The sequence below is a fragment of the Tenrec ecaudatus genome, chromosome 10 (assembly GCF_050624435.1).
Source record: "Tenrec ecaudatus isolate mTenEca1 chromosome 10, mTenEca1.hap1, whole genome shotgun sequence".
Classification (NCBI taxonomy): Eukaryota; Metazoa; Chordata; class Mammalia; order Afrosoricida; family Tenrecidae; genus Tenrec; species Tenrec ecaudatus.
This window is the reverse complement of record NC_134539.1, coordinates 104,889,768-105,030,102: the sequence shown is the minus strand read 5'-3', so window position 1 is coordinate 105,030,102 and position 140,335 is coordinate 104,889,768. Positions and strand designations below refer to the sequence as shown.

The 140,335-nt window shown below is 48.8% G+C and overlaps 6 protein-coding genes and 1 long non-coding RNA gene across 10 annotated transcripts; 3 read left to right on the top strand and 4 right to left on the bottom strand.

The window, feature by feature from the left end:
• Positions 1–22,784: 22,784 nt before the first annotated feature.
• LOC142458138 (small EDRK-rich factor 2) lies at positions 22,785–23,304 on the bottom strand. Its single transcript, XM_075559182.1, has one exon. It carries the CDS (start codon positions 23,262–23,264, stop codon positions 23,085–23,087), a length of 180 nt encoding a protein of 59 aa, XP_075415297.1. The 5' UTR covers positions 23,265–23,304; the 3' UTR covers positions 22,785–23,084.
• Positions 23,305–28,602: 5,298 nt separating this feature from the next.
• Positions 28,603–34,114, bottom strand: ZMYND15 (zinc finger MYND-type containing 15). The gene is made up of 13 exons (XM_075559180.1): positions 33,513–34,114; positions 32,463–32,697; positions 32,223–32,378; positions 31,690–31,850; positions 31,035–31,187; positions 30,641–30,721; positions 30,389–30,505; positions 30,202–30,290; positions 30,013–30,111; positions 29,735–29,888; positions 29,578–29,636; positions 29,135–29,295; positions 28,603–28,886 (listed from the first exon to the last, which is right to left on the bottom strand). The coding sequence occupies exons 1-13, from the start codon at positions 34,096–34,098 to the stop codon at positions 28,715–28,717; spliced, it is 2,223 nt and encodes a 740-aa protein (XP_075415295.1). The 5' UTR covers positions 34,099–34,114; the 3' UTR covers positions 28,603–28,714.
• A 589-nt stretch (positions 34,115–34,703) lies between these two features.
• On the top strand, positions 34,704–41,544 carry CXCL16 (C-X-C motif chemokine ligand 16). 2 transcript variants are annotated; one of them, XM_075561095.1, is made up of 6 exons: positions 34,704–34,937; positions 35,224–35,497; positions 35,786–35,915; positions 36,166–36,248; positions 40,260–40,667; positions 41,442–41,544. In XM_075561095.1, the coding sequence occupies exons 2-6, from the start codon at positions 35,431–35,433 to the stop codon at positions 41,486–41,488; spliced, it is 735 nt and encodes a 244-aa protein (XP_075417210.1). In that variant the 5' UTR covers positions 34,704–34,937; positions 35,224–35,430; the 3' UTR covers positions 41,489–41,544. The 2 variants fall into 2 exon arrangements, with proteins under 2 accessions (XP_075417210.1, XP_075417211.1); XM_075561096.1 differs by lacking the exon at positions 34,704–34,937 and having other exon boundaries at positions 35,051–35,497.
• MED11 (mediator complex subunit 11) lies at positions 38,204–43,878 on the bottom strand. 2 transcript variants are annotated; one of them, XM_075561098.1, is made up of 4 exons: positions 43,704–43,878; positions 43,365–43,495; positions 42,239–42,385; positions 38,204–38,368 (listed from the first exon to the last, which is right to left on the bottom strand). In XM_075561098.1, exons 1-3 carry the CDS (start codon positions 43,786–43,788, stop codon positions 42,248–42,250), a joined length of 354 nt encoding a protein of 117 aa, XP_075417213.1. In that variant the 5' UTR covers positions 43,789–43,878; the 3' UTR covers positions 38,204–38,368; positions 42,239–42,247. The 2 variants fall into 2 exon arrangements, with proteins under 2 accessions (XP_075417213.1, XP_075417212.1); XM_075561097.1 differs by lacking the exon at positions 38,204–38,368 and having other exon boundaries at positions 40,247–42,385; positions 43,704–43,876.
• An 11,814-nt stretch (positions 43,879–55,692) lies between these two features.
• On the bottom strand, positions 55,693–63,861 carry ARRB2 (arrestin beta 2). The gene is made up of 15 exons (XM_075561094.1): positions 63,764–63,861; positions 60,800–60,830; positions 60,188–60,248; positions 60,051–60,095; positions 59,645–59,841; positions 59,361–59,420; positions 58,963–59,030; positions 58,734–58,869; positions 58,395–58,479; positions 58,116–58,188; positions 57,693–57,830; positions 56,897–56,980; positions 56,724–56,806; positions 56,559–56,613; positions 55,693–56,271 (listed from the first exon to the last, which is right to left on the bottom strand). The coding sequence occupies exons 1-15, from the start codon at positions 63,784–63,786 to the stop codon at positions 56,178–56,180; spliced, it is 1,233 nt and encodes a 410-aa protein (XP_075417209.1). The 5' UTR covers positions 63,787–63,861; the 3' UTR covers positions 55,693–56,177.
• Positions 63,862–64,542: 681 nt separating this feature from the next.
• On the top strand, positions 64,543–73,152 carry LOC142459487 (uncharacterized). 2 transcript variants are annotated; one of them, XR_012786469.1, is made up of 5 exons: positions 64,543–64,810; positions 67,280–67,416; positions 68,164–68,691; positions 69,683–69,905; positions 72,564–73,152. It is a non-coding gene; the product is annotated as an uncharacterized LOC142459487 (long non-coding RNA). The 2 variants fall into 2 exon arrangements; XR_012786468.1 differs by having other exon boundaries at positions 64,543–64,680; positions 72,564–73,151.
• A 9,354-nt stretch (positions 73,153–82,506) lies between these two features.
• On the top strand, positions 82,507–110,360 carry PELP1 (proline, glutamate and leucine rich protein 1). The gene is made up of 17 exons (XM_075561093.1): positions 82,507–82,776; positions 93,991–94,055; positions 94,405–94,510; positions 99,283–99,432; positions 99,645–99,716; positions 104,857–104,916; positions 105,211–105,361; positions 105,537–105,666; positions 106,019–106,106; positions 106,636–106,724; positions 106,806–106,922; positions 107,053–107,200; positions 107,318–107,477; positions 108,133–108,188; positions 108,316–108,522; positions 108,640–110,073; positions 110,218–110,360. The coding sequence occupies exons 1-17, from the start codon at positions 82,528–82,530 to the stop codon at positions 110,308–110,310; spliced, it is 3,375 nt and encodes a 1,124-aa protein (XP_075417208.1). The 5' UTR covers positions 82,507–82,527; the 3' UTR covers positions 110,311–110,360.
• Positions 110,361–140,335: the final 29,975 nt, after the last annotated feature.

The window sequence follows — 140,335 nt, the reverse complement described above, 5'->3', positions numbered from 1 at the left end:
TATCCTTTGGAGCTTGTTGAAGACGTCCCGGTGACACGGCGGCCAAGCCAAAGGTTGGTGGCTTAAACCACCAGCTACTCTGAGGAAGAATGAAGCGATAGCTGGCTTCTGAAAAGATGACCACCTTGGAAAACCTATGGGGTAGTTCCTCTCTATCCTACAGGATCACTCTACAGAGCAAGGGCCACATCTGACCTCCTGTGAGCTCACACAAGGGAAGGAGACTCAAGCTCAGCATCAGCCCAAGGCCAATTCCAATGCGTGGATAGTCAGACATGCCTTCACTCATCAACCTTCTCTGCCAATCCTGAGATCCACCGTCCCTCCCAAGGTACTTACTTCTCTGGGATTCGGTAACTCACAGACAGCAGCCATGATTATGGGCTTGATTAGGGAAGTGAAGAGATTACAAGTCTGGATCAGAAATACTCAGGCAAGCGCTCAGTCATGACAGTCTCTTCTTATCCACATGGCCATAAGCACACGTATCTCTGATCCGTGGCTTCGCAGCTATGAAACCCACTGGCTTCGGCTCTGCTTGGGCAGTGTTACCAAGCTCTTTTAGTGTTGCTAATAAATGACCAAAAGGCACTTCATTCTGCCTTCAGTAAGCCTCAGTCCACAGGCACTCAACTCTAGCTGGGTGGGCAAACCTAGCTCCTGCCACTACCACTCCACCCACCCCACCCCACTGCCGATTATGTGCCTAGAGGTAACCCACTCCACAAACAAGCCTCCTGCTCAAAGTCACTCAACTTCCTTGATCTATGGGCCCAGGAAACCACCCACTGCTCTGTCCTGTGCTCTTGATTTTTTCGCTGACTTTATTTGCCACCCCTCTGCTGTTGCTCTTGAATTCTCCTGGGAATAGGAACGGTGCACTTTAAGAAAGTAAAGGCCGATAAAAAGGCGCTAGTATGTATTTGGGGGAGAACAGAAAGAATTTCAAGGACACTCAGAATACGCTTTAAGAAAAGTTAAAGCTCATTGATTATGGATCCAAGTAAAATAAAATCCTTGGCAAAAAAGAAAAGTCAAAGGTCTACATGAGAAGCACTGAGGACCCTCACTGAAACCGGGGAAACGTGAGTAAGTACAGAGAACAAACTTGAGGACGTCTCCAACCAACAGACTAGAAAAAAAGGACCAGAGATGCAAACAAAGGAAGGGACGGTGACAGATGTGGGGAGAGAAAAGAAATCTGTCAGCATCACGATTTAACGCCGGGAAACTGTTGACTCCCAGGAGCAAGAATGGAGCTACTGGAGGCAATCTTTAAAAAACAAATAAATAAATTACTGCTATTGAACAGACTCCCACTCAGAGTGACCCGATAGGACAGAAAAATGCCCTGGTGGATTTCTGAGACTGTAAATCTTTATAGGAGTATAAAGCCTCTTCTTTCTCCCATAGGACAGCCGGTGAGTTCAAACCACTAACCTTGAGGTTAGCAGCCCAACATGTAACCACTGTAGCACCAGGGCTCTTTGGTGCTGGAGCGGATACCACAGTTTCTCTATGCTAGAAAATGTCACTTAACTTGAATCAACTTGGATTGACAGGTTAAAAGGCAGCTGTATCCAGGTCAGATAGTCAAAGGGAACTGAACTTAAACGCCTCAATTAAAGAATAAGTCTAGGCAGAATGAGAGTTGGTCTGGCCCAGTCCCCGTGGTGCACGTGCCAAAAGCAGTGTTGATAGTTATGAGAAGATAGAAGTGATGACTCAATTATTAAATATATATCCACAATGTTGTTTGTATGTGAAGGGCAGCAGAGTTATATTTCTGCATATGATGAGATTCAGAAATGCCACCATCTGCTTTTACTATTGCGACTTCTTTTATTGCTCTGCCTCCTTTTCCTCTTTTAAATAACCCACCAAGACATAAAGTAAAAGTTTTAAAATCCCAAACGGGGAAATCTTGTTTTAAGTCAAAAAGATTTTTGTTTGTTTTAGAGATCTGGGTATGAAATTGAATGGAAGTTAAAAAAAGTAAAGAAAAACCATCTAATGTAAATTTTAAAAATTATAGTGGCAGTATGAATATGTCAAACGTCTACTGCCTAGTCATGCCCACAGGCCCTTTTAGGAAACATGCCAGGTAACAGGAAATCGAACTCAGTTGAAATCATTCATTAATTTATTAATGCAGGTAATCACCTGCAAAGTTCAAAGGTAGGACTAGCTTCAAGTAGGGTTTGATAAAAAGTTCAGGATGTGATCGGAGTTCCTGTTTCGTTTCCTTGGGATTTATTTTGGCTCTGCCTTTTTTAATATCGGTTTCCCCCTCAAAACAGTTGGACCCTCCTCCCACAGCCAGTCTTAGCAGAAGCAGAAGTCTTGTACAGGAAGAGAATCTCATCTTTGAGCTTTCCCCTGAGAAGAGAGGAAGCTTCCTTCTCAGGTACCCCAGAGAAGCCCTCCTTGGCTGGGAATGTATTGTCCCTGCCCCAGATCACGGTGACCAGGTGATACATGCTAATTGGTTTAAGTCAGTTAGGGACCACCTGAGAACAGGAGTTGTTAATCCACCTGAAGCACAACACTGGGCAATCAAGGGGACTATCAGGGATGAACTCATGAGTTGGAATCAGTTCACGGAGTGTGAGTTATTAGTATCCGAGGAGCCCTGGCGACACAGAGGTTAAAGCGCTCAGCGGCAGCTCGCTTGCTCGGCAGTTCCCACCCACTAGCCATGTTGAGGAAGAAAGATGTAACAGTCTGCCTCTGTAAAGATGACCGCTGTCTTGGGAACCCTGCGTGTCAGTTCTACTCTGTCCTGTGGAGTTGCTGTGAGTCAGAACCGACCTGAGGGAGGCGGGGGGAAGTTGGGGTGGGGTAATAGAGAGCGGGTGTCCAGGCAGGAAAAGAATGTTTGGAAACGGATTGTGGTCGCGATTGTACAATCCTGCTGGACGTGCTTGAATCATGGGAACAAAATGAAAACCATCCTTTCTGACTTAACATATAAAGAACTGATGTGCTAACAATCTGCTGTCTTGATCCTTGGGTGGTGCAAACAGTTAAGGCCCTTGGCTGCTAGCTGGAGGGTCGGCGGCTCGTGTCCACATGTCTGAAAGCCAGGATGGTTCTGAGTCTGAATGGACTGGATGACGGCAGTTCCAAGGAAGAGGCAGAGGGGAGGGGAGGAGGAGTGTTGGGGAGGTATCCCACCAGGATCCTCTCCAGAGACTCCATCCAAACTACGCAGCCATGTAAATGAGACGACTCTGGCCATCTCCCTGGCCAGAGCTGAGTGGACCGGCGCGCTACTCATGCCTGACCCAGCATAGGGCAGTGCTAGTGACTTGCCCCGTTCTGCTCTGTCTAGATAGTAACAGGCTTTGTAGCGGGACATAGGGGTGCTCAACAAAAGTCCATGTTTCCCCGAGTCTCTTCAACTAACTGTGCCCACGTGACCTGTGAGAAGAAGGCAGAAATGTTTATGGTCAGCTTCAAAGGCGGCCTTTCAGGAAGCAGCGGGCTCTCCCCTTCCCCTTTTTGCAAGCTAGAAAGTAGACCTTCTGCATTCTGTGCATGTGACAACCCCTAGAGCTGGGGGAACAGCCATCTCAAAGGAGCCTGGACTTTCAGACGACCTGGAGGAGCAGAAGCCCTGTCCCAACCCCGGGCTGCCTGCCTCTGTGCTGTTTTAGGAGAAAACACAGAAACTTCACTCCTCATGTCAGTCTCTGTTGTAAGCGGAGGCGTATGTCTGAGTGATACTCAAAGACCTGCAGTTCACTTGGGATAGAAAAGGGGAAGAAGGAGTAACTTGCTAGTTGTCTTGGGACCTGAAGTTGTTGGTAATAAAGATGCCATGAGATTGGGTCTGTGCCCAAAAGAAATATTAAATATTCCTTAAATATTTACCATGTTTCATTAGTTTAAGTCATGTCTTTTTGTACATTTTGATGCCTCTGAAATTAGGATACTTCTTACAATAAACGGTGTCTTGCCAGTGCTGTAACCTTTGCCTGAACTTTTTATTAAAAATCATTTTATTGGGGGCTTGTTTAAGTCTTTTTTTAATCGTTTTATTAGGGGCTCATACAACTGTTATCACAATCCATACATCCATCAATTGTGTCAAGCACATTTGTACATTCATTGCCCTCATCATTCTCAAAACATTTGCTTTCCACTTAAGCCCTTGGTATCAGGTCCTCATTTTTCCCCTCCCTACCCGTTCCTCCTCCCTCGTCAACTCTTGATAATTTATCAATTATTATTATTTTGTTATGTTGCCTGAACTTTGAAACGCAAGGATAATTGCTCAGATTGTTGTCACTCTGAGTTATATATGACACCCGTTGGTTAAATTGCTTTTACACACACACATGCATATATATAAAACATATATAAATAAAATTAATCGCACTAAAGTATACAGATAAACACAGGCATATATGTAATTTACTTTATTTTCCAAATTGACTTTAGAAACATCTTCAAATGTCTGCCAAAGGGCCTCTCCTGGGGCTCTGAGCCTTAACTACAGTGCTTCTCAGACACTAACTAATGTACCGATCTCCCAGGGATCTCGTTAAAATGCTCATTTTGATTTAGTGGGTCTGGAAAGAGCTGTTTGGTATTTGTGACGGGCTCCAGGTATTTCGGCTGCTCTTTGTGGTGCCGTGCCTATTCAGTTCAGGGGAGACCAGCGAGCGAGCCAGCCAGGCAGCGTCTGAAAACAATAGGATCGTACTCTACTGGTGGTCACCTGACAGACACCGCCACACCCTCACTGGGGATCTCAGAGTGTCGAGAAGGGCGGCCAGCAGATGGCAGCCCAGCTGGGAAAACATGACCTTCTATCCCTCTCCACTCAGTCACGGTGACAGGGTCAATGCTGACACATAGCAGCACAGAACTGCCCACCAGGGCAGCGAGGCCCTTTCAAAGCTGTCATCAATACAGGAACAGGCTGCCTCAACTGCCTCCCACAGACCACCAATCTTTCTGCTAGTATCCATGCCTGTGACCACGAGCCAAGCAGTTCATGTAAGTCGTTTAGCCACCTCTATGAACTTCTTTCAAACGGGGCCAATCAGCAAAACGCTCTTAACATTGGTGATGGAGACGAGGGGGGAAGGGAAATGCTTCTCATTTTCTGAAAGGGTATTTTTGTACCTTTTGAACTTTATTCTTATAGATTATTTATTCTAAATAATAAATGAAGGCTTCGGGCCTAGGGGCCATCCTCCCCAGAGACAACCAAATCAATTGGCATGACAAAGTCCACAAAAGCAATGTTTTGTATACTGCTTTGGTAAGGAGAGACTGGGGGCTTAAAAGTCCCTCAGTAGCCATCTAAGGCGCAAGTATGGGTCTCTTCTTGACAGAGCAAACAAGAAAATGAAGAAAATCAAAGATACATGGAGACAATTAGTCCAGTGGGCTAATAGACCTTGTGAATCTCACCCTCGATGACTCTGAGCCCAGAGGAACCAGATGGTGACCCGCCATCACTACCAACTATTCTGTCAGGGATCATATCAGAAGGTCCTGGGTAGAGTGGGAGAAAAATGTGGGAAAACCCCCAAATCATAAAGATTAGCAGGCGAACCAGTCAGATGGAGACAAGGGGAACCCTTGAAATTCAGGCCCTTAGACACCCATCCGGCTGGGAATTGAACTCAATTTTCTGTCAACCGGTAGATCTATAGGGTAAACAATAACATTCAGGAGTATGTACTCCTCCGAATAATCGCCCAATTGAAATTAAAAGTGCAGCCTTTGTCCAAGGGCAACGTTCAGAGGGGTTGGGGAAGGAAGAGGTATGGAAGCAAGAAACACACAAACAGGAAATGGGATACGTGATGTTATCTTGCAGGGATCAAAATCCATGACATGAAACAAATGAGTATGAATTGCTGAATGGAAAACGGATTTGCTCTGTAAGCCTTCACCCATAAAAAAGTTAAAAATGAGGGGGGAAAGGGGAGGGAGGGGAAAAAAAAAAGGACCTGATGCAAGGGGCTTAAGTGGAGAGCAAATGCTTTGAGAATGATTGGGGCAGGGAATGTATGGATGTGCTTTATACAATTGATGTATGTATATGTATGGATTGTGGTAAGAGTTGTTTGAGTCCCTAATAAAATGTAAAAGAAGAAAAGAGAAAAAAATGATTAGGGCAAAAACTGTACAGATGTGCTTTATACAATTGATGTATGTATATGTATGAACTGTGATAAGAATTGTATGAGCCCCAATAAATTGTTTAAAAAAAAGTTTCATTGGTAAAAGTTGTGTGATCAATATTTGTTTATAACAAAATTAATAAAGGAGGATTTTGTTTCCTTGGTTTGGAAGAAAAAAAAAAGTTAAAAATAAGTAAACTTCCAAAAGCGAATGAACTTATGCACGAAAACAAGTTGTAAAATAAAACCATCTCTTATAAATGGTGCTTTGTAAAAGAATGAAAAAAAACCCCAATCATTTTATAGTGAGATGGTTTACATTTATAACGATTATATATATAGTAGTCACAAACTTCCAGGTACGACATTATGTGCATGTTTCATATCTATTTTTCAATGTATGATAGTAAAACACACAAGAAAAAGTAGTTAGAAACATGCTGAGAAACTATCAGAAATATAATAGTAGCGGGAAACTAGCACAACTCATCAGTCTTTGGCCAAGGAGGGAAGAAAAAATTGTACCCATGTGTGTTGTTGTTGTTAGTTCAAAGCCACGGGGACTGTGTGTGTCACAGTGAAACCCTGCTCGGTTCTGCACCTTCCTCACGTTCGTTGTTGTTGTTGCCACTTAATTAATCAGGCGAAGAAGGAATGGAGTAGCTAAGTGATCATATTAAAGTGGTTAAATCATTAGTCACTCGCTCAAAACATACTTAGTGTATGTATGATGGGCGGCCCTGTGCCAAGTATTAGGAGTTCAACTGGGAACATAAACTTTCCGTCCTCTCGGGATTTGCATTCGAATGACAGTGGTTGGACTTTGAACTTATCAGTGGAGGACATGCCCAGTTCTACGCCAGTAAAACATTCATAAGCGCTCGTCAACGATGAGGTTCTGAAGCCGGTGCAAATTCCATTCCTGAAAGGCTACTGGCCATATTCTCTAACCGCCATGAAACAAGCTAGAAACTAAAGGTTTCAGAAATGCAACCGTTCTCTTAAAAACTCCAAAGTGATCTGAAGGGATTCTCTGATCACAGACAAAATTAAAATTGTACACACGTGCATGAGTAGAAACCGACACTGAGAATGCACTGTGACAGAAGTTGAAGAGCAAGCGTAAATATTTGGTAATGGACGCTTGAGACCATAGGATGAACCAGGCTTGGTGCTAGGACTTTATCAGACGTTAGCTATCCAAAAGTAAGCACTTGGGAAATATTTGTTAAATGAGTGTATGTGGTGCAGCGAGATTAAGTTACTTACCGAAAATTACCCAGCTAAAGGAGTCAACCTGGGATTTGAACTCAGGCCTGTCAGCCTCCTGCTACTGTGTTTGTCATCGTTGGCCATTGTGATTGGTGAGACATTCAGAGGGAAGAACTGATGATTTCACTTGGATTTAACCAAACCAGTTTTCCAGAGCTTTCGTTTATACGCTTGTTCTTTCTCTCTTCCCTTTCTCTCTCACTTTCCTTTCACACAATAAACATTTATGCCAGACATCGTTCGTCACTCTGGGGATTCATTGGGCGAGGCAGACCATGAACACGTAAACCAGTAAATATTCCACCTCAGGCAGCGATGAGTGTCGTGGAAGGAGTCTCTGGATGGTGCAAGTGGTAAGGGTTCTACTACTAGATCAGAGGTTGGGCGTTCAAGAAGCACCTCAGAAGGCAGGCCTGGTGACCTGTTTCTGAAAGGCCAGTGTTGAACCCCTGCGGAGCACAGTTCTTGGCACACGTGGGTCTCCCTGAGCCAGAATGGACTTGACAGCTGATGGAAAGTATCATGGCCTGACAAAAGGATAAGCCAATTCGTCTTGGAAAAAGGTACAGCTCAAATGCTTCTTAGAGGCAAGGACGATGAGATGTCCTTTGGACATGTTGTCAGGAGAGACCAGTCCCTGAAGGAGGACACCGTGCTGGACAAAGGAGCAGGCAGTGAAAAAGAAAGCCTTCACCAGCTGGACTGACACAGCGACTGCACTGATGGGTCCAGACGGAGGAACGCTGTGAGGGTGGCATGGGGCCAGGCAGTGTTTCGCTCTGGTGTGCACAAGGTGCTATGAGTCGGAAACGACTGGATGGCGTCTGACCACCACCACACACACCACACACACACCACCACCACACCACACACACATACACCAGCACCCCTACCACCACACACACACCACCACATACACCACCACCACACACACACCACCACCACCACACACACACACCACCACACACACCACCACCATACACACCACACACACACACACCACCACACACACCACCACACACACACCACCACACACACCACCATACACACCACACACACACATACACACACCACACAACACCACCACCATACACACCACACACACCACCACCACAACGCACACACAAACACCAGCACCCCTACCACCACACACACACCACCACATACACCACCACACACACACACACCACCACACACACCATCATCACCACCACACACCACCACACACACCACCACACACACACACCAACACATACACACCACCACACACACCATCATCACCACCACACACACCACCACACACACACATCACAACACACACACACCATCACACACACACCATCACATACACCACCATCACCACATACACCACCACACACACCACCATCCCCCCCCACACACACCACCACACACACATACACACCAGCATCCCTACCACCACACACACACACCACCACCACCACCACCATACACACCACCACACACACACCACCGCACACATACCACTACCACCATACATCCCACAATCACACACACCCCACCACCACCACACACACCACCACCACCACCACCACCACACCATCACACACACCACAACACACACACACCACCACCATATACCCCACAACCACACACCCACCACCACCATCACCACATCCACCACCACCACACACACCACCATCACCACACACATATCACCACCACACACACATATCACCACCACCATACACATACCACCACATATACACACCCCCACCACCACCATACACACCACCACACACACACCACCACCACCATACACCCCACAACCACCATACATCCCACAACCACACACCTACCACCACCACACACACCACCACACACACCACCACACACACCACTACCACACACACACCTCCACCACACACACTACAACACACACCACCACCACACACACACCACCACCACACACATCACCACCACACACACACCACCACCACACACACCACCACCACACACACACCTCCACCACGCACATCACCACCACACACACACTACCACACACACCAGCACCAGCACCGGCAGCCCCAGCACCAGCAGTGTTATGAAACTAAGGAGGTAGAGTGACAGGTCTTGAGGGCTATTTGAGTTAGGGCATAAGGGAAAGGCTTTCAGAAGTGAGATTTGGGGGAAAGTGTTCCAGCAAAGGAAACTCTCTGGGCAAAACATGTGAGAAAATAAGCTGGTGTGTTCTGGAAGCACTAAGGAGTATCTGAGTGGAGATAGGTCACCAGGCCGAAACATGTTGGGTCATGCTGATCAAGATAAGGGCTTGAATGTTGTCCCTGGTATCATGGGGAGGTCGCTGGAAAGTTTGGAGCAGGGACTGGCATGACCTGATCTAGGTTTATGGTTCTCCTTTGTTATAAGAAGAATGTACTGTAAAAGGACAAGACTGGAAGCCAGGAGACGGGTGAGGAGGTAAGGTAATAGTTCTCTGCGCCCCTTGCCCCCCAAAAAGGAAAGAGAAACAACAACAACCAAGAAAAATAAAGACAAACTGCCCCCGTTGAGTTTCTGAGATGGTAACTCTTTACTGGAGTAGCAAGTCCCGCCTTGTCTCTCAAGGAGCAGCTGGTGGTTTTGAACTGCTGACCCTGAAGTTAGTAGCCCAACACGCAGCTTCTCCGTCACCAGGGCTCCCCTGGTTCAGGAGAGGGATGACGGTGGTTGGGACCAGTGTGGTACAAGTAGTGATGGTGGCGAGTAATCAGATGTGGACTAGAGTTGAAGTGAGAGCCACGCAGCCCGGGGATGGGCGGTATGTGTGGCTTGGGGGAAAGAGAAGACTGTGAAAGAATATGGAGAATTGAACAAGCAACAGGCTGAGAAGCACCATTTACCAACGTGAGGAAGCATGGGAGGAGGGGTCTGTAGGGCGGGGTTGAGAGTGGATGTGGCGATTGGAATCAAGTTCGGGGGAAGGTGAGAGGAGAACTGTTAGATTTCTCTCTCGTGGGAGAGAGATACCCGGGTCCTTGGCTTTGCACGAGAAAGAATTCACACCGAAGTCTGGTTTGTGATCCAGGTGAGTTTTAGAGAGAAGCTGCCCAAGTGCCTGGGACAGCGGCTCAGCCTCTCGGCCTGCAGCCGTCCACCAGGACCACAGCCCAGCTGTGCTGCATTGTGTGTGGGAGCCTCTGGGAGAGACCACCAGAGCAAAACCTCTTGTCTTTTCAGCCCTGCCTCACCCATCGGGAGGCGTGGTCCACAATACTAGTCTACCCCATTGGCTGAATCAAATTCACCTGGCCTAGATGGGCCAATCCAGGTGTACCGCCCACCTAGGTATGCCACGCCTTCCTGGCTGGGAGCTGGAACCTAACATTTCCCTCCTGAAGAGGTATGGACCCAAATCTGTGGGGTACTGGGCGACCACATCTCTAGCTGCTTCCTGCTGGTGATAGTGGTGTGGAGTGGGGCTCTGGGTCCACACCCTTCCTACTCTGTGGAAGGGGTTGTCCACTCAGGACCCTCGATGGATGGAGGTGGGGTGGTGGAGGTGGAGGTCCTGAAGCTGGCTTCAGAGGCATTGGTACCCTGAGGGCTTCTGGGAGAAGCAAACAGGTGGGCGGTTTAGGTGAGGCAGGGGTGAGGCTGTGAGATAGCAGTGCCCGTTGAGGTGGGTTAGTGTCACGGGAAGTTTAGAAAGAGGGAATCTTAGGACTGACAGGCATGGGTGTTTGTTCACTGTAAACACAGGAACGGGGTAAAAGCACTCACTGGCTTAAAGACTGTGACGGACCTGAGGTAGGGCTTTCTGTGGAACACTTCTCTGTCCTGGGGTGGCAGTGAAACACCCCCAACAGATCTCTGGGGTGCTGGTCTGTGTGCTCCACTTCTGAGGGGTGTGGGTGCAACAGGTCCCACGGTTCCACCTGTGGATGATGCCCAGAGTCAGGGAAGAAGGTGAGGACAGGATAGGTGGCCCAGTACGTAGGAGGACATCCACTGACCTGGCTGCCGCATTGATTGCTCACCCGAGGTTCCCGACCCACTACAGCTCTCCTGCTGCTTCGCTGGCCGGGCCGGGCCAATGTTCAACGAGCAGCTGCTCACTGGCCTGCAGACGCCCTACTTCTTGGCTATCTGCCATAGGACAAGGGATACCCTGGTGGCCAGCTTGCTTGCCTGGGTGACATGGCCTCGGGCGAGCCTATTCTGGCTCGGCAGTTCCATGCCCAGTGGCCCGGTTCCCAACACTTAGCACTTGGCACTTTGTTCACGGGTCTGGGAAACCTGGGAGGTTAGCAAGTGCGGCCAGCACTTGGGCATGCCTGATGTCCTTCCTTCTCCCCTCCTGAACCTGCACCTCCTGTTCCCTATTGTCCCTGTGTCTCTGAACTGCTGACCCCCATCTAGAAAACACAACCAAAAATTACAGGAAGCTCGATGTCTCAAGGTCAGTAATGCAGTTTCAGCGCACACCTCTAGGGTGCCGTAAAACTGGGGCCTCGAGCACGTTCGAGGGCAAGGTTGGGGATCCCAGTCTTTGCCGGCAAACTGGACCCCACTGTTTTCTAAGCAGCAAGCCTTGGCCACCGGCTTGAGTGACCGTACAGGGCCTACAGAGGGATTTACTGGCACGAGTAATTCACCAACCTCCAAAGGCGAGACCACTGCTTGGAGTGTCCTCCCAGCAGCCTTCAAAGGCGCCCGCTGGCAGGAGTGGACTCTCCAACCTATGAAGGGTAGGAACGACAGGTCAGTAGTTCAGGGAACCTGTTAGGGAAATTGGAATCTTAGCTGGACCCAAAATGTGCTGAAAGCGGTATTGCTGAAAGGTGAACGTTAACAGTCCCTCGGGCTAGGCTTCCAAATGCCTTTGACCTAGGCTTTGGCAACGGAAAACCAGCCGGTAGGAAAAGAACAAACCCACGCTGCCAGAACACTAAAGCAGCTGGTTTGTAAAATCAGGAGAAAGCTAAAGAGAATGGAGGGGGGAAAGGGAAGTGGTTGGCTCCTAGGACTAGGTGGGGCTAACTCCTGGGGCCCAAACAACCTGCCACCTAGGCACTGCTCGCCTCCAGGTGTTTGGAACGGTGGGTGGCATCTTGGCCAGGGTCACGTGCTCAGTTCTCCCACAACAAAAATGGCCAAGTCCATTGGCAGCGCCATCTTGCTGGGGAGCATAGAATCACATGGCTGGGAAAACGGCGGCCTCCATAGTCCTGAATCCAGAATCCTGCAGAAGCCAACAGGGTTTACACGTGCATGCAGCTATCTAGCTGGCTGGGACACAAAGCAGACTACTGAAGATCAAAAAGGTGCAGAGTTCCCATCCCAGGAATCTAGGCTGGGGAGTGCATGAAAGCCCGTGGAAACACAGAAAGGCAGACCTGCTTCTCCTAAAAATAGGGAGCAGAGACAGAAATACAGACATGAAGGGATGGGGCTTCTGTAATACATTACCAGCAGGTCGCAGCAACTTCTGCAGCAGGATAAATCAAGGATGGAATCCTTTCCAAATTGTGCGCAGTGCAGTTTTAAAGTCCAGCCAAGCCTCAGCATTGTATATCCGAGTCACGGAACCATATGTTAGAGCTCTCTCTCTCTCTCTCTTTCATTGGTGATACATACGTTGGTCCTTGGCTTCATGCAAGAAAGAATTCGTGCTGAAGCCTGGTTTGTGTTCAAGTGAGTTTTAGAGAGAATAGAAGTGGCACAAGTGTCTGGGGCAGTGGCTCAGCCACTCGGGCTGCAGCCCATCTGCTCCAGGACCACAGCCCTGCCGTGCTGCATTGTGTTGGAAATGCTGGGAGAGAGTGCCAGAGCCAAACCTCTGGCCTTTTCAGAACCGCCCCCCTCTTGGGAGGCATGGTCGACAATACTGGTCAACCCCATTGGCTGAATCAAATTCACCTGGCCTGGATGGACCAATCCAGGTGTATCGCCCACCTAGTTGTAACACCCCTTCCTGGCCGGGAGCTTGAACCTAACAGAATGTGCTGTCTTGTCCAGTGAGACAGAGTCTCAAGCAGAGTGACAACTCTCCAAGAGTGTGACTGTGAGTACTAACCCGAGAGGGTGCATACTGACCAGTGCACTGGGCGAGGTTACTTCAACACGGCGTTTTCACCAGAGTGACAGGGATGGGGATGGAGAAGCAAGGAGGACCATACAGTCAAGGAAAGCACTCTGTGTGATGGACTAAAGTGAAGCAAACAGAAAAAGGGAATTCACAGGGAACAGGGCATCATAAGACGCCCAGCTGGGAACATGAGGAAGTTTTCTTCTGGTAACTTCTCTTTTCTCTGTCAAATAAGAATCAAGATCACTAGCCGAAGATGGAGTGTGCGTGGCCATTTGATGGGAGAAGAGGGTGTGCAGTCATCGTTTCAGAGAACAGAAGAGAGAACTGAGTTTTGTGGGATACAGAAAGGGTTTCCCCCAGCTTGTCTGCTGCTTGCTAGCACAAGGTGGGCAGTTGCTGCTTAGAAGTTCTCTCCCCAGAGCATCAGCCATCCAGAGCAATCAGAAACTATTGCCTGTCTCACACCCTGCTGATAAGGACAGTGATGGCTCACTCTAGGAAGACCGAGGTTAGGCTGCCATCTTGAATCTAGGGGCTGCCTATCTTGTCACTTGTGTACCCCTAGGTGTTCCCCTTCCTATTAATTGCACACCCCTAGCTCATACCCTTCCTGTAACGTGTAAGCTTATTGTACAGCCCCTTCTTGTGACATATGTGGTTACCTGTAATCAGGGGAGCTTGCACGCTCCTGAGTGTCTATATAAGCCTTGATTAAAAATATATTTTCTGTTCCTGAACGCTTCCTCCTCTCCCAATTATCATGACTCCAATTCTACCTTGCGGACCTGGTTATATCAGAGGATGTACAGCGGTGCAGTAGGGATCTGGAAACACAGGGAATCTAGGACAGACGAACCCCTCAACACCCACGGTAGGAGTGGCGACACCAGGAGGGAAGGGGGTGTAGAAAGGGAGAACCGATCTCGGAGATCTATGTGTGACCTCCTCTCTGGGAGATGGGAAATGGGGAGGTGGGTGAGGGGAGACACTGGGGAGTGTAAGATAAGATATAATAATTATTTATAAACTATCAAGGGACCAGGGGTGGGATTGGGGAGGGAGAGGGAGGGGAAAAAAAAGGGAAACCGAGCTGATTCCAGGAACCCAAGTGGAAAGTGAATTATGAGAATGACGAGTGCAACGAATGTATAAGGGTGCTTTGTTCAATTGATGTATGTACAGATTGTGATAAGAGCTTTATGAGCCCCAATAAAAAGATTAAAAAAAAAGAAATATATTTTCTGATAGAGAGGTCTGAAGGCCAAGCCCCAATCCCAACTACGTGGACAGCCGCCCCTCCCCCCAGAAGAATTTACTTCAGAGGACAGCACTGAAGCTCCAGCTGAGGGAGAAGGACATGTCTGATCAGAGCACACAGGAGCAAATGAAGGGGGAGGAAGAGAGAGTAGAGCACATCCTGTCTTGAGAACAATATCCCTGCTCAGAGCAGCCAATGCACAGAGAGGACCATATGGCCGGCCCCACTATGAGACACGACATCCCTTCCTGACCCATAGCCCTACAAGGGACAATACTGGAGACACAGTGTGGGAATTGTGCCCAATCTGACCCCACCACACTAGGGAAAAACACCAAGGGAGTGCAACAGAACAGCAAGGGGAGCAGAGCTAAGAAGTCCCAAGGGAGTATCAAAAATAGACTTGGGGGCCAGGGCGTGGCACCCCATCAGACTTGACCAGAAAACACTCCTAAAGGTCAACAAACAGACCTTGAATTGTTTACCGGCTTTTCTCTCTTTTTTTTTTTTTGTCATTGGTTTTGTTGGTGTTGTTGTTTTGTTTTCTTTTGCTGCTGTGTTTTGCTCTGTCCTGTTTTTGTGCATATTATTATCTCTGCAGGTCTAGATAGGTAAGATAGACTGGATAAGCAACCTGGAGGAGAAAACATCGGGACTGAGGTTCAGGATGGGGGGGACATGGGGGAAGGGAAGGTGGAGGAAAGGAAGTGGTGTTAACAAATCCAGGGTCAAGGAAACAACAGGTGATCCAAACTCAGTGGTGAGGAGGGTGTAGGAAGCCTGGTAGGGCTTGATCAAGGGCAATGTAACTAAGAGGAATTACTGAAACCCAAATGAAGGTTGAGTATGATAGTGGGACAGGAGGAAGGTGAACAGAAATAGAGGAAATAACTAGGAGGCAAAGGGCATTTATAGAGGTCTAAATACAGTCCAGACATATGTAAATATATTTAATATATGATGATGGGGAAATAGATCTATATGCATATATTTATAGGTTTAGTATAAAGGTAGCAGATGGACATTGGGCCTCCACTCAAGCACTCCCTCAATGCAAGAACACTTTGTTCTCATAACCTATTCTGTGATGCATACCTTCCTGGCACAAGTCTCCAGTAAGGTTGGTAGCTATGGGAAGACGATTGCAACAGGAGGGGTAATGAGTGATTTTGTCTACTACCTGGTGCTCTGGACAGGCTGAAGGGAGGAGGAATTTGTGGGAAGCAGGAACAAAGATGAAGAAAGACACGGACCCCATTTCCAGGCTCTGTGGTTTGTGGAATGTGGAAGACAAAGGAAGCAACTACCTGCTTGGAGAGCTGAAAGAGAGCCACGTTTCTGTTGGAGCAAGAAAGCGGCGGGAAACTTAGAGAAGAGGCTGGTGGCTTGGGGGACTTTTGGTGATGACAAGCCTTACGTTCCAGGATATCTAGTGAACAGATTTGAGGGAGACTGGGGAGGAGGCAGAAGACTGGACTCCAGAAGGGGTGCACAAGAATCCTTCAGGGATAAGTCAAGGTGACAATGGCTGTCCTAGTAAGGGTGGCCTTCTGGGAGCTCACAAGGACCAGGGGTGTAAGGTCTGATTTTTTTTTTAAGATGGGAAATTAATTTTACAGTTTTATCTGAGGACTAGTGTAGATAGTTGGAAATAATCATAATAGCAATGACATTAACACTGATGGAAGACTTTTTGTGCTAGTCTGGGTGGACTAGAGAAACAAATCCATAGACACTGAAATGTGTATAAAGAGCTTTATATTAAGAGTAATTGTATATTGAGAAAACATTCCAGCCCAGTCCAGATCAAGTTCACAAGCCTGATATTAGCCCATATGTTCGATAGCAGTCTGTAAATTCCTCTTCAGACTCACGTAACACATGTAATGACGCCAATTGCAGGAAAATCACAGGCCAGTGGGTGGAAAGTCTTGTGGATCCAGTGGCAGTGGAAACATCTCAGCACTGGCAGGGCTCACCATGTGGCTCCTTCAGCTCCAGGGCTCTGGCTCCATCAGCATAGCTCCCTGTGGCTTGTCAACAGGAATGTGTCACAGGGAGAGAGTGTGCTTGGGCTGTTTATCTCGTGGTGCCTTCAAATGAGGTCATCAAGCTGCGACCCGATTGATAGGCTGGACTGCACCCCTTCGCAAGTTGACAGATTATGTAACTGCCACACTTTTCTAGGCATTTCTATTTGTTAATTTCCTGAATCCTCATGGTAATTATGGAACCCTAAAAAGAAACCCTCAAAACCCACTGTTAGAGTCAATCCCAACTCAGAGCGCCCAAAGCACAGAGTAGTACTGCTCCCTCAGCTTTTCAAGGCTGTCTTTAAAAAAAGCTCCCAAACAGGTTTATTGGTATTCCATTTGTGTATCATACAATTCAATAGTTCAACCCATATCAAGAAGAGTTGTACCATCTTTACCACGGTCCATTTTAGAACATTTTCTTTTTCCCATACACATTGTTACTCATGTAATTCCCCCCCACCCCAACTTCGGCAAAAATATATACAGCAAAACCTTCACCAATTCATCAACTTCTACTTGGATAATTCCGTGCCATTGATGATTCTCTTTGTGTTGTACAGCCTATTGCTACCCCTCTCCAAATTGTTCTGCCACCATTAAAATGAACTCAATGCCCTCTAAGGACTGCCAGTCTTTATGGGAATGGACAGTCTTGTTTTGTGCCCCTTGGAGCGGATGGTGGCTTTGCACAATTCCCTTGTGGTTAACAGCCCAATAAATAATCCACCATGCTACCTGGTAGGTCCTTGTTTCACAGGTGAGAATATCAAAACAGAGAGGCTGTTACCCAACATGCCCAAGGACATCCTGCCTATAAGTGGGGAAGTCTGGATCCAAACTCACTCAGTCTGATCCCTAAGTCTGGTCTTTTGTTATACCATAGTCCACTCCACTTCCCATTGATGTGGCGGGGTAGGCATGTCCAGATGCAGGAATTGGTGATCTTACAAGAGCTTGTGGAAGTCTCCCTTAAGTTCCTCCATTTATTCCAAAGAAAAAGTTTGCCAGAAGTTTTTCTAATTCTTGGTATGACTAGTCATCCAAGACGGTCAATGAGAGAGGGTGGCTTCTGGGAAGGATGGACGTCCACTGTACGCATTTCCTAGTTGTCCTGAGAAAATGAATCATTTCCTCCAAAGCTGTATGGTGTAGAGCAGTGGTTCTCAACTTTCCTCATGCCTCGACCCTTTAATACAGCTCCTCATGCTGTGCTGACCCCCAACCATAACATTATTGTCATTGCGACTTCATCACTGTCATTTTGCTACTGTTATGAATGGGGCGACACCTGCAAAAGGGTCATTTGACTCCCCAAGGGGTCACGTCTCACAGGTTGAGAACTGTTGGTGTAGAGGCTAAAAGAACCTATTCTGGAGCCAGGTTACTTGGTTTGTGTCCAGCCTATCCTTACAGAAGTCTTGGTCGTATAGTGGATTAAGTGTTTCACTGATAACTCCAAGGTCAGCAGTTTAAATCCACCAGCTTCTCCCTGACAGAAAACGTAGGCTGTCTGCTCCCATAAAGATTTACTCTTGGAAATCCCAAGGAGCAGTTCTATTCTGTCCTATAAGCTTGTTACTAGTCGGAATCAACTTGATGGCAGTGGACTTGGTTTGGGGTTTTGGACTTGTCCTTGGCTAAGTTACTTTATCTCCTTAAGTTCAGTTTCCTCATCAGTAAAACCCTAAAGTCAATTCTGACTGTGGTGAACCATATGTTACAGAGTAGAACTGCTTCATAGAGTTTTCTTGGCTGGAATCCTTACGAAAGCAGGCCATTCTTCCGCGGCCACGAGGTGGATTTGAATAGCCATCCTTTAAGTGGAGTGTAATAATTTGCATCGTGCAGGGATCATATTTGTAAAATAGGGATAAAATACCTGCCTTATTGGTTTATGGTGAGGAGTATATACAAATTAATATATGGCAAGTGTGTAGGCCATTATCTGGCACCTAGGAGGCAGTGGATACATGTTTGCTGTTTGCATTTTCTTTTTAAGGCCCCAGTCTTTTCACTTTTAGAAGAATAATTTTATTGACATATGGTTCACATATCATACATTTCCACAGTTCAGTCAGAATAAAAAGAGTTGTACAGTCATCATCACGATCAGTTCCAGAATATTTCTTCCCTCTTACATTCACTATTAGCTCTTCATTTCCCTCCAGTCTCCTCCCTATGTCCTCAAAAGTCCCCAATCCAGTTACTGTCTCTATAGTTTCACCCTTCCTGGACTTCATATACCAGAAAACCTACAAAATAAACAACAATAACAAAAAAAAATACCAATTGAGAAAAAAGCAGGAAGTATTAAAAATGCAGGAAGTATTAAAAAAGCAGGAAGCATTAAAAACTAAACACATTTAAAGTGAGTCAAAAGGAGATCAAATGATTAGATGTCACATATTCACCTGCCTTATAAAATTGAGTTCGCAATCCCCTCTGTCTGATAGCTATTCACACCCCTCAACTGTGGTTGGAAGGAACTCATCAGAATCCATGTAGGGACTTTACCAGTGGATTTGGGTTCCTACTGCCATCCATTGCCTTCAGCACATCAGGTGTTCACAATTTAAGCTCTGATCCCATCCCCTCTTTTAGATTTGGATTTTATTAAACATCCCTGCCTCACACAGGCTGGTGTGCTTCTTGCATGTGGGCTTAGTTGACGCTTCACTTAGATGGCTGCTTGTTTGAAGACGTGCCTTTAAGACCCCCACATGCTCTTTATATTTTCCATGGTAGGCTAATATAGTTTGGCGCTCCAGAGAGTTTTTCCAGGATTAAATTCTGAATCTGCGCAAGACCACCCAGCTACTTAGTAGTGGAGACAAGGTTCAAACCAGGTTTGTCTACACCGATAAGCCATGGCCACCTCTCAACAGTCGATAGGACAACTCAAGAGAAAATCAGCCAAAAAGGAGAAAATCAGCGAGACACAACGACGCCGTCAACCTATAGGATGTAACAGACATTTGATGGAATAGTTCACTCCCACACAGCTGACTAGGCATTTTCAGGCACCCATGAAACCCATAGCAAGATGGCCATTTTCCAGGTGAGTAAACAGGCCCTGACAAATTACAAAGAGGTGGAATCATATAGAGCCTATTCTCTGACAACAATGGACTCTGAGTCCTAATCAGGAACAGGAAAATCCCGACTTCGACACTAAACAAGATCCATGGCCTCACCGCCCGCAGAGCAGTGGTTCTCAACCTCCCTAATGCTGCATCCCTTTTATACACGCCTCACGTGGTGGTGACCCTCAAGCCTACAATGATTTTCGTTGCTACTTCATCACTGTCATTTTGCCACTGTTATGAATCATCATGTAACTATCTGATATGCAGGATGTATTTTCATTGTTACAAATGGAACACGTTTAAAGCATAGTGATTAAGCAGAAAAACAATATGTAATTCTCTATTGTGAAATAGTTATTTCTAGTTGCAAATAAATGAAATTTCGTCCTGAAGCATGGCATGGCATGGCACGGGTAGCAGTCTTAATCTAACAACAGTCAACTACATCGCAACATTTTGCGTCAAAAGCCGATGTCAGTGCGAAGGTTGAGGTAACTTCTTTCCCACCAGGTCAGTATATCTGTCTGTGGGCGGACCTGCTGGAGACGATAGAGGAGCGGTGTCTCGGTTCCTAAGGCCATCGGAAATATGTGTTTTCCGATGGTCTTAGGTGACCCTGTGAAAGGGTCTTTGGGTCCCCAAAGGGGTCGCGACCCACAGGTTGAGAGCCACTGCGGTAGCGTCTCCCTGGGGCCATTCACAACAACAACCCACAGTTTTCTGACTCTTGCTCTCACCTACACAAGGTGCCTGGTGGGAAAGCAAAAGCGTCCGCACCTGTCAGGTGCCCGCGTGGCAAAGCCACTCTTTGGGGTTTGTCGGAGTTCTGAGTAGGAGGAGACCTCTGTGGGTCTCTGTTTCCTAGGTTCTGGGTGCCGTGCTCGAGTTCTCTGGGGCTCTTGACAGCGGCTCCTTTGTCCTTGGCCTATGCTTTCCCTCATTGGTTCATACCTGAATCCATGAGGTTGGACAGGAAACCCACACAGACCCATGTGGCCCTAAGCATGTTTGCTCCTTTCTTAGCCAGAAAGCCCAGGAAAATATCTCAGGCAAACTGCCGCCCACCCGCCAGGCAGGCCCAGATGGTCTTAGATTTCTGTCTGGGAACCAAGCTGGGACGGTTTCTACTTCCCCCTTCATCTGAAATAGGGGAAAAACTGGAAATGGCGTAACTGTCTAAAAATAGGAGACTGGAGAAATACATGATGTTGACTTAATAAAGTACATTAGTATGCAGATCTGAGACACAGGGGAGTCAGCGATAGAATGCAGCTAGCAACAATGCTGTGTGTCCAAGCATCCATGAAGAAGCTGTCTAATGACCCAAAAAGCTCTCGCAGCATATCATTAGAGTGAAATACCCCGTCCGTTAGCATCATGTCAAGTATGATCATAGTTTTGTGAAAAAAACATGCTCACTTTGAGAAACATGTGCATCGTCCTCACATGAAAACGGCAACAGTGGTTACCTCTGGTGTGAAGACTGAGGGTCCTTTCTTGTGTCTTAGTCATGTTTCTGCATTTTCTCAGTTGTCTGATTATCTTTAGTCAAATAACTTGTGCCTGGTCCACTTTCTCCCCCACTACCAGCTCTTCATTGCTTCGTTTTCTTCCCTCTCCAGCTTATACACCATTTACTTTCCTCCGGCCTCTTCCCAATGCCTTTACTGCACTGTCTTCCCATAAGCTGTGAAAGGGCCAATCATGCATGCATCCCACCCTCTGCTTTCTCTTTTCAGAGGCTGCTGATGGGGGAAAACCACACTACAGTGTAGGATGGGGTTGGTGGTCAGGTATCTCTCAAATGTTTATTTTTCTTACTTATTACTCCTACCTCTGAGGCCTGGTGACACCATGGATATGCACTGGGCTGTTAACTGCAAGCTCAGTGGTTAGAGGCCACCAGCCGCTCCGCAGAGGAAAGCTGAGGCTCTCTGCTCCTGTCAAGATTGACTTCTCAGAAACCCCCAGGGGCAGTTCTAGCTTGCTGTGAGTCGGAATCCACTTGGCAGCAGTGAGCTTTTTGGTTTTATGAGAGGGCACATTGATGAGCAAGATGGAACTTAGGCATGCGGATCCACAGTAACCAAATGAAGAAGAGTATAAAATCACCATGGCAGGTGTGCAGAGCAATGAAGGGTTAAAAAAAGAAGACAGAAACAGAGTATCACGATAGTGATGAGTGAGCCACATCTCTCTCTCTTTTTACAGAAAAAAATCACTTTATTGGGAGGCCTTACAGATATCATAACATCCCATAGTTTAAGCACATGAAAGAGTATTGTACAATTGCTACCACAATCACGTTTCAAACTTTTTTTCTTCTTCTTGAGCTCCTCGATATCAGCTCCCCTTTATCCCTTCCCTCCCCCACCATACATCCCAGGAACCCTTATTCTTTTTAACATTTCTATAATAGTCTTATTTTCCATATTTTACACAGTCCAACGTATCCATTCACATACAATTCTGTTGTTTGATCCCATCGAGTAGGGTTACACAGTGCTATCATCAGTTCCCTATTACCCTCTTCCTCCCCTCTCTCTTTCCATAGCCTCAGGGAACCATTACTCCTGTTACTGTTTCTCAAGGGTTCTCTTTCATGTACTGAAAGATCTTAAATATACAAATGAACATATGCAAATCTAATACGACTAGTGAGATAAAACAAGTAGAAACCATAATAGTAAGGGGAGGAAATATGAACAAACTAGAGGATAGTTAAGTATTTCATCAATGCCATACCACACCCTGGATTTATCATTCCTTCCGTGCGCCTTCTCAGTGGGACTGTCCAATTATCTCACAGGTGGGTTTGGGATCTCCATTATATCCCTACCCTTTCACCTTGATTTGGCTGCTTGTTTTTGAACTTCTGATACCTCTTCACATGGACACCCCAGACACTATGTCTTTTATTTATTTATTTATTTATTTTTTTAATTACAAAGCTACGTTTAATACTTTGGGGTGAGCCCCACAGGAATAAAAAACACTGGGAAGGGGTAACCCCCTCACCCCCCAGGTGTGGCCCAGGGGGCGAGGGGCTACCTGAGGGGAAGGGAGCACAACAGGGACCCGCTGCAGACTCAGGGCAAAGGGAATGCCATCGGTGCTGGGACCTGTGAGCACTACAGGAGGACCGCGAGCGTGGTAGGACTGGCTCCAGGCAAACAGGCGAAGGGCAAGAGGGTTGGACACGAAGCCACAGAGCTACTTGGGTTCCTCCTTCTTCTCGTTTGCCTTTTTCTGCTTCTGCTGCATGATCTCCGAGTCCCTCTGCTTGCGGGCAGCAGCAGAAAGCCCGTCATCTCGGCGCTTTCCCTTAACCGAGTCGCTCTGCTTTTTCATATTCTTCTGGCGGGCAAGCTCGCGTTGGTTACCGCGGGTCATGGCGACGGCAGCGGCTCCGGCCTGCCTAGGTTGCGTCCCCTCATTCCGACACTATGTCTTTTAAAAGTCGGGCTCCATCAGCTTTCTTCGCCACATTTGCTTATGCCCCAATTTGTCTTCATCGATCCTGCTAGGAAGGCGATTATCAAACAATGCCACATTACTAGAACAAACTGTTCTTGAACTGAGATAAGATTTAAGTAGAGCCCCAAAGTCCATCTGCTTCCTTGTTTCATTTGCATGTATATACATATACAAACACACGTACACACATATTTACATTTTTTTCTTCCGTCTTTTTTCCCCCTCCTACCTCACTGTTATGTTAGCCACCGTTCACCTCCCACATCTCCTTTTAAACTCCAACTACACTGAGTTGCTTGTAGGGCCGTCCAAGTGCCCTGCGTACTCACCTAGGCATGTGCTAGTTTCTCCTCTTCTCTTTCTCTTCTGCTTGACCTGGTGGGTTTCTACGTGCCCTTCACTGCTTAGAGGCTACTTCCTCCAACAAGTCTTCCTGGACAGCCCTGAGGCTGGCTTAGGTGTGTCCTCTCTGCCCCTTAGGCTTTGATTGGACGCCGGACATACTGCACTGTCATTTCTGGTGACTTCTCAGTTTCTTCCCAATGGCTTTCAGAGGCATGGACAGCCGTCCACAGTCAGGAACGCATTTGACATTGTAATGCAGCAGCAACCCCACCACAGGCACATATATACCATATGTAAATCAAATGTTTCACAGAGCGGTATTTACTCTGCATGGACACACACTGAGCTTTTAATCTAATTCATTAATGAAAAACAACCAAACATGCTGACCAGAGGTGGGTAAACTTTTTCTGTAAAGGAGCAGATAGAAAATATTTAGAATTTGTGGGTGGTCTGGTCTCAGTTACCCCTGTCGTACTCAGACTCTGCCATTTGTATTGGGAAATCAGTCGGAGACAATAGATGAATAAATGGACACGGCTCTCTCAGTATAACTTCCTGTATGTCCACTGCATTTGGAATTCATCCAACTTTCCTATTGTGAATAGTCTCTAGTCCATTCCCAGTCCAACAGATTAAAAAGTGTAAAAGTGATTCTTTCAGGCCAGACAAAAAATAGGAAAGATTTGTCGAGAGGGCTGTAGTATGCCAGCCTCTGCCCTAAACTGGAAGCTACATGGGGCAGGGACTGAGCTCTCTTCCCTTCTTCTCTGTTGTATCTCTAAAGTTCAACACAAGGCCTTATGAACATTCAACGCAAAAATGAATTATTGAGGAGGACAATTTGCAAATGAAACCGAAATGTTCATGGCAGAACCATGAGCAGAGTGCAGCTAAACAAAATAAACACATCCTCAGTAATCCCAGCACTGGGAGATAACGAGATCCCTTCTGTTTTTATGTAGCAGACGACAGTAATAGAGAGAAAGGCGGTGGCTGTGGGAGAAGAATTCCGTGTTCCCTCCATCCCCCAGGGCCCTTGCCTTCCTCCATCTGGCTGTGGAAGGTGAGGCTGGAAGGAAAAGGGAGACAGGGCGGAGAGACTAAAGAGGGGAGAGGCTACTCCATCAGCAATATTGCCATCCTGGGTGGTGCGAAAGGGCAGCTGAAAGGTGGAGTTTTCGTGCCCCCAGATGTCCCTCAGACAGGAGTTCTGTCAATCTGCTTCTAAAGCGTCAGTCATTGGAAATTCTCCGGAGCACAGCTCTGTTCTGACACACATCAGGTCACCACGTTGCTGCTAGGTGCCATGGAGCTGATGCTGCCTCCCCTGCACAACTGAAGGAAACACTGCCGGTCCTGCGCCACCCCCACTATGGCTCTCAGGCTTGAGCCTGTGCGGCAGCCACTGCGTCCCTCCCTCTTGTCAAGGACCTTCCTTTTTTCATTGCCCCTCCTCCACTTCGCCAAGCATGATGTCCTTCTCCAGGGACCAGTCTCTCCTGACATGTCCTAAGTACTTGAGACAAAGGCTCACCTCCCTCACTTCCAAGCAGCATTCTGGCTGCCTTCTAAGACACCTTGGTTCTTTAGCAGTTCTGGGTACTTTCCATAGTCTGCTCCAGCACCACAATGCAAATGCATCGATTCTTCGTCAGGCTTCCTTATTCAGTGTCCAACTTTCACATGCATAGGAGGCAATCGAAAATACCACGGCTTGGGTTCGGTGTACCTTCGTCCTCAAAGTAACACCTTTGCTTTTCAATACTTTAAAGCGGTCATGCGCAGATTTGCCCAATGCAATTCCTTGCTTGATCTCAACTGCTGCTTCCACGAACATTGCTGGTGGATCCAAGTGAGATGTCATTCTTGACAACTTCCATCTTTCCTCTGTTTATCACACTGTTGTCTCTTGGTCCAATTGTGAAGACTTGTTTTCTTTATATAAGTTGGGATGGATTCAACTGACAACTGGTTTTACTATGTGCCAAGCCAAGTTAGACCCTGAGCTGTGGGTGTAACACCAACCTCTCCCATTTTATACCTGGGAGAGTAGAGGAGAGATTACAAGTGTAACAAATGTCACTAAAGAAGACATACAAAGTTGGGGGCAGGGAAGACCTCCTTCTCTAAAGAAGAGAGGTTTTGGCAGAGGCTTGTAGTTCGATGGTGTGTTTGTTTTGAGGCATCTGACTGGTGGGTAGACAGGGGGCAGTAAGTGGCATGAGATCAACTTGTGGAGGTTGGTAGGTACCACATCAAAAGGGTCTTGTCATCCAGTCCTAAGTTCACAGAAGAGATTGATGAACAAATTAACACACATGCACATACACACACACACGTGCGCACACACAGCCAAAGCTAGGATGAGCTACATTCGGCAGGCCAAATGACTCCATTGTTTAAATAAATTGGAGGCATGGAAATAAAAAGAAATTAAAGGAAAGGAGGCCCATTACAGAAATAAGAGTTAAATTTAAGAACCATAATAACCAAAAGTAATGAGTGGGCTTATTTATGTCTCAATGGGAAAAGGTTGAATGTGGATTGAGTTTGTTTTTAAAAATTAATGTATTGTTAATTAGGTGGGGTGTGGGTAACATTTTGGACAATCAATTCTGCATTCAATGGTTCAAACCAGTCATCAGCCTGCTTCCCGATATCCTACCCTCTACACCCCTCATTTCTCTCCTGTGGATCTCGAGACTCCCTTCTACATTGCCCCACCTCCTTTGGGACCCTCCAAAGTCTGTCCCCTTTGGTAGGCAAGTCCTTGTCTTGGTTTTTATCCTTGAAGCAGTGGCTTCACACACACCTGCCGTTTTGTGACTGACTTGTGTGTATGTACCACAGTCTCTTGAGCTGAGTATTATTTTGAGGAATCACTATTTTTTTATTGGGTGATGACCTGGTGGTGACATTAAAAAAAAACACCACCTTTTTAGATGCCTATCAGTGAGATGACTGAGGCTCGGGGAGGGTGTTTTTGAAGACCCTGGGGAATCTGTGGGGAAGGGAGAAATAAAGTGGATATAATACCGACAATTTTCAAAGCTGGACGATATTCACTATGCTCAGTTCCTGGACTTGTGTGTATATTTGAAAGTTTAGGTAATAAAACGATGAGAATAAAGAATGACAGATGTCAACATAAGGAGTCTGAATTTGATTTGTAAAGCATTTTTGCTTTGAAATAATTTCAGATTTACCGATGAGTGCAGAGTCGAGTGCTCCCATGCACTCTTGACTCACCTTCCTGCAAATGTTAGTTTATATAGGGAGGTGTGTTCCAAAAGCGTGTGTGGAAATTCCATTGTCTTTCAATTCCATTTTTCCGTGAGCTTTTTGAAGCTCCAGTGTAAATTGGCATCGCTACCATACAGTGAGCTCAACCAGGAGCTTTATTAGGACGTCTCTAGTGATTCTGTCCCAGGGCAGGGTAACACACCGGAGTTCATTGCCCTGTCTCCAGTCTCTTCCAATCTGTGACAATTTCTTGGTTTTGCTTGGTCTTTTATAACTTTGGCACTATTGAGGAATTCTTGCCGGGTGTTGTGTTGCCTGTCTCATAATTTGGACTTGTCTGATGCTTTCCCATGGATCTTGGAGAGGAGTACCACTGAGGTGATATGACCTTCGGATCACATGTCACGTGGCACGTGGTGTCTGTACACCTTATAATTAACCTAGGTCACTTGGTTAAGGAGGGGTGAGCTTGTAAGTTTTCTCCACTATGTTTTCCTTTCTGTGCTGTATTCACGAAGTCCAAGCCACACTCAGAAGGATTTTAAGAGCTGCAGGAAGTAAAGAGACTTAAACAGTAATGTTCTTAAATGCATTCAAAAGGAATGTGTTTCAGTGTGTTTCAGAAGGATTTGCTGGCTGCAGCGTGGGGACAAGATATAACTGCAGTGGAACTGGAGATAAGCTGAGGGATAAAAGCGATTTTGTGGGGTCATTGACTTAACAAGAATTATTTGATGGGGGATGGGGGAAGGAAGGGAAAAAAAGAGGAGCCAACCAAGGACTCAAATAGAAAGTAAATGTTTAGAAAATGATGATGGCAACATATGTACAAATATACTTGATCCAATTGATGTAAGGAATGTTGTAAGAGCCCCTGGTAAAGTGATTTAAAAGTAATAATCATTCGTTGCTGGAGAAGAGGAATGAGGCCTGGTGGGATCAAGGATGACGGCGGTGACGTTTTTAACTTACCCACCACCTTAGTGAGAAGCTGCTTTCGGCTTCTATTCTTGGGGTGGCTTCCTCAAGGTCCCTGGGACTGGCCAGTGGCACACCAACACAGAAGTGGGGCGAGGGAGGAGTAGGCATCCATGTCACAGGGTCGGGAAGGGACTGAGGAAACAGACCTGTGTTCCAGAGGGCTGCCAATGGCTAAGGTGGGGGTTCGTAGAGTACCAGGGAGGAGCCATGAGGGCCTAGTGGGTTACCTGTTGGACTGCGGTTGGAAGTCACCAGTGGCTCCGAGGGAGGACCAGTTACAGTCCCGGGTGCCCACCAGGGCAGTTCTCCATCCTGTCCTGATAGGGTGGCTGTGACTTGGAAGTGACTCAGTGCAGTGAGCTCCTATCTTCTAAGGTGCCTCTGGGTAAACCCATTAGGATTTGGACCACCCAGGGGCTGAGGGAGATATCCAATCATCCCTACGTCTTTCTCTTCCTCTCATCACCTCCGGGTTTGGAGGGATCCTGGGTGCCAACTGTAAGCGTGTGGCTATTCCAGGTAGGCGCTAGGCTATTTTGGCGTCCGAAGAAGACAGGCCTGGGGCCCTGCCTCCAAACGCCCGGCTTTGGGAACTCGAAACGCGGGTCTTCCAGAGTCAGAAGTGACTACCGGGCAACAAACATCAAATGGTCAAGGACGCCGTGACCTCGAACAAGTCATTTCATTTATTTACCTTTTCGGATTCCACCAACCAGTCCCTCCCCTCTGCCTTGGGCCTTTCCGTTTTGCCTTCCCGACCGGCGGGTTGGGGCGCGGGGCGGCTTCCCCAGGCCTCACTTTCGCCGGCGGGCCCCCCGCCCGGACTTCTTCTCTCCACGGCGCCTTCGCGCGGGGGCCGTCGGCGCGGCGGGCGTCGGGGCGCGGGGCGCGGGGCCGGGCGCAGGGCGAGCCCCGCTGCCGTGCGTGGGCTTGTAGACCAGGTGGAAGATGAAGGCGTTGCAGTACCTGGGGGCGGGGCGGGGCGGGGCGTGGTCAGAGGCGGGGCTTGCCGCAGCCGCTCCGCCCGGAGCAGGGTCCATTCTGGGCCGGGGGCGGGGATTCTGAGGCTGGAGCCGTCGCGGGCAGCGTTGGAGCGGGGGACGCCAGGTGGTCGGGATGGGAAGAGGAGAGCCCCACGGGCAGGGGCCCTTCAGGACGCCGAGGAAGAGAGGCTCAGGCTCCGGAGGGCGGCGGGAAGGGTCTCGGGCCCTCACCAGGGCATGCAGTTGTCAGCAGCTCGGAGGCGAAAAGGGGAGCGGAAGGGGTTGGGCTGCGGGGGGCTGGTGCCCCCTCCGGTGGCCACCGCCATGGTCTGGTCGTCCATCACACAGCCGTACTCGCTGCTCTCCGTGAAGAAGGCCGGCACGCGGAGGGACTGCGGGTGGGGTGGGGCCTCAGAGCAGCTCCGTGAGGCCCCGCCCCGCAAGGACACCCCCCCCCCCCCAGGCAACCAGGGTGGTTGATAAGGGCTGGAAACGGAGGCCCTAGAAAACATCCAGATAGGGGCGGGGCCAAAGGCACACCCAGAAGGCAGGGGGACCTAGGCCCGCCCCCCAGGTCTGATGGGCTAGAGGAGAGGGGAGACCAGGGGCCCCGGAGGGGCAGAGGCTGCCTGGGCAGGGAATGGCAGAGGTTCCTCCTAGCCCCCGGCCCCCACCTGTAGCCGGGGCAGAGAGCTCAGCCAAGTGTCCTTGAGCCCAAAGCCAGAGTTAAATCCTGCAGGAGAAGAAAGAGCAGGGAGCAGTTGGCTCCCATGGTCAACTTCTCCCCATCCTTTCCCACCTGTCCCTGAGCCTGGGGTTTCAGGTTCTCACCAATAACCAGGTCGGGCTTGGGTCCTTGAAGCAGATGGTAGGGCCTGGCTGACACCTTAATCTGAAGATCCCTGCGCACCCCTTTCTCTTTGGTCCCAGAACCGAGCCTTGCTGATATGCCAGAACCATTGCGCACAGATACCTCAGGACCATCCTGGGGTGGGGGGGGGGGCGTGAGGAATACGTTGGGGGCGCCCCTGGCAGTCATGGCACTGCAGGGTGCATCAGGTGAGGAATGGCCAAAGAGGGGGGAGATCAGGGAGATCCTGAGCCCTCACCCTCTGCAGGGTAAAATGCTGTTGGTCACTCTCGGGGGGCAGGTCATCACCCACAAACTGCAGTTCCAGGGCCACATGAGGAAGCAGCACCAGAAGTTCCTGAAGCAGAGAAGAGGGCAGACCAGGCTTCCACTGCCTGTCCACCTCCCCGCACCCACATGCCCCACCTCTGCCTGGGGTCGGACATACCCAGAACACCATGACAAGATCAAACTCCTGCCCCGCCTCCACCACGTGGATCTTCAGAGACTGCTTGTTCTGGATGTTGAGCTCAGGGACTGGGTGAGAAGCCAACTTGGTGAGCATCTGCGCTCCCCCCCTTCTGTCTTCGTTCCCTCTTCCCCTGCCCTCCTCCCCCAGCCTTGCCTATCCTTACAGGACTGGGGCACCAGGTGGGTGATGACGTAGTACACGGTCAGTGGGTAGGTGAGAAGCACAGCCATGGGGGAGTCCAGGCTGAGGCCTCGCCACGTGTAGTAATCCTGCCACGAGCCTGGGGAGAGTGGGTTACTGGGGGACCTGGTTCCAGGCCCCCAACCCAGCCCCTCTTGAAGAATGGCTCCTTTTTGCTTAGGGACCCAGGCTTCTGGGCCTCCAGACTCTGTCCCTCTGAGCCCCTCCAACTCACCAAAGAGGCTCCTGGGTGGTTCTGGCGGGACAGCAGGCATCAAATTAGGCCCATCCCCCTGGAGAAGCTGGTAGGGATCTCCTGAAAGGATGAAAAGAAGGGTGGGGGCTTGGTATCAGTGAGACCTCTGCCTGGCCTATCACCCTCCTCTTTCCAAAGGCCCCATGTCTTCTTTGAGACCACCTGGAACTGTGGCATGAGAAATAGGGGTTTGCCTGGGGAGGAGCTTCTGAAGGGGGTGGGCAGGAGTGATTCTTGAGGGTCAGGAAAAGGTCTTTATTGGCCCTGGGAGATGCTGGGGGAGGGAGACAGGTGCATGTAGAGTGTTTATCTGGGCCCTGAAGAACTTCCCTCTAGGCTAAAGGGCCCATGCCTGAGAGTGGAACCCACTTACCACTGAGAAGAAGACTGAGTGATGGTGTGTTGCCTCTGGGGTGGCTGGGCATGCCGGGGCCTGGGATCAGCATGCTGAGCTGGGTCCAGTAGCCACGAGTGAGGCCCCGAGAGGCCAGGAATGCCTCCTTGTTGAAAGTTTCACTGGTGACCTCTGGAGGAGGAGAAGGAGGGAGGATTGAGGGCCTGGTGGCTCAGACCCAAGGCTTTCAATCGCCTCAGCCTTCCCCCAAGATCCTGGTTGTCTGAATCTGGTTCTAGATGGAATGAACAGCCCTGAGTGTCTACAACAACTCTGTTGGTTTTTAGCCTTTGTTTGTATCCCTATTTTTCAGCTGAGGAAACTGAGGCTCACAGAAGGAAAGTGATTTGTGTAAGGTCACAGTGCCACTTAGTGAGGGAGCTGAGAAGAGAGCATGTGCATCGCTCCATCTTCCAGAATCCCTGAAGCTCTCAGGAACCCTGGTGTGTAGCCTGTACCACCAGGGATCTAGCCCCCATCCCCAAACACAATGGCCAGGTTCTCATCCCAGGGATCTAGACCCCTGGCCCCAACACTAGGACTTCTTCCACCCCTAGGTACCCAGGTCCCAGGCCCAGAGACCTGGTCGCAGTCACCACCCCCCCGCCCCATCTCTGCCTCCTCTCTTGAGCACCTGCAGTGTAGGTAAAAGGCAGAGTTGCCAACTCTCCCGCTCGATCCATGAAGGCTGCAAGCCTTGGGCACCAGAATCGGTGGCTCACATCATCTGGGCATCGCCGCCAGTCAGCCAGGAGACAAGCTTCTCCACAATATAAGACAGCACTACACTGGGGGCTGAGAGACACGAAGTGTCTTTGTAGTTTTAAGCCCTTTGTTACTTGTGTGCGATGAAGCTGTCTGTATGTCAATTGGTCTGGTGGTGTGGGTTAAGCATTGATTGGGCTGCTTACTGCAAGGTTAGCAATTCAAACCCACCAGCTGTTCCAGATGAGACTGTCTGCTCATTATAGGTTAAAACTGATTCAGTGGCAGTGGGCTTCGGCTGTTTGTAAATTCTGTAACAGCTTGCCTCCCCCTGCCCCCTTTAATCCTGTTGTCTTATCCCTCTGCTCCTCACTGTCTGCTGGGCCCCCCACCAGCTGGCTTCCTCTCTGTTGGCCTATTTGGCTCCTTGTCCCCCTCACTCCATCTTTGCTGGTGGCTCACCAGGGTGTCAGCTTCACTTCAAAACTGTGCTTGTGACAAACATGGCAGGTTCGAGCTCGAAGGGAGGCAAAAGTGAAGCCTGGCCGGGGACCCCATGTTCGCATTGGGGTCTTGGCTAACTTCACTCCCAGCCTTGGGACCAGGCTCTCCAACTCTCTGGATGGGAAGATGGTAATCAGGCTGGGGGATCAGCAGTCCAGGCCTCCAGACCTCCCACCCTCAGAAGTTCGATTTTTGTACCGGTGCAGCTGGGTGTCGCCCACAGTAAGCTGTCGGGGCTTCCGGGGGTCTCCGGACCCCATGGGGCAGGCCATGCTGTGGCAGAGGAGCGCGTAGGCTCGAGGAGCCAGGTTCTCCATTCCTGAGCCCCGGCCTGTACTCCCCTGGGTTCCATCCATTAGGAGGTCAATGCCCAGAATGGTGCCATGTTCGTCTGTTACCAGTAAGAGGCAGGTAAGGTGCAGGGGGGCAGCCTCTGGGGAAAGAGGGGAACATTGTAGGGTGTGGGAGGCAAAGATGATCAGCGTCTGAGGTTCAAATTTAAATGCCTGCATGGACTAGGCAAGGTGTAACCTGTGTGAGCAAAGGGACTATGTACATGCCCCACTGGAAGGGGCAGCAGCTACATAGTTCCAGCACTGGCTGCCATCTAGAACTACAGGTCTGCTGTCGGAACTTTAGGAGCCCTTGTTGTGTAGAGTTGGGCTGCTAACCACAAGGTCAGCAGTTCCAATCCACCAGCCACTTCAAGGGAGAAAGACGAGGCCTTTTGCTCCGGGAAAGATTTACAGCGTCGGAAACCCATACAGGCAATTCTACTCTGTCTGTAGGATCGCTATGAGTCAGAGTTGACATGATGGCGGAATGTCAGAGCTTTGGATTTTTCTTGCGAAATGTATAAAGCCAGATTTCTGATTTTTCCCCTCTTCATTCAATGCTTAAATGTTGGCTCTAATTTTAAAAACAAAGAAAACTCGGTCAATGAAAGGAGCCTGGTGGCACTGTGCATTAGTTCATAGGGCTGCTCACTGCAAGGTTAGCAGTTCACACCCACCAGCAGCACCTCGGGAGAGAAATGAGGCTGGCTGCTCCCATAAAGACTGATAGTCTTGGAAACGCTTCTTCAAGGCGCTGTGAGTTGGAAAAGATTCACTAGCAGTGGGGTTGGTTTGGGGGTTTGGTAGGGAAAGCAGTTTGTGACTCATGGCTGGGTGCTGGGGGTGGGAGAGGACTTTGGGGGTAGGGGCATGGCCGGATCGGAGGTGGGGCAGGGCGAGCCTAGTGCCATACCGTTTCTCCATCCCTTCTTCTTCTCTGGCTCTGTTTCGTCCTCTGCCTTGTCCTCCGGGCCACCATCTTCACTGCCTCTTGCCTCCTGCTCGGCCTCTTCTGGTTCCCCTGGAGGGTTTGCTTCATGGGGGGACTCCCTGCTGGTCAAGGCTGGCTCCCCATCCTCCTCTGGTTCCATCTTCTCTGGACCTGTACCCTCCTCCTCGCCTTTCTCCTCCTCCTGTTCCTCCTCTTCCTCCTCCTCCTCTTCCTCCCCGTCCAGGCTGACAAAGCTGACATAGGAGCTCAGGTCTCGAAGATGGAGTGGGGGCTCCTCTCCTAGGAGTCTGGCCGCCCCCAGGCCAGATCCAGGACCTGGCTCCACCCCTTGCCCCAGGCTGATGCCTACACTGTGGTTGGGCAAGACATGGAGCACCCAAAGGGCAGGGTCCTGGGGCAGCCTTCGGATCTGAGCCTCCAGTGGTCTCCAGCGGCCCTCGAGGTTGGCTCCTCCAGCCCCACGCTCTGCCACAAACTTTCGGAACCAGCCAAAGAGGAGGGCGGCAAAATCCAGGAACTCGTCCCGGTATCCAGACACAAACTCCATGTCTTCTGGGGCACAGGACCTGGCCTCAGTGAGCAGAGGAAGAGGGATATGGAGTGAGGGGGGGTGGTGAGAGGGTATGGGCTGTTTAACGGGGTGGGTTGGGTTTGAGAGCTGCTTGGGGAAGAATCTGCGGTGAGTGTCCCCCCCAACAAGTCCAAACTCATCGCCATTGAGTCAGTTCTAACTCACAGCGACCCTATAGGACAGGGTGGAAAACCGCCCCTGTGGGTTTCTGAGACTGTAACTCTCCAGGGGCCTTGCCTTTCTCCAGTGGAGCAGCTGGTGGTTTTGAACTGTTGACCTTAGGGGTTAGCCGCCTACTGGGTAACCACTACACCACCAGGGCTCCTGTGGATGAGGGTTGGAACTCAGAATAGGATTTTCAGGGCAGAGGATGGGGTTTCCGGGCCCAGAAAAGGGGTGAAGTGCGAACATAGAATGAAGTTGAGGATGAGTCCTGGTGGGGGGCTCTAACTTTTGGGGCCCAAAGTTTGAGGACTCAAATTCTTAAAAGTAGGGTGTGAAAGAATAATGGAGATGGGGGGGGGGTGGGGTGAAGAGGGGGGTGCGGCAGGGGCGTGGCTAACCCTCTAGCCAAGAGTCTGTCTGGGAGGGAAGAATTTGGGCTGGTCGCTCAGAGTGGGAATGGACTTGAAGACAGTGGGGATTTTAGGGAGGAAAGAGTGGGAGGTGGGAACAGGGCCGGGCACCCCTTCAGCTAGGCTCAGTGTGGCGACGGGACGCGAAGGGACAGGACGCGACGCCACGGGAGAGAGCTACCCCCTCCCGGCCGCCCGCTCCACTGCTCCGGTACCTGCAGCCGCCACCACTTTTCGAAGGTAAATACCACGGGGTGGCAGTCGTGACGTCAGGGTCGGCCCGAGCCCCCGGCCCAGCCACGCCCCTGGTCACCCGCCGTGACCATGTGACTGCATCCCCCCCCCCACCTCCGCAGTGGACAGCTGAGCTGGGAAGTGAAAGTGTGGGGAGGGGTTGGCTTCAGCCTCTCCCCGACTTCACAGCTCTGACTGGCAGGCTTGGGACAGGGGGGCCGAGGGGGACCCCTGAACAGAATCTGCCTAGCAGGCCGGCCCCGCCTCCATACCTGTTTCCTTTCGCTTTCAGACTTTCTTGGCCGGTGCTCAGCAAAGGCTCGGCCGGTGCGGTACAGAGATCGGGGCACTCCGCCCCCGCGGGGGGTTCCCCCACTCCCGTGGTACTGACCTCACGTCTCCTCAGACCGACCGCGGCCTCGCGCCATTCCTCAGCCCCGAGAAGAGAGAGAGAGAGCGCCTTTGGGAATCGGAAGTCAGACGGTGCGTCCCCCGGACGATGTGGCAGGACCGGGAACCCTGGTCCCTGGTTCTCCTGCTACTGCTAATGCAGCTGCTTTTGCCAGGTTCGTCAGGGGTCGGGCTGGGGGCAGAGCCCTGGGAAAGGAATGTTGAATGTGGCAGGTGTCTGGGGACACTAGACCAGTGAGGTTGGGTGAGCTTAGGATCGCCAAAGCAGGCCCTATGCCTGAGGTCCAGGTAGGTACATGGGGGTCTTTGGCATGTGTGATGTGTGGGTTGAGCCCTGGGAGCCTATGGCAAAGGTGGCAACTGGGCAGTGGACTGGACGCTAAGTAACAGTTGGGGGAGTCCCTGGGCCTGGCGACCAGTGCTGACCCCTTCTCTCGGCTCAGGCAATGGGAATGAGGGCAGCATCAGTGGAAGCTGTCACTGTGATGCTTTACGTTTTGACCTGTCCACGGCAGAGGAGGCACATATCCGAAAATACGTGAAGGAGTATCAGCGCTGCCCAACCTATGTCAGGTAACCCGCTGTCTCTGGAACTAGTGCCTCTAGGAATCTTGGAGGTCAAAGCCAGATGTTTAAACAGACCTAGCTCTTGAGCTAAACTTCATCCCAGTCTGTTTCCTTCCCTGTCCCACCTGCCTGGGATTTCCCAGTTTCCAGAATCAATGGCTTTCTTGGCGGTGACTTCAAGTCATTGGAATGAGGAAGGAACTGGGCAGAAAAAAACCATCAGAAAGACGAGGTAGTTTTTTTTGTGTGTGTGTAGGTTCCGACTATATTCCAGGACCGTGTGCGGGGGAAATGCCCAACAGTGGGTTCGGGAGCTGATGAGCTGCTTGGATAACAAAGGTGAGCAGCTTCTGCCTTCTTCCTCAGGTTTTGCCTTCGGGGCTTCGGCAGCTCCCCCTCACCAGGTTCTTTGAGTCACTGTTCTGCTCGTGCCACACCTCACATTCCCAGAACTCACTTCTAGAGTTAGTCCAAGGACTTTCACTCAGTTCTCGTGGGGCAGGACTGACTCATCAGCTTTGACTCTGACCTATGTTCGTTTTCCAGTCTCTCCGACCACTAGTGCTACTGTTTACTTACTGTTTGTCTCCTGACAGTTTATGATAAACACTTGGACACATAAAAATGGACTTGCACCGTGAGCATCCACATTCGCCACCCAGGTCCTACCGTGAATGATTTGCTAAACTTGTTTCTTTAGACCTCCACCTGTCTCTCCACTCCTCTGCTCATCATCAAGCCATCTTCTTCTTCTTTTTTAATCAATTAGCCAAGTTTGACTTGCTCATTTTTTGCATTTGAGGTATCCTTCAATAACATCCTTGGCTTGAGCTTCTCTGCCATCGTCCTTAACAACCACACAACTGCAACCAACCACTTAATTTTTCAGAGACCCACCGACTCTCCTAGTTTCTTGTTGCCATCCACCTCAGTGCGGTCGATGTGGTGTTGGGCACACAGGGCCTCCACTCATGGGACATCCTAGGCTCATCACAGTAGTATGCAAGCACACAAAGAGGAGCTTGGCGCTTGTCTAAGGCTTTGGCAGCTTCTCGAATTCCACGTGCTCTTCAGCACCTCCTGTAAAGCAGGGTTGATGTTCAGGACACCTCTGGAAGCAGGACCTTCTTCGGCCACGGCGGTGGGTTACGGGGTAGGACCGAATCTTGGCGGTGGGTTACGGGGTGGGACTGAATCTTGAACACACCAGAGCCTCCGCCTCTGCACAGCTTGAGGACATCACAAACGGTTCCTCCCCAAACACTTCAGCATGCGTATTGTGAAGGAGAGGTCAATACCGTATGGTCCCTTTTTTTCTTTTAAGGTAAAATTTACAGGCAACGAGGGGAGCTCATATTAAATGTACATGCAAAATGTACACCGTCCCAGTAGCAACATAATAGCATTACCTACGTTAGCGAGCTGATTCCGGCTCAGTGATGGCTGCTAAGATTTCGGAGGTTTTGTCAATGTGAGCGGGTGTGTTTCTGGGAGCAGGCAGCCTCATCTTTCTCCCGTGGCGTGGTGATGGTCTCTAACTTCCCTGACAGCTCCCTTAGGCCTCCTTGTCCTCAGCATGAACATTCATGCCATCCCAAACTTGATGCATCAGTTGCAGTTCCTCCTGGAATAAATACATAAAACGTTCTTTCATTCCCGCTTAGCGTCCCACAGCCCACCTCGCGGCAGTGGGTGAAGATACTACTGGCAGTTGGTTGGCATCCACTGCCAGAGTCAATTCAGACTCGTAGGTACCCGGAAGGCCAGACTAGAAGCACTCAGGCGGGTTTCTGCGAAGGCAAATCTTTATGGGAGCAGACCTACCTGCTTTCTCCTTCCCTTCGAGTGGCTGGCGAGTTTGAATGTCTGACCTAGAAGTCAGCAGCTCAGCACTTAGCCCATTGCAACACCAGGCCTCCTTTGGATGACACAGACCCCCCCCTTTTTTTTTTTGCCTCTTTGAACTTTTCATTGTGAATTAGATGGAGATTTATAGAGCAGACCCTCAGTCTGACTTTCAACAGCTTGTCTTGGGGTACATGTTCTCAAATGGCTGATTATTCTAAGATGTGTGTACTTCACAGGTGTTACTGTTTGTCTTATAACTGTGTCTACCATTGGATGGGAAACTGAGCCATTGGGGTGAGTTCAGGTCCAGACAGAAAGAGGACGAAGGGCCATAATCTCGAAGGTTCTTCTGGTCTCTATTTCACCAACGAGCCTGACCTTGTTTAAGATTTTGAGTGATTTGAAAAAAGTTCTACATTTTTATTCCATTCTTTTCAGGACTTTTTATTTTAAACAGTTTTATTGGCATATAATTCACACATCATACAATTCAACAGTTCAGTCATATTGAGAAAGGTTGTACAATCATCACCACAATCAATTTTAGAGAATTCTCTTCTTTCTCACATTGTTATCAGCTCCTTCTTTTCCCCCAGCCTTCTCTGCCATACCTGCAAGAAACCATCAGTTCAGCTACCATCTCTACAGATTGCCTATCCTGGATTTCATGTACAGGAAGACATGCCATATAAACAAAACCCCTAACAATAACGAAGTAAAACAAGAGAAAAGACTCAGTCAAAAAGAAACCAGAAAACACGGAAAACCAGAACAAATTTAAAATGGGTCAGAAGGGAGAGCAAATGATAAGGCGTTAAATTTTAATCTAACTGCATCTGCACGAATCCACTTCCCATTGTACTCTGCATGATCCCTGCTCCATGGTCTCACCAGAAGCTTCATCCACGCGCTTACGTGTTTCTCCTTCACCTTTTTTTTTTTTTAAAACTGAAACAACTTAAGGTGGGTCAAATGATGCATTTTAACTTAACGACATCAGCCATAATTGACTTTACCGTGTTCTTCGTCTCATACCAGCGCTATTCATATCCCCAGACTAGTCAGAGGGTATTCACCAGAGGCTTAATCTGTGTAGACCCTGAAAATGGATTGTGGGTTTCCACTGTCGTCCATAGCCTCCTGTAAACCAGCTGTTCGCTATTTCATCTTTGATGCCATTCCCTCTTTTGGATCTGGATCTTATTCTTATCCTTGGTTCCGCAGGCTGGTATGCTTCTTTCAGGTGGACTTACTTAGTTGATGCCTCACTTAGATGACTACTTGTGTGAAGACAAGCCTGTAAGACTCCAGATGCTATTCTGATAGCTGGGCACCATCTAGTTTCTTCACCATATTTTGCTGTAGTACCCATATCTCCATTGACCTCTTCATGATCTTTCCAGGACCTTCTAAGGGGATCCCTTTCAGAGGAGTTGGTAGTGGTAGCTGGGCACCATCTAGTTCTGGTCACAGGGTTATGGAGTTCATTCGTCTATTGGACTGTTCCGTGTGTGTTCACTTTTCTTTCTTAGCTTTTTATTGTTAAAGTGAAGGCTTGTCGAGCATATCAATTTACCTTCAGCAATCCATACACACGGTTCCAACTAAGCCATTCCAATCTCCTCAATGTACCATCACTTATCCCACTTCCTCCCTGGGTTTGTTGTTTCCATCCCACCCCCGTCTTTTTTATATCTTGGTACTTTGTTCTTGGATAAATGCTGCCTTTTTCATCTTAGTTGATTATTCTAACTATGGGGGTGAGCTCAGTTCCAGACTCGAAGGGTGACTAAAGGTCTTAGTTTTGGGGGTCCCACTGCCTCTGACCACTAAATCTGGTCTTTCATGATTTGGAGGTTTGTTCTATATATTTCTTCCACTTTATCTAAGATGTTCAAGTGTTACCCTTTCGGGGCAGCTGGTGGTGGTGGCTGGGCACCATCTAGGTCTCCTGGTCACAGGGCCGTACAGACGGATGTTTGCTTGGCCCATTAGTCTGTTAGCTTACATGTTTCCATGTCTTTTGATTATTGTCATTCTTCCTAGCTCCCGATGGGAGTAGACCAGTAGTTGCACCTTACGTAGCTGCTCAAGGAACTTTTCACACCCCAGTTACTACTTACCCAAGTAGGATGTAATATATTATTTTTGTGGACTATGCTTGGATCCCTTGAAACTATGGAACAGACGTATACCTTTTAATTCCCTCCAACTACCCTGGACCTTGGTCCTGAAAGGATCATCTTTACAGTTGGAAGATGAGTTCCCAAGAAACTGGCAGACAAGCACCTCAAACCCAGATCTCCTGACTTCCTAGTTCAAAAGGCACATTTATTCTTGGTTCATGGTTATTCTTTTCTATGGTTTTCTGATCCACCCTCCCCCCCTTCCACTCTTCTCCAGCCCCCTTGGTGCTCTCCCTGACCCACTACCCTTCCATTTGCCTCTTTACCTTGCCTTCTGACATTGGATCCCCCCCCCACCCCTTTTCCCCCTCTCCAGAATGTGGACCTACTCTTTTGGCAAGTCAGGCCCGCCAGAAGCAGCTACCTGCTGTCAGCACTCAGGCTCCTGAGCCTACAGAGGGAGCACCTTCACATCTGGGAAGCCCCGCCCAAACACCCCTGCCATCCACCCAGCAGCCCACCCTTCCGGTGGCAGTGCAGTCCTTGGACAGAGGCCTCTTCTACTCCAATGAATCCACCACTTCCACCGTGAGCCACAATCCAGGAGCTGGGCTGGTGGCTGAGAACAACCAGAAGCCGCTGGAAGGCACTGAGGGTCCGGTAGCTGGGACGTCACCTTTGGTGCCAGTGCTGTCCCTCCTGGCCATCACCTTCATTCTTACTGGAATCCTCCTCTACGTGCTGTGTAACAGGAAGCGGCAGCAGGCTAGGAAGTACTCTCCAGGTAAATTGGAACTCTGCACCGTTTCCCCCGAAGTCTTGAACCTCCCGCGGGGGTTCCTGCCCTTGTAGCTCCTGGGTAGATGGAAGACCTGACCTATCTGTACCATGGATCCTAGGCCTCAGAGGATGAAGCAGCCAGAGACTAGAGTGGAGAAGGAAGGAAGCCACTCTAGACGCAGGAGAAAAGGGCAGCGGGAGGAGGCTAGTGGGAGACGAAGCAGTGGAGGAAGACAGGGCTGTTCATTTCATGCACAGTTCTGTCTGAAGTCCCTATCGTGTACAAGGAGCTCCGGCAGCCCAACTGAAAGGTCTGCAGTTCAAATATGCCGGCTACGTTATGGAAGATGTGGCAATCTGCTGCTGTAGTCTGAAAGCCTGGCAACCCCCGGGCAAGTTCTACAGGGTTCCTGTGAGTCAGGATCAAGATGGTAACGGGCTTTTGGTTTACTGGATACCAGGTCATCTAGGAGCCCTGGTGGCAGAGTGGTTGAGTTGGGCTGCTAACTGCATGGTCAGTAATTCCAAACCACCAGCTGCTCTGCGGGAGAAAGACCAGGCTGTCTAATCTCATACGGAGTTACAGCCTTGGGAACCCACGCGGGGAAGTTTGACTCTGTTCTATAGGGTTGCTCTGAGTCAAGTGCATGGCTTTGGGCTCTGGGTTTTCCGTATCTCGAGTAAGGTCTTGTGTCTGATTCCCCAGTGCGAGCTACTGTTCTTGTCCCACCCGCTTGATCTCAGAGCTCATCATCTCTCAACTTCTTCTCTCTTCCAGATTTGCCGCTCCATTACACACCGGTGGCACCAGACTCTACAGCCTGAACCAGACACTTGTCTGAGTCTTCTCAAGTGAATAAATTGGCTGGTGGCTGGAATGAGATCTTTGCCAAATTCAATGTATTTTCTTACTACTAAAAAATTCATTTTGTAATGATGGCCTCTTTCTGTAGACATTGGCTTCAGGACCTGGGCCTTCTCCCCTGACTCCTGGCATAGGTGTCTTTGTTGATGAGTCCCTCTTGTTTCAGATCTCTCCTCATATTACACCACTACACGGTCATCCCCTCCGCCCCCCATCCCTCAAACCTGAGCACTATAGCAAAAGCCTGGATTTTCCCACTCTCTTTGCCTTCCCTCAGCTCTCGGCTGCTGACATCATCTAGCAAGTTTCACTTCCATAATCACTTGCATGTCTCAACAAGACTCGACCTTCTAGTTTTTTATCGCTTTTATTATTAAACCGTCAGTTCTTGTTTTTCCCTACCAAGAAGAGCGTGACTGCACTGGGCCAAGTGTGTGGGAAGCCTAGGACAAGGGCACGAAGAGTCTGAGGAAGTGGGCCGGGTGTCTGGATCTCCATCTGCCGTCTGAGCTTGCTGCTGGCAGTTCTGTGGAATGCAGTGCTGGAGCAGCCTGAGTGCAGTGGTGGTGGCCAAGTTTGCTCCGTTTGTCCCTTTGTCCTAGTACATCCTAACCAGCGGGCACGTATGCGTCCGTCTGCTCCCATCCCTACCACTTTTCCAGGTTCTGCCCTGGATGCAGGTGGTGGTCTCCCTCCAAGCTTTGTTTCACCTGCTTTGTCTAGTTTTCCAGCATCTGCTCACAGGTGTGGGCCACATCACTGAGCTTGAGGCGGGCGTAGTCCACTCGCTTCAGGGCCATCTGACAATCCTTCCTGGAAGAATAGCTAGAGCCCTCGTGGGGCTGCCCGGTGGCCACCTGCAGGAGAGACAGGCAGATTCAGCAACAGCCTCTACGTTACCTATACCCGCCTCCGCCAGGCATTAAGCGGTCTCTCTTCTCGTTTTCTCCCCCCAAGTTGGAATCCTAGTGATCCCACTTAGGGGACTTAGGGCAGATGACTTAGATTTGTTAACCTCATCAGTAAAATGGGGGTGACAATCATTACTTCCTCGAATTGTATGGAGGCCTTGTGGCACGAAACTAAAAACACAAAACAAAAACTTTCTTTTTAAAAAAATGAAGGTTAAGCTCTTGGCTGCCAACTTTTTAGATTACCCCCCCCCCCCCCACTATCTTGGGAGAAGGACCTGTGGATCATTCTAGCAACGATGGGTCCGATAAATCCTATGGTACAATTTGACTCTGTCACATAGGATTGTTGAGTCAGACATCAACTGGACAGCACTTTAACAGCTGTTGTGGCCTGCTTGGGTGGTGGTCTTCAAGGTCAGCGGTTTGGGTCCACCCAGAGGCTCTCTGGAAGGCATCTCTGGTGATCTGCTGATTGCTTTGAAAACTCTTATTAACAGTTCTTGGCACCAGGGACCTCAAATGGGAACTAACAACGAGTTGCAGGATGACGAAGGATAACGCAAGATAAGCGTCTGGCCCACTGTTGGGAAGAAGTCGGGACTGTTGTAATCACTTCCGAACCTTCGCAATCCTGTCCCTTTTGTTAAGATAGGCATCGAAGCCTTGGCCCTGGTCCACACATCCACTCCCGGGATCTTTCCCAATGCGGTGACTCAACGCTGCAGTCTAGGGAGGCCGACTGGACCGCCTCCAAGCTTCTCCTTTTAAAGGAAGAGCCCAGTCCTGGGAAGAAGGCGCACGGCTGTGTCATCCAGCCCGTTTGGGGATGGGGCCAGTTTGGAAGGCCCAAACTCCGCCTCTGACTCTGAGGGTTATTGAAAAGAAGCAGGGTTTGCTCAGCACCTCCCGCAACACACCGCACCTGGGTGAGGTAGCGGATCTGAGCAGACAACTCCGCCTCCACGTGCTGCACGGACGCTGTGAAGGCTGCCGCCTGCCGGTCCAGAAGTCGTTCATTCGTTTTTTCCTTGGACAGTTCGAGGATCACGTTCCCTGCGGGAGAAGAAAAGGCGTGGCTACTGGTGACGGACGGCCCCACCCGGAGGCCAATCATGCATCTCCACCCCGCAAACTGGGGCCTTGCTTGCTCGCTCTTCGGGTCCCTCCCCATCACTCTCCCAGCCTCCAGTCGGCGCATGTGCGGGCCGCTCGGGCTCGCTCGCGCTTTCGGAGGTCCGGTCGCCGCCGCCGCCTCCCGAACCTGCATTTTGAAGTATGGCGCCTATTTCCCGCTCGATGTCTTCCAGGGCGCGCAATCGCTCGTTGGCCAGGCTGTAGGTAGCCATTGTCCCAGTGCAGAATCCTCCTCCTCGGGACTTTGTCCTTTTGCGAAATGCGACGCTTGAGTCCGGAAGTGGCCGCCGACCGCGCCTGCGCAGAGTGCTCGCTCGCACTACAATTCCCAGGATGCCCGGCGCAGCCTTTTCTCGATTCACCTGGTGAACTACAACTCCCAGAACCTCCTGCTCTTGATCGGGTCTGCGCTTCCGGCTTCGGACAACCTGTGCGGTGAGTTGCGGTATTGACGCCTCTGCTGGAAGCCGTTCAAGCCTGCCTACCTTTACAACACAGTCTAGTGTTCTATAAATAATTTCTTCCACAGCAATGATTAAGGCTCAGTTGGGTACTTGATGATGATGGTGGCGGGAACCTTGGGGTATTCATTCCTCTAGGCTGGACAGCCATTCACGTCTCTGCCCGTCCACCCGCTCCACCATTAGTGGAGGCCCAGGGAAAGCATCCCTTGGTGAGTGCTGGCATTTCCTCTGCTGGACGCTTCTCCCTGATCGCGAGCCCACCTTGAGAAAGTTATCAATACCTTCAGGTGCCATCTCTTGCCAGCCTTCCCTTTGTCTGATTGCTTGTCGTGTGCTGGGCTCTGTGGAATGAGTCTCTCATGTGACGGTGAAAGAGATGCTTCCTTAGAGACCTGCCCAGCTGTAGGGCTAGCAGCATACGGGAAGGGCCCGTCATTGCTCAGAGAAGGGTTGTCCAAGAAAGCGCTGCTAGGTGGATGAGAGGTTGGAGTGGACAGCGGTACCGACAATACGGTGGTCCGAGCCCGTTTGTATAACCAAGTGTCCAGTTTGACTAGAGTGAGTGGGCATGATGGTGGTTCGGTGAGACAGCGATGAGGCTAGAGGGTTATACAGATCGGGGAAAAAACTTGCAAGCTAACTAATTGTTTGTCTTCTGAAGGCACTTCAGAATCTTGGAAATCTTTTAAGAAATGTGTTATGAGTGCACTTAACTTTTTCGAAAGATCACTGTTGACAGCTTATACAAGATGGTCAAAAATAAAGCTGGCTTGCACCGGGCTAACCTGAAGGGAGATTTTCCATTCAGTTTCATGGAGCCAGCATTTAATTTGTCTTAAATCCTAATAAAATGACAATATATATATTAAGCAACTAGCAACACTTTCCACAGAATCAGAGAATAGTTAAGTGGTAATAGATTTAGCAGTTTTCATCACGAATGGAGCAGTGATGACAGCCGACAGCAACATAATTTATCCTTAAGTTAGTGGTATCACATACATCCTGGGTGAAGACGATAAGAAAATTAGCCTGATTCGAAGTGGTTATACCTTCAGCTCTCTTCCTTGACATTTTATATCTGTGTAGTGACTCACTCTTCACTCCTCAGAATACTGGAGGTTTCTTTGTAAGGGCTGTAAAACAGAAGGTGTTTGGCTTGAAGGTACTTGGCCCAAGTTGACTGCTACAGAATGTGCGACAATGGTGTGTAGAGGTGGCATCTGACTTTCTCTAACTTCATAATGAGGGGGGAGGAAAACAAAAGTCATTTTGCGTTACTCACCCAAGGCTGATTTCATTTGAGTCAGAAGGCAGACATGCTTACACCCTCCAACGGTCTTCCTGATTCTGACCCCAGCCATACCTTCTGCAGCACTGTGTTTCACTGCGGTGTCCACTCAGACGTCACAGACCATACTCACGGTTATGGGGGTTTTAAGGAAGTAGGAGGTTGTACAACTCAGGATCAGACAACTCAGGATACAATTCTTCAATGAAGACAGCTTCTTCCCAGCTTCATCTCTGTTAACAAAGATCTTTTGGTTGTGCTGTTCTAGTGCTCAGAGGCACCACACTCCTCCAGTAAGAATCTGCTTGAAGGTGTTCAACTCTAGCTCCGTGGGTCAGCAAACCTAGCTCCCCAGTAAGTGCTCTGAGACACCCTACCCTGTCAGGAAGTCTCCCGCTCAAAGGCATGCAACTTTCTTACTCCATAGGCTGGGAGCCCACTCTCTCTCTGATCAGTCTCCTGGTTCTGCGGCTGCTGTTTCTCCTCTACTGCTCAGTCTTTCACCTTTTTCCCTGTTGCCTCTCTTTGTCTTGCATTGAGGAAGTTCCCTGCAGGGCTCTCAGGTCCCAAAGACATACTGCTTTCCTGGTTTTCTTTTTTGATGGCAGTGAGATTCTGTGTTGTCAAATGGGTTGACTCATTTTAAGCCCAGTGGGATAGCAAACCTGATCATTCCTTACATTTGGGTTCCAGGTACTTTATTTGCATGACCCCACCACAAGGGTGCCAAGTACCATAGTTCCATTATTAGCAAGCTATCTGAATCCCTTGGTGGCCCACAAGCACCTCACATTTGCATAGCTCTACCCAGTCATTTGGTTACAAAATTCCGAAGATTTTGCTAGAAGACCCATGAGTCAATTCACTGCAGTATTATATTGAAAGTAGAAATTAAGTGAAAGTTTGTTTACTGAGTGATGGTTTCAAGCCCTCTGGCAGCAGGTGGGGTCCCCAGACCATAGCCCCTAATCTCCCTTCAGGCCAGGAACGGAACTCACTCTGTGGTTGAATAAGCAACCATTTAAGATCGAAAGGGCAACGTTTACCCAACACAAAGTTCAGAAGGTCCATGTAGAAGGAGGAACAGAAACAGGAAAGGGAGGATAAGAGATGGTACATTGAAGAGACTGTAGGGGTGGGTTGAAACAAACTGTGTGAATTCTTGAATGTAAAACTGATGTTCTGCTCTGTATCTAATACACAATAAATTTTTTAAAATTAAAATAAACTGTGGTAACCAGGCTCATCCTTTTCCAGGAGACTGGAAGACTCTTTACGAGAGAATTTGATTAGTCATAGGAAAGACCCAAGGATAATGGCATTAGGGGTTGTCTAACGAAACCAATCATCTCATTCTGAAACCCGTAGTTGGAAAGTACAAATTGTGTGCCTCACGGAGAGCAAAAGACAACCGAAGAAACCTTACGATACAGAGGCTAGAATCAAGGAGGGTGGTGGGTGAAGTGGGCGAAGAGGGACTTAACCTTAGACAAGCCCACTCTACAGTCGATAGACGTGGCAGTCTGCCTCTGTACAGATGAAGTACAAACCAGCTCACTGTCATCGAGCCAATGCTGACTCAGCCACCCCCCCCCCCCCCCGTGGGTATCCGAGACTGTAACTGCACAGCAAAATTTGACTAAAAAGAGCCCGTTCTGTCTCTGGAGCTGCTGGTGGATTTGAACTGCCAACCATGTGGCTTACAGCCTAGCATAAAACCACTACACCACCAGGGCCTTGGAAACCTGATGTGACAGTTCTATTCTGTCCCATAGAGAGCCACTGATCAGTCAGGATTGACATCAATGGGTTGTTAAAAAGCAAACAATATAGAGCAGTGGTTCCCAACCTGTGGGTCACGATCCCTTTTGGGGTCAAACAACCCTTTCAGAGGGGTTGCCTGATTCATAACAGTAGCAAAATGACAGTGATGAAGTAGCAACGAAAATCATTTTATGGTTCGGGGGGGGGGGCGGTCTCCACAACACGAGGAACTGTGTTAAAGGGTCACGGCATTAGGAAGGTGGAGAGCCACTGATAGAGAGTAAAACTTCCGAAACAAAACTCTGGAAGCTATTCGAGAAGAGATAGAACAGAGAGGGACTGGATAGAAGCAAGCACACTTATGAAATAGAGCTGGTGGGGGGTGGGTGGGGGGAGCAGGAATGAAAAGCCCGGCTGAAAGGTTAGAGGAACAATTGAGAACGTTCTAGCAAATAGGCAAAAGAGAAAGATGGCATATAGGAGGGAAAAGATAAGCAAATTAGAAAACCAGTCCAGGAGGCTTCGTGCTAGAAGGCGAGGACAGAGAAGATGGAGAAGGAATCACCTAAAATCGTTGGTTCACAGTAAAAAGTTACGCAGAAAGAACACATGATTCATGCATCTTTCCAAGAATGGATGGGTTTTGGTTTCCAGATTAAAAAGGCCCTTCAAGTGCCCAACGTAACAGAGGAAAATAGCCCACACCAACGCAGATCATGAAATAGCACACCACTAGCTTAAAGCTTTGACACCCCCCCCCCCCCGCAAAAAAAAAATTGCAGAGAGAAAACAGACTGATCGCAGCAGGCTAGGCATCGGCAGGCCGAGTGGTTCCAGGACTCTGAAGAGCAGCCATTCGTGCTCTGACCCGTGAGTGGAGCATCACCCTCACCCTCTCTCGGGAAAGTGGTTTCCAGAATCACTTCTAGAAGGCTGTGCTCAGCTGTGTTCCAGCGGAACCTGAACGGCAGCTGCCAGAGAGCAGAAAATGCAGTGACTCAGGGTTTTTTATTTTCTCTCGTAAAACAGTTTGGTCAGGGGATCAAATAAAAACCCAGCCCACTACCACTGAGTCGATGCCGACTCCTGGTGACCCTATAGGGCAGGGTACAACTGCCCCTCTGAGTTTCTGAGACTGCCCCGCCTTTCTCCCTCGGAGAGGCTGGTAGTTTCAAACTGTTAACCTCACGGCTCGCTGCCCTCAAAGCCACCAGAGTTCCAACCACAGGGACCGGGACTAGCAGTGGCATCCTCTAGAGCAGCGGTTCTCCAACTTCCTCATGCTGCGACCCTTTCAGACAGTTCCTCATGTTCTGGTGACCCCCCAACCATCAAATGATTTTCCTTGCGACTTCATCAACTGTCAGTTTGCTACTGTTATGAATCAGGCAGCCCCTGTGAAAGTCCTCCCAGAGAGAGTAGTTGCCTCTGAGGAGCAGGGAAGGGGGGTAGCGGTATGTGCTCTTTATTGCAGTGGGTCTGGTAACCCGGGCCCACTTTTTACAGGATCGCTTTGAAACGCAAATAGAAAAAGAATCAAAGTGAGAGAGGAAGTGGAGAGCCTGAAAGGATCCTGAGTGGAGGAGTGGTTTTGTTTTGATTTCCTCCCACCCTCTTCCCTTCCTTTTCTTCTGTGTGTGTGTGTGTGTGTGTGTGTGTGTATTTTAACCATGGCGGAGAAGCCAATAGAGGCAGGTGGAAGAGAGGGGGTGGTTGTGGATTAAAGTTTTAAGAGGTGGGAGGAGGCGGGAGATCCCTAGGTCAAGGGACTAGCTTTGAACTGGAGAAGACGTTTCAACTTCAGTTCTATAGTGCATCAGGGGAATATTTGTAGGAGGGGAAATGGGAAATGGAAATCATTCATCCCTCAGAGCTGCATCTCTGAAGAAAAGAAGTCACCGCAAGAGTGAGGAAAGTTTGGGTAAGTTAAAATGGGAGAAGTGGGAGGTGAGCAGGGACAGGGAGAGAGAAAGTTATTGAGGTTGAGACACTGTTAGGTTAGAGACCATCCAAATCCACACGCTGCACCTGCAACCTTGGATGTGTTAAACAACCTTGTTGAGTTAAATAAGTAAGGAGGGTAGCGGGATTATTTTCCGAGCAGTGCTCCACAGTGAAGGCAGTGGGTTGGACAGATCCCAGAGTGGGGGTCGAGAGCCCACGCAGGCTGGTTTACCAATGCCTGACATACATACAACCTGGAGTTATGAGCCAGCCTCGGGAAGGCCTATTACGTATATTAAAGATTCGGTACGCACAATAGTTTGTGCTAGTCAATGGATGCTATTTTGTGACATGCATCAAAACACTATTATGTCTTTCTTTTTTTACTCTTTCTGTATTCTTAGGTGAAAGTTGTTTTCTTTTATTTGGAAGTGTTCCTTAAATATTTTCTTATATCTAGAAAAGTACACTCTATACTAAGACCGACTATTATTTGTCTAGTTGACATTGGCTACGACTTAACGCGATGGATTTAGAGACAACTTTAGACAGGGAACTTCCTTGTCTGGGGACTGCTTGGACTGTGAAAGAAGCTGTGTGCTGATGAGATAGTGGTTGATACGATGATCTTGACCTTTAGACTGGAAAGAAAAGGAAATGGCATACATTGCGAAGACGCAGAGAACTTTGTAACACGACAGCAAGCAGCCATTTAGACAAGGGATTTTAAGTGAAAGTGAGTGTAAAAAGGAAGCATAATCAGTTGTATAACTGATTATGGTGGTGATCATACAACTCTTTTAATACGATTGGACTATTGAATTATACAACATGTGAATTCCATGTTAATAAAACTTAAAGTAAACAAGTGAAAAGTGATTATAATGGACTACACTGACATAAACAAGGAAAACAGGCACTTTAGATGCAAATTCAAAAGGTAAAAGGCAAGCTGGGAAGATATTTGCAGCAAGTATGGCAAGGGGCTAATTTATTTGCTACATACATCAGGAGCTCGTAGACGACATTGAAAAAGAACACCCAATGCAGTACATTGAGCTTATCCTTGCTCAAGAAGAAATGAAAAAGAAAATGATTGAAAGATACTTTGCCCAAAGATGGCCCAGCAATTCTAGTGTTGGTTGGCCTACGGGTGGCCATTCCCTGTGCCGAAGCCCCAGTGCTGTGGTTGGTTAACACGCTCTTCATGTGCATGTGCAAATGGCACGTAAGGGTAAGTTAAAAAAGCATTAAGATAAAAAAATCAGAGCAACTTCTATTAAACAAAAATATCACAACCTGAAACTATTGTTTCTGAACATAGCTTTCATCTGAGTCATAGGTTCGTTCCTCAAATTATTTGGCCTACCACCCCACTTTCAGAAAACACATTGCTCAGCGCAAATAACAACTTTGGTACTCTAGCCCAGACCCCAGAATAAAGTGTAGGTATCTGCTTTTCCAGCCTGCCCTTACCCTGTTTTTCCAGAGCACCCAAAGGGGCGGTATCACCACAGTGGGAAACAGGGATGTAGAGCTCTCTCCAGCTGAAGGCAGTGTTTCCATCTCTCCAACCTTTCTCTGAAGAATCCTGCTTTGTGTGTGTGTTTTTTTTTAACTTACACCATGTCAAAAGGCAGTTTCGGCAACCTTGAAGGACTCAGATCAGGTTCCTTTGAAATGTCCTTTGCGTTTTGGAAACAAAAAGTAATCTGTAGGGACAGCTCAGGGATGTTGGGTAGATGAAATCATTTGCCGATGAAATGCTCACAGGACAATGCTTGCTACCCTTGAAGAACGAGCAGTATCCTTGTCATGATGGGAAAAAATACACAACCTTCCTGGCCTTTTTCTTAAAAGGTTTTCATAATAAACCTTGTGATTGTGCTGGGTTCTTTGAGCAACTCTATCTGGGTGAGCCCTTTGGAATTGCAAAATTGATGGAATGCCAATTGAAATGTTTCAACAAATTGATGAAGCCCTGGAAGCACTCACTCGCCAGTGCCAGGAAATTTTGAGACAGCTACTTGGCCAACTGACTACACGAGATCCATCTTTGTACCCAGTCCAAAGGAAGACGAGCCAACAGAACCTAATTAATGGAACAGTATCATTGATATCATATGCAAGTAAACTTGTGCTGAAGATCATCCAACAACAGTTTGTAGTCGTTATGACAGGGAGCTGCCACAAGTTCAGGCTGGATTCAGAAGAGGACGTGGAACAAGGGATACCATTGCTGGCGTCAGATGGATCTTGGCTGGAAGCAGACTACTGGAACAATGGTTTAACAGGTGTGTTTTACTGATGAGGCGATGGCTTCTGAATGTGTGGTCTATAGAAAACGACAGGTAGCCTTGAGAAGATGGGCAATCCAGAGCCCTTCATTGTGCTCATGTGGTGGAACCGCTACGTGGATCGAGAGGCAGATGTGTGAACAAAGCAAGGGAATACTGCATGGTTTAAAATCAGGAAAGATGCGTGTCAGAGTTGTAGCCTCTACATTTTTACTCATCATTCTGTATGTTGGGCAAATAATCAGAGAAGCTGGGCTCTCTGAAGAACATGGCATTAGCATGAGAGGAAGGCTTGTTAATGACGTTCGATGTTGCAGGTGACACAACCTTGCTGGCTGAAAGTGAGGACTTCAAGCACTTGCAGGTGAACATCAAGAATTACAGTCACCAGGATGGATTGCATTTCAGTGTAAAGAGCGCCAAGGTCCTCGCAGCTGGACCGATAGCTCGCATCCTGATAGCAAGGATTTCATGCTGTTAGACCCACAATCAATGCTCATGGAGGCAACAGTCAAGAACCGGAATGACCTATTGCACAGGACAAATCTGCTGGACCCTACCTCTTTAAAGTGTTGAAGAGCAAACATGTCACCATGAGGACTACGGTTTGCCTGACTCGAGAGCCATGGTATTTTCAATCATGCCATGTGCATGTGAAAGTTGGACGTTGAGTAAGGAAGACTGCGAAATAATGAACACACTTGAATGATGGAGCTGGTGAAGAATGTCGAAAGTACTATGGGCCGCCAGAAGAACACACATCTATCTTGGAAGTACAGCCAAAATGCTCCTTAGTGACACCGCATTTCACGTGTTTGGGTCACGTGGTCCGGAGAGGCCAGTCCCTGGAGAAGGACATCGTGTTGGTAAAGCGGAGGGGCAGTGGAAAAGAGGAAAGCCCTGGGCAAGATGGGTTGGCACAGTGGCTGCAACCATGGGCTCAAGCAACAGATCCCCGGGGGCAGCACAGGATTGGGTAGTGTGCTGTTCTGTCGTACACAAGGTCGCTTGGGGTTGGAACTGACTCGAATGGCACCTAACAACAACAACAATAGGGCCATGGAAAACTATGCCGTCCTTTAAATGCCTGAGGTATTTACAAGGGTACGTAAAAAATACTCCTAGTGGTGATCCAGTTTGTACATGCACAGGTTTATTCCAAACACAATGTGTTTAAACATGTCTTTGGGACCAATGCATGGCTGCACACAAGTCAGACACTTGCCTAAAAAAGTCTAGTTGAAAGTGGCGTTGGAAGGGATCTTCTGAGCCAGTTCAATTCAAGACAGAGAGGTCAGTTCAGAAGGTGATGGTGACTGCCTTTTGGGGATCCCAGAGGGTTCATTTGGATGGATTTTCTCAAAGGACAAGACAATCACAAGGGCTTCTTGTGAAGAAGCTTTAAGAGAAACAAAACTGCATTTGTTGAGAAGTGGGCCAGGAAATTTGCACAGAGAAATTTTTTCTATCTCAACCAGGTTCCTGCTCATTCTTGGAAGGTAGCAGAGGCTGCCTCCAAGAACGTCACCCGGAAAGCTTACCTCATCTACCCAGCGGTACTACTCACGTCCCGGACTCAAAGGATATTTAGAAAGGACACAATTTGAGTACCCCGACTGCTGTTTTGATGTGGTGCAAATCAGAGTGCAGGATTCTGCAGGGAAGGATCAGAGGTGGAAACCTGGCCTTCAGAAGCGTGTAGACTCAGGTGGAAGCTTTGTTGAGCAACATCAGGTTCAGCTCTTGATGTTTTTCATGAAGATGCTCTGATGGGTTCCTAGCGATACTTCTGGACTGACATAACTCTGCATTCTGTGGAGCCACCACCCTAACCCTATGTCTCTGTGTGCCAGGCAGTCAGTGGAGCGGTCCCTGCATAAGGGTGTTTACATTATGCTGGGGGTGCTGGGTGCATGATAGACAACTAATTATGTACTGGTTTTCCTTTTTAGCAATGGTATTTGACTTACCCACTTGTTGGTCTTGTTTGAGGAGGGAGGCGTAATCCAGATACACTGTGAAGGGGGATAAAACAAGCTGTAGGACAGGGTTAGTAGGGTGCCCCATGTGTACTCGACGAAGGGGGGTGTCCTATGGAGCCGTTCTACGCTCTCTGCAGGGAGTTACCATGACAGACCCGCCCATGTATGGCTGAAGATTGAAAACCGTCTCCCTGAAGGAATAATCAAGATGCTGATTCAGAGCAGTTGTCTCTGGAAGGAGAAAGGGGGGAGAGGGGACTGGGGCAGGAGAGAGCCTCGTTTTCGATGGTTTTAGAATAGCAGTCTGGGTATGTGTTTAAAGCGGCCTTTCCCAAACGTGGGCAGTACTGCTCCTGGAGGGGTGCTGGAACGCTCCACGGGGACTCCAAGAGCAGACGGTGGCCGTGTTAGGCACCACTGGGTCGGTTCCAACTCAGAGCGACTCTCTGGACGACAGAATGAAGCCCCTTCTGGTCACCATGGTTCTTCTGCTGGAGACCGTTGTCGCAGCCCGTGTCAGTCCATCTCACCGAGGGGTTTCCTCGTCGGGATGCCCCTCTACTTTATCAAGCACGAGGTCCTTCTCCAGGTGCTAAAGCAGATACCTACACCTTCTCTCGGATGACCGGCTATAGTTTTTAATGACCAGGGAGCACTTTTCTTTTCTGATCAGGGAGCGGTAGGCCAAGTAAGTTTAGGAACCTATGGCTCAAGTCATGTGCATGCATTACCTTCTTGAACTCACAAAAACATAAAAATATTAAAAAACAACCAAACCCCAAACCACAATGGAAAAGTATTGTTTCTTAAAAGTACATAGTCTCAGGGTGGCCTGTAGTAACATCATCCTGTCCAGATTCAGTCAAGGATGAATGTGACCCACTGAATCAGTCTCAGAAGGCAGAGACTGAGACGCCACTGTGCTTCCCAAAAGACTGATTCCCTGGAAAGAGTTGGAGATCCGGGGGCTAGGGGCTTAGAGATCAAGCCTCGGGTTCATGGGACGCTGGAGGTACAGGTGGACGTCTATAGTTCCTACCTGGGATCAAGTTCAGGGTGTGCTCTGGAAGCAGGCTGTTGAGATGGGTGCAAGGGTAAGCAAGGTCACTGGCGTTTTCCCAGTAAGTACATGATTGAGTTAGAAGTCATGAGTCATAACATGGACGGAAAGGCCTGCATGAACTTCCCCCATCTGCCTCATTAGCTCAGCTAGGACTATTTGCCCCTGGCTGTCTCTCAGGAGTCTTGCTGGTGTGGTGGTGAAGCATTCCGTTAGTCCCAAAGTCCGTGATGTGTATTCACCAGCTGCTCCCTGCGAGAAAGATGTGGCAGGCGACTTTTTTCAAGGTTTACAGCCTGGGCCACCCTGGTCTGCACTACTGGTCAGCATAGACAGCGTGGGTAACAGGAACATCTGCCCCTTCAGTCCCTGAACTGTGCTGTCCCTCCTGCTGTTATCCACTGTTGTCTTAATGCCCATCTCAAATGCGGTCTCCTGACTCCTCGCTCCCATCTCTCCGTAAAGGCCACTTTTCCCAGGAAATCACCCCAAGCCCCAGCCTGGGCCAGCACTCCCTGCTATGGCCCTTGGTACTCCTCCTTTGGAGCATTGCCGTCCTTGTGTGTCTCCTGGTCAGTGCTGTGTCCCTAGGCTGTGCCCAGTACATCCGAGGGGACTTCCAAGAACCTCCTGGGACATTTTTCGCTATTGTTTCACTCAAGTTTCTGGTAAACCTCGTGAAGCCTCCTCGTAGGTACTCAGATGTTCATGAGATGAGTAGACGAGATTTCCGGGCCCAGCAAGAGCCAGCTTGGGCTGCAGGCGCAGGGCTGGGTGCTGAAGTGGGAGAAGAGCACCCGTCCTAATGGTACAGCTCTCTTGGGCTGTCCCAAGCCTTAGCTTCTGCGTTAGATGGAAACCCCAGAATCCACGGAGAGGTCAGGTGGCTTCTCGATCGCACGAGGCCTGCAGAGGTGGCCCCAAGGGCAGGAGTGGGCCACGGGAGCAAACCATAAGGGCAGAAGTGAGCAGAGCCGGGTCAGACCTCGGTCAGGAGTGTCCAGCCTGCCCTGCCCAGCTCCCAGAGCATCCCGAGAGCAGGGCAGCTGGTGGTGGTTTCCCTTATAAATGAATGTGGACTTTGTGGCTTTACCAAACTGTACCCTAGAGCCTGGGCTGACCCAGTCGGGTTTGTTTGACTTGGAACACAGGTTCGACACAGTCGGTCAGTAAACATGGGTTGGAAGCCTGTGTTCCCGGGGCTACAAAGGGTGAATCTGGGTCCTCGCCCTGGTGGTGTTCCCGAGCCTAACAGACTCACGGATGAGCACATGCTACGTCTCTTCCACTCTGCGTAGAGAACACACGCACACGCACGCCTATTCAAAGGTTTATTTTCTTCTTTATGCTCAGAAACAAAGAACTGTCCTGCCGCCCAAAGGGCCTCATCTGGAATGAACTGGGAGGCAAGTGTGACCCACGGGGCGGGGCGGGGCGGGGCAAGTTCTTTCTAGCCCCTCTTCTAAAGATCACTTGGTTTTTTGGCACCCCGCCTCCCACAAACAACAACAACAACAACCATTTTGAGATACAAACACAGCTAGCTGCCCACTGGGAGGTTGGGGAGGTGCAGCTGAAGAGATTAATGCCCACATTCAACAGGAGATGGGTCCAGTGCGTATCTTGGGGAGGGTTGGCAGTGGATGGTTGGGGGGGGGAAGGGTTGGTTGAGGAAGCCGCTAGATGGAGGGGGAAGGGAAGACGGGCTGAGACCACCCCTTCTTCCATACCAAGAATAGGGATCTTGGTCCTACCCTACCTCTCCCAGCACCATGCACCCACTTCTTCCAGCCCCCCTCCTAGCAGAATTGATCATCATAGTCTTCGTCCTTCATCCCCTTCAGCCGAAGCCGGGCAAAGTCCTCAAACACAATGTCGTCGTCGGTGGCATAGCTTGGTGGGGGGAAAGACAGGGGTGAGGCAAGGGCTTTGGACCCTGCTCTCAATGCCCTGCCTCCCTCCTGGGGACCAGTGTTAGCACAGCAGTGGGACTGGAGGCATGTGCAAAGCAGGGCAGAGGAGGGGTGGTATTGGGCAGCCTGCCAGGGCCAAGGCACCTAGATTTGAGGCTTTAGCTCTGCCTTCTCCCTAGAGGCGTGAGGGTCAGTCCGAAAGCTGTGGGAATCTAGATGGTGAAAGGGAGGAAGGTGGGGGGGGGGAGGGAGGGATGAGTTTCTTACTTGGTGTCAAATTCAATGAGGTTGGTATCCACAGGGACATCTGTTTCAGTAACGGCTGGGTGGAGGAGGAGAGGTGGGTGGGTGGGCTGGGTGCTAGAAGTGCCAGCAGTTGCCTACTGGCCCTCTCACACCCTCCCTCTGCGGGGTGTGGGGTAGTACACTTACCTGTCTGAGGTCTGGGGAGGGTGATGATGTGGTCATGGGGCTTGGGGTGCATCAGAACGAAAGGCAGCTCCACCGACACGTCCCTGAGAAGGCGGAGAGCTGGCATGAACAGGATGCTGCCCTCGCCCCAGCGAGAACCAGTGCTGCCCCACCTGGGCCCCAAGCACACTCACCCGCCTCGAGATACCACCAGCTTCACCTTGACCCTGTAGGACACCAGGATCCCCAGCACCTCCTTGTTGGCCCCCTCCTTTACTCTGCAAGCAGGGTGGAGAGTTGGCCTGGGAGCCCCTGGATGTACCTGCACGCTGTCTCGACTGGGCACTTCCCCAGGGGTGCCATACAGCTCTGAACTTGGCCCCCAGCCCCAGGGCTCCAGCTACACTGCCTGATTCTCCAGGGACATGGGCCACCGCATTCCCCAGAGTCCTCTCGGCTTCCCATGTCTGCGTCACAGCTGAAGTCTCCTGGCCTCGGCTCGCCTCCGTCTTGTTTGCCACTCGCCCACTCTCTGCCCTCACCACCGCTCCTCGGGGCCCCCGGGCCTGCAGTGTGCTCCTGCATCGGGTACTGCAGATGGAGGTCCGGCCCTAGCTGTGGGCAGAGCTGCCCACCCCCCGGCCCCACCTCCTCCACTCTGCCCGGGCCACACTGCCGACTTGTGTTGGGTCCTCCTCCAAATCCGCCCCTCGAGCACACCTTGCGCAGCCGCCGTGTTGCACCACCACCTTGCCCCTCACCCACTTGTCCTTAACCCTGGCCACGGATCCAGCTGTATACTTCCTCAGGATCAGACCTGCGTCCTCCCCACCAATGAAAGGTCCAATTTGACTCTTCAGGTCACTGACTCGCCCCAGGCCCCTAAGGAACTGCCCGACGCCTGTGCTGGATGGACGACTGTCCCTCTGGCTGAAGGGGGGGGCCCTCCCGGGGGGGGGGGGGGGGGGGCCTCCCGCCGCACCCCCTCACATGGTGCTGGAAGCCAGGTTGGTGTCCTCGTGCTTGAGCTTCCCGTCCAGGGCGAGGCCGCGCTTCTCACGGTTGTCGCTGAGCAGCGGGGTGATGGTGTACACCTTGCAGAACGTGGAACTGGGCGACACCTGGTCACTGCGGATGGGAGCGGGATAAGAGGGCTCTTGGAAGGCCCGCCTGGGTGAGGGGCAGGCGGCCACCACCACGCAACCCCTCCCGCGCATCGCTAGCCCTTCCTTTGGGCACACACCTGCAGGGCGTGGCTTTGGGCTCACCTGGCTCAAGAAGACGAACATCTGCGCTAGCCAATTAGGGGAGAAACGCCCCTTTCCTAGAGGACTTCCTCCCCCCCAGCCCCACCCCTCCCACTGCACCTACTCTTCTCTGCCCAGCTGGATGGAGGCCCGGGCTGGTACTCACTCTTGTTCGACTTGAGCCACGGGGCACTTGTACTGGGCGGTGCTGAAGAGGCAGATGTCGGCATACTGTCTCACTGCGGGGCGGGATCGCAGCAGCGCTGGATGGAGCGCCCCCACCCCAGCCCAGCCCCAAAATTCACATCCACACGCGGCCCGCCATGGCAGTGAATGCCGGGGTCCCGGACTGCGTTCTAGAACAGTCTCCCCCCTCCCCCACTGGGTCAAGTCCTTGAGCGGCCGCTCCTGCAGTAACTCCTCCCCCCAGCCCCCCACTTCCTACCAGAGACTTTGATCTTCTTGACGGTCTTGGTGGAGTTGTTGGTGACGTGCACGTTGACACTGAGGGGCTCCCCGTGGTAGTAGAGCTTTGGGGGGGGGGGGCGGAGAGGTCGGTTAATGCGGTTGGCATTTATGGGTCCCGTTACTTGTGCGCCCCCACCCAGGGCGGGCACACTGCGCGACCTCCTCTCTCCAAATCCAGGGCCACCAAGAGACCACACCCAGCCAGGGCACGCGTCCTTCAGTGGACCATCCCAACCCGTGGGCCCACGCTTCCCCCTCGGGTCTGGCCCGCGCCATGGCTCCCAATGCCCCACATGCATGTGCGCGCTCGCCCCACCTCCTTGTCCAGGGACGCCTCGAGGTGCAGGGAGCGGTCCGACATGAGGAAGTGGCGTGTGGTTTCGGCTGAAGGCTGCGGGCCGGGCTTCTCAGGGGCGAACTGCACCTTTCTTATCACCAGCCGCACAGAGTTCCTGGGGGGGTAGGGGCGCAGTGAGGGCCCAAACATGCAGACTCCCCTGCCACCTCCCAGAAGCCCAGGGCCCACAGCAGAGCGGCGCCCTCACCTTTTGTGGCTTTTCTCCTCCAACGATTTGGCACAGAAAGCACGGATCTCAAAGTCGACCCCACAGGCCTTGGGATGGGGAGAAGGGACCCTGTCTGTCACAGCCTCTCTCCCGATCCCACCCCTGCTCCCGCGCCCTTGGGCAGGGACCCTGGCAGCCTCATGGTCGGAGGAGCGGGGGAATGGAATCTTTGCTCTCCCCTGGCTCCCTGAGCCTTGGCACCTGGTAGAGGCTGGGTCCTGGCAGGAGGCAGCGAACGATGTGAGACACTCCACAAAGCCAGCTCCCACAGGGACTTTCCACTGCCCCCCAGTCCCACTCGTGTCCCCTCCCTCTTGGGTGGACTCCGAGGCTGTCCCTGGGCTGAGCCCACTAGCTCAGGGCAACTGCCCACTTACCTTTCCTGTGTCCTCTGGGCCTGGCTGCAGCGTGACCGAGCAGGGCAGATTCTGGGGGATCTATGGCAGTGGGGAGGGACAACTTCAGTCCCTCTGGAAGCCCCCCTGGACCTTCCTCTCAATCTCAGACAGGGGGTGGGAAAGGTAGACGAAGGGACCCTGGGAGGAGGCAGCCAGACTTTCATGCCCAAGGCCACACAGCCTCACGGTTCCCCCAGATCTGCCCATGACAGCTGCCTCGACCCCAGGCCTCTTGCCCTGTGGAGGGGTGGGGGCATCCTCACTGTGAAAAAAAAGGGGTGGGCATGCTGGCCCAACTTCCTCAGCAGCCGGTCCTGCAGGCGGGTGGGGGGCCGGGGTGGGTTGGGCACTGGGGGAAAGGCCTGGTAGGTGGCGATGAACAGGTCTTTGCGGAAGGACAGGCCCAACACGTCCAGGTCTTCCCGGCCATAGCGGAAGGCGCAGGTGAGGGTCACAAACACTGGTAAGGAAGGGCAAGGTGGGCAGGTCAGGTTGCCCCAGCCCCGATTCCGTTTTCCACGCCCCCAGTACCCTGTAGTAACTGCTCTACCCTTGGGGGGACAACCTGCCTCAATGCCATCCCTCCCTTCCGCCACAGCCCGCCACCTGCCTGGGCACCTCCTTGATGCCAGCCCGTTTCACTTGGGCCCCCGCTGCTGGGGCTAGTACCTTTTCGGTCCTTCAAGTAGTCAGGATCCACAAGCACCACACCATCTAGAGAAGGGGGACACGTGAGCTCACTCCCTGCCAAGCCTCTCCCCCACGGAACGGCTTCTCTTCAGAGGACACTTCCTGGGGAGACTTACCTACGGGGTCCACTTTATCCAGGTGATCGACAAAGTCCCGCTTGCCCAAGTACACGGTGAGCTGAGTGAAGGCGTGGAGCATCCCAGGGAAGGTTGGGTAGGAGGGGGACAAAACAGTAGCTCCCTCAAAACTGGGTCTCCTGCCCGAGTCTTCCCAGGCTGGGGTGGGAAGCAGTTCTCCTGTTTCCCTCCTGGCGGGGTGTCCCAGGCTGCCCAACCCTTAAGCTTCTTGGCTGCTCCCCAATCTCTCTTTACATCTGCCCATTAGTCAGGTGTGTGTGGGTCCTGAGGGAGGCCTGAGCTCTAAGCAGCCAATCAGAGAGCACTTGTTGGCCTCAGGGGCTTTGGGATAAACAGACCACAGCCTAGGGGTGGTTCACTTCTCCCAGTTCCAGGCACCTGAGTTGGCGCCTTTCTTGATCTTGCTTAGGGACCCAGGCCTGATTCCACCCACCCCACCCACCCCCTCCCTCAGCCCTGCAACCTAGGCAGGGCAGGGAAGGAAGTCAGCTCTTAGCTGTCACAGGAAGTGGGGAGCTAGGGGTTGGGGACCGTCTAGGGACAGGCCGGGCTTGGTTAGGGCCCAAGGAGATCAGAAGGTGGGAGACTCACCTTGCAGTTAGGGCTCGACTTCTTGAAGACCCTAACAAAACAGAAAGGGAAACCCCACTGCCTCCCTCAGACTCCCTCACACCAGGACTTTAGCCCTCCCCAGCCCCTGGGCCAAGCGGAGCTCACCCAGGGCACCTGGCCCAGGTCTTCTGCCCAGCCCCACCCCTCCCGCAATTCCCAGCAGGAAAGGCAACCACACTCCCTAATACTGCCAACACAGTAGCCACCACTTGAAGCAGGTTGCCATGGTAAACCCCCTTCTCTCATTCTGAGTCCATCCTCCTTTGCTCCCTTCCCCCCAAGGTACTGGCCACTGGTTGCCACAGGAACCACCCAGGTTTCCCCAGAAGACTTCAACGGGCAGGTTGCAACAGCATCTGCATCAGGCTTAACCTCTTTCCATTGCCCCTCATCGCTGCTTGCTGGCTCCTGGGGACAGTCCCAGCACCGGTGACAGCTCCAACTTGGAAGAGCAATGGCCTTGGCACCTGCCCTTAAAATGGCTTCTACAACAGGAATTCCCCAAGCCTGACACGACTCCATTAAACTCTAACTGCTCTGATCTCGGCAGCTTACAAGCCAATTCATCTTTCATGAACTAGCTCAAATGTCACCTCTTTTGGGGAAGCAACCCTGGATCACTGTGGTTTCTTCTGGTTCCTGCCACGCCTTGTGGATTTACGCTTTACTTGGGGTGTGATGGCAAGTTATCTCATCTCCCTCTCCTTGCACAGACTGAGTGCTAGGGACCAGCCGTCCGGTGAAGAGCATGAGGCCGGCTAACATTTACCCGGTGACGACTCCCTGCCCGGCATCGCCCCCCCCCCCCCACTTCAGGAGTTTCTCGTGTTGATCTCACTTAATACTCTTTATCAACCCCGGGATTGAGGTCCTCATCATTTCTACTTTACAGGGAAGGAAACCAAGGCGGGGAAAGGTCAAGTGTTTTGTGTAAGGTCACAGAGTACAAAGGGTTTGGGAACTTGGGCTGCAAACACCAGGAGCCCTGGTGGTGTCGTGGTTACGCGCTGGGCTGCGATCTGCATGATCGGCAGTTCGAAACCACCAGCAGCCCCTTGGGAGAAAGGCTGGGCTTTCTATTCCTGTAACAGTTACAGTCTCAGAAGCCCACAGGGGAGGGGGTGTTGCTATGAATCAGTATTGACTTGATGGCAGTGAGAGATACGAACTGAGGAAACCTGGCTCCAAGTCCATGATTATGATCATCACTAAGCTGTTGTGCTACCTTGCCTCAGTAGCCAGCCTTAAACATTGGAAAGGAATGGAATTTGCTTCCCAGGGCTTGCCTGGGAGGGCAGGGATGTCTGGCTCTGGCCTAAGTCTGTGGGTCTGTTCTTCTTCGCCTTACAACTTTACTCCTCCCAATCCACTGGCCACCTGGTCCGTCCTCCCTCCAACCCTGATGCCCAGTTTCTGCTTTCTGCCATAACCACACCTCACCTGTCACCTCCTTCCCCCAAAGCCGAGCAGCCCAAGGGTATGGAGGCCCCAGGGACCTCCAACCACCTGGGAGAATAAATCACCAACGTGGCGCCCCAATGTGGGCTCATTGCTATGGCAATGTCCCTTCCCTTGACCTTGGTGGCTTCTGATTTCCCTTTAGGTCCCAGTGTTTCCTCCCATTGGGAGTGCCCACAAAGGGGTGGCTAGCTGGCCAACAGGAGCGCAATGCTTGGAGCAATTGCCTGTGAGCAGCTGCAGGGCACCTGCCCTTTGGATCCTAAACCTGCCAGGTTAGGGGGCAGCAGTGCTGTACACTGAAGCGGGTCAAGGAGGCGGGGTTCGGGGTGACCCAGTGGATGGGGGAGACAAGAGAAGCAGATGCCCCTCACACTTCCTGCTATTCTCTTCACTTCCTGTGGCCTAGAATTTACTGGTGGTGGTGGGGATTGTGCCAAGTCAGCAGTCCCCCTTTGGTCCATCCGTCCTCTTCCCTGAACCGCATAACGGAAACCGGGGGGCCTCCTTCAAGTCAGCGTCTTCTCACTCAAGTCCTCCCTCACTAACTGTTTCTCTTCAATACTGGGCGACTCCATGCTCAGAGACCCGTGTTCTCAGACTCCACGGGAGGAAGGGGGGGGGGAGTGGTGAGGTTCATAGGACATTCTGCAGAACCAGTGACAGCGCACGTAGGACCAGGCCTTCCTGCCTCTCAGTTGAGACATAGAGCTCCAACCTGGCCTCTTTTGCTCCTGTTCCCTGGGGACTCAGGCATTAGTCCCCTGCTCCCTTTGGGGGTGTTGGGTCACAGGAGGAAGTGGATTTTGCTAGAGACCAGAAAAAGAGAACTTGGGGTGTCAGTGGAGGGAAGGAGCCTCGATTGCACAGAAAACATCCGGGGAGTGGACGCCTCCAGGGCGCTCACTGCTCACCCCCCCACCTAGGGGCTGAGGAGTAAGGCCAAGAACTAAGAAGGGTCACCCCACACTCCGCGAAGATGAAGGTGCTGCTCCAGCAACGCAGGGAAGGCAGAAGTTTGGAAAAGAAGTCACCTACACCTCAGAGCAGGCGAGCCAGTACACTTGCCTGTGGGGTACTGCATGCCAGCCTTTCTCTGAGCTCAGCACGCGACTGGGGGGGGGGGCTCCCCTCCCAACGTCCAGTCTTCCCAAATACGACTCAAGGCTGGCCACCTGCTCCTGTTCTCCGCCCCTGCATCACAGCCTGCACGGGGAACCCCAGCGTTCGCTCCCCCATTCCCCTGCGGGAAGCCGGACCACCAGGTCCCCAGTCCTTCCAGCCTGCTTCCCTCCCGACAGGGGCCCAGGCATGCGCCCCCATCCTCCTCTAGGACCCAGGCATGCGGCCCCGGAGATGGCTGCCCCGAAGGGACCCAGGCGTCCAACCCCACGGATTCTCTCTCCGGTGCCCTTGTCTGAGGATCGCCTCGGCACCCACTCGAGCCGCCACCCAAGCTTCACCGCGTGGTCCCTCCTCCCTTACCTGGTCCCGGGTTTCTCCCCCATGGTGCGCGCGCCCGCCGCCCGCCGGGTTCGAAGCTAGCTCGCAACCTCCTTGCCCGCTGCTAGGTCCCCGCTCCTCCCCACGCCGCGCGCACGCGCGCCCCCGGGCTTTTCTCCTCCCTCCCCCCGCCCCCCGGGGAACCGGGGCCAGATGCGTCAGCCCTGACGGCGCGCGCCGCGGCGCCGCCCGCCCCCTCGGCGCACACGCGCGCGGTGATTGGCTCTGCCGCCCCCTCGGCGCACACGCGCGCGGTGATTGGCTCTGCCGCACCGCCTCCCGCCGTCCCGCCCTCCCCTGCGAACTCTCCGGCGCGCGCGCGATTTCAACGCCCGCCTCGCTCTTCCCGCCCATCTCCCCGCCCCTGCACATTCCCGGAGCCGCTGATTCGGTTCCCCTAAACGAAGGTTCCCGCCTTCCAGGAAGGAGAGCCCTCTGATTGGCTTCCGGAATCCAGGCACCCCCTCCCCGCTAGGGGGTCCCCTCCCCTTTGTTTGCTTTCTTTGCGGTGCGGTAGTGGAGGCGTGCAGGGGGGCGGGGGCGGGGGCGGTCGGAGAAGCCGGGAAGGAGGAGCAGGGGTGGGCATGGAGGGCAGGGTGGCCCACGTGGGGGAGCGGCTACCATCGCGCCGCACTCGCCCTGTGGCCCCGCCTTCCGGCTTCTTCATTGTGGTGGCTCAGCGCCCTCTGCTGTCTGCCTTCTCCCTGTGCGGGTTTCCTTTCCTTCATTGCTCCCTTGACCGCTCCCTTCCTTCCACCTACCGATCCCAGCTTCCACGCGCCGGCCGGCGATCCTCGCATCCTACTTCCTGTCAAATCCTGCCAGCCGGCAAGGAGAAGCTGGACTTGAGTTAGCCTCGCCCTTTGCGTCTGGTTAGGTGTTGGGCAGCTCACTTCAAGGTCAGCGCTTCCAAACCTCCATCCTCTTCCCAGGCAGGAATTCCACTTCCATTAGGAGTTAGTTCCCTTCACAGAGGAGCAGTTCTATCCTGTCCTGTGAGTCATCATGAGTCGCATCCATTTGATGGCAGTGAGTTCTTTATTTTTTTCTTCCATTTACTTTCCTTTTTTAAAAAAAATCATTTTACTGGGGGCTCATACAACTCATCACAATCCATACATACATCAATTGTGTCAAGCATATTTATATGTTCGTTGGCCTTATCATTCTCAAAACATTTGGTTTCTACTTGAGCCCTTGACATCAGCTCCTCATTTCCCCCTCCCTCCCTGCTCCTCGCTCCCTCATGAACCCTTGATAATTTATAAATGATTATTTTGTCATATCTTATACTGTCTGACGTCTCCATTCACCCACTTTTCTGTTGTTCATTCCCCAGGAGGAGGTTATATGTAAATCCTTGTAATCGGTTCCCTCTTTCCAATCCACCCTCCCAGTATCGCCACTCTCACCACTGGTCCCGAAGGCATCATCTGCCCTGGATTCCCTGTGTGTCCAGTTCCTATCTGTATCAGTGTACATCCTCTGGTCTAGCCAGATTTGTAAGGTAGAATTGGGATCATAATAGTGAGGTGGGAGGAAGCATTTAGGAACTAGAGGAAAGTTGTATGTTTCATCATTGCTACATCGCTCCCTGACTGGCTTGTCTCCTTCCCAGGGAGCCTTCCTAAGGGCATGTCCAGTGACCTACAGACGGGCTGTGGGTCTCCACTCCATACTCCCCCTCATTCACAATGATAGGATTTTTTTTGTTCTTTGATGCCTGATACCTGATCCCTTCGACACCTCATGATCACACGGGCTGGTGGGCTTCTGAGCTAGATGGCTGCTTGTTTACCTTCAAGGCTTTAAGACCCTAGACACTATATCTTTTGATGGCTGGGCTCCATCAGCTTTCTTCACCACATTTGCTTATGTACCCACTTTGTCTTCAGTGATTGTGTCGGGAAGGTGAGCATCATGGAATGCCAGTTTAATAGAACAAAGTATTCTTGCATTGAGGGAGTTCTTGAGTAGAGGCCCAATTTCCATCTGTTACCTTAATACTAAACCTATAAATATATGCACATAGATCTATTTCCCCATCCTCATATATAAGTATATTTACATATGTACATACCTGTATTTAGACCTCTAGAAATGCCCTTTGCCTCCTAGTCTTCCCTCTATTTTCTTTTACTTTCCTCTTGTCCCACTATCATGCTCAGCCTTCATTTGGGTTTCAGTAATTCCTCTTAGTTACATTACCCTTGATCACACCCTACTAGACCTCCTATACCCTCCTCACCACTGATTTGGATTACTTGTTGTTCCCTTGCCCCTGGGTTTGTTGGCACCACTTCCTTTCCCCCCATCTCCTCCTCTCCAATGCCCCCCTGGAACCATCGGTTCCATGTTTTCTCTTCCAGATTGTTAATCAGTCTATCTTATTTAGACAGACCTGTGGAGATAATAACATGCACAAAACCAAGACAGAGCAAAATAAAGCAACAAAAGAAAACAAAACAACAACAGGAAAAATCCAATGACAAAAACAACAACAACAAAAAAGAAAAGTAGTTAGTCCAAGAACTGTTTGTTGGCCGTTAGGGGTGTTTTTTGGTCCGTGTTTTTTGGGGGTGCCAAGCCCTGGCCCCAAAGTCTGTTTTTGGTATTCCCTGGGGACTTCGTTGCTCTGTTCCCCTTGCTGTTCTCTTGCATGCCCTTAGTGTTTTGCCTCAGTGTGGTGGGATTAGATTGGGCGCAATTCCCACACTGTGTCTCCAGTGTTGTCCCCTGAAGGGTCAGTGAGGGATGTCTTATCTCATAGTGGGGACTAGCAATATGGTCTTCTCTGTGGATTAGCTGCTCTGAGCGGGAATATCATCCTCAAGGCTTGGTGGTCCAGGATGTGCTCCACCCTCTCTTCCTCCCCCTTCATTTGCTCCTGTGTTCTCTAATCGAATATTTCCCTCTAACCGAGCTGCAGCTTCAGTGCTGTGTTCTGAAATAAATTCTTCTGCCCACCTATCTCCCTAGTGTAGTAAAAAAGACAACAGAGGGGGACGGACAACAGAAAAGGGGGTGAAGGGAGACACCGGATAGGGCAAGATATGACAAAATAATAATTTATAAATTATCAAGGGCTCATGAGGGAGGGGGGAGCTGGGAGGGAGGGGAAAAAAGAGGACCTGATGCAAAGGGCTTACGTGGAGAGCAAATGCATTGAAAATGATTAGGGCAAAGAATGTACGGATGTGCTTTATACAATTAATGTGTGTATATGTATGGGTTGTGATAAGAGTTGTATGAGCCCCTAATAAAATGTTAAAAAAAAAAGACAACAGATACTGTGATCCCTGGAGTGCTATAAATAGCATTATATCTTAGAAGGCAACAGTACGTGGCCCGAGTGGAGGGGTACGGAGTGCAGGCTGTCCAAAAACCAAACCCAAATCCACTGCCATTGAGTCGTGCTCGGAGCGACCTTCTAGAACAGGGTAGAACGGCCCTTGACGACACTTTCTGAAATTGTAATTGTCTCTTTTTTTTCACCAGATAAATTTATTGTATCAAAGCATCTTAGACAAGTCTAAGGAATCATCTCGTCTGTAGCTGCACCTGTTTAATGGCATTTCCTTCTGGGCTTGAGAAAGGGAACCAGCAACACCTGTCCTCATCTGAACCCCCTCAAGGTACTTTTCACCTGAGAAGTTACAGATTTCAATGAGAGACCTGTTCTCCTGAATAGCGACATTGATGGGGAAGTGAGCGTACCCAGATCTCATCTTATATCGGAAGCCCAGTGTGTGAGTCTGGGTACTTTAGAGAAACAAATCCACAGACACGCCTGTATAAGAGAGTTTTATATAAAGGGTAAGTGCACATCAAGAAAACATTCCAACCCAGTGCTGCCCAAGCCCACAAGTCCAACATTAACCCATATGTCTGACACCAATCCACAAAGTCCTCCTCCATCTCACAAAACACATGCAATGATGCCAACTGCAGGAGGAAAGCCGAGTCAGTGAACGTGTAAGCATCTCAGTGCTGGCAGGGGTCTCCACGAAGGTGTTCCAGCACCCAGGGCTGCATCAGGGTAGGTCCATGTGGCTTCTCTTTGGGGATGTCTTGCAGGAAGTGAGCCTTGCAAGCTGAAGCAGGAACTGGCTAAGGCAGCTGCACCCTGGTCTGACCATCAGAAAGCAAGAGATCCGAGAACTAGAAAGGCAAGGTTCCCAAAGCCATTTATCGTTCCACCCTTCAATTAGCCCCACCTGTGTTTATCAGGCAGGTTGGCACCATAAACTACCTCACCCAGTGTAGCACCCTTGATCATATTCTGCTCAGGACTACAGAGAGTGCTGACTGTAGCACGTTCCTTTGGGTCCCCCCCCCCGCCCCCGTTTGTCAATGATCAAGCCTCTGCTTTTTCTTTCCAGGGAAAGAGTTCTACACTGATGCGATTGAAGTGCCTCTGCAGGATTCTTCACAATCACTGTCTAGTTGCGGAGAATGGCCTTCCTTACTGTTAGTAGATGTGTCACAGTAGATGCGGCAAAGGAACGATAATGCTTTATGAGAGTAGAAAGCCTCATCTTTCTCCCACTGCTGACCTTGCACTTAGTAAGCACTGCACCACAGGCTACGCAGAGGAGGGGAATATTTGAGAACAATCCTAAAGGATAGGATAGGCAGACGTTGGAAAAAGGATAATGCAAAAAAGAAATCAAGGAAAACAAGGACAAAAACCATACCCTATACCTTTTTTGTTTTGTTTTGCCTCCTACCCCCTCTGATATATCCTATTTTGAATTGTTAGTGGAGTTAGATTGCGGGGCTGGCCCACAACGGAGAGGGTCCTGTGGAGCGATTGGTGCTGTTGGAAGAAAATTAAGAGACAAAGAGTTTGGTGCTGGTGTCGTCCAGGAGTCAGGGATGAGAGAGAGAACGAATGTCTTCTCAAACAGGTATATCTCGTCTTGGGCTTAGGAAGTCCTGTCAATCACAGTCAATCACCTATGTAACAAGGTGGACAGTATCTTAACCTTAGTTACCCCCCTGGGCTCATTGGGGGAGAAGCCTAATCCTAGCACTGGGGACAGGTAGAAGGGAGGTGCGTGGGGAGAGCGATAGAAACTTGTCTGCTCCTATAGGTAAGGGCTGCCGGCCACATAATGATCACCTACGTGCTTGTAGGAGGAATCCTTAAGGTAGCATTACTGTGGGAGGACATTGTGGGAATGGTTTTTAATTAGGAGAATGTGACCGGGACTCATATCCAACTCACAAATGTGAAGGCCTCCCCCCACCAGAATCCAAGCCTTCCAGGCTTCTTAATGGCGAGGGTAGAGAATTTGTCCTCATCCACTCTCTTCCCAGTCCTTACTTTCCCACACTGATGGTTGCCAGGGGACGACTGGAACAGGATGTGAAGACTTCTCTAGCAGATAAAGCAATGGAGTGTCCTCAGGGCCCCTGGAACCAGTAGAAATGAAACAAGGGTGATAAGATCCATTCTTCTAGGAAGATAATTCTAGATAATATGAGGATGGAGGAAGTCGGGCAAGACAGGAAGCAGAAAGAGGAGTTATTTGTAGATAAACTCACTGCCATCGGGTCAGTGCTGACTCATAGCGACCCCCTGTGGCTTTCTGAGATTGTAACTGTTTACAGGAGGAGAAAGCCCAGTCTTTCTCTCTCGGAAGCTGCTGGTGGTTTAGAACTTTGGACCACGAGGATTGCAGCCCAACATGTAACCATTACACCCTCACGGCTCCCAAACTAGCTACAGGCAGATGATAAACAGTTAAGCAAAAGAGAATGGGAAGGAGGGGTGCCCAACCGGAGTGATTTCTGGAATCAAATGCCTTGAACCTGTGGAAAAATGGTGGACTTAAAGACATTTCTGGAGTCAGGGACCAAAAGTATTTCTCCTTCTTCCATCTCTTTTCCCTACAGTTGTCCTAGGTGCTGTGGGGTCGATTCCTACTCACAGTGTTCCCAGATGACACAGTCGACTGCCCGCAGGTTCGTTGGCTGTCATCTTTCTAGAAGCAGGTTGTTAGGTGGTTCCCTCGCAGAGCTCCGGGGGCTTTGGAGACACCGGCCCTTCCGCTGGCAGCTGGGTGCGGATCCATCTGTGTCACCAGGGCTCCTCCCTTCCCAGTCCCGTCAGGGAGAAGTAAGTGCACACCACCCCCTCCTCTTTTCCGTGTAGCAAAAGTAGCGTGCCTAACAGCACAGCGTCTGAGATCATCTTCCACATTCAAAACAGGCTGTGCCCACCAAGTGGCTCCTCCGGTTCCATCACTCTTTAGTCCTGAGCTAGCTCTTTACTCCTTCCCACTGCAGATCATGCGGTCCCTCACACCCATGAACCACTTACACTCAACTTTGTCCCCTGCCAAAGGGTCTTGACTGGAAGGTAAGGTTATATGTCTGAAGTGTGGGTGGAAGAGCAAAGTAATGTGGCCGACGTGACATGCAAACTACTGTCTTAGATGATGCTGACTTCAAGACTGACGACTCACCTGTCCCCCCCCCCCTGTCTGTCGATCTGTTGGATTGTGGGGCCTGTGTGTTGTCACGATACTGGAAGCGAGGTCACTGGTGTTTTCAATAGCAGCAGGCTCGTCCGAAGTGAAGAGGTTTCATCAGAGCTTCCAGAGGGGGTGCAGACTACGAGGAAGGAGTAGGCTGTCCCACCGCAGAGCAATAAGCCGCGGGCGACCTTACCGACAGTGTCACAACATCGTCAGATACTGGAAACCTTCCGAATCACAGAGGAGCACTGTCAGAAGTGGTGCCAGCAGATGAGCCCTTCAGGTTGGAAGGCACCGGAATGTGACCGAGGGAGAGCTGCCTTCTCAAATAGAGTCAACCAGCGACGTGAATGGTGTCAAGCTTCCAGCAGTCAAGCCTTCCAGACTTTCGCTTGTGCATGGAGCATGCCGCAACGTGAGAAGCGGCAGCCGAAACCATCTATGGATAACTGGAATTTGGAATGTACAAAATATGAATCTAAGGACGTTGGAAATTGTCAAAAATGAAATGAAAAGACATAGAGATCAATATCCTAGGCTTTCGAGAGGTGAAATGGACTGGTTCTGGCCATTTTTGATCAGAAAACCACATAGTTTACGATGTTGGCAATCGCAGGTTCAAGAGGAATGGCATTGCATTCACTGCCACAAAGGACGCTTCAAGATCTCTCGTGAAGCACAGTGCCATCTGTGATAGGATAACATCTACTCACACACAAGGAAATCCAGTCAATGCAACTCTTATTCAAATGTATTCACCAACCACTAAAGCCAGTGATGCAGACCTTGAAGAATTTTATCAAGATCTTGTCTGGAATTGACCAAACCAATCAAAATGTGTTGATAATTATGGGTGATTGGAATGCAAAATATGGAAACAAAGAAGGAAAATATGGTCTTGGTGATGGAAATGGAGCTCGAGATAGCATGTTCCAAGACCAATGACTTCTTGATTGAAATGATGAAGGATTAAAAGCAGGCCTATTAACCTGTGATATGCAGATGAGACACCCTTGCTTATGGAAAGTGATGAGGACTGTCTGATATGGATTACAACTCAATGTCAAGAAAACAAAAAAACCTCATAACGGGACCAAGAGGTAACATCTTGACAAATGGAGAAAAGATTGTGAAGGATTTCGTCTTGGAGCCACAATCAATGCTCATGGAAGCAGCAGTTAAGAGATCAAATGATGCGCTGCATTGGGTAACTCTGCTGCACAAGACCACTTGAAAGTGTTGAAAAGCAAGGATGTGATTTTGAAGACTAGGGTGTGCCTGACCCAACCCATGGAATTTTTAGTCTTCTCACATGCATGTGAACACTGGACATTGACTAAAGATGACTGAAGAAGAATCGATGCATTTTGATTAGGTTGGTGGTGAAGAATATTGAAAGTCCCGTGGACTGACAAAAGTACAAACAAATGTGTCTTGGAAGAAGTACAGCCATGACACTCTTTAGAAGCAAAGATGGTGAGAGAGCTGTGGGGGAAGGCCAGTCCCCCCACAACTAATTGCGGGTTTGACAGGCGCAACTGTGCAGTTAAAATATATGAAGATTATAAAAAAGTAATAGAGATAAGGAGAGATAGAGGAGAGATTGAAATAATGGAATCAGTTTCATGGTAGCATGTTCACCTCAGCCCCGCTTGGTGGTCCACGTGGAGATGGGAGACCAGATGGCAGGAGAGAGGGGGAGGGGAAGGAGGACAAGGGGAAAGGGAACAGGGGAGTGAGGACCAGGGAGAAGAAGGGGGAGCAAGAGGGAGCTTCTTTATTGTTAACCAAGGCTTGCATGTCTTTGTGGAGTGCATAACCCCCTAATTACAGGGAAGGACATATGTCACAGGAAGGGGTTGCACTGTAGGTTATGTAGTAATGATGGTGGGGGGACGATCTAGGGGTATCCATCAACAGGAAGGGGAGGGATTGGGGGTATACATGTGACAAAATGGGTGGGTCCCAGATTCAGAATGGCAGCCTAACTTTGGATGTCACTGAGCCTGTTTGACCTGTTCTCTGGCTCTCCATGGAAACCATTATCAGTAGGGTATGAACTCCCCCTACAGTGGACCAGACTTATGGCTGCCAAGCCTTCATCGAGAAGTAACCCATTGTCCTTAACGGTAGGGAGTGGGCCCCACCTGTGGTGCGACCAGACTGTGACTGACTGCCTTCAGGGAGGATGTCTCTAAGCATCTGACCTCCCACCACATGCTGGCAAATAGCCTCTAATGTTTGGCATGTCTTTGGGGGAGACAAAGCTGAGGAAAAGTCTCTTTTATATCCCACAGAGACCTGTCCCTGGAGAAGGACATCATGCTTGGTAAAGTCGAGGGGCAGCAAAGAAGAGGAAAGGCCCTCAACAGGATGGATTGATACAGTGGTTGCAACAAGGGGCTTAACCCAGGAACAATTGTGAGGATGGCCAGGACCGGCAGTATTTTGTTCTTCGGTACATAGGGTCTCCATCAGTTGCGTCTGATTGGATGGCAACTAAACAGAACAGCTCACCCTGTGGCTTGTGTGTTGCTATGATGCTGGCAGCTCTGTCACCAGTATTTTCTTTTTTTTTAATTAATAAATCTTTTTATTGGGGCTCATACAACTCTTATCACAATCCATACATACATCAATTGAGCAAAGCACCCTTATACATTCATTGCCCTCGTCATTCTCAAAATTCACCTTCCACTTGGGTTCCTGGAATCAGCTCGGTTTCCCTTTTTTCCCCCTTCCCCTCCCTTCCTACTCCCCCCTTCCCCCTGGTCCCTTAATAGTTTATAAATAATTATTTTATCTTATCTTACACTGCCTGGCGTCTCCCCTCACCCGCCTCCCCATTGCCCATCTCCCAGAGAGGAGGTTACACATAGATCTCCAAGATTGGTTCTCCCTTTCTACACCCCCTTCCCTCCCGGTGTTGCCACTCCTACCGCTGGTGTTGAGGGGTTCGTCTGTCCTAGATTCCCTGTGTTTCCAGATCCCTACTGCACCGCTGTACATCCTCTGGTATAACCAGGTCCACAAGGTAGAATTGGGGTCATGATAATTGGGAGGGCAGGAAGTGTTCAGGAACCAGAGGAAGGTTTTGAGTTTCATTGTTGCTACACTGAACCCTGAGTGACCCATCTCCTCCCCACTACCCCTCTGCAAGGGATGTCCAGCTGTCTACAGATGGGCATTGGGTCCCCGTCATGCACTCCCCCTCATTCACGTGTCACCAGTATTTTCAATACCAGCAGAGCCACCCCCAGTGACTCGATTTCATCGGACTGTCTATTCTAAGGCCTGGCTACCTGTTGGCAGTGAGACAATGACCACCGTGTGGATCACGGCAGCCTGGTACCCATGATAGCGCTGGAAGATGAGTGCTTAGGGCTGGAAGCCCTCAAAATATAGTGGCTGCATGAATCCACCCACCAATGCCTGTCTGTCTGTCTGTCATACTGTGGTGGCTTGTGCGTTGCTGTGATGCTTGAAGCTGTATCACGGATGTTTTCAACTGCCAGCAGGGTCACCCCCAAGTGCGCAGACTAAGAGCAGGCTAAGAAGATGGGATAGGCTGTCTACCTTGGAGGCAGTCTGTCTACCCAAGGCTTTATGGCTGGCACCCCAACAACAACAGGAATTCTTGGGTGGACAGTCAGGTTCTGAACTGAACCGAAAGATGGGCTTTGACTCCACCCAGAAGCACTCCAGAAGGAAGAGCTGGTGAGCTGCTTGCCAAACACCGTGGCTACAGAAATGGACTTGAACACACCGGTGGTGGCGAAGGTGGCACAGGACTGGGCAGGGCTTCCTTCAGTTATCTCTGGTGTCTCCATGAGCTCGAGCTGACAGGATGGCAGTGAACCTTAGATGTCAACTTAGTTGCTCTTGGTAGGTTCTGTCCAGTCAGTTCTGACTCAAAGCACAACAGAAGGAAACACTGCCAGGCCCTGCGCTGTCCTCACAATTGTGCTTATGTTTCAGCCCATTGTTGCAGCCACCGTGTCCGTCCATCTGGTTGAAGGCTTTTCTTCTGCTTTTGCTGCCCCTCCATTTTACCTTCTCTCTTGGCAACATGTCCAAAGTCCCGGAGACCAAGTCTTGTCATCCTGGCCTCTAGGACAACATTAGGAAGATATTAAAGGCCAGGAAGGCCAGACGTAATGAAGAGATAACAGTTTATTCTGGGCGAGAGCATCTCTCCCAATTATCTACAAATTTAATACCAGATCAATCAAGATAACAAGAAGTTTTTTCCCTTTTTTAAAAACAATTTTTTTATTGGGGGCTCTTACAGATACTATAACAATCCATAAATTAATGATATCAAGTAAACTTGTGCAAATGTTGCCACTGTCATTTTCAAACAGTGTCTTTCTACTTGAGCCCTTATTATACAAGAAGATTCTTTGAGGACCTTGTGGACCACTGGATCCTAAATACAATCAGCAGAATCAACTTTCACGTATAACGAAGAAAATGCTGAAAAATTAGAATGAATGTATCCTATCAGATGCCACTCCATTTTACTAACGATCAATTCTTATCATAATTAAAAATAGGCATTTTCTTCCATCCAGCATTCAACCATCTGTTTTATTTTTTTCAAATGTTTTATCGTGATTTAGGTGGGGTTTATAATTCATAGAACTAATTTTGTATTCATCAACTGAAACTACATATCAAACTTCCAATAGCTTGTCCTGCCTTCCCCCCCTTGTAGAATACTTTTTCCCCCTTCACCAAAGTTTATACCTGTCTACCTTCTAGCTTATTGTTTCATCCCGCCAAAACCATCAGTGTTTGTTTCTTTTGGCATTAAAACATTTGTCTTGTTTTTTTCCCCTTGATACTAATGGTCTTATACACGATTTGTCTGTGATTGAGTAATTTCACTCAGCATAATGTTCTCCAAGTCCATCCGTGCCACGAGGCGCTTCCCAGTGCCATCATTGTTCTTTCGCGATAGCTAAGATTCCATGGTGTGGATGTGCCAACGTTTCCTTGTCCATCGTCTGCTGAAGGGCATTCAGATTGTGGCCGTTTTCTGGCTATTGTGAACGGTGCTGCGATGACCACGCGTATACGCATGGCTGTTCTTGCTCGGGCTCTTACTTCTTCAGAGTGTTGGGGTCTGTACCCAGCAAATGGACTGCTGCTCTTATTTCTCTTTCTATTTCCAATGGTTTGAGCAAGCACCCACCACTCTCCCTGGTGGCTGCACATTTATACAGTCCCACCAGCCGGGTAGGAAGGTTCCGATGTCCCTTTGCCCTCTCCTCTTCTGTTTGCTTTGGCGAACTTTGCTATCAATGCCGGCATAAGGTGCTGTCACTGCTGTCGATCCGCATCGCTTGGTGGTCGAGAGCAGTCCTTCATGTGGTTGCTGAGGCTTGGATGGCTTCTCTGGTGAAGTGTCTGTGAATGTCCTCTTTTTACACGATTGCTGACATCCCCGATGTACCTAAGCGTTTTATTTTTCGAAGGTCCCAGTTATCTACTTTGTCTTCTGCTCTGTGTGTGTTTTATTATGTTTAGTAGAATGGTTAGGCCCTGTATCAGGTCCCCTAGAAGAGCACTGGTGGCGTAGTGGTTACACATTGGGCTGTGACTTGAAAGATTAGTAGTTCGAAACCACCAGCGGTTCTGAGGGAGAGAGGCAGAGCTTTCTACTCCTGTAAACAGTTGCCATTTTGGAAATCCACAGGGCCAATCAGACCCTGTCCTGCAAGGTTGCTTTGAGTCAGCTTGGCTTGATGGCAGTGAGGACGGTTTATCCCTATTTTGTCGTTGATGATCCTTATAGTTTTAGGTCTTTTATCCATCTTGCATTTGTTTTTGTATATTGGGTGACTTATGAATCCTGTTTCATTCTTCAGCCATGGAAATCCAGTGTTCCCAGCACCATTTGTTGAAGAGACTCTCTTCCCCCACTGTATTTTGGCCCTTAGTCTAAAGGTGGATGTATTTATTTCTGGGTTCACTATTCTGTTCCAATTATTTACATACCTATCATTGTACCAGTATTAGGCTGTTTTGACAACTGTGGGTATATAATAGATTTTGAGGTCAGAAAGTGATAGGCCTGATACTTTGTTCTTTTTTTTAAGTAGCGCGTTGCTTATCCTGAGTCTCCTTCCTTTCCATAAAATGTTGATAATTTCCATTTCTTTAAAGAATGGTTGCAATTGTGATCCTGATAGACCTGATCGGAATTGTGTTAGGTTTATAGATCGATTTGGGCAGTATTGACATTTTCACGATGTTAATTAAGTTTTCCTATCTACGAGTATGGAATGTTTGTTTCCTTTAGTTTCTCTTTTTTACATCTTTTTATTGGGGCTCATACAATTCTTACCACAATCCATACATACATCAATTGTGTCAAGCACATTTGTACATTTGTTGCCATCATCATTCTCAAAACATTTGCTTTCGAGTTGAGCCCTTGGTATCAGCTCCTCATTTCCCCCCTCCCTCCCCATTCCCCCTCTCTCACGAACCCTTGATAATTTATAAATTATCATTTTGTCATATCTTACACTGTCCAACGTCTCCCTTCACCCACTTTTCTGTTGTCCATCCCCCAGGGAGGAGGTTATGTATAGATCCTTGTAATCAGTTTCCCCTTTCTACCCCACCTTCCCTCCACCCTCCAGCTATCTCCACTCTCACCACTGCTCCTGAAGGGATCATCCGTGTGATATTGGAAGAAGTGCCAATAAAAGTGGCTTATTTTCTTTTTGAATTTAAATTTTATTTTACAAAATGAGAAATAAAGGAAACTGATAGGCAGTTATACAAACTTAAAGTTTGCTTTTTTTCAAAAAAGTGACATGAAACGTAAAAAAGTGGTGTGTTTTTCTTTTCAAGTCTTTCTAAAAGAAAGAAAACAAAACACAGGGAGCCCTCAGTGAGGGTGGGAACATAATAGCCCTCACACAGAGAAAAGCGAGCGTCCCCAGGCCACGCAGCCACGTGTGGAAAGGCCCCGAAGCTGAATGCGCTTGCTGAAGAACAGTCGTGTCCAAGTGAAGAACTACAAGCCAATTTAAGGTTTAAAACGGAGATTAAACATTTTACACTGAAAACAAATTATTCCAGTGAATGAGTATTTCGCAAAACGGAAACACAGAGGAAAGAAGCTCTTGACGAAGAACTCCACCGGGCTACAGAATTATACAGGTTACTAAAGACAAAAACTACACGTCACAGTTGAAATATCTTTGACTCGTTAACATTTAGAAAGTTGCACGTGTCAGAGTCATCTGTTGACTACTGAAATCACGTTTCCAAATAGATGGACATCTGTAGTCTGTGTTAAACTGACTGACTTAAACTTGATGATGATGGATTCGGTTGAACGACAAAAGCCAAGCGTTTGCTGAAGGAGCAGAATGGCCACAAGTAAAATGATAAAGGATTCGAATGCTCAAGGAAAGGAAAAGGATTTTGACATTGAAAAGTAATAGCATTGTCTTTATTTAACATCAGCTTATTCTAATAAGCTTGGTTAGTTAGAACAAAAGTTTGGAAAATTACAAGTAGAGATGAGGGCATTTTAAGAGAGTATTTTCTCAAAATCACCTTAGCTGCTCAAGTAACACGCTTAACACAATGTTTAACACTGGTGCAAGTGGAATAGTCTTCTCTTAACACCAACTATTTTGAAACCCAAGCTCATCTGTGAGTAGAGTAGGGTGGGCAAAATCCCAGTTTTCTTGTAGAAATTGCTTGTGTCTAGGATAAAGGTATAGTGGAAATTTCAATATATATTTCTTTTCTGTGGTATAAAAGTAAGAACCTGTCTTAGGCTGGGTTTTCTAGAGAAGCAAGAGCAGTGAAATATATATAGACTAGAGAACCAAATCCAGACACACACACACACACACACACATATATGTATATCTAAGAGAGAACTTTATATCAAAAAGTAATTATGCATCAAGAAAACATCCCACCCCAGTCCAGATGAAGTTCATAAATCTGATATTAGCTATAAGCCTGATATTAGCCCATGAATTCCTCTTCAGACTCATGCAGCACAGGCAATGATGCCAAATGCAGGAAGATCACAGGCCTTTGGATAGAAAGTCTTGTGGATCCAGTGGTGGTGGAAGAATCTCCAAGGCTCTGACTACCATCAGCGTGGCTCCAAGTGGTTTGTCATCAGGAATGTGAAGCAGAGAGAGTGTGTCCTGCCTCCAGGGAAAAAACTAGAGGAAATTCCCAGCATCCTCCTGGTGGGTGTTACCTTGTGACCTGATTGACAAGACTAGACTCCAACCTTTCATTCTATTTATTAAGTTGACATAAATTACGTAACTACCACTATACACACACACACGCACGCACACACACACACACACATATGGAATTCTGGTGGCATTGTGGTTACTCATTGGGCTTCTAACTACAAGGTTAGCAGTTTGAAACCACCAGCCACTCAGGAGGAAGAGGAGGCTTTCTACTCCCATAAAGAGTTACAGTCTCAGAAACCCACAGAGGCAGTTCTACCCTGTTCTATAGGGTCACTAGGAGTTGGAATCAATTTAATAGAAGTGAATATATGTGTGTGTGTATACATATGTATGTATGTATATATCTATAAATTATATATATAAATTTATTTTGAGAAAATGGCTCACACAGTAATACAAGCAGGCAAGTCCTAGCCTGGGCAAGTTCCAAGTCTGTGGGTCAGATGTTTGGCTGGAGGCTTTCTATGACTTGAATAGCTTTGGGGATTAATAGACTCAAGATTGGTAGGAAGATGACTGGCTGGCACGGCTGCAGAGGCAAATGAATCCAAGAGCAGCAGGTCAATGGCAACCTGCTGTTGACTCCCAGGATTAGCGGGCAATATAGCAGGCTCTTGGTGCAAGTTCATAGACCTGGAGGTTGATGAATCAAACACAAGATCCAGACCTAGTGTGGTAGTTACACAATCTGTTGTCAGTTTGAGACAACAGAGTGAAGGAGGGGAGTTTAGCCTGTCAATCAGGTCACAGCTTGATGACCTCCTTTGGAGGCACTAAAGAGATAAATAGCTCACTGGAGGCGGGACACACTCTCACTTCCTGCGAGACATTGCTGATGACGAGCCTGTTGGCGCTTCACTGATGCAGCCAGAGCTCAGAGAACTGGAGGAGCCATGTGGAGACCCATGTCATTGCTGAATGCCTCTACCACTACTGGATCCACAAGACTTTCCACCCACTGGCCTGTGATATTCCTGTATTCGGGGTCATTGCATATGTTTCGTGAGTCTGAAGAGGAATTTATAGATTGGTATCAGACACATGGACTAATATTGGACTTATGGACTTGATCTGGACTAGGCTGGGATATTTGCTCAATATTCATTTGCTCTGGAAAGCTCTTTCCTATATACATATCAGTGTCCACAAACTTGTTCATATAGTCTACTCAGACTAACATACCTAGCAAAAAGCAAGCAAGCTCTTCCTCAGTGTCCACTTCTTTTGGAAGCAGGCCATTCCCCTGGAGAAACTTCCTTTCAATTGATTGCACCAGGGTTGTGATCTGAGGGAGGGTACAGCATCCCTAATCTTTTTACACCTGAGAGGTTGCTCATAGCATCTGATTATGGAAGCGATTACATTGTATTAGATCACATCATGGAGAATTACTAGGTCTAAATTGCCAAAGTACCGAGAATCTTAATACAAGCAAGTCAATACATATGCTAACTATCACAGTGCATAATTTTAATTATAAGAACTATTTATTGGGGGAAGGGGTGGCAGGCGCCACGTCGGGCCACGAAGGTGGCAAGAAGAAGCCCCTGACACAACCCAAGAAGCAGACCAAGGAAATGGACGAGGAAGAGAAGGCTTTCATGCAGAAAGAGAAAGAAAAACCAAAGAACCTCGAGGAGCTAAAAGCGAAGGCTGCGGGGAAGGGCCCCCCCCTGGCCACAGGTGGAATGAAGACATCTGGCACAAAGTCAGCTGTTCTTGGTGACTGAGGCAATGACGACCTGTGTAAACATCTGGATTTTACATAGAACATCTGCTATAATATCTGTTGCCACTTATAGTTAGAATGGAGTGCTGTCTTGGAGCCTGCTGTGCATTTAAGAATAAACTTTTGTAAAAAAAGAAGAGCAAGCATACAATGTTCAGTTCTTCTCGCTCAGTTTACACTGAGTCGAAATCCACATTGAAGGTTGCAATCCTTGGTTTTCAGCAGGAAGTGCTTTAAGTCCTCACTTTCAACAAGCAAGTTTGTGTCATCTGCAGGTTGTGAATAAGACTTCCTCCCACCCCAGTGTCCGATTCTTCTTCTTATAATACAGCTTCTCTGGTTATTTGCTCAGCATACAGACTGATTATGGCAAAGAGGCTGGAAGCCTGACACACACCTTCCTGAGTTTGAATCATGCAGTATTTCCTTGCTCTGTTTGCCCAACTTCCTTTTGATTTTAGGCTTTGGTTTAAAGTTAGTAAGAGAAAGGGAGAGTGTTATGTGTTGTATGTGTTGAGGTCAGACACTTACGTAGGAGTCAGATCCCATGAATTCGAATAGACCGAAGTGATGAGACTGAGAGAAGCCGGAAACTGGTGAAGAAGCTAGGTGAGAGGGAAAAGTTCTTTGGATTAAAGTTGTCCTGGAGACGGAGACATGGAGAAAAAGCCAAAAGGTTGTATTTTGGAGCTGACGCACCAAACGATGACCCCTTGGATTTCAATCTAAGCACACAAGGAGGCAGGTGTTCCTGGTATTATTTATACTCGTGAAAAATTGGAGTTTCTGGGAATATGCAACAATTGAGGAACTGTTAAATAAATTATGGTTCACTGATTTCAGGTTGAAAGAGGCAGTTAAAAAAAAAGCCCAATATGCTTACAATATTGAATACAAAAGGCCAAGAGGAGATCTGGTTCTTTTAAGATAAAATATGCATTCATGTGTTTTATGCATCAAATATTAGGAAGCATATATACCACCAGAGTCCTGGTGGTGCAGTGGAAGGCAGAAGTTCAAACCCACCAGCTACTCGGAAGAAATATGAGGCCTTCTACTACGCTGAAGAATTACAGTCTCAGAAACCACCAGGGGCAGGTCTACCTTGCCTTATAGCAGTTCTCAACCTGTGGGTCGAGACCCCTTTTGGGGGTTGAGCGACCCTTTCACAGGGCTTGCCCATGGTCTTGTGTTTTCCGATGGTCTTAGGAACCAAGACACTGCTTCGCTGTCTCCAGGTGGGTCCATCCACATGCAGATATGCCCACATACTAATAACTGGGGTGAAGACTGTTACCATGCTACAGCATGCTTCAAGACAAAATTTGATTTGTCATTAGAAATAAATATTTCACAAGATATAATTGCATATTGTTTGGCGATGAATCACTGTTTTAATTATGTTCAATTTATAACAATGAAAATACATCTTGAATATCAGATATTTACATTATAATTCATAACAGTAGCAAAATGACAGTTATGAAGTAGGGTCGGCATTAAGAAGGTTAAGAACCACTGCCCTAGAGGATCTCTACGGTGATGAGTAGAGAGAGAGAGAGAGAGAGAGAGAGAGAGAGAGGGAGGGAGGGAGGGAGGGAGGGAGGGAGAGAGAGAGAGAGAGAGAGAGAGAGGGAGGGAGGGAGGGAGGGGGGGAGGGAGGGAGAGGGAGGGAGGGAGGGAGGGAGGGAGGGAGGGAGGGGGAGGGAGGGAGGGAGGGAGGGAGAGAGAGAGGGAGGGAGGGAGGGAGGGAGGGAGGGAGAGAGAGAGGGAGGGAGGGAGGGAGGGAGGGAGAGAGGGAGGGAGGGAGGGAGGGAGAGAGGGAGAGAGAGAGAGAGAGAGAGAGAGAGAGAGAGAGAGAGAGAGAGAGAGAGAATATCTCTGGGGGAAAAAACATGGAGAGACCCTTTCTCCTTTTAGTTTCTGCATTTGTTTTGGCAAGGCATGTACATTGTATCACTTCTGTCTTTGTAAACGCAGTTGAAAATGTCCGATTTCAAACCGGGGGCGAGGTGTGCGGCAGCGTCTTTTGTCCAAACCACGTGTCCCTTCCACACCTTTCCATCGCCCCGCCCCGCCCCACCTCCCATCTCTTTACGCCTCCGGAGCTGACTTCCGCCTCAGCCGCTGCGCGCGCGCATGCGCTCTCCCAGGTAGCTCTCCGGGCCCGCAGTGCGCAGGAGCACAGCGCCCCCTGCCTACGTTCCCTTCGCAACCGCGTTCGTCGCGCAGCGTTTGCGTCATCGCGCCACGCCGCCGCCAGAGCCCGGGTTGGAGATGGCGGCAGCCGTTCTTAGCGGGCCCTCAGGCGGGCCCGCGGCGGGGGTTCCCGGCGGAGCTGGGGGTCTGTCGGCGATGGGCTCGGGTCCTCGCCTCCGCTTGCTACTGCTAGAGAGCGTGTCCGGGCTGCTCCAGCCGCGAGCGGGGTCCGCCGTTCCTTCAGGGCATCGCTCGGTGCGCCCGATGCCGCATTTGCCTCAGCTCATGTGCCTGTTGCAGCTGCATGGGACGGTGGGCGGGGCCCAGGTGAGTCTTCGGCCCGCACACACGCGGCTCGGTGGGTCGGTGAGCGTCGGCTACCGGTGCCTCGGAGCCCGGCTGCCCCGCAGCCGCGTTGGGAGGTTGAGGGAAGAAGAACTGGAGACAGAAAGCCGTTTCGGGTGTCAGTTCGAACGAAAACCACGCATTTCTTCTTGACCAGCCAGTAGTGTTTTCAGGGAAGAGAATGAGCCTTTATTTCTCTGTGTCTACATTATTGGTTGCGTCGTGGGTACATTGGTTCGGTTGCTAACTACGGTTGCTAACCGCCAGGTCAGCAGTTCGAGTTCAGCCGCTAAGCGGGGGGCGGGGGGCGTGGGGGCGGGGAATGAGACTTTCTGCTCCTATAAAGATGTACAGCTTTGGAAACCCACAGGGCCAGCTCTGCCCCGTCCGTGGCGGCCTCTGAGTCAGAACTGACTCGATGACAGTGTGTTTGTTTATTTGGAGGTTCTTGGGAGACACATACTAGTTGGATGACGTCTAACCTAATTTTCTTCCGATAATAACGATTTTTCTGGGATTGTTTCGACTGAATTAACCCACATTTCCAATGAATAAATATTTGCTGAGCTCTTACTGAACACTAGGCTCCGTACTAGGCGTTCCATTGACAGAGGTTGAGGGAGATAGTCAAAATAAAATGCTGTGAATACAATAGTAGTCGTTCTCTGATCTATCCTGGGGAATTGGAGGGTGTTCCTGAAAAATAGGATTTTAAGCTGAGATACCAAGGATGTACAGGGATTGGTTAGGGAAAGAAAATGAGGAAGAGCTGCGCAATCAGAGGAAAGAGCCTGTGGGAAGAGCCTATGGTAGTAAGAAATTGTCAAGAAGATTGTAGTGCTTGGTGCCAGGAGATAAATGGGAAGAGAGTGGAGATGAGGTAGGCTGAGGTGGGCAGCAGTGGACAGGTCATGCCAGACTGTGGACTTAAGTTAGGTAATTTGGGCTGTCCTATAAGCGGATAAAACATCCTTTCAGTTCCACAAGCTAGAAACCTAGGGATCATCTTGGGCACTTCCTTTTTTATTATTATGATAATAAATCATTTTATTGGGCTCTCTTTACAGCTTTTATAGCAATCCATACATCAATTGGATCAAGCACATTTATACATCATCGTTTTCTTTCTTTTTTTAATCATTTTATTAGGGGTTCATACAACTTTATCACAATCCATACATACATCAATTGTGTAAAGCACATCTACATCTGTACATTCATTGCCCTCCTCATCGTTCTCAAAACATTTGCTCTCCACTTAAGGCCCTGACATCAGGTCCTCATTTTTAACCCTCCCTCCCTGCTCACCCCTCCCTCATGAGCCCTTGATAATTTATAAATTATTATTTTGTCATATTTTGCCCTGTCTGACACCTCCCTTCGTCATTTTCAAAACATTTTCTTTCGACTTGAGCCCTTGGCATTAGCTCCTCCTTTTTTCCCCCCTCTCCTCCACCCATCTACCCTGGTGATCCCTTGATAAATTATAAATTACTATTATTTTGAAAACGTACACCATCCACTGTCTTCCTTTACCTACTTTTCTATTGTTTGACCTCCTGGGGGTGTGGGAGGGTTATGTGTCAATCATTGAGATTGGTTCCCCCTTCCCCTTCTCCCCCACCTTCCCCATGGTATCGCTACTCCCATTATTGTTCCTGAGGGTTTTATCTGTCCTGGATTCTGTGTGTTGAGAGCTCTTATATGTAAGTGTCCATGCTCTGGTCTAGCTGGATTTTTCAGGTAGAAATGGGTTCCTGATGGTAAGGGGAGGGGGGGCGAGCATTAAAAAACTAGAGTAGTATGGGTTTCCTCGGTGCTATACTGCACCCTGGTTGGCTCGTCCACGTCCCTACCTTGTGACCTTTCTGTGAGGGGATGCCCAATTGCCTAGACACCTCCTTTATCACACATCATCTCGTTGATTTTGTCTTCTGAGGACTTTCAGATATGTCCACTCCCTCCCATCCTTCTCCCATTGTCTCATCCTAGCTTGAACCCCATCATTTCCCCAGACGAAGGTACTGATTCTAAAGTAGAATTTGTCGATTCCATAGTACCAAAGAGACCAAACTGTCGCCATATGATTCTGGCTGTTAAGACCCTAGAGCAGTGGTTCTCAACCTTCCTAATGCCACGGCCCTTTAATACAGTTCCTCATGTGGTGACCCCAACCATAAAATTATTTTCATTGCAGCTTCATAATTAATTTTGCTATTGTTAAGAATCGGGCAACCCCTGTGAAAGGTTCGACCCCCAAAGGGGTTGTGGATAGAGTAGAACCGCCCCAATGGGTTTCTGAGACCTTTAATCTTTATAGGAGCAGAAAGCCTCATTTTTCTCCTGCTGAATTGTTAGTGGGTTAGAACTGCTGACCTTGTGGTTAACAGCTCAATGTGTAGTCCACTATGCCATTAGTGTTGCTTAATCTATAGTAGGTGCACCCTTAATATAGCTTCTGCTCTTCCTCTTTCGTTCCTCTTCATTATCCTTCAAGACCCTTTTCATGTGCCCAGATGGAGTAATGATTAAATATATGCTGGGCTATTACATTCAAATCAGCTGCTGGAAACCACTAGCTGCTCTAAGGGAGAGAGACTGGGCTTTTTACTCCTGTAAAGAGTTACAGTCTCAGACTCACAGGGCAGTTCTGTCCTGCCCTACAGGTCGCTGTGAGTGGGCATCAGCTGGATGGCAGTGAGTTTGAGTTTTCCAGGTCCAACCTCAGGTTACGGTGGTCCAGTCAGCTTTATTCTTCCTTCCAGGTGGTTCAGACTTCCTTCACACTTCATAGGTGGTTCAGTAATCAGCCCTAAATTTATTTGAGATGACCTCATTTATTACAGACCTTGACCTGATTCTCAGCTGAGGGTGACAAAATCATGTCACTTTTACCTCAGGACAGTTGAGAAGCAGAAACTGGTTGTAAAGTTTCTACTCCCTCTAAATCCTATTTTGTATGCTTCTCCTAGTTTCTTTGGGGGTGGGTGGGTGGTGGTGGTGGTGGTGCGTGCGTGTGTGTGTGTGTGTCTTTCTGTTTGTGTTCTCATCTGAAAAACAGCCCCAGAAATGTCTTTTCTCAGTATCCTGCCTATGAGTGTGTGATTTATGATCTCTTTTGAGACTTTCCTTCCTGAAGTCCAGCTGCATTAACTTTATGTCTTGTTTATTTTCTCTAAGTACCCAATTCTAGCAGAATTTGGAGCAAAGAAAACACTGAAATGACCACAGAGTCCCCTTGAATATTGTCTGTGTCACTCTTTTGGTACATCCGATTTTCTGACTTTCTATTTCTGTTTTCTGTATTGGGTCTTAAATACATTGAGGCGATGGGTTCCCCTCCCCCCATGAAAAGATTTTAAATTTATTTTAAAACCTTTCAGTAGACTTTTGTTTGAGAAACATTTATTAAGTGCTTGTTCTGTGTGAGCTATTATTACTCATCTTTAGGTGAATAAGACATTCTTTTCATTAGAGGATTTCTAGTTTAGTTGCTATGGGAAATGAAGGTAAGTAAGTAGCCTAGGACCTGAGAGAAAAAGAGTTCTTTTGGTTGATGGTTATTCACCAACTTGTTTTTACCCCTAGGTATTGCACTCACTAGTTCCAGAATGGAACAGGTCACATTTTCTAGCATAGATTATAGCAAAGGCCTCCTGTCTCCTTGCCTTTGTCTTTCTAAAGTAAAGTTCTGATCCTTTGTGCTTCCTTGTAAATATCCTTTGTACTTGGGCTTTCTTGCCTCAAGGTGTTTGTGCGGATTGTTTTGCACCCTTTCCCTGTGCTGTGTTCCCTCTACTCCCCAGCCGCCTAAATCTTTTCAGTTCCCTCTTGGGAAACGTTTTTGTTTGTTTTCTTCAAAACTCTGTATTGTTATGGGCGAACGCCTTTAGTCACTTATGATTAACTGATCTTTGTCACACTTTACTGAAATGATATGTATGTTTATTCCACTTAAACATACGCCCCCCCCCCCACTCACTTGAGTGGGCTTTTATTTGTTTTGTTTGGGCCTGTAGGTGTGTTAGTCTGTGTGGACTAGAGAAACCAATTCATAGACACTCGTGTATGAGAAAGAGCTTTATACACAAGAGCAATCGTGTATTGAGAAACATCCCAGTCCAGTCCAGATCAAGTCCATAAGCCGGTACTAGCCCATATGTCCGATACCAATTTATAATTTTCTCTTCAGACTCATGAAACACATGCAATGACGCCAAATGCAGGAAGATCACGGCCAGTGGGTGGAAAGTCTTATGGATCCAGTGGCGGTACAGGAATCTCAGTGCTTGCAGGAGTCTCCACGTGGCTCCTTCAGCTCCAGGGCTCCAGCCTAGTTCTGTCAGCAAGCATGTCTTGTAGGGAGTGAGTGTGTGTCCTGCCTCTAGTGAGCTATTTATTTTCTTAGCACCTCTAAATGATGTCATCAAACTATGACCTGATTGACAGGCTGACTAGACTCCACCCTTTCACTCTTAAGTCACAAATTGACAACAGATTATGTAATTCCCACAGACCACCCCTTGTCAATTTAGCACTTTTATACAACTCTTTAGCCATATATAGTTTTCAAACAAACAATAATAAAATCATATCTGTGCCTAACAGGATAAAGCTTTATGCTTACATTCAAAACTGTGCCACCCTCACTGACACATAACAGTCTATAAGTGAACAAAACAAGACATCCTATGCCTAACTACTGCATTTACGTAGCACTGCACCTTAATTCTGTGGATATATTCCCCCACCTATGAAAGTGCGTAAGCCAACTACTTCATCCCTTTATCCCCCCACTTCTGTGTATCCAATTCTGTTCTGCCCACGCACAACAACCCAGTGCTCTGAGGAGACAATCATTCTTTGATGTGAAGGATCTTCATTCCAGTTAGAACTTTGTGAGCCTGCATCCATACGTAAAGTCAAATCAGGACAGACCATCCATAAAGTCAGCAGCAATATGCACTGGTTCACAGGCTCAAAATCTCTTCATCTGGTCAGGTTATGGTCATTTTATTGTGGGCTGTGTCACGTAGCCTCAGCAGGGTGCCCATTGGTCGCCTCCCCTTTAGACCATGGGCCCATCACAATTTCTCAACAAGCCGAGCCCCCTTGTGCTAGGTCATGAACTTCAGACCAGTCAACCCACTCTCGGCTTCTCTAGTTCCTGTGAACCAGGTCTACGGGTGCCAGTGGCCAGACTCAACCCGTCTCTTTTTTTTGCTGTATTTCTCCCACTTCCACTCATTAAGTCACCTAGCACGCATTTCAGCCTGCTCACAGGCTTCCTTTAGAGAGAGGGATTTTCTTCATGGTTCCAGATGTTTTCCAGCCTCAAGTGCAAACTACTAGTTCAAAATTAAAAAATCCAGAGTTCTTTTTTTTCCCAATCAACATCCCCCTAGACAGGTCTCTTGAAATGCAAATGTCTTGAATACTCCAAAGCACTGGGTGGGGCTTATCCAGAGCCCCTGGAGTGTCTTAAACAAACCCATTTAAAGATTCACATTTTAATGGTTGAAGGCAAGGTTTACAAACTCTGTTTTCTTACTCCCCAATGATCATTTCTATCAATCCTTATGTCAACAGTAGTAAGCAGAAGAAATTAGTATAAATAAAGTAGAATCAGGTACTAAACTCAATTCTTAAAAGAGTCAAGTTCAATTCTTACCTGTCTTAATTCTAATCTAAACTATTCCTTTGATACAAAATATGGGATTAGCCTCTGACAGCATCAAGCCAGAGCAAGGCTTTCTGTCGGCCATTTTGACCTTCTGTCAGTCATTTTCATTACACACCATGGTCTATGAGAAATTCAAACAGCGATTTCGCTCCTTGACCCCCAAATATACATTCATCACATTCATTTTCGCCATTTCAAAGAGGAATAACCAAAGACAACAACCAAAGAAAATGATCAAAACTTGAACTTCCCATATTCTTTCCCGAAAACAACCCAGTAAAGTGCATGGCCATATCTGACCTCTGGCTAGCCAAAGAAGAAAAACTACCGTGAGGCAGAGGTCAAACAAGCATCCACTCTCCATCGTCACGATCTGTTTCTCTAGTTTTCTCAACAGGAATGTCTTGCAGGGAGTGGTGTGTGTCCCATCTCCAGCGGCTGTTTATCTCCTTAGCACCTCTTTTTTTTTTTCTTCTTTTACATTTTATTAGGGACTCAAACAACTCTTACCACAATCCATACATATACATACATCAATTGTATAAAGCACATCCATACATTCCCTGCCCCAATCATTCTCAAGGCATTTGCTCTCCACTTAAGCCCCTTGCATCAGGTCCTCTTTTTTTTTCTCCCCCTCCCTCCCCTTTCCCCCCTCCCTCATATGCCCTTGGTAATTTATACCTCGTTATTTTGTCATATCTTGCCCTATCCGGGGTCTCCCTTCCCCCCTTCTCTGCTGTCCCTCTCCCAGGGAAGAGGTCACATGTGGCTCCTTGTAATCAGTTCCCCCTTTCCAACCCACTCACCCTCCACTCTCCCAGCATCGTCCCTCACGCCCTTGGTCCTGAAGGTATCATCCACCCTGGATTCCCTGTACCTCCAACCCTCATATGTACCAGTGTACAGCCTCTGTCCTATCCAGCCCTGCAAGGTAGAATTCGGATCATGGTAGTTGGGGGGATCCTTAGCACTTCTAAATGAGGACGTTAAGCTGAGACCTGATTGACAGGCTAAACTCCACCCCTGCACTCTTAAGTCTCAAATTAACAACAGATTATGTAACTACCACATAGAAAAAAGTACTATTCTGAATCACCCTGCCTTGTGCTGGGTACCTCTCACCTGGATGGAGCTGCCAGTCTCATTTCATTGTTTCCCCCATCTGTGCTTTGGCTTTGAATTTGAAAATGTACAAACAACTTCAGCTTCCGAAATTGACCTGAGATAACAGTGACATGATTTTGTTAGCCTCAGCTGAGAAGTAATGTAAAGGTCTGTAATAAATAAGGTCATCATAGGTTAATTTGGGGCTGATTATTGAGGCACGTAGCCAGTGTAACAAAGTTTTAAAAAATGAGAATATTTGTGCAGGGGTGGGGTGGTCTGGGGTGTGTGTGGGAAAGCAAAGGAAACTGTCTCCAGCTTCATGTATTAAAGACCCAATACAGACCCCTGTACTGCGCAGTTGAAACAGGCAGGAGTCGTATGTGAAGCTGTCATGAAGAAAGCAGAGGCCACATGATGTATAGCTGTTTGCTAAGTTAAGTTACTGGAGGGCTTTAAGCAGAAGCCTGCTGTAATCTTGCTGTTTTTAAAAGGCTCACTGATGACTTAGTGAACTGTTTAGCATGAAGGACACAAAATAGATGCCTCTGAATGTGAGTTTCCCTTGAAGCCTTCCCTTCCTGAAGGCCAACTGCATGAATTTAATGTCTTGTTTGTTTTCTCTAAGTACCTAAGTCTAGCAGAATTCAAATTGGGTTTCCTGGCCCAACTTTTGTTCCTGTGGTCTTTCTAGCTTGGTGTTTTCTCATGTTTCTCTGTGATGCCTTCGTGCTTTTGTTTCTTGACGTGAGCATGCTCACTGAAAGGGGAGAAGTGTCACATTAGTAAAACATTAATTTTAATACATTACTTCTCATGTATTTCACAAGCAACCCTGCTAATGTACCATTTAAAAAGTATAGAAAAAAATCAACCCTAGCCAAACCTTGTACCCACTCCACCAATACCTAGCACATAGACACCTCAATAGTAACAGAATCAATCGCACACATAGTCTACCGCGTAGGTGCAAACTAAGCCAACGTCTAGCTTTCTTCTCTCCATCGGACTCTCACCTGGTGACCTCACTTGCTTTTTCCCTGAGAAAAAGTAGATTTAGGCAGATAGGAATTTCTATAGTGTCCTTTCTACGAGTCTACCATATATCTACATTTGCCTGCTTCTGTGCCCATGTGTGCTGCCACCCATCCCATTACTAGGGATGACCTGGGTATGTGCCAGCCTTCCGTTGTATTCTAGATCCAACCCCTCTCCACTTACAGGATGCCACTGTGCCAGCAATTCTCCCACTGTCTGCCACGCTTTCCTTCCCCTCTTTTAGACGATTTTCATCAGCATGTGGCTCAAAGCTTCTTTAAACAACCTCCTCTAGCTCTTGCCCCTTTCCCTACTTCCCTTCTATATTCATTCCCTCCCTCCCTCCCTCCCTCCCTCCCTCCCTCTCCCATCTAGTTAGTTCTGACTAAGCCCTTACAGGGCAGAGTAGAATTGCTCCATAGGGTTTCAGAAGCTGTAAATCTGTATGGCAGCCAATTGTATCATCTCTCCCCCCCGGAGTGGGCTGGTGGGTTTGAACCACTGACCTTTCAGTAAGCAGCCCAACACTTAACCCGTCGCACCACAAAGACTTCTCATAGGAGTTGTCTATACTCACTCTTAACCAGCCCCCACTTTAAAAAAAACCAAAACTTTGGGTAGAAGTTTACAGAGTAGGTATGTGAATTTAAATTTTAATAATATTTCAAATAAATTAAAATGTATAGAAGAGTTAAAAATTAGAGAAAAAATTTCTATCTCCTAAATGTCAGCATTTTAAAGGTTTATTTGTATTTTCTGTGTCCATTAAGGAGTAAACTGGAGACAGCACATTTGCCTTTGAATACATCAGTATATATTTCTTTAAAAGCAAGCAACTTTTCTTCATAATCATGCTCCATCAAACTCAGAAAATTAGCTGTAAATCTTGCTTAAATGTTGTCAACCACCCTACAGGTATCCTTTAGCAAAAGCAAAAAACCAAACAAAGCAAACTGAGTGTCCAGGCTAGGATGACACACTGCATCAAATTGTCATGTCTCTTCAGTTGTTTAGAGTATGAAATCATTCTTTAGGCTTGATTTTACGATCTTGACAGTTTTGGAAATCTCTGGCTGCCCGCTGGCTCGGCTGTGAACTGGGAGGTGGGGAGCACCGGCTGCTGTTCTGGAAGAGGACAGCCGTGGGAGCCCTAGGGGCAGTTCTGTTTGGTTCTGTGGAGTCTAGTGAGCTAGAGTTCACTTGATGGCAACAGGTGCAGTCCTTATTTTGCAGGACATCCCTCAGTTTGGTTTGTTTGCTGTTTCTGGTAACTAAATGTGCGTTGTGTGTTGGTGGGACTATCACAGAAGTGATAGTGTGTCCCCTCAGTGTACCATACCAAACCCATACCAGGTGGTGCACGGTGTGATACTTGCTTTGATTACTGGTTCTGGTGGTATCTACCAGATTTCTTCACTGTTGGGTTAGACCTTTTCTCCTTGTAAAGGCGTGCCATGTGGGGAGATGCTTTGAGATTGAAGAAATGTCTTGTATTTTGCCAGTCTCTCACCCACCCCGAGTCTTGCCTGAGCGAATTACTGCTGTAGTGGCGGCCCCGTTCTCTCTTGAACTCACTCCCTTTAGTCTTTCAGCAAAACCACTTGGATGAAGCAGCTTTTTATTAAGGTCATCAAGAGATTAAATGCAGAACTTAAGTTTAGGTCCTCGTTACTGGACTTGGCTGTAGCATTTCATCATTCCTTCCTTGGAAAATTACCTTCACTCTCTTGCCACCCAAGCACTCCTTTTCAGTCTCCTTTTCCAGTTCCTCTGCTCTCTCGGGTCCCTAACCCAGTCATTCCCCGGCCTTTCTTCTGTTTATACTCACTCCCTTAACGAATTGATCTAGTCTCATAGCATCTAGCATTAACCATGTCTCATAGGTTAGTCTGGTCATTGTTTACTTATTGTCTCCTCTAAATAGCATATGAGCTCCCTAGTGCTCAAAAAAACTCACTTGGGACCTTTATTAGAAAAGATCTTGCAAAAGACCTATTGTGGGCCCTCTCCCCAAAGTGGGAGAGGGACGAACACTTGTTCTCCATGAGAGAAGTTACCTTTCTGTTTTTTGTTCCACCCCATATTCCTGAACCTAAGTGCAAAAAATTCATAGACAAACTTTCATTTTCAGCCCCATGTTTCCATGAACGTTTAAAAATCAGTTTTACTGGCATATAATTCACATTATTACAATTCAGTATTCAGTCACATTGAGAAGAGTTGTACAGTCATCACCACATCAATTTTAGAGACCTGAAACAACTTTGAAGTAGTTTAAAAGGGAGATCACATGGTTAGAGACTACATTTTAACTGCCCAATCGACTTAGTGATGCTGCCTGATGACAGGGCTGTTCCCATCCTGTGCTGTGGTCAGAGGGGATTCACCGGAGGCTTAATCCACGTGTGGACTCTGCAGAGGGATGTGGCCTTCCGCTGTCACCCATCCTGCAATTTAAGCTCTTGAACCGTTCCCTCCTTTGGACTTGGATGTTATTATTGAAGATCTTTGGCTCTCACAAGCTGATGTTCTTCTATGTCAGTGGTTCTCAACCTTCCTAAAACTGCCACCCTTTAATATAGTTCCTCATGTTGTGGTGACCCCCAACCATAAAATTATTTTCATTGCTACTTCCTAATTGTAATTTTGCTACTGTTATGAATGGGGCAACCCCTGTGAAAGGGTCTTCGGCCCCCAAAGGGGTTGCGACCCCCAGGTTGAGAACCGCTGTTCTGTGTGGACTAGTTGACTCCTCCATGAGCTTTGGGAAGCTCCCTGAATGTGTCTGCTGACAGAATGGGTTTTGGTTCTGTGAGGATGGAGCGGTTACTTGCCAGAGGGCTGATGAGGAACCATCTTTTGGGCCTCCCAGAACGTGAGAAAATGTGAAGGTTGGGAGGAAGACTGGTTGACTAGGGCTGCTTTTGGTGTTCTTAACAGTTCTGTGGAAACCAGGAACAGGCAGAGGAGGAGGATTTGTTTGGGGTTGGGAGAAGGGTATTGGGCAAGTTCAGTATCCATTCAGCAACTATATGTCTACTCTGTGCTAGGCGCTCTTCAGGATTTTGGAGATTTCTGATGTCTTGCACCTGGAATGAGTTAGGGTTGTCCTCTGGAAAGCGTTCATTTGTTGAGTGGTGCTTGAGGGGAGGAACCAGACAAAGTGTCATCTGAGGAAAGCCTGAGGGGTAGGTTTCTGTGTGTGTTAGCCACAGAAAATAGGACAACGGCTGAGGGCCTTTAGAGGAATGATCTTTGCCCCGAAGGAGATGCGACTCAGAAGAGCCTTCATAGGTACCAGAGAAGACGTGGAGAACTTCTCCCGAATCTTTACCATCCCACTCACCTCCCTGTTTTCTTTCCTCCAGAACCTTTCGGCTCTTGGGGCATTAGTGGGTCTCAGCAATGCACGTCTTCGTTCTATCAAAACCCGGTAAGTCTTCAACCCTGTTTTTTTCTCCCTCTCTGTCCCCGTCCATTGTCATCACCCCATGGATTTAAGAAATTTCTCCATTTGAGAGTGGAGTTTAATTTTGTGTGTGTGAGCTTGCTTGAGTTGAAGCCTGCCTTTTTTAGCTCCCAGATTCCCTATTCCCCTGGAATTACTTCTCGATTCATTCCTTGCTGCCCTCCCCTCATTCCCAAGTCCTTCAGGTAGGTCTCTCAAAGGAACCACAGTGGATCTGTGTGAAGTCTTGCATTGTCTCGCGAGAGTAGAAGAGCCCTAAGTAGGACTTTTTATACTTTGCTTTTACCCACTTGTCATCACTTTTCCTTCTAAGGTTTGAGGGCTTGTGTCTGCTGTCCCTGCTGGTCGCAGAGAGCCCCACGGAGATGTTCCAGCAGCACTGTGTCTCTTGGCTCCGGAGCATCCAGCAGATCCTCCAGGTAAGGATCCAGGTGCTAAACCCTAGTTTTCCACCATGGCTGTGGTACATGTCCTTTGGGGACTGGACATTTAGTTGCTTCTGAGATTGACAGAATCATTGGAAGTAAACTTTCTGATGGAAGGGACAATGAGCTTCAAATAGGAATAGGGCTAGTTAGATTCATCTCACCTTTACACAGGTTTACTCTTTACTTACCTTTTCGAATGCCGGACATCGATAAAGTTTCCTTTTCCACAGGACTGTTTTTTTTTCTTCTTTTAACATTTTAACTTTTCCCTCTGCTTTCACATTCCTTGATGACATCTTCTGTTATTCAACATGCTTATTCAGCAGTGGTTTTCTGAGCTCCCATGGCAGGCTGCTTGCTCAGATTTGGGGCGACAGGTAAAATGCACACAGCCTGCTTCCCTGGTGCCTGCAGTTTAGGGCCAGGATTGGCATGTTCTTTTCTATGAAGGGCCCAATAGAATGTTTCGGGCTTTGTGGACCACATATGATCTCTTTTGTGTACTGCTTTTGTGTGTGTGTATGTGTGTGTCCAGCCCCTTAAAAATGTAAGAACCATTCTAAGCTTGTGGACCACACTCACCCACTGGAGTTTGGTGTTTGATTTTATACACAAATTGGAAGTGAGAACCTGAGGTGTGTGCCATGAAGAACAAGGTGACCCTCAGACACGAGAGAGGAGACTCTGCCCCTGGCTGGGACGGGACAGTGCCGGCAATGGTGACTGGGATTAGTGCTTCGGGGAAACCTCTTCCAAACTGATAATAGGCACTCGCTGGGCTAAGGAGGGTGCAGATGTTCTAAGGATGGAAAAGAAAAGAGGAGCTGGCCCCCTTTGAAGACTTGTCGGCAAGCTTGTGCGGCCTTTGGGCCATGGTGATGATGTTGGTGTATATCTTGGGAGCAGTGGCAGTTTTTAAAGGGTGAGGAGGTGGTGGTAGTGACATGGTCCGACTTTTAATTTGAACTGTCACTCTGGCGGCTGTGTGGAGAAAGGGTTTGAGAGTACAGAGTGGAAGAAGAAAAACCATGCAGAAAGCCAGGGAAGTCTTCTCTAAGCGAGTGCTCATGGCTGGTTGCACTAAGGTGGAGAGTGGAAGTGAGAAGTGGATGGATTTGAGAGTGAGAAGTTGGCGTGAGCTAGGATTAGGGGCAGGGAGATGTGTCTGGGAGGACTCCTGGATCTCAGAGCTCTGGAAGAAAATCTGTTCTGAGGGGAGGGCTGGCAGTACCATGGGGCTGGCCTTGGGCTCTCAGTCTTAGCAAGTCTGTCCTTAGCTGGGTCAGAGTGGAAGCGACCAGGATTCTCAGGGAAGTCCTGAGGGTTCAGCTCCATAAGCTCTACAAAGTGACAGGCATCTTCAGCATCTAGATGATTGAAAACACTGACTGAGACGAGAGAGCCCACGGAGTGACTTTCCAGACCCTCCAGACTGATAGAGTCGGAGATGAAGATGAGTTTTAGAAAGAGTACAGCAGAGAAAAGAGATATCCATTATGCTGGGCTGATTGGACTCCATGAGCTAATTCAAAGAAGAAAAGGAAGTCATTTCTAGTTCTGCTCCTGCGTGGTGGAACAAGGTGAAGACTGAAGGTGGTTGTTGTTGAGATTAGCGCACCAGGGGGAGTGCAAGTGCTTTTGATGGTGCAGTGGCCCCTGCAGCCACATGGTGCTGGATGAGAGACAAACCGGAGGAGAGGAATGGGAATAAGCGAAGTAGCGAAACCTTTTTAGCTGTGTGGCTGTGAAAATAAGGCAGAGGAATTAGGGAATGAGTGGCATTTGTCAAGGGGAGAATGGGTTCTAGGGAAGGAGTTTTGAGATAGGAGAGACTTGAGCAGGTATCGATGTCAGTCATAAAGGTCTGGTTGGTGGCATGTAGTGGGTTCTAAGTTGGACGGCTAACAGCAAGGTCAGCAGTTTGAAACCACCAGCCACTGTACAGGAGGAAGATGAGAAGCCCACACGGGCAGTCCTGTTCTATGTGTAGGGTCTGTGCATTGGAATCAGCTTGGTGGCAGAGGGTGAGACCAGTTACACTCCCTCACTGTCCTTTCTGCTAGCAGCTCCCCGTGTAGCCTACTGCGCCACCGGCCCACCTATTCTTTCTTTGTACCTGTAGCTTGGGACTCGATGGCAAATCCTGTCACCCTTGTAGGACAGAGCTGAAGTGTCCCACCGGGCTTCCAAGCTTGTGTGGAAGCAGTCTGCTCCGCCTGTCTCCCTCAGAGGAGGCGCTTGGCTTGAACCGCTGACCTTTTTTCACCTGGGCCACCACGACACCTTTTAGTGCATTTTCTTTTCTTTCTATTTTGTCAGCGTTTTAAAAAAATCATATTATTGGGGGCTCATACAACTCTTATCACAATACATACATACATCAATTGTGTAAAGCACATTTGTATATTCATTGCCCTCATCATTCTCAAAACATTGGCTTTCCACCTAAGCCCCTGGCATCAGCTCCTCATTTTTTCCCCCTCCCCGCTCCCCACTCCCTCATCAACCCATTTTGCCAACTTTAATGGAAGTTATTTTACTTTTGCATCTTTATTTTTGATTCTTTGTATAGCTGCCCTTTTCCTTTCCTACTTGGTGAGTTTGGTTGTCTGTTCGGTGATCTTTTTTTTATTAATCATTTTATTGGGGACTCGTACAATTCATCACAATCCGTCCATCCATCCATCCGTCCACCCATCGTGTCAAGCACATTTGTACATTTGTTGCCCTCATCATTCTCAAAACATTTGCTTTCTACTTGAGCTCTTAGTATCAGCTTCTCGGGTTTTTTTTAAAATTAATTATTTTAAAATCATTTTATTGGGGATTCGTACAACTCCTATCACAATCCAGCCTTCCACCCATTGTGTCAAGCACATTTGTACATGTGTTGCCATCTTCGTTCTCAAAACATTTTCCTTCTATTTGAGCCCTTGGTATCAGCTCCTCATTTTTTGGTCATCTTTTTGCGGTCTTCCTCCAGTTTGAGCCTCGTGATTCACCTTATCTCGTTGCATCAACTGAATGTAGACGACCCATTTCTCCCTGTGACCCTGGACCACTTTGCCAGTTTGCTGACCTTTGTAATGTCCTTGTACAGCCTGAACCTCATCATCCTTGTGGTTGGGCATGGACTGAACATTGTATTTCTGTCCCACTGCTTTGGAGAGGGGAGACTTCATCTTGTGATCATGAAATGCTTCTTCTGATTTTTGTAAGTCACCAAGGGATTACATTTCATTTTTGCCACCGCTGCTGCAGTGACGGGACCCCCAAAGGGAAAAACTGCATTTTATTGTTAGTAATTTTGTTTGTTTGTATGTATGCGTATTGAGAACGCGCACAGCAAGACTCACACGGACTGAGCAGTTTCTGCGGGTGCTGATCACAGTCTTGAGGTTGTGCAACCAGCCCCAGCTTCCTTCTCCGAGCTGCACCTCCTCCTTGAATGGAAGCTCTGCCTTCTAAGGGACTCAGCTCTGCAGGTGCTGCTGTTGTTTTGATCCCAGACAGCTGTGTCTTAACAGAGCACACTGCTCTGCGCTGCAGACATGGTTTACTGAGAATGCTTGGTTTCATGAAGACTTGAGGGCATATTCTTGGTTTAAAGTGTAAGGATAATCTCAGAGCAGTTTTGTGGGAGGTCATCCACCCTCCATTGCTCCAGAAAATAAGATTTCATTAGCGTTTGAAATCTTTTTAGCATCTCCCTGCTTTTTGACAAGGTTGCTTGTATAGCTTCCTGATCAGAGTGTTCAGAAATGGTAGCTGGGCACAGTTCATGTCGTCTGGGGTCCGGGCTGTGGAATACAGTTGTTTGTGGAAACACTTAGCCACAGAACCATTTCCTTTTCCGGTTGCAGACTTTTTCTTCCCTGTATGGCTCTGGGCAAATAGACACTGCCTGTGCCTGGGATAACTGCTTAGGACCTGTTAAGAGCCCCAGGCAACAAGCTAGGAGGTAGAACAGAAGCATTAGACAACTCACTGGACTGTCCCGTGAAATCATGACCCTGACCCTCCGAACCAAGAAAAAAAGCCCAGGAGATTTTTAGGTGTACATCAGCTGCCTCAGAAGCACATCTTTTACTTATTTATTTTTTTTTGTGGGGGGGGGGTCGTTGTAAGTATACTATAACACAGCTTTGCACCATGTTTTCTTAATGAACATCCTCATTTGCTTCGCTGTCACATGGTCTTCTGTGGCTTAGCAGGAGACAGGGGCCAAATATTAATTCAGCATGTTAATACTTGGTTAATTTTCCAAGGAAGGCCTTATTAGTTCCAATGACTTATTCACTGGATGTTCTAAGATGGGCTGGAGCCACCTGGGAGAGGTGGGGTAGTTTTGTTAAGACTGAAGATAAGCTTAGATGGTTTTTGTCCAAACGGTGCTGTTTCCCATTCTCAGCAGGGAATTACAGTATGGGGGAACCAAGAAACCCTTGAGGGCATCTGGTTAGTCAGAACTTTAAAGTGTGACTTTGTGTTTGTTTTTTCTTCCCCCAATATTTAGGACCTCAGGTACCCTTAATCCTAACATGTAAACATAGGACTTTGCTGTCAGACACCATGCTACTTTTGGAAACTTCATCTCTCCAGTGCCCTGTAGTCCTGGAGATGGATAATGGGTTTGCTGGTAATGTTGACATTGAAATGGACAGGAAGGTTTCCTCAAAGGCCTGGTGTTGCTGTGCCTGCCATTCCCCGACTGGGCGGCCACGGAAGGGAGTCTGGGAACACGGGCTGTTGTTGCTCTTTAGTCCCAGGACCCAGTCCCCACAATGGATTTGGCTGTGGCTGTGCTGAAGGACTTGCTCCGATACGCAGCCCAGCTGCCAACCCTCTTCCGGGACATCTCCATCAACCACCTCCCCGGCCTGCTCACGTCCCTGCTGGGCCTCCGACCAGAGGTGAGTCACCCCATTTCCCAGTGTGATTTCTCCACGGGCCTAATCCTCACTCTTACACACTGGGTTAGAGAATATGATGGGATGGAATTAGGGAATGCGATGGGAAAAGAGTGGGGCTCTGGAGAAAGGACTCCTGGGTCCCGGTGGGGAGCTGGGGTAGGGATGGTGTTAGGTGACGATCTCTCAGCCTCACGTGTCTGTGTTTCCTACAGTGCGAGCTGCCGGCTCTGGAGGGGATGAAAGCTTGTATGATCTATTTCCCTCGGGCATGTGGTTCTCTTAAAGTAAGTATTCCTGGGAAATCCCTCCAGCCCTTACAAAAAACTTTTTATTTTGAGTTAGGTGGGAGCTTACATTCAACACAATTCTTCCTAGCTCCTCCCTTACCTCTGCTTCCTGAACTGTCTGTTCTCCTGTGTTCTGGTTGTGCTGAAGCGTTCCCTCCCTTTGATGCTGAACCAGGGCACCGCGTGGCCAGCTATGCCCCACTGGAGGCCTGACCGGTATGGTGCTGTGGTGCTGATGTAGGGCTTCCAGACTAAGCCTCCTTAGAGAGGCTTGGTGTTCTCTTTCTCAATAGCAGCCAATGTAAGCCCTTTGAGGCACAGTGGTCTGATCTGCTGCGGATCATGGGGGCTGGCGCAGGAGTCGGTTTCAGTGTAATGTGGGATGTCCATGCGTGGTTGACAGCTAACAACCACGTCATTTCCACAGCTATCATTGTGTCATTGTTTATTATTAGACCACAATGAGCTCATAGAATCCTCCCCTCCCCTCAAGAAAACCCCCACAAAAATCAAACACTACCGTAGATTCATTTCTGACGCGTAGCACCCCTATGAACCCTATGTAACAGGCTGGCCTGCTCTTGTTGGTTTTTGAGACTAGATCCTTATGCAAGCAGAACACCTAGAGGAAGAAACTGAAATTAAGTAACTGGGTAACGGGCCCACAGTTGTTAGAGGTCAGAACCCATAATTGTGTGATACTATACTACAGTCCAACCCTTGACTGTGGACTTCCTTCCCCATTCTCCTGCATCTCTATTTTAAGAATGTTTGGCGTGTTTCCCCCACCACCCCATTGATCATTTTATTGAGGGCTCTTAAAAATATTCTAACAATCCATAAATCAGTCATATATGGTGAACTTGTACAGATGCTGCCATCATCATTTTCAAGATATTTTCTTTCCATTTGAGCCTTTGATATCAGCTCCTCTTTATTCCCTCCCTCCCTCACCCTACAACCTTGTGAACCCTTAATAAATTATATATTATTATTTTTTCATATCTTATACCAGGGGGCCTCAGACTATGGCCTGTGGGCCACATGCGGCCTGCCAAGGACATTTATCCGTCCCCTGGGTGTTTTTGCCCCATTTGTTTTTTTTTTTTACTTCAAAGTAAGATATGTGCAGTGTGCATAGGAATTTGTTCATAGTTTTTTTTTTTTAAACTATAGTCCGGCCCTCCAACAGGTCTGAGGGACAGTGAACTAGCCCCTCTATAGAAAGTTTGAGGACCCCTGTTTTAGACTGTCCGATGTGTCCTTGTACCTACAGTTCTGTTATTAGTCTGCCTCGAGGGGGGTTATGCATCTATCATTGCTATCAGTCCCCCCGCCCGCTTCCCATACCCTCATCGAAGTGTTATTCCCATTACGACTTCTGAGGGGTTTGTCTATTCTGGATTCCCTGTGTCGCAAGCTCCTGTCTGTACCAATGTATGTATGCCAGTCTAGCAGGATTTGTGAGGTAGAACTGGGCCTATGTTAGTGGGGGGAAGGAAGCGTTACAGAACTAGAGGAATGTTGTGTGTTTCATTGGTGCTATACTTTACCCTGGATGAATGATCCCTGCCGTGTGGCCCTTCTGTGTGGAAATTTTCAATTATCAACAGGTAGACTTTGGGCCTCCCCTCTGACCCCTCTCCTTTGCATCGATATAATTGGTTGTTTTTGATCTTGTGACACCATTGACACCCCGTGATCACACAGGCTGGTGTGCTTCTTCCACGTGGACTTTGTTGCTTCCCTGCTAGATGGCCACTTGTTTAACTTCAAGCCCTTAAGACCCCAGACGTTGTATCTTTTAATAGGCCTGGCCTGTTTTTCTCCTATTTATGTTTCTTTATTCCTAAAACTCTTGGTGATGTCCTCAAGGAAACTTTGATTTAGCACTTCCCTATGACAACTTACCCAACATTCCTCTCTCCTTGTACAAGGATAGGCCAGAAAGTGTTGATACCAGGATTCCAATTCAATTATGCTTGGGTGTATTCCACCCAAAATTAAGCTTAAACACTTCACTGCACGTTATCTCAGTAATACGCTTATCTTCGTTTCATTAGATTGCCTTAAGAAAAAGATCACATTTCAGACCCGTGGCTTCTCCTGGGACCTGCTGGGCCATCTCAATTCAAAGCAGGGAGCTTGGCTCAGAAGGCTATAGGGGCTTTTTTTGAGATTCCAAAAGGGTACTCTTGATATATTTTTCTTACAGGACACAGGACAATCATGAAGAAGTCGTAAGAACAGTAAACGTTACATTGTTGAGGAAAAGACTAGTAGGGAAGTTGGACTAGGGGATATTTAGTGGCCCTGACTGACTGTGCACCCGGTCATTCCTTGATGGTGGTGAGGGCTGTCCTGTAAACACTGCATTGGGAAACCTTGCTCCACCCACCCGACAGCCCTGATCTTGCCCCTTCAGACCTCTTTTTCATCCTGACACTCAGCATTTCCTAGGAGTGCTGTTGGAGCGCCGCTTGGATGTGTTAGTGGAAGTGCACCCCTCCTCGGAGGACAGGTTGGAGAGCTGGAACACCCCCTCGGAAGGGTGTGCACTTCGTTGAGAGCTGGATTGAGAAACAGAGGCTTCACATTTTGATATTTGGGGTTTATATATCTTTGGTAGCAGTACTTTTTGTCTTGCCCTCCTATGTTTTACTTAACTACTTCTATCATTTCCTCCCTCCTCCCCCAAACTGTCATAAGCCATAAAAGTGGCTGTTCAGCAAAGTCCTAGAAGAAACAGGCAGGAGGTCTGTGACTCAAGCATGAGAGGAGACCAGTGAAATCTCTGCAGCTGTATTGAGAAGGAGATAAAATCCCAAATAGGACTGGTTAGCACACACTGCTAAAGCAGTACAAGGTAGAGGGCGGTTTGAAATGAGCACGTTTGTCGGCAGTAAAATTGGATGCCCACTGCTGTCTGTAGAGTCCGTGCTCTTTCTCACTCTGTGACACTCACTGCCTCGGCAAACCATTCTGCGCCCCCCCCCCCCAGGCAGATGGAAGGAAGTGGCAGAACGTCACCTTGCATGACTAGGGCGGCTGCCTGAGTGATGGTCCACTAGGAGAGCTTGCCTTTCACAGAGTAGCCCCGGGGCTCTATGGCACACCAGAGGTGCCCTGATGGCACTGTGGGTAAGTGCTCAGCTGCCAACTGGAAGGTTGGTATTTCAGATGCACCAGCTTGGGAGAACGTGGTGCTAGTCTGCTTCTATAAAGATTACAGCCATGGAAACCCTCTGGCCGTCCCATCTGTCCTGCCAGGTGGCTACGGCAGTGGTGTATGATCACATTATCTTTATAATAGCTCTGGAGTTGGTATGACCCCATTGTACAGAGGAGGAAATAGCCCAATGGAGATTTAAGGCACTGGGTTCTGTAACTGGCCACATCTGTTTGCCGTAGAAGCTCATGTTCTTTCCACTCAACCAGCGCCCTAGAAGCTTAAGAAAGATGGCGTTGGCAGACCGGTTTCAGCCTGGGAATCTGCTCTGATGGGTTGTTGGGGGCTGGAAGGCTTTCGAGGCACATGTGGAGCACCGGGGACAACGGTGATCCTGGAGTGGTGACGGTAGCTTTAGTAACTGGCGACTTGTAGTATCTGAAGTGTCCCCGAGCCGATGGTGCGTCCCTCCACGCAGAGTCCTGTCCTTGTTACTCTAGGAGACAGAGTCTCTGGGCAGGCAGAGTAGGGCTTTTGTCCAGAAAGATTCTGACTTCTTGAGTGACACTAGGTCTTTGCCCTTCACCCCCTTGGTCAGTGTTTGTGAGCGCCAGTTGTAAATGACTGTTGATTATAATTTGCTTGGCATTATCTGCCCTTTCCTTTGTCCTTCCCCCTCGAAAGGGGAGGGTCAAAAGTGGAGGGTCGTTGAGCGTCCTGTGGTCCGAGGTCCGAGGTCTGCGCAGTCAGGGTTTTGTCTGTAGGGTGTGCCACGTGCCTGTTTCTCTCCAGCCTCATCTGGAGAACTGCCCTCAGGTGAGGGTCGGTACCTCATGTAACAATGTTTGGTTTTTTATTTTCAAAACCATTTTATTGGCATATAATTCACATAGCAGACAGTTCAGTAGTTCAGCACATCAAGAAGGACTGTACAGTTATTACCACAGTCCGATTTAGAACTGTTTCTTCATTCTTGTGCTCATCATTTTTAGCTCCCCATTACCCCCATCCTCCCCTACCAGACCCCACGAAACCATTAATCCAGTGACTGTCTCTATAGATTTACCTCCCTGGATTTCATACACACACAAAACTAACAAGAATGACAAAATACAGCAGGTAACAACCTCAACTGAAAAGAAGGGAAATAATACAAACTAGAAGAAATGTAACTGTGTCATGAGGGAGATCAAACGATAGGGTGCTAAGTTTTCACCTGGCCACACCTGCAGCAGTCCACTCTCCGATGCACTCTGCATGTTAGCAAGGCGCTTCACATTCCTGGCAGCTGCCTCCGAGGTGATTCAGAAGCTTGTGGCCCAAGGTCTTAGGAAACGGATACTGGCCATTGTGAAGTGTTTATCTGCTGTGGGGCCCCTTCCTCAGTCATCCCTAGAGCAGTTGCCGTCACCAGGCTCTGTGTGTGTGTGTGTGTGTGTGTGTGTGTGTGTGAGAGAGAGAGAGAGAGAGAGAGAGAGAGAGAGAGAGAGATGTGGGTTTGCTTTGCGTTGCCCAGAGCCAGGCCACGATCACGGAGACCTTGGCCGCCCTGAGACGCTGTTCTCAGAGAAGCCAGTGGGTGGTGACTTTCCTCGGGTTTGAGTGTTGTGAAATGCACCCTTGTCAGACATGAAAGTGCCTTCCAAGCCCCAGTGGGGGTTCGAGAGACTCCCAACAGGTGCCGGTGCATCCAGGGCTTGCTGGGTGGTTTGTGGGAGCGAGGGCTTGGAGCATTAGCTTCTGAACCACCGTGCAGTGTGCAGAAGCGTCTGCTGCTGCTTCCTCCCGGAGCTCCGCCGGACCCCCTTAGTGATGCCCTTCCATTCGGGAAACCTGTCTGCTGCCAGGCATTGCTGCCTTTGTTTCCTGTGTCTGTGGGCATAGGTGCTGCTGCCAGGTATGCCCAGGGTATATCCCTCCGGCCCTTGGCACTGACTCACCTGCCTCTTTTCTTCCCCCTCAATCTAGGGCAAGCTGGCTGCCTTTTTCCTGTCTCGGGTGAATGCCGTGAGCCCTCATGTCCAGCAGGTACAGGCAAAGAAGGGAGTAGCGGCTTGGGGACCCGAGCCTGGGACGTCTCTGCTGATCTGTTTCTTAGCTTTATCTCAGCTGTTGCTTCAGACCATGCTGCCACTTCCCACTGGCTGATGCCCATTGCCTTTGCATCATGCTCTCGTCTGTCTTGCCCACTGCCCCCTCTCATATTTCCCTCAGCGCTCTCTTACATCTCCCTTTTTCCTGGGCCTCGGTGGAGTGGGAGGAGTCTGTGGCTGGGGCTTGTGGTGCTTCTGTCTGACCAGGTTTCTGGTGCTGCTTCCGCAGTTGGCCTGCGAGTGTTATTCCAGGATGCCTTCCTTAGGGGCTGGCTTCTCCCACGGCCTGAAGCACACAGAGAGCTGGGAGCAGGAGCTGAATTCCCTGCTGGGCTCCCTGCACAGCGTGCTGGGCACCCTGTATGAGGGAGCGGAGACAGGTGAGGGACCAGGTCTGAAAGTGTATGGGGCCAGGGCTGGGGTACTTGGCAGGAGGCGAGGAGGAGAGTAGCCCAGAGGGGTACCATTGAATATCGGGTGGGTTGTCTGCCAGAAATGAAGAGGGCGGAGTGGACGAACGGCATCCAATACAAAAGGTGGCGGGTTTTTGTCTAGGTCCTGTGCAGTATGAGGGGTCTGGCGTGGAGATGCTGCTGGCGCCTTCAGAAGACAGGGATTCCCATGCTCTGCTCCAGCTTCAGCAGAAGTTTTCTGGACTGGCCCGCTGCCTGGGCCTCTTGCTCAGGTAGGGGTGTGTGTGTGTGTCTGACACGTGTTGGGGGGACGCGCACGCGTGGGCCTGGGGTCGGGGGGCAAGGACTGTGCTACGATGGGGTGGGAGTGCCATCTTCACCCCTTAGAACAGGGCTGGGGAATCATTTTCCTGCCAAGGGCCATATGGATATTTGTAACATCATTTGTAAGTGTGGGCCCCGAATGTGGAGCCGCTGCTCTTGGGCGAGGCGTGTGGTGGTAGCTGGTAGTACGTGGCCGAGGGCTAGCTGTTCACCGCCCTGCCTGAGAAGGCATGTGAGGCTGAGTGCAGAGCCGCGCTCGGGCACCTCTGCTGAGGGTCTCTGCTCCGATTCTCTCTGTAGCTCTGAGTTCGGGCCTCCCGTGTCCGTGCCTGTGCAGGAAATCCTGGATCTCATCTGCCGGACCCTCAGCATCGGCGCCAAGAATATAGTAAGTAGACTTTGTCCTCGATGCCTAGCCCTGTCTTGGAACTCAGAGTCACTGCAGAAGCACTGGAGAGGGTCTCAGAGCCACTGAGCAGTGCTGCCCTCGAAGTTTGTCCCAGGTGGCTCTGTCTTGTCCGAACACCTTCACTCCCCGCGCGCCCCCACACTGTCGTTGAGTGGGAGTTTTCATGTTCCCTGGGAGCACCTGTAGCAGATGCTGCCCAAGGTTTGGGTGTGAATTTGGACATCTGCTGCATCATTGCCAAGAGGTTCAGCCATGCCAGACCCTACTCCTTCCACCGTCGGTGTTGGGGTGGGGTGTGTGTGTGTGTGTGTGTGTGTGTGTGTGTGTGTGAGAGAGAGAGAGAGAGAGAGAGAGAGAATGAATGGGGGGCAGGGGAGTGCTTGATTTTGTTAAAGGGGAGTCAGGTTCCTTGCATATGCTCCACTTGTGTTGAGTCATGTTCAGCTACTTTGTACCCGTGTCTGTCTCTTGCCCTCCTTCTGTCTGCTCAGTCTTCCTTTCCCTGCAGAGCTTGGTTGGAGATGGTCCTCTGCAGCTGTTGCTGCTGCCCTCAGTCCACCTGGAAGCCTTGGACCTGCTCTCCGCCCTCATCCTTGCGTGAGTGTGACCAGGCCAGCGGTGCCCGGGGACTGGGATGTGCTGGCTAGGTGGGACTCACCATACTCTCTCCGCCTCCAGGGCTGGCAGCCGGCTTGTACGCTTTGGGGGCCTGATCAGCCGCCTACTCCCCCAGGTCCTCAATGCCTGGAATGTGGGTCGGGACACCCTCTCTCCCGGCCAGGAGAGACCTTACAGGTGACTGTCAAGGAAGGGATGCAGCTGAGTGGGACCTTGCTTGGCTGCGTCTTGGGAGGGTAAGCGGAGAGGGGCAGGACCAGGTTGACAGACATTCCTGCCATTACTTCTCTCGTTGTTCTCACTGCAGCACTGTGCGGGCCAAGGTGTACTCAGTCCTGGAGCTGTGGGTGAAGGTGTGTGGGGCCTCAGCAGGAGTGCTCCAGGGAGGAGCCTCAGCAGAGGCCCTGCTCACCCACCTGCTCAGTGACATCTCCCCCCCAGCTGATGCTCTTAAGGTGAGTGGGGCCTTGGCTCCTGCCCCAGCACTTGAGTCTTAGTGTGCCCCTCCCCAGCCAGCCTCCTGCCTGCCTTCCAGTTTGCTGGGTGTGTGAGTTGTTTTTCTCTGCCCCCAGCTGCGGAGCCCGCGGGGAAGTCCGGATGGGGGTTTGCAGTCTGGGAAGCCCAGTGCCCCCAAGAAGCTGAAACTAGATGTTGGGGAGGTGGTGGCCCCACCAAGCCACCGGAAAGGGGATAGCAATGCCAACAGTGATGTGTGTGCAGCTGCGCTGAGAGGTGAGGGCGGGCTGTGCCTTGGGCTGGGGCTGGGGAGTGGCAGGAGGGGAGAGCCGGAAGCCCGTTGGTGAAGTGGAGGTGGTATACCGCAGAGGCCGCCACATGTGCCCCAGGTCAGAGTCTCAGCTCCTGCTATTGGTTGGGGGTGCAGGTGCATCCCACGGCTCTTCTCGCGGACTGACCAGTCTGCCTGTACTGCTCTGAGCACTGGGGCCCACGTCCCTGCCCTTCGTGGAGCTGCCGTACTCAGGGCAGCTTGCTGGAAGGACTCTCATCCGTACACAGACCCTGCCAGCCTGCTGCTGCCGGGAATGGGTGGCTTTCCTTTGAGTCCATGCCGTTCATAGGTTGGCCTTCAGCTTGTGCACATTCTTGAATGCAGGGGCATACCGCTGTGCAGAGCCCTCTCATTGGAATTACTGTCAGCAGCCCTAAGTGAGAGGCATTTGGTTTTTAAACAGCTTCAGACAAAAGCCCAGCTTTAGGGGAAGTCATAGAGATACTTTTTTGATCTTTATGGTGAAGACTGCTTCCCAGTGGTGGATTTAGCCCATCTTGCGCTGTGTGGTCCCAAAGCCCTGGCTCTGAAGTTTGTTCATAGACCAACGCTTACCGTGCCCCGCTCGCCTGCCCCCCCCCCCCCATTGCTTTGCAGGCCTCCGCCGGGCCATCCTCATGTGTGGACCTCTCATCAAGGAGGAGACTCACAGGGTGAGTAGGACTGGGAGAGGCCCCTGTGCTGTACAGGTCGGTGGGTGCCCCTGTGGCAAGCCCATTCCAACCCTGAGAGCAGGTGCTGGGAAGGGCTGCTTCTAGGTGCGCTCCCTGTCCTTTGCAGAGACTGCATGATCTGGTCCTACCCTTGGTCATGGGTATTCAGCAGGGGGAGGCCCTAGGCAGCTCCCCATATACTAGCTCCTGCTGCCGTCGAGAACTCTACCGCCTGCTGCTGGCACTGCTGTTGGCACCTTCTCCTCGGTGCCCGCCACCTTTGGCATGCGCCTTGCAAGCCTTCTCCCTTGGCCAGCGAGAAGACAGCCTTGAGGTGAGCTGACCTCTTTGCTTTCTGGGCGCCCTTGTTTTCTGACCTGGGGGCTCTCCCAGCCCCGCCCCCAGGGCCCCATGATCCAGATACTCACCCTGCCATTTCTTCCTTCCTCAGGTCTCCTCTTTTTGTTCAGAAGCACTGGTGACCTGTGCTGCTCTGACCCATCCCCGGGTTCCTCCCCTGCAGTCCATGGGCCCCACTTGCCCCCCACCAGCCCCAGTGCCTCCTCCCGAGGCCCCATCTCCATTCAGGGCCCCACCTTTCCATTCCTTGAACAACACCGTGCCCTCGGGCCTTATGCCCTCAGCGGGCCCCATGCCCACAGAAGGCTCGATGCCCCCAGCACGCCCTGTACCTCCAGCCACAGCCAACCACCTAGGCCTTTCTGTCTCAGGCCTGGGCTCTGTACCCCCTCGACTCTTGCCTGGCCCTGAGAATCACCGGGCAGCCTCAAATGAGGACCCAGTCCTTGCCCCAAGTGGTAGTCCTCCTGCTCTCCCCGCTGATGAGACGTTTGGTGGGAGAGTGCCCAGACCAGCCTTTGTTCACTACGATAAAGAGGAGGCGTCCGATGTGGAGATCTCCTTAGAGAGTGACTCTGATGACAGCGTGGTGATTGTTCCCGAAGGGCTGCTGCCCCTGCCGCCCCCAGCCCCCTCAGGCAACACTCCTCCCCCTGTGGCCCCGGCTGGGCCCCCCGCTGGGCCTCCAACGGCCTCTCCACCTCTGCCAGCCAAGGAGGAGCCCGAAGAACTTCCTGCGGCCCCAGGGCCCCTCCCCCCACCACCACCCCTCCCTGTTCCTGGTCCAGTGACACTCCCACCCCCCCAGTTGGTCCCTGAAGGGACTCCTAGTGGGGGAGGACCCCCAGCCCTGGAAGAAGATTTGACCGTGATTAATATCAACAGCAGTGATGAAGAGGACGAGGAAGACGAGGAGGATGAGGAAGAGGAGGAGGAAGAGGAAGAAGAGGAAGAAGAAGACTTTGAAGAAGAAGAGGAGGAAGAGGAGGAAGAGTATTTTGAAGAGGAGGAGGAAGAGTTTGAAGAAGAATTTGAAGAAGAGGAAGGTGAATTAGAGGAAGAGGAGGAGGAGGAAGAGGAGGAGGAGGAAGAAGAGCTGGAAGAGGTCGAAGAACTGGAGTTTGGCTCAGCAGGAGGAGAAGTGGAAGACGGTGGGCCTGCACCCCCGAGCCTGCCTCCAGCTCTTCCCCCTTCAGAGTCCCCCAAGGCACAGCCTGAGCCCGAGCCGGAACCGGGGCTGCTGCTGGAGGTGGAAGAGCCAGGGGCAGAGGAGGAGCCTGGGGCTGAGACAGCCCCCACCCTGGCTCCCGAGGTCCTCCCCTCCCAGGGGGAGGTGGGAAGGGAAGGGGAAAGCCCCCCAGCAGGGCCTCCACCACAGGAGCTTGTTGAGGAAGAGCCTTCTGCCCCTACAACCCTGCCGGAAGAGGCCACTGATGATGGGGGCGACAAGGCTCCGCCCCCACCTGAGACATCTGCTGAAGAAGAGATGGAGACAGAGACAGAGGGAGAAACTCTGCAGGAAAAGGTAAGGGGCCAGGGAGGAAGGGCAGCTCCAGTGGGAAGGTGGGGGCAGAAGGAAGGGGTTGCAGCTGCTTGTGCTGGGGGAGAAGTGTGTCCCTGGCGTGCTCTTTGGTGTGTGTTTCAGATTTTATGTCTTTGTCCCCAAAAGGAGCAGGATGACACAGCTGCCATGCTGGCCGACTTCATTGATTGTCCCCCTGATGATGAGAAGCCACCACCTGCGACAGAGCCCGATTCTTAGCCTCTCCTGTACCCCATACCCCGTTTTCAATAAAGTTATGTTCTCACATATCTACTGCTGCTTCCGCCTTTTGCCCTCTGTGACTCCAGTCAGAAGCCCAAGTGTCTCGGCCTTTGTTACAGAGTACCCACGGTATTCCCCCCAGCGCTCTCCACTGCTCCGAGGAGGGGCCCTCGACCAACGGGGGTCATGAGCACTCTTTCCATTCAGCAAGTTGGTGGCAGAATTTCAGAATTCTTGTCTTTTGCGCTTGCTGATGGTAAGTCTGTGCGCCCCAAAGTACAGGATGCTAGGAGATGGCAGTCCTGCTCCCCGCATCCCGCCCATCTTTTATTTGGTGGTGGTTTCCATTGTGAAAGCAGAACTCAAAACATTTGGCAACTCAGCAACTTTGCTTCAATGACACTGACTGGGTGTTTCCTTCTGCCTGCCATTCTCAACGATCCTCATCCAGTGTTGCTCCGATTTTGAGTTTATAATCCAAGCGTGGACCATGTGTGTGAGTACGTGCTCCGGAGCATGGATCTAATCTGCGTAAAGGAAGCACACACATTCAGTAAAGAAGCTGACTAACTGATAGAACGTTAAGAAAAGATGGAGAAGAGCTCAGTCACTGAGTTCTTTGAACCTGGGGCATCTCAATGGAAAGGCGCATCCAGAGTCTTGGATTATACCCTCCCACTTTCTCCCTGTGGAAGGATCAAGCTGGCATTGATCCTGGGGAGGAGACTAGAACAGAAAATTTTTCTTTTTTTTTTTCAGAAAATTTTTCTAATTAAAATTTTTCTGAATAAAAACCAAACACTGCCATCGAGTCAATTCTGACTCATGACAATTGTACAGGGCAGGGTCGAAGTGTCCCTGTCCAAGACTAACTACAGGAGCAGGACCTCCTGCCTAGGGGGCCCCCTGGTGGTTTCAAACTTCGGACCTTGTGGATCACAGTGTTCTGCATAGATACTGTGTATTCATGCGGTTCAAAACCCCAAGAGGTATAAAAACGCAAACCCACCATGAAGGTGTTTCTGACCAAGTCACCCAGGTATATGAAGGGTTTCTTTCTAAGGTTTGTCAGTCTGCGGGAGCAGACACCATCTTTCTTCTGAAGCCTAGTGGGTTTAAGCCTCCGATCTTGCAGCGAGCGCCCATGCTTACCTGACCATGCCTCCTGGGCTGCTTTGTTCAAGGCAGAGCACAGGCAGTGCAAAGGTCCTGAGGCAGGGACATTGTTGGCATGGTCAAGGAGAGCTGGGAGAGAAGTGAAACTAGATGCGGTGATGTCAGAGGTGATGGAGTGGGAGCCCGGGTGCTATAGTGGTTTTGAGTTGGAGTTGCAAGGTCAGCAGTTTGAAACCACCATCTGCTCCGCAAGAGAAAGAGGCGGCTTGCTTTTCCTGTACAGGGTTACAGTGTGGAAACTCACGGGCAGTTTTACCCTGCCCTATAGGGTCGCTCGGAGTCGGGAATGGACCAGGGCCGAGTTTGGTTGTTTGGTGTGGTGCTCAGGTGGGGGGGCATTGTGTCTGGTCCCTTGAGGGAAGTGGAAAGCCACTGCAGACTTTTGATCTGCCTGGCTGTTCTGGGGGCGCATTTCGACTGGAAGGGAGGAAGGGTAGTAGCCGAGTCAATGGGAAGCTCATAGGGAGCCCTGGTCATGTAGTAGGTTCCATGTTGGGCCGCTAACAGCAAGGTTGGCAGTTTGAAACCACCGGCCGCTCTTCAGGAGAAAGGAACCCCCCAGGGGCAGTTCTCCCCTGCCCTGTCGGGCCACTGTGAGTTGAATGGACTCGATGGCAGTGAGAGTGGGTGAGTCTCGTTCTGAGTTGTAATGCTTTGGGAAAAGGTGGCGAAGTGGCTGGACTGAGGCAGTGTTTGAAGTAGAATTGGGGGGATTTGATTATGATTTCAATGGAGACACAGCTGCTACTTTTAAAAAAATCTTTCACAGATGTGTCGCGTCCTTTTCTGCCACTTAGCCAGTTTCTGATGACTGGGTTCCGATCCGTTGGTGCTAGGTTCCCACTCGCAGCACCGACAGAACAGCACTCTGCCTGGTTCTGCAGCTTCCTCGCTGGAGCTGTGTGTGAGCCCATTGTTGCAGCCTTTGCACCCATGCATTTCCTGAGGGTCTTCCCCTTTTTTGATGCCCCTCTACTTAACCACGCATCATGCCCTTTTCTAGGGGCTGGTCTCCCTTAGTCACATGAGACAAAGTCTTTGCTTCTAAGGAGCGTCCCACCGCTACTTCTCCCAAGACAGACCTGCTTGCTCTTTTGGTGATCTGCAGTATTTCAATATTCGCCAGTCCTGTATTTCAAAGGCTTTGATTAGTCTTGGGGCTTTATACAGCGTCCAGCTTGCACATGCATATGAGGTGATTGAGAATACCATGGTTTGGGTCAGGTAGACCTTAGCCCTCAATGTGACAACCTAGCTCTTCAGTACTTTGGGGAGGTCTTGTGCAGATTCACCAGTGCCGTGTGCCATTCGGTTTCTGGACTGCTGCTTCCGTGGGCATCGATTGTGGTTTCACGCAAGATGAAATCCTTGACAACTTCAAGCTTTGCCTCAGTCGTGAGAATTTTCGTTTCTTTACCTAGAGTTGTGGTTCATATAGAAGGCTGCAATTCCCCCCCAACAGTTTTATTGGCAAGTAATTACATATCATATAATTCAATAGTTCTATCATTCAATCATATCAAGGAGAATTGTACACTTATCCTCATATCAATTTTAGACGCCCCCCGTTAAATCTCCTTTAAGATGATTTATGCAATCACATTCTGTTCCAGTGCTCCCTCCCATCTGTCTTCATTAGTTACTCCCCAAATCCCCTTTCCCTCCCTTCTGGATCCCCTAGATCCCCTTGTATTCGTTATTATGCATCCATTCCTCCTTGTGGAGGCTGCAATTCCTGATCCTCATCAGCAAGGGCTCCAAGTTCCCCTCACTTTCAGCAAGCAAAGTTCTGTTGTCTGCAGACCATAATTTGTTAAGCCTTCCTCCAATCCTGATGCCACATTCTCCCTACAGTCCGCATCCAGATGAACACGTACGGGGAGAGGACGCAGCCCTGATGGGCCCTGATTTTGAACAATGCAGTGTCCCCTTGCTCTGCTTGACCGCTGCTTGGTCCATGCACGGGTTCTATGTGAGAGCAATGAAGTGGTCTGGGATTCTTACTCTTTTTATGGCTACCTGTTATTTGTTGTGATCCACACCGCTGAGAGCCTTTGTGTAGTCAATAACACACAAGTGAAGCAATGGGATTTCTCCTTCCATGTCACCGGAATTTCTGGCAGCTCTCTGTTGAGGTACTGCAGCAGCTATTGGCTGACCTTCAGCAAAATTTTATTTGCATGTGATATTAATGATATTGCTTGATAATTTCCACCTTCGGGGTGGCGCGGGGTCACCTTTCTTTGGAATAGGTAGGTCAGTGAGTGCTTCCATTGCCTCATCAGCTTGTTAAAATATTTCAGTTGGTTTTCTGTCAATTTCTGGAGCCTTGTGTTTGGCTAATGCCTTCAATAGAGCTTGGACTTCGTCCTTCAGTACCACTGGCTTTTGCTCAGATGTGCTACCTCTCGTAATGGTATGGTGCAGTGACTTTGTATTCTTTCCATCTTTTGATGCTTTCTGCATCCAATGTTGCCCGTAGAATCTTTCAGCCTTGCAGTCTACGGCTTGAGTTTTTCTGGTTCTTTCAGCTCTCTTTTCGGCGTTCTAATTCTAGGTGTTCACACCTTTCATTTCACTGTACTTGTCTGCTCGCGCTGCCCTTTTGCTGCCGCAAAACAAACATGCTTGCACACGAGCGCATATTGGCAGGAGAACGTTCTAGAAGCAGACTTTCTAAGTTCTTTCTTGGGGACGGTACCGATTTATGTTCCAACCAGAAATGTATTTCCCCAGACCTGTGCCAAAGAGTTCGCAGGCAGCGCGATGTCACTAATGCGTTGGATGAAAAACGCGATCCCGAGGTATTTTCCTTTCACTTGTTAGGAAAGAGTTAGAGCCTCTTCGGTGTTTAGTCCTGAATGTTTTCCTTTTTGAATGCCTGTGTCCTTTGTCTATGAAATTATTGAATTTTATTCTGTCTTCATAGCTTTTTCTGTGTGAGGAAAACCAGTGCTGTATCCTTTGTCTGTATCCTTCTCTGCGGTTTCGTGTTTGACTGCTTACACAGGTGTTTGGTGTTATACTAAAACACAACAAAAACTTTGACCATTTCAAGATTATTCTCACATTAAACATTGTTTTGGATGCCTTGCTTTTATGACGCTAATTTTATAAAGTGCTGGTGGTGCCGTGGCTTAGATGTTGAGCTACGAACTGCAAGGTAGGTGGTTCAAACCCATCACCTGCTCTCTGAGAAAAAGTTGAGGCTGTTTGTGTTTTCAATGTTTTTGTTACTGGAAACCTTTTATAGAGTTGCTACGAGTCAGAATCAACCTGATGACAGTGGTTGAGTGGCAATACTTAAAAATATATATATTTAAAGTGTACTAAAGGGACAGAATTATTCAGGATTGGACAGTACCTTGTAAGGACTCACAAAAGTACTGCACTGACTGGAAATTTTTACAGATCTTGAATACAGGGCACCCAGACACTTACAAGAACACTCTGATTGGTTGGCATTTATAAAGTTAGGGTTTAGCACCAGAAAGCAGTGGCAAGAACCCCAAACATGATTTTGAGTCATTTACAACTTCTTCTGTGGACATCTGAAGGACCACCTTACTTGAGTCCTTTTCCTGGAAGGACGTTGTGAAAAGAATGGGGAGGAGGGAAGGAGGGTGCTTGCAGGCTTCCGGGAGTATGTTGACTTTTGAAAATGAGCTTAGAATAAATAGTCAAAGTCAACAACCAAAAAAACACAATCTGGCTTGTGTCTTTTTTAAATGAAAAGGGGTGATTTATTTATTTAAACAGTTTTAGCCACTGTGTCCGAATCAACTCCATGTCAGTGGAGTGTGGTAGTTGCACAATCTGGTGTCAACTTGTGGAGGGGTAGAGTCTAGCCTGTCAATCAGGCCGCAGCTTGATGACCTCATTTAGAGGCCCCACAGAGGCAGGGCACAGGGATACTTCCTGTTGAGAAGACACATGGAGCCACGCTGAGGGAGCCAGAGCTCTGGAGATGCTTCCATCGCCACTGGACCCATAAGCTTCCCACCCACAAGCCTGTGATCTTCCTGAATTTGGCATCATTGCTTGTGTTGCGTGTATATGAAGAGGAATTTATAGACTGGTATTGGACATATGGCTAATATGGACTTGATCTGGACTGGGTGGGATGTCTTATTTGATGCATAATTCCTTCTTGATGTAAAGTTCCCTCGTACACACATCAGAGTGTCTCTGGATTTGTTTCTCTCGTCAACCCGGACTAGCACAGCTGTGGAGCTGGCACAGAGCTGTATCATTCGTCCTGTTACACATAGGTCGTCCTGAGCCTTGATGGCAGTAACAACCCTGAAGGCAAGAGGAAGAGTTTTGAGGGAGAAGGAGGAGGGGGAATGATGAAGAAAAGCTTACTGAATGCCCAAAGCTGTGTACCAGCCATCGGGGGAATAACACCTAAGCTCCTTCTCTATGGGACATCACGTCTGGCACTCAGTGCAGAGCATGGGCAGTGAGCAGCCGCTGCAGGGGTCCTCCCTCAACCAGTAGATAGGGATGTGCAGCTGGCTCAGGAATGGGTTCCAGGCTGGAGAGAAGTTTGGGAAGGGCATTTCCCCCAGGGACTGACTAGAGTGGAAGAAGAAAGAGGCTGAGTGGAATTGAGGCAGGACCACTAGCTCGGGCATGAAAGTGTTCATGAAGAGAATCAGAGAGAGAGATTGGCATCCCAGAATAGACCTAAAGGAATAGGATATGCAGAGCAGGAACCATCAATGAAGAGTCCACTGGGTTGTCAGCCATCGGTGACTTTGGGGAGAGCACTCAGAGCAAGTTGGAGGTGGAGGCAGAACGCGAGAGACAAGGGGAAGGGCAGCAGTCATGCGAGGGACAGGAGCGAGGGGGAGGGTGCTAGTGTGTGCCCTGCCTCCCTCTCCTCGTCCCAGGACTGTGGATGTGATTGAGCCCTGCTGGTGCCTACAGGATGATCTCTGAGTGGTTTTAACTGCCTGTGAGGGGCTGTGCCTCGGCTTTCTATAGAGGGCTACAGGTTCCAGGTAGAGCTCTCCCACTTCTGGGGCCTCACCACCTCAACAGACTGAGCGCCCACCTGCTTGTACCGTCCCTCTATACAAGTCGCTCCATGCTTTCTCTTCTGAGACGTGTTAGCTGGACACGAGATCTAAAATGTGCCCCTGCGCCTGCTCATCACTGACCCCTCACCCTGCACTTACCACCACCTGCAGACAGACAAGGTGGCATCCAAACGTTTGCGGAAGGATTCCATTCTCTTATTTAGTTTCTGAATAAATCATTTTATTGGGGGCTTTTACAAATATTGATAACAATCCATGCATCCCGTATATCACGTGGACATGTGACATTGTTGGCGTCAGCAATTCCTAAACAGTATCTTTCTTCTTGAGCCCCTTGATACCAGCTCCTCTGTTTTTCTTTTGTCCCCCTCCCACCCTCCATTCTCTTTTGATTCCATCGTCACAGACTTTTTGACGTCCTAACTTACTCAGGGTTGATCTCTGCTGTAGAACACCCACTGACCGCATGAGAGCCAAGACTTGGTTTTGTTCCAGGTTGGCTCCTGGCTCTCCCATTCCAAATTCCAAGTTCAGAGTCAGGGCTAAGGAATGCATGAGTGAATGGGCAAGAGGAAAACCGTGCCTCCATCGAACATGGATAGCTGTAGTCCCTCTCCTGTCCCTCGAGATGGGAGTGGGAAAGATTAGAAGGGCAAATGGTGACGTCCAACTTGGTTCGTTCTGCAATCGATGCGCAGGCACTCCCTTCAGCTGTCTGGGTGTGAACTGTCACAGGATCTTGAGAGAGCGTTCCAGCCCAGGAAAGCCGCGTGCTAGGCCATGGTCACTGGGCTGTGCTTCCCTCAACTCGCTGCAGGGGTCACCCAGCTCTCACATTTCCCAAATCTGTACCGCCTATCAGGGACAGTTGAGTCATTTAGAATCGCATGTAACCAAAACATGGACCTAGCACCAGCCGCCCCGTGCACAATATTCACATGATACCCTGGGAGTGGTCCTGAACAATTACATCACCTCAGACCAAACACAGGGCAGTACTGGTCCTAATAGTTAGACAAAAGTTACGGGCAACCCCTGGACCTGAGTCTCACCCACCTCTTGCACGTGTGTCGTTACCGTGTAGCTTATTGACAGAAGTATTTGCAGTGAAGTCAGTGGTCCTGCGAAATTCTCTTGCTCTTTCCAGCTTCATTTCCGTCACCAAGGCCACATTTTCTAACTTCTGGGCTTTGTCTTGGTTTCCAACTCCCTTCAAAGGGCACTGATTTGCTGTGCAAACTAGCACCTAAAGCACAATAATATTTTTTACAAAGAAAAGGAAATACGACGGGACTTGTTCTGGTTTCTGGAAGGGGAAATGAAGAAATCTCAGTTCAAGTATTGGGAAACCTTAGAGCCACATGAGCATGAGGAATACGCGTGGACTCACAAAAGACAGGCCACTTCCCCTGGCACTCGGAGTCACACACTGCCACATCTCATTCACCAGCTATCATGAAACCATCATGGGAAAAGATTGAAGCTCGCAAAAGGATTTCATTTCACTTGGATCTGCAATCAGTGCTCATGGACACAGCTGTCAAACTTTGAGTAACATTGTCTTGAGCAGCTTCTGCACAAAGATCTCTTTAAAGCATTAAATAGCAAACAAGTTACTTTGAGGACTAAGGTGTACCTGATCCAAACCATGGTATTGATTTATGTATTTATTTTTTTTTGCTTTAAAAGAAAATTCATTTTCCCACTGTTCAGGAGGGGCCAAGTCCACGGTCTGTGTCCCAGTTCTAGGGGAATGCTTTTTTCCTTTTTATTAGATCTAGAGGAAGACCCTGATCTCTTTAGCATCTGCTCAGGGACAATCTTCACATAGCCTGGCCTCTCCTTTTCCCGATCTTGGTTCACTAGGCTGCTTGTTGAATCTTTCTCTTGAGATTGATTCGTGCACGGTGAAGTTTGACTCAGTGATCCGTCTTTTGGACTGATTGTTTCCATGTGTCTCTTTTATTCACCCCCCCCCTGCGCCCACCCCCTTTCTTCTCTGGACAGTGAGAGACCCATAATTACAACTCTCTAACTTTGAAGAACCCAGTTTCTACTACCCAAGTAGAAGCTGTGAAACTCTGTCTTAGTGGACTGTCACATCACTGATCTTGATGTGCCCTGTGATAATCTCTCTGAGACCCAGACCAAGAGACTCATTCTCTTAGCAGTGGTTCTCAACCTGTGGGTCGTGACTCCTTTTGGGGGGTCGAACGACCCTTTCACAGGGGGTCGCCCGATTCATGACAGTAGCAAAATGACAGTGATGAAGTAGCAACAAAAATAATTGTATGGTTGGGGGTCACCACCACATGAGGAACTGTCTGAAAGGATCGTGACACTAGGAAGGTTGGGAACCACTGCAGTGTCTGACTAGGCTTAGAAGTTGACACAACTCTTTCAGGAAGATGGTGCCGAGTGAGCCCCCCTTCTCCTTTTCCCTCTTCTGGTTCTCCAAACAAAATGACTCTTCGGAGACATCTCCAAACTGTGCCAGCCCAATTAGCCAAAAATGTACACTATCTGGTAAGACCCTGAATTGCTACCTGCAGCTGTGCTGGTTCCCGCCCCCCATGCCCCCTGCTTCCTGTTACCCTGCCAACCTGATGAGAAAGAATGTGGCTGCTGACAGGAGAGCCAGAGCAGGCCAGCGATCTGGAGCAGAGCTTTTGTCCTCCCTTGGCTGTGGATACCGAGCTAAGTCAGTTTCCGAGGACGTCCTCAGCTGATGGCAGCAGATGGACAAACTGCCCACTCTCACATCCTCTTCCAACACCAAACATCAGAAATACAGCCAGTATGACCCGAGCAAAAATATGTATGTGTACAAACTGTCTATAATTTCTTTGTACTGATCCTCACAATAACCAATAAAATACGTTAAAAATGTATACATAACTTTGTCCCTGTTTGCGCAGCAATACATACGGTTCTATCTGTTCTGCTTGTTCACTGATATATACGGGGATATCCTGAGACCCAAAGGACTGGATGGAGCCCAGCACCCACCAATGACTGCTCTGAAAACGACCCCAGTAGAGGGTCCTGGGTAGAGTGGGCGAAAAGTGTGGACGAAAACTGAAAATCATGAAGTAGGCCAGGCTTCCTGCTCTCATCGCCAGCAGTGAGACCTACGAAACCCGTGAAAGCTAGACAATGAACAAGGAAGACTGGGGGAGGATCGATGCATTTGGATCACGGATGGGCAAATAACCTTGAGTGCCGTGGACTTCCAGAGGAAAGAACAGATCTATCTTGGAGGAAGTCAAACCAGAGTGCCCCTGAGCAGGATGGCCAGACTTCATCTCATTGACGTTGAACTTGGACATGATCAGGAGAGCCCAGTCCCTGGGTCGGGGCGGGGCAGGGCGTGGGTGGGGAGAATCATGATTGGTAAAGCAGTGAAAGAGAGGAAGCCCCTCAATGAGATGGATCGATACAGTGGCTGCAGCAATGGGTCTCAAGCCTATTATTTGCGAGGATGACCCAGGACTGGGCAGTGCTTGGTTCTATTGTACACAGGATTCCCTGTGGTGACTGGAGCTGACTTGATGGCACCTAACAACGACAACAACATATAACCTTGGTCAGTGGCGTTCACTGCTTTTTTTCACAATGGGCCAGCATTCTTTTCACTTCCTTTGTCAAGTTTCAAAAATCTTTTATTGACGTAAAATTCACATATGACACACTTCCATCGTTAAGTAGCTTTTCAGAAGTCTTGTATAGGCACTATCACAATCAGCTGTAGTGCTCCCTCTCCGCTCTTGGATTCATGTTTTTTTTTGCTCCCCAATTCTCCCCGTCTCCCCTCCTCCTCAATCCATTGCATCAGTTACTGTCTCCAGGCACCCACGTCTTCCGTGCTTCAAAACCTGGGGAACCTAACAAAACAATCAGAAATTAAGACGAAACAAAACAGAAAGAAAAAGATAGAAATAAAGAATAAGAAGGAAAGACCACCAGCAACATGAAAAAACGCCGAGAGGAAACTTCTGTCATGGCACAAGTGAGAAACACTGAAACCTAGAGCAAATTCAGGCTGGGTCAAGAGGGCGTGCATCCTGTCGTTCCGTCGTCCCCCATCATCGGTGTCTGATGGCAAAGCTTCAACCTTCCGTTGACCTGTGGTCTCTCACTTGACTTCCCGTGTCCTGGCTTCACGGCCCCATCTCATCTTTGTGTACATTAATTGTTGGCCTTTTCATCGTGGAGCAATGTCCTCATAGGCAATCTTCTTCATGTGGCGTGCCCCTCTGTCATTTCCATCCAAGATGACATCAGCGCCTAGTCTGGATTCAAGATTTAAAGAGAATCCTAGGGCGATACTCTAGACTCAACTGGTCCAGCAAGTAGGAGCCTGGTCCATATTTTCCCATAAGTCCATCCTGCACCGAATCTTCTGGCCCCATTCAGGAATGTTAGCGGAGCTAGCCAGGCACCACCTTTGTCTCCTGGTCTCAGAATAGATGAGGCCATGGCTCGTGGGGGCTATTAGCCCTATAGACTGGTTTCTTCTCTGAAACTCGGATTTCCTTCTTTGCCTCCTAAAAAGTAGAGACAATAGTTGCATCTTAGATGGTTGCTCACAGCTTTTACGACCCCAGATACTACTTAACCTCACCCAGATGCAGAACCTGAACTTCGAGAGAATCAGGTCCTCAGCTTCCAAACTCAGAAAACCAGTCTTGCAGCGCGTTCCGTTGGCTTGAACTCAGTTTTGCCCGGGCGTTTTTCGCTTCTCTGACCCTGATGCTTTTCAGCCTATTGTTCCCTCCGTTTCTCTAGCACCGGGTGCTAGCATCGTGCTCGAGGCCCCAACCTGGGTCTCAAATAAGCATCCTCCAAACCCATTTCGATCTTGGTCATTGTGGCACCTGCCAGCCAGCCTGGAGTGTACTTGCTTTCAGCACTTGGCTCCTACCCAGAAGGTTAATGATTCCATCAACCAGTCATCCCATGGCAGAAAGGTGTGGCTGTCTGCTTCCTGCAGGTTTAGAATTCTGGGAGTTCTGTTCTGTCACTGGGAGTCACAATTGATGGAGGACAAAGGTGGTTGTTTTCTTAAACTCCAACTACCTTCTTGTGTGCGTAACTAACTGCCCACCCAGGCGCCGCTTCTTTCGCAGCTCTTGCACTGCCGCTCTGTGTTAGCGAGGATGAAAAGGAAAACGACTTATTGCCCAGTCTCTTGGGAAAGGAGAAGTCAATAGAAACATGCACTGAAGCGAAAGTGTTACAAAATGCGCCTCTCAGCTACAGTGGAGCCCTGAGCCCGGGAGACACCAGGTGGGCCATGGAGAGCGTGCCTGCTGCCTGCACTTTCTCGGGGGCAGGGATGCTGCTGGGAGGAAGGCTGCCGGATCCAATCAATCCTAAGTGGCTGGAGCCAAGAAGCAGGTCGTTTTGAGATTCCTTCACACTATAGGAAACGATCTCATCTTCTAAAACTTTTGAATAAACTTCCTAAATTTTCATTTCAAACTTAAGAAATGGAGAGACTAGCAGTTGAAGAGGCACTCTTACACTCTTCACTAGAGCAGCGGTTCTCAACCTGGGGTGTGTGACCCCTTTTGGGGTCAAACGACCCTTTCACAGGGGTCGCCTGATTCATAACAGTAGCAAAATGACAGTGATGAAGGAGCAATGAAAGGTTAGGGGGGTCACCAGAACATGAGGAGCTGTATTAAAGGGCCATGGCATTTGGAAGGTTGAGAACCAATGACTTAGAGTCATTGAATATTAATATTTTGCTACATATTGCTTTATGTCTTTTTTGTTTGAATTTTTTGGTGACAAGTATATATAGACATTTAGCCATTTCAACTTTTATTTCCCCCTCTCAAACTGTGGCAAATAGGTAACAGAACATTTACCATTTCAGCATTCTTCACATATGATTGTTCAATGACATCGGTTATGTTCATTGTACTGTCCAGCCATCACCATGGTTTCCGGAATTTTCTATCAGACACTAGCACACTTTGGTCTTTTTACATTTGTCTGTTCTAGATATTTCATATAATGGGATCATAGTCGTCCACTCAGCTATTGATTGTTGCTTTTTTATGAACCATTTGAGAGTATGTCCCAGGTCATGATGCTGCCACATTCTTAAATATTTGTACAATATCGATTTCTTTATGTTAAGGATATTCTCTTATACAATCACAATACACTTATCACAGTATAACAATGTAACACTTGAGAGTGTGCTGGTACTAAATACGTTGTCCATCTTCAAATTTACTCAATTGTCCCAATAATGTCTTTTATAGTCATTTGTGAATTTTAACTTGTCATGTCACCAAGTGATGAGAGCTCTTGCCCAGCCCTCACCTGAACTCTGTCCTTCCCATCTTGCCCTAACCCATCATCACAGGTCTGGTAGGCTCAACTGTACAGCGATAATAAGTAAAGATTATAGTAAAATCATAGAGAGCATGAGAGAGAGAAGCGATTGAAATAATAGAGTCAACACATTTCATGGTAGCATGCTCACCTCAGCCTCCTACCCTGGGTGGAGATAGATTTATTGCTAACCAAGGCTTTTATATTCTCTGGGGACATGCAAACCCCCTAAATACAGGTGAAGACATACATCACAGGAAAGGGTTGTGCTATAGGTAATACAGTAATGGGAGGGAGGTGATCTAGGGGTATCCACGTAATAGGAACGGGAGGTATTGGGGGTATACATGTGAAAAGATGGGCAGATGGCAGCCTAACTTTGGATGTCACTGAGCTGGTTTGGTCTGTTCTCTGACTCACTATAGAAACCATTATCAGTACGGTGTAAAACTCCACCAACAGGCACTAAATCAATGATTGTAAGCCTTTAGGGAGAAGTAGCCCATTGCCTTTAACAGCAGGGTGTGGGCCCTACCAGTCCAGACAGTTGTTTGGCAACTGACTGCCTTCAGGGAGGTAACTTGACCATCATTTACCATTAGCTGCAAGTAGTGTCCTAAGTGTAACATATTTTGGGGTGATGACTTGGGAGAAATCTTTCTGTCTCTCACAATGAACCTTACCCAATCTCTGACCTCTACCATATTCGGTCATGGTCCCTAATGGGGCCTCTGTATTGTATAGACCACTTTTGCTAGTTCCTACTTAGCTGCTAAAAGATTAGATTTGAGTATTCGGATTGCTCTCTCCTTTTATCTCCAATCAAAAGCAAAATTAATCCCAAATAACAGGAGATTTATCCTTTCTAATGGGAATGATATCTGGCATACCATCCCTGATAAGGTCTAAGTTATGGTGGGATTGGTAGACTATTACCAAGACCCAAACCAAACTCACTGCCATTCAAATAGATTCTGATTCCTAGTGACCCTCTAGGATCGAGAGAGCTGTCCCATAGGGTCCCCAGGGCCGTGACTCTCTCGGGAAGCAGGCTGCTTCCGTGGATGGGGTAAACCGCCAGTTACAGTTAGCAGCCCCTCACTTTATCCACAGCACCACCAAGGCAACTCAGACAGCGAAGCCCCCACAGAACATCCATTTTCTGACCACCTTGTCATCAAATATGAGACCCCTGACCAGTGGAGGGCAGCCCAAAGGATTCCAACCTAGTTTTATAGCTGGTGTCACCTCTTCAGTTTCAGTAGCATTTTGAGGCTGGTATTCAAAGGCCTCTGGACTCAGGCGAGAGGTTTAACAGGTGAGAGATTGCTCTTGGAACAATAGACATGCAGTCTGCATTCCTCCTTGGTGGAATGAATGAGACAAAGACACGGTGCAGGAGGACTGGAATTGACTTGGCAGCAGGCTGCAGGAAAAGAAAAGTTAGCCTTGGTTCTGGGCATGTCGTTGTTAGTTGGCATTCGAGGTACACAGAGGAACACAGGGAGTTTGAAACACAGAGTCAGGAGAAACCTCAGAGAAAGAGACACCTCGTACCCTATCTGTCTGATATGGCCATAAAACTTCTTTGTGTACTGAAAACAGTTCTATTTAGAATCTGTCAGCTGGACTCACTTGAGAGGATTCTGATTTTCTTGGCAATGTCTAAAGCATCATTCGGACATATACTTTCTTCTCTCCGGCAAGCCCGAGCGAGGCGTCGACCTTGGCAGTGGCAATGACATAGAGCTTCTTCGCAGCTTGTCTGATCAGGTGCTTGCTGGTCTTGACATCCACAGGGAACGCCAGTGCTCAGTTATCTTCGGTGTTCATGGCTGCCTCCGTGGGGAGGAGGCCCTTGACGATGATGTAATAGTTAAGCTTCTTGTCGGGGGGTGCACTTCTGAGGCTATGTGGGCTGCCTTCTTAGGCTCCGTGCCTCGGGCTGCCATGTCCGTGGGTAACATTCTTGGCTTTGGTTTCCATGTGGGGAGGCGCAGAGGCTGCCGCGTGGCCTTCGGCGCTATCTTTGTAAAGAGGTCTACGAGCACTTCTGGAATGTGTTTCCATACCTTACCATCTTAATGCGTGGTGGAGCAAAGTCAATCTGATTCAGTCGCTCGCTCTTTCCTTGACTCAAGCTTGCTCCCCCGCTCGGGAGCTGACTGTGCTCTCGCTCTGGGATTTTACGGGCATCCTTGGGAGTTCCCCTAGTCGGTCTGGGATTCCCATGTGTTCCTCTTTCTTGGTTTGCTTCCTTGTCGCAGTGGTACACATCCTCTCGACAGCCTCTTAAGAAAGAGAGCATGGGAGGGAAAATGACTCAGGTTTTCCATGGAATGGGAACATGTCTACCAGGTTTCCTAGGAAAATGGTTGTTGGCTAGAATCTTGTTGGGCAATTTGACCAACGACACGATTCCAGCCAACAACCATTTTCCTAGGAAACCTGGCAGACATGTTCCCATTCCTTTTAGTTTCCGGTGTTGCCATCATTCCGCAATTGGATGCCATTTGAGCCCCTTTGTGTGTGACCTGTGGTTTTGGGTTTTTTCCTTCTTCTGTCTCTGGAGACTCTCAGGATTTTTCATTTTTCTGGCATTTGGTGTGCTCTATCTTTCTAGGGCCAATATTCCCTCTGTTCTAGGGAATTCTGTGTGCTTGAAGAGTTTTCTTTGCTTTTGGTCTCTCTTTTTCATCCAAGAACCTATCGATTGAATTTTGAACTTACTCCCTAATTTTTCCACGTATTTTTCTGTTGTTTTTTTTTCATTTCTTTGGTGATATTCTTAACCTTTCCTTCCAACCTTTCTTCTAAAATCTTAATTTTAGCTCTCACATCCTTATTCCCAAGGACTCTTCTTTAATCTCCAAATGTTACTGTGCCCCTGACTGCCGCCCCCCCACTCCCCCGCCACACACACTAAATTCAAATAAGTTCCTCATCTTGTTTCAGAACTGCAATGTCTTATCTCTGTTGGTACTAATGATAACTTTCTGCAAGTTCTTTCTCTGGCTTCTTCTCCATATTTCATAAGTAGGTTCCTCTTCTTGTCGCATGGCTGAAACACTTTATCTCTCTTTTGATAGGAATGATAACTTTCTGCCTGCTCTTCCTCTGGCTTGGTCTCTATATTTCATAAGTAGCTTCCTGTTCTTGTCACATGGCTGTAGCATCTTATCTTTCTTTTGATAAGAATGATAACTTTCTTCAAGTGCTCTCTCTGCCCTGGTCTTTACATTTCACAAATAGGGCTTTCTTCTTGTTTCATGATGGCAATGTTCTTCTCTTTCTCTCTCATTATTACACCGATTAGCCTACTGATGACAGGCTAGAGGCATTTCAAATGGTGAAGCTTCGGCAACCTTTAACATTCTTGTCGGCTTCTAGGCACCCCCAGCTGCCATGTCTCAGAAAGCATCGCAGCGTCAGAGCCTCACAGCGCAGCCCTCTGTCTTGAGTTTGTGGCAGAAGGAGCAACTGCACTTGGCATGTGGGCCAGTTTCGATTGTTCTTTACTCTGTGAAGTGCCATCCTGGGTGCCCCCTTTAAGTTCTTGGTGCATTTAGCCAAACAACCTCGAACTAGCTCAGCGCCCAGAGAGCTTTCTCTCTCTTTTGATCCGCTTTTCTGCAAGCCTCCTCTCTGGCATAGTCTTTCATTAACATTAGAAGCTTCCCTGTCTCTTGTATCTAAAGTAAGAGCCTATACAATTGTGATAGAAGACGGTGCCTCGTGGGGACTTCTACTAGAGGCATCCAATGGAGGTAGATGAGCAAAGCGGGCAGGGGGACCCCAGATGGCAGCTTGTAGGTCCTTGCTGTTGGTCATGCTGTTTTCCCAGAGAGGAGCCCCTTCAGCTGTGGTGTCGAGGGTGTAAACCTGGCTGGGGAAGCTTGGGGGAGAGAGTAGGGGCTGGTTGGGCAGTCCTGCCTTCACTGTGTTGTTTCTGCCAAGCATCCCATCTTGGCTCTGAGCCATGTCTGGCGAGCCCAGAAAGTCAACTACTGGCTTACCCTCAGGGTTGGGCAGAGGTCATCTCCTGGTTTTGAGATCTGGGGAGAGAACTGTCCCTTTGAATGACCTTCAGCTAATCCTACACACTCCTTATATCCATGCAGAAACAACCCGGGGTCAATTATCTCATTGTTAAGCAAGCACATTTGATATACATAGCAACTCTATCTTCTGTCAAGCCAGACATCCTTGAGAAAATTAAACCACCTGTTTTTCCCAGACCTTGCTTGCTTTCTTGTCTGTTCAACGCGTAAAGTCACAGAAGAAATCAGCAAACACTTAGGTCATGAGACTTCTCAGCCGTTTCAAGGCTGAGTCTTAAGGGGCTTCAACAGGGATGAAAGTTGACCCATACAAAGCTTGTGTATGATTATGTTTATGCTGGAGGCCGGCTGCAGCGACCTCTTGTTCTTGTTGTTGTGAGGTGCCATTCAGTTGGTTCTGATTCACCGAGTCACCGGTGACTCTTTGCACAACAGAACAGAACACTGCCCGATCCTGCACCATCACATGATTGTTATATTTGGGCCCACTGTTGCAGCCATTGGGCCAGTCCATCTCCCTGAGGGTCTTCTACCTTTCGCAGCCCCTCCTCTTTACCAAGAATGGCGTCCTTCTCCAGAGACTGGCCCCTCCCGATTTAACAGGCCCCAAGGCTCTGAGAAGAAGTCTTGCCATCCTGGCTTCTACAGAACATTCTGGCTGCACTCTTTCCGAGACAGACCTTTTGTGCTCTTCTGGTAGTGCCTGGTTCTTCCAGTGTTCTCCACCAGCACCATTGTTCAAATGCATCAATTCTTCTTCAGGCTTCCTTCTTGAACATCTAGCTTTCACATGCATCGGGGGCAATTGAGCATACCAGGGCTTGGGACAAGTGCACCGTAGTCCTAAAAGTGACATCCTTTCAGGGACCTGGATACAACCCTACCCCTTGGCCAATACTTGAGCCACTCCTGTGCTTCACCACCGAGAGCGAGATGTCCTGGTGACGAACTATCCCCTTCTTGAACTCCTTCCCTTGCCCTCCCTTGGTCCTTTGATGAATGGGATCCCATGGGGATGGACACCAGCTTTGTCATGGGACAACTGGAGCGGGGACCATCTGGAGCAGCAGTTCTCAATTTGTGGTTCGCCACCCCTTTGGGGGTCGAATGACCCTTTCATAGGGTTTTCCCGATTCATAACCATAGGAAAATGAAAGAGATGAAGTAGCAACGAAAATAATTTGATGGTTGGGGAGTCACCACCACATGAGGAACTGTATGAAAGGGTCATGGCATTGAGAAGAAGGTTGAGAACCACTGATCTTGAACCTCTAGTTTCTAGAGTTTGCGAGCAATGTTGTCAGAAGCACCAAGTTAAACCTTCCATTCCATTTTGAAGTGTGCTATTGTCTATGAGGAGAACGAGGGCAGGCTTAAAGGAGAGAGCTCAGTGTCAGGTACCAGACACCTTGTTCCAGGATAGCATGAGCTGCTGGCTCCCTTTGGGTGCTGTCACTCCTCAGCAGAGGTCTGGGTCCTGGTTGAATAGGACACCAACAAGGGATCTGACTGTAACTCCAGGGACACCACCATAAAGGAGGGGTAGAGATAGTTCAGTCAGACAGTTGTGAATCATAAATCCTAAAATTCGGTAATGTGTCCAAAATACCCTCACTTTTTATCTTTCTTTACTGGTTTTCAGGCCATGTCATTTGTCGGATGTCATATTTCTGTTAACACACTCTCTTCAATGATTACATTTACAAATGTTTTGTGTTCCTTAATGTTGTCTCGTAGCATCTATGCTCTGGGTTATCCTGTATTGGATCTGAGGTGTTTCTAAAATTTCACCATCACACATTTATGATGTCACAGATATATTCAGATCAGCCACGTTTCTTACTCTATTACTTTACCTTTAAACCCATCCCACGTTATTAGATCCTAAGTGAGCTAACCTAACTATAAACATTTAACTCCATGCAATATGTTTGCAGGATCAAATATCTTTTTTTCAAAAGACAGCCCATAACTTGGAATTCCATTAGAAATGCTTTCTGTTGGCAACTCTTTTTTCAGTTTCTGCAATTTCGAAAACAACTCTAGCTCACTTTCTAAGTCTCTGATTCAAGCTAAATTTATAACTAAGTTTAAGCTTATTACTTCCAAATGACAAGAATCCCAATAACCTCACTCTGAGAACATTTACAGGTTAAACTCTTACGTGCCATTCTTACAAGTAACTGTTATTTCCAGTAGCTTGAATTATGTCCTGATTATAATAGAAATATCTGTCTATTCTATATATCTAGAAGCACATGAGGGGCTTCAAAAGTTCTCACAATTCCATTTTCCATGAACTTTTTGAAGTCCCTTGTATATATGTCATGTACACACACCACAAATGGATAATAGCCCTTTAGGTGGAGCCAGGTAGACAAATGTGTAATCTATATAGCTATACTTGCTTGCATGACCTATAACTTACCATTTAATTTCCAGAGAGAATTCAGATGAGAAATAAACTGGCCTCCCCTACTACCTACTTTGCCTCGTGGTATTTACTATTTGGTCAATCTCTGTTTCTGTAACCACAAATGTACTAATGCTTATTGATTTATAGTCTAATTAGATCTACAATCTAATTACGGTTGCTTTTAATTTAAGTTATTCAGGGTTCTTCTACGAGGCAGGTTGTAAATACTGCCTTGTCTTGATGTTCACGCATACTTAAAACACAATGACGAGCCTGTCCACCATGCCCCGGACAGAACCGGAGGACATTATGCTCAGCAAAGGTAGTCAATCTCGGGAAGAGACACACTTCACGATGCCATGATTATCCAGGGGGAAAAGTGGCTTCACACCAAAGGAAAAGACTTTGAAGACGATGGTGAAGGCAGCGGGGAGGGGGGTACGGGAAGGGGAGGGATAGGAAGGTAAGTAGGGAGAGTGGGTAGGAAAGGGAAAGAGAAGGAGGAGGTGAAGGAGAAGGATTATTTACTGGCGTATGGTCTTAATTAGGGTTCTCTAGTTTACTTTTTTAGGTTCTAGTATTCATTGCAATGGCTACCCAGAACGCACAGACAAAATCCACGATTAAAAGGCTTATTAAGGAAGACAAGTTGCAATGCTGGTGAGAAGTGCTCTGATTTATCAGTAGGAGCTACAAAGTTGTTTCAGGTCTGTTAATAAGTGCATTTCTCTTAGCTTCCAAACCAGTGAAACCTTGGCACCTTCATCATGGTGTCGTGGTTATGTGCGGGGCTGCGATCTGCATGGTAGGCAGTTTGAAACTATCAGCAGCTCCTTGGGAGAAAGACGGGCTTTCCCCTCCTGTAAACAGCGCCAGTCTCCAAAACACACAGGGGTCAGCATTGACTCGATGGCGGTGTGTTTGGTTTTGGAGCTTCATCGCGTTATATTCTTTCCTGAGAATATATTTACCATCACTACAAGATTACCACGCGCATTTTGTCAGAGGAAGCCAGGCTCTACCAACCGAAGGGTCAGTAGGCACAATTGCACGGTGATAATATGTGAAGATCATAGTAAAGTCGTAGCGAATGGGAAAGGTAGGAGAAAAGTCAGGCATATTTCATAGTAGCACGCTCACCCCAGCCCCTCTTGATGAGCCATGTGGAACTGGGGGGTGAGAGAGGGAATCTTTACTGTGTTGGGATATTTATAGGTAGCCATAAGACATGCATATTCAGTAGTTACATCCGTCACAAGGTGGGTGGTAACCACAGTTAGGTCCCTGGGCTCACAGGTGAGGGACCCAATACCTGCACTGGGGGAAGGTAGGAGGGGGGCTGGGTGACATGGCAGGAAGAGAGGTAACAGGATGTCTGTAGGGAGATGGAATCCACCATGTGCTCACTTGAAGGCAGCAGAGCTGTTAAGGGAGAATCTGGGGGTATGACATTTAAAGCAGGATCATGGACTTGGACTTTATCTCTGACTTAGCCAAAGTGGTGGCTTTCCTACTTGGAATGCTAGCTTTCCAGAGTCCCTCTGTTATGGTAGAGAATAGAGTCCCTGTCACATTTCCCTCAGTGTTAGTTTCCCACAAAATGCATTGCCTGAGAGGTAGGTGAGAAGTAGACGGAGCACACGAGGAACCCTGGTGGTGTAGTAGGTTATGGTTTGGGCTGCTCGATGCAAGGTCAGCAGTTCAAAACCACCTGTCACCCTGAGGGAGAGATGAGGCTTTCGACTCCCTCAAAGAGTTAGAGTCTTGGAAATGCACGGGGGCAGTTCCACTCGGCTGTGTAGGGTCCTTAGGAGTTAGCATCGACTTGAGGGCAGTGGGTTTGGTTGGGAGTGCTTTGAAGGCTCCTGCATCTGAGCTGGCCACTGTCCCCTTGCTCTCCCCTCTGCCGAAGCTCTCTTTGGAATTAGAAATGAGGTGAAAAACTTCACTCTTTTCTCTACAATGTCTCCTCTTCTACTCAACCCTTCCCTAACATAACTCTCTAGTTGATCTTGAACGAGGGCTGGGAACTAAGTTGGAGGGTGACTCTGGCCAAACACGGCCATATTTGATTCGTTAGACACTCACTATTTTTTTCTTCCCTTCATCTTTTTTTTAAAGGCAAAGATAGCTTGACTGGCATATACATCAAGGATCATACAATTTAATCATTCAGTCATATTAAAAAGAATTGTGCAATCATCAACATAATCCATCTCAGAACCTCATAGGCAGGTCTATCCTGTCCTGACAGGGTCGGTAGGAGCCAGCATCGATTCAATGACAGTGAATGTGATTTATGGTTATTTGTTATGTGTGATCTGGAAGGTGTGTGTTTTTTGGGTGATGATTAACAACGCATCGCCAACGTGCATTTGGGCATACTGGACGCACTGGGTGTACGTTTCTTGCGATGGTAGAGGGCTTCTGTTTTACAAGCCCTTAGTAATCCTTTGGCGATAAAAATGAATTCATTGTAGTGATGATTTTTCCCATCACACCAAATCCTTTTGTGTTTTGCCTGTGTGTACACAGTGCAGGATGCATGCACGCAATTTCTCCTCTTGAGCATTTCCATAGTGGTGTGGTATTGGTCTTATCTTGGTTTTGCCGAACCTAGAATTATGATGATTTTTTCCCCTAAAAATGTCCTGATGTTTAGACATTGACTTAAAAAAAATTCTGAAGGACAAAACCTCCAAAGGGTAGCCAACTTTAGACCCTGGCTGTGTTTAAATGGAATCATTGTTGCCTTTAATTCTTCCAACCTGATTGGTTCTGGCCACCTCCTGCTCCTGCACTCTGGGGGTCGGGTGGGGGTACTCCCGTGTTCTGGGTGCCTCTCTGTGCAGTGGAAGATTCAGGTTAAAGGTCTAAGAGAGCCCAGCACTGAGGCCGAGATTGGAACACTACAGGAGGTCCCCCAAAGGCTAAAGAACATGGAGATGCTTCCATCTCCACTCCATAGCCTGCGGGTTTATGTGAATGCAGAAGACTCCAGGCCAGCGGCCAGGGGCTGGCGTCTGCCCTTCAGCGACTGGGTGAGAGGTCCCTGACCTGGGGTTTTGCAGAGGTGTGCACCTGGTGGGTATTTGGGCCTGACTGCAGACCTTGATTAGCTTCAGCAGTGCCCTTAACAGAGGAGCCCTGGTGGTGTAGTGGTCTGCAAGGTGGGCAGTTCGAAACCACCAGCCGCTCAGTGGGAGAAAGACAGGACCTTTTACTCCCTCAAACAGTGACAGTGAAACTCACAGGGCAGTTCTCTCTTGCCCTATAGGGTCTCTAAGAGTGAGGGAGGGGGTACCCCTCACTATAGTTCGTTTGTCCTACAAAGTGAGGATCTCCATAAAGATCAGGTGTGTCTAGCTCATGGGTCCTGGGGTGGAGGGTGGGGGATCCTGGGGGAGCTCTGCCTGATTTCATCTTCCGAATTTCGAATGCTTTGAGATGTTGGTGTCAGGGTTGCTTACAGGGTGCCAAAAGAAACACAGAGAGAGATAGGACAGGTGAGAGGGCAGAGGGCAGGGGAGGGAGAGAGAGAGAGAGAGAGAGAGAGAGAGAGAGAGAGAGAGAGAGAGGAGAGAGAAAGCCGAGTGATCCCAGGTGGGCTCAGGTGAACAGGTCCCCCTGCCAAGTCCAAGCCCACGGGCTCTCTAGCCCTCTTCCCACTCAATACTTGTTCTGGACATACATAGGTGTGGGGATCAATTCACCTGGCGCTCCGGAGCCACTTGGCATTGGGGAATCTCCACCGTAGAGCTCTGAGAGGAACTAGTCTCCTCTGGTCCAAATGGCCAGGCCCACGCCTGGTACAGCTCCGACCTCAGTGTGAAGGCCAGTCCTAGTGGGCTTACATGGGAGGTCCTGCTGGAGAAGGGGCCCCAGTCTGGCCACAGCCAGGTTCCCTTTGCGCAGGCCTATCAAATGATCATTGCACTGGTCACTTTCTGGATTCTTTGTTGTAGTCACACATTTTTGAACTCCTAAGACGGTCTCAGGATCAACCATGTCTGTGTCCCAGCAACATGCATGTACCGATCAGGGGACGGCCAGCAGTGGATGTCAATATCTTCTCTCGGCGGCAGGCTGCTGGTGTGGACGTGGCATTCTAATCTCTTGCCCTGTTTATCATGCATGTGTTCCTGGGTGACGTCAACATTCACTTGGCTCTTTATAATTTCCAAAGTCTTTTCCCTAATTGCAGACAAAAGGTGCTCTCCTTCTATGTCTCCATAGGTCAAGTCCAGATAAGCTTTGACATATCGCTGACCTGAGTTCATGGGTGAGTGCCCTGTGCTTGGACTTGTCAGTCATACAATTATTCTTGTGACCTAAACATTGTTTTCCCTTCTCTCAGTGATAAAAAGCATGGCCGAGAAAGGACTATGTGTGAGGGGCTTCCGGAAATGATAAAAAGAAACTAGAGCAGGGAGGGTTTCTGATTCCTATGAAAGGATAAGTGGTGGCCATCATAAAGGGGCAGGACAATAAACTCGGGACAGTTTTGTCAACACTTCATCCGAAAGGCCATCACTAGGCTTAACGTAAAAAGCTAGTTCCTCTTCAGCAAGACTTTGCCCAAGAGCATGTGCACAATCTACCACAATTATGAGGCAAACACACTTACGGAACATTCCCCAGAGGTAGAAAAGGAATGTGTTACTCAAGTGGTCACAGGGATTGCTGTACAAAGGGGGCTTTAAAAGCTGGTGGACAAATTCCATTGTCTTAAAAAAATCATTTTATTGGGGACTCATACAATTCTTATCACAATCCATACATCCATCCATTGTGTCTAGCACATATGTTTCTATCATCATTCTCAAAACATTTGCCTTCTACTTGAGCTCTTAATATCAACTGCTTATTTCCCCTCCCTCCCTACTCCCCCTACCTCATGAACCCTGCATAATTCATAAATTATTATTTTGTCATATGTTACACTGTCCGATGTCTCCCCCCGCCCTCTTCTCTGCTGTCTATCCCCCAGCAAGGAGGCTATATGTAGATTCTTGTAATCGGTGCCCCCTTTGTACCCTACATTCTCTCCACCCTCCAGGCATCGCTACTCTCACTACTGGTTCTGAAGGAGTCATCTGTCCTGGATTCCCTGTGATTCCAGTTTCTATCTGTACCAGTGTAAATCCTCTGGTCTAGCCAGATTTGTAAGGTAGAATTGGGATCATGATAGTGGCGGGGGGAGAGGGGAGGAAGCATTTAAGAACTAGAGAAAAGTTATATGTTTCATCGTTGCTACCCTGCACCCTGACTGGCTCATCTCCTCCCCACAACCCTTCAGTAAGGGGTGTCCAGTTGCCTACCGATGGGCTTTGAGTCTCCACTCTGCACTCATGCACATTTAAAATGATATGATTTTTGTTCTTTGATGCTTGATACCTGATCCCTTCGACAGCTTGCGGTCACACAGGCTGGTGTGCTTCTTCCACGTGGGCTTTATTGCTTCTGAACTAGATGGCCACATGTTTATCTTCAAGCCTTTAAGACCCCAGTTGCTATATCTTTTGATAGCCGGGCACCATCAGCTTTCTTCACCACATTTGCTTATGCACACGTTTGTTTTCAGTGATCGTATCAGGAAGGTGGGCACCCACAGATATGATTTTTAGTTCTTTGATGTCTGATAACTGGTCCCTTCTACACTGCGTGGTCAGACCGGCTGGTGTGCTTCTTCCATGTGGGCTTTGATGCTTTTCAGCTAGATGGTCGCTTATTTATCTTCAAGCCTTTAAGACCTCAGGTGCTATATCTTTTGATAGCCCGGCACCATCAGTTTTCTTCAACATGTTTGCTTATGAACACATTTTTCTTCAGCAATCATGTCGGGAAGGTGTGTATCCTGGAATGCCAATTTAATAGAATGTGTTCTTGCATTGAGTGCTTGAGTGGAGGCCCAATGTCCATCTGCTGCCTTAATACTAAACCTATAAATATATGCACATAGATCTGTTTCCACACACTCTTATATAAATATATTTACATATGTACATTCCAGTCTTTAGACCGCTATAAATACCCTTTGTCACCTAGTTCTTTCCTCTATTTCCTTTTACTTTCCTCTTGTCCCACTATCATGCTCAGTCTTCTTTAGGGTTTCAGTGCTTTCTCTTGGTTACATTGCCCTTGCTGAATCCCACCAGGCCTCTCACACCCTCCTTGCCACTGATTTTGGATCACTTGTTGCTCCCTTGTCCCTGGGTTGGTCAGCACCACCTCCTTACCCCCGGTTCTCCCCCTCTCCCATGTTTCCCCGGAACCATTGGTCCTGTTGTTTTCTCCTCCAGACTATCCATCCAGTCTATCTTATCTAGATAGATCTTTAGAGATAATAATATGCACCCAAAATCAAGCCATAGCAAGATAGGCGATGAGTGAGAACACAGCGATGACAACAAAAAAGGAAATCAATTACCCATAGAAGAATAAATTAATTAAAAGAAAAAAATTAAAAAGAAAAAAAAACCTGTACATAGATCAAGGTCTAATTTTTTATCTCTAGGTGTGTCCTTCAGTCAGGTCCAATGGGGTACCATGCTTTGGTCCCAGAGTCTGTCCTTGGTAATCCCTCGGAGGCTCCCTGCTCTGCTCCCACTGTTGCTCTGCCACATGCTTTTAGTGGTTTGCCTCAGTGTCACAGGGTCAGTCTGGGCTAGTACCAACCCTGAGCCTCCAGTGTTGTCCCCCTTAGGACCCTGGGCCATCAAGGGATGGTGTGTCTCATAGTGGGATCAGCCATATTGTCCACTCTGTGCATTGGCTGTTCAGAGAGGGGATATCATCCTCCAGGCCTGATGGGCCAGGATGTGCTCCACACTCTCTTCCTTTTACTTCATTTGCTCCCATTTGCTCTGATCAGACATGCCCCTTCTCCCCAACTGCAGCTTCAGTGCCATCCTCTCAAGTAAATTCTGCTGGGGGGGGGAGGGGAAGTTGTCAATGTAGCTGGTATGGGGGCCAAGCCCTCAGGCCCCTCCAATTGTTCCCCACTCCTTGCCGGCATGTTACATTTGTCTATCACTGGCTTTATATCTGGTCCCTCTTTCCCTGTGGAGACACAAACAATACCCTCCCCTTGGGTGGGTCAGTGCCCTATTCCCCAATCACACATCCTTTTTTTTTTTTCCTTTCTCCTTTCCTACCTCCACCCCCTTTTTAGCTGGATAACATCTGTACCCCTGGATTAGGTCTGACCCCTGGCATACTACCTTGACCTCACTCCTGGAGTGTTTGTATGCAGTTTTTTCCCTGTGCCCCTTTTGCATTTACCTTTCTGTTCTTTCTTTTATATATATACATATTTACCTCAGCGGACTCATGTTATACTTGTTCTTTTGTGCTTGGCTTACTTCACTTAGCATAATTTCCTCCAGTTCTTCCCACGCAGCGATATGCTTCATGCGTTCATCTGCTTTTTAGTGATGCATAGTACTCTATTGTATGAATGTACCACAGTTTTTTAATCCATTCGTCTGTTGATGGAAATTTGGGTTGTTTCCAACTCCTTGTGATTGTGAACTCTGCCACAATGAACATTGGAGCACAGATGTCTGACCATGGTTTGTTTCTTGCCTCTTCTGGGTATATTCCCAGTAGGGGGATTGCTGGGTCATATGGTAACTCAATTTCTGTCTGTTTGAGAAATCGCCAAATCGATTTCCATAGTGGCTGAACATACCTACAGGTCATACCAGCAGTGGCTGAAAGTTCCTATCTCACCACAGCCCCTCCAAAGCTTGTTGCTTTCTGATTTTTTGAATTGGGCTATCTTTGAGGGTGTTAGGTGGTATCTCATAGTTGTTTTAATTTTCATTTCTATTATGACTAACAATCTGGAACATTTTCTATATATTGGCCATTCATATTCATAAGAGTACTTCTATGAACTACCTGCTCGTAGCTGTACTGAGGGGGTCAGACTGTCACTATATCTTCCTGTGGTTTCACTCTTATTCTAGCCATCCAGCATTCCATTACTTGGAATGAGTGTTGGATATTCCTCTCATGTGACACTGGTTGGATTGTTGTGGGCCCACGAGGGCATCGCTTCCTGGCTGATTTTTAAGTAGACTTCACAGTTCTTGGAGCACCTCGGCTGGCCTGTGTTGTTTTTCTCTGCAACTGTAGTGCTGAGGAGGGCATGCGGTATACCCTCTTTGGTGTGGAGCTCTGTACCTGTCAGGGGAATTACTGTAGACAGAGCGATTACCTTGGAGGTTGGGTGGATGTTCCCGCAGTAGCATGGAACCCCACCGGTGGTGGTCAGGTGTTTCCCCCAGTCACTTATAGAGCCTCAAGAATTAGGCTGGCAATGCCCCCATTTTTTGTAAGGGAGAGCCTCTGCTGCTTAGTGTGTGGAAGAGGACTGGTGTGAATTCCCCAGTTGCTTTCCAAGACAATACATGCGGGTGGGAGCTCCCCCAGTTGGGCCTTCAGAGTTGCCCCAGGCAGAGGGGAGTGGCCTGGAGGCCCCTAGTGTCTTGTGACAGGAAAGAGAGTGAAAGGAGAGGAAAATGAGAGAAAGAGGAAGACACAGACTGGAGCAACACTGCCAAGCAAACTGACACACACACACACACACACACACACACACACACACAACTAAAATGCACAGAGTAAACAAAAGTGAAAACAGTTAACAATAATATAAAATAAAACAACAATAAAGGAGATCTGAATCTGCTGAGGCTTTTGTAGGAAATCGAGAAGAGCTAGAAGAAGAGGAGAGAAGATGAAACTGTGAAAGAAGAACACAAAGAAATAAAAAAAAAAGTTGAGAAAAAGGAGAGAGAATTTTAAAAATAGATAACAAAACAGCTGGCCCCGTGCTGTGCTGTGTGTAGCACGGACTCGTCCTGTGTGCAGCACTGTCTTAGGGGTCAGGCTGCCCACTGGGAGGACAGGGTTGCCCTAGGCAGAGTGTAGGGGTCTGAGAACCAGCAGTGGCATGTGGAAGGAATGAGAGGAAGCAGAGAGAATCATACCAACAGAGAGAGAAGCACGGAGAACAAAGACAGAAAGATGAAAGAAAGACTAAGAGAATAAAGAGAAAGAAGGGGAAGAACCCAACTCTGTTCACTAAGATTGGCTGTGATGGTAAAGAGGGAGGAGAGAGAGAAGGAGGAAATAAAGAATAAAGAGATAGCTGATCCCTGATTGCTTGAATGTAGGGCCAGAGGGGTTTAGACCTTGCCCCACAATGCCAGGTTGGAGTGCCCTTTTAATGCAGGGACCCAGTGATGCTGGGAAGTATTTCCCCAGTTGATGAGATTGCCTTAGAGGTCCGACGGAGGTTTCCTCAGCAGCGCCGCATGTTTGTCTGAGCTGCCTTGTGTGGTGTACGGCACTCCCACGGAGGGCAGGCTGGAGTTCCTCCTGCTATTTGGTTGATTTGCCCTAAGCGTAGGGTAGTCACCTGGAAGTTAGTAGTGGCGTATGATAGGAGAGAGGGGGAGAGAACAGGAGAAAGAGGGAAAAAGAGAAAAGAGAGAGAAAAAGAAGAGAGAGAAAAAACTTCAACATAAACCGGAGCTCGTTGAGCCTGACTGCGGTGGGAAAGACAGAAGGGCTAGTGAATAAAGCGAGAAGAACTAGAGTAGGAGGTACGGAGATAACTGAGATTTGATCACCTGGCCGTGAGGTTGGAGGGGTTCTATCTCTTCCTCAAGGTAGCAGGGTGGTGTTCCTGTTTGATGTAGGGTTCCACAGATGCTGTGTAGGATTACTTCAAAGGCAAGATCGCACCCGTGGCCAGGTGTCAGTCGAGTGCTGGAGTTCACTGGTGTACCTGCCTTGTGCTGCATGTAGCACTGCAGCAGGGGCAGGGGCTGGGGTGTTTCCACAGCCTCGTCTAGGGCCCCAGGACAGGAGGGGCCTCCCCAGCTATGTGTAGAATTACTGAAAGGGAAGCTGGGTTTATTGTCCTATCTAGACTGCTGATGCCTTACTAGAGCAGAGGATTTTATTTTTTTATCCCCCTGGCCAGCTAGAATAAAATCAAATTAAAATTTCTCCCACACTCTCTAGGCTGCAGGTCCATGCCGTTTGAAGCTGACACTTGCTACAGTGGGTCTTTGTTATTCAAAAAGCTGTTAGGCCCTGTAGCTGAGTTCTGGCATTCCTTAGCTAGGTTTCTTTTTATGCTAGTTTATGTTAGGGGACCCCTGCCTATGTGCTCCTTGGAACTGAGCAACCAGACTGGGGTTCCAGTTTTAAACCAATACTATATATTTCACCCTTTTAAAAATTATGTTTGTGATGTGCTCTGTTTTGGGGCTGTCAGACTGACCCCCAGAGGGGGAGATCCAGCTTATGAGGGGGGTTGTTTCCTTGTCGGCAAATCGGAACTAACTTCGCTCCCTGACTTTCTGCCTATTTTCTCCCACACCATGATCTACCTGAGGTAAAAATCTGCTTTTTCTTCTACTCTAAATTATGGCTACCCACTGCCACCACCCCCCAGGCTGTGAGCTCAAGGCAGCCAACTGCACGGAGAGCGCTGGTGTGGGGTTCTCCTCATGTCTGGGATTCTGTCCCCTTTAGATGTCTGTCTGGAGAAATCGCTGCTCCCGGCAAGGGCACAGCCAGCGCCCGCATGCTCACCAAAGCTAGAATGCTTTAAAGCGTTCTTGGTTTGCTTTGTGAGTGGAAATCCCACGCAAAAAGGGGTTCAGGAGAGACCCTGGTACCCTAGTTCTAATTTCAGGACTCCACCTCCCCTTTTCCTTCACCTTACCTTCCAATTTTCCAGTCTGGCAGCAGGAGCTCTGGACAGGTGAGTGCTATCAGGTTGCCATTTCCCCGTTCCCATTGTCTTTTCCTTCCCTTTCCCACACACTTTTTGAAGCTCCCTTCTAGTTTCCTTTTTGACCTTGGCATTGTAAACAGCCTTACAACATGGGACAGTCCCAATTGGCCGGATGTAGCCAACTTTCCTTCAGGCTTGCTGTCGTTAGGCA

Excerpts from the sequence above, each read along its gene's own strand:
- MED11 (XM_075561098.1), bottom strand. The coding sequence starts at position 43,788 with ATGGCTACCTACAGCCTGGCCAACGAGCGATTGCGCGCCCTGGAAGAC. Across the intron at positions 43,496-43,703 it reads CGCCATACTTCAAAATGCAG|GGAACGTGATCCTCGAACTG; the intron begins GTTCGGGAGGCG and ends CTTCTCCCGCAG. Across the intron at positions 42,386-43,364 it reads AGATCCGCTACCTCACCCAG|GTGGCCACCGGGCAGCCCCA; the intron begins GTGCGGTGTGTT and ends TCTCTCCTGCAG.
- PELP1 (XM_075561093.1), top strand. The coding sequence starts at position 82,528 with ATGGCGGCAGCCGTTCTTAGCGGGCCCTCAGGCGGGCCCGCGGCGGGG. Across the intron at positions 105,667-106,018 it reads TGCCTGGGCCTCTTGCTCAG|CTCTGAGTTCGGGCCTCCCG; the intron begins GTAGGGGTGTGT and ends TTCTCTCTGTAG. Across the intron at positions 106,107-106,635 it reads GCATCGGCGCCAAGAATATA|AGCTTGGTTGGAGATGGTCC; the intron begins GTAAGTAGACTT and ends CTTTCCCTGCAG.
- ARRB2 (XM_075561094.1), bottom strand. The coding sequence starts at position 63,786 with ATGGGGGAGAAACCCGGGACCAG. Across the intron at positions 60,096-60,187 it reads GGATAAAGTGGACCCCGTAG|ATGGTGTGGTGCTTGTGGAT; the intron begins GTAAGTCTCCCC and ends CCCCTTCTCTAG. Across the intron at positions 58,480-58,733 it reads AGGCGTCCCTGGACAAGGAG|CTCTACTACCACGGGGAGCC; the intron begins GTGGGGCGAGCG and ends CCCCCCCCAAAG.
- CXCL16 (XM_075561095.1), top strand. The coding sequence starts at position 35,431 with ATGTGGCAGGACCGGGAACCCTGGTCCCTGGTTCTCCTGCTACTGCTA. Across the intron at positions 35,916-36,165 it reads CGCTGCCCAACCTATGTCAG|GTTCCGACTATATTCCAGGA; the intron begins GTAACCCGCTGT and ends GTGTGTGTGTAG. Across the intron at positions 40,668-41,441 it reads GGCTAGGAAGTACTCTCCAG|ATTTGCCGCTCCATTACACA; the intron begins GTAAATTGGAAC and ends TCTCTCTTCCAG.
- ZMYND15 (XM_075559180.1), bottom strand. The coding sequence starts at position 34,098 with ATGGAGTTTGTGTCTGGATACCGGGACGAGTTCCTGGATTTTGCCGCC. Across the intron at positions 30,722-31,034 it reads ACTCAGTCTTCTTCTCAGTG|GAGATCCCTACCAGCTTCTC; the intron begins GTAAGTGGGTTC and ends TCATCCTTTCAG. Across the intron at positions 30,291-30,388 it reads CCACCTGGTGCCCCAGTCCT|TCCCTGAGCTCAACATCCAG; the intron begins GTAAGGATAGGC and ends CTTCTCACCCAG.
- LOC142458138 (XM_075559182.1), bottom strand. The coding sequence starts at position 23,264 with ATGACCCGCGGTAACCAACGCGAGCTTGCCCGCCAGAAGAATATGAAA.